The following is a 134,397-nucleotide window of genomic DNA, read 5'->3' as shown; positions in this document are numbered from 1 at the left end:
TCAAGGGGTCTGAGTACTTTCCGAATGGACTGTTTATAATATATTTATAATTATCATATAACTCTAATGGACTGTCAGCCCCTTTCATCTCTGTGTATGTGTTTGAGTGGTTACATTTCTCAGTTGCTGTTGTTGAAACAAATCTATGTCACACTTATAAAACAAACCTATTTTTGTATTAGTTTAGAGCAGTGCATCGTAAGCCTACCACACACACACACACACTATACGATACATTTATTAAACATAAGAATGACTGAGTGTTTGTCACATCCCAGCTCGTGGGAAGTGACGAAGAGCTCTTATTGACCAGGGCACAAATAATAACATTTATAATAATCAATCATTTTGCTCTTTATTTTAACCATCTTACATATAAAACCTTATTTGTTCATCGAAAATTGTGAATAACTCAGCATGGGTTAATGAGAAGACTGTGCTTGCCAGGATGCACATAACTCTGCAATGTTGGGTTGTATTCTTTTTTTAATTGAACCTTTTTATCTAGGCAAGTCAGTTAAGAACAAATTCTTATTTACAATGACGGCCTAGGAAATGAACTGCCTTTTTCAGGGGGAGAACAACAGATTTTAACCTTGTGTCACACCCTGATCTGTTTCACCTGTCCTTCTGATTGTCTCCACCCTCTCCAGGTGTCGCTTATTTTCCCAAGTGCATTTATCCCTGTTTCCTGTCTCTCTGTGCCAGTTTGTCTTGTCTGTTTCAAGTCAACCAGAGTGTTTTTTTCCTGTGCTCCTGCTTTTGCTATTCTCTTTTTTGCTAGTCCTCCCGGTTTTGACCCTTGCCTGTTTTCTGGACTCTGTACCTGCCTGTCTGCCTGCCATTCTGTACCTCCTGGACACTGATCTGATTTTGAACTTTTGCCTATCAACGACTATTCTCTTGCCTAGCCCTTTTGGAACTAATCAATAGCAAACACTCAAACCATCTGCATCTGGCCCTGAGCCCTTATAATTTGTCAGCTCGGGATTCAATCAGCAACTTTTCGGTTACTGGCCCAACACTCTAACCACTAGGCTACACTAGGCCAGACTCTACACTTGACACATTTATGAAATTACTTATCCCAGTTACTAATAAGTATTCACCCATTAGGAAATTGACTGTAAAAACTGTTATATCCCTGTGGATTGATGAGGCAAAAGGAAAGGCAAATAAGTTTGGCCGCACAACCGATTGGTAAACAATTTTTCAATTTGCAGTACGTTACCATACTGAATAAAAACAAGAATAAACTACACTAGGAAACAAAGATTTAAAAAAAAATGATAGTAGGAAGCTTAAATTAAATTTTGTGTAAAAAGGCTAACTCAGCTCCATTATTATTATTGAATCAGTTGGCTCATTCTTCACAAAACCCACTGATATTGCCAACTACTTAAATTATTTTGTTAATTGGCAAGATTAGCAAATTTAGGCATAACATGCCAGCAACAAACGCTGACACTATACATCCACGTATCGAAGTGTAACATTGCATTGTAATTTTGAATTCTGTAAATTGAGTGTGGAAGAAGTGAAAAAAGGATTGTTGTCTATCAACAATGACAAGCCACCAGGGTTTGACAACTTGGATGGAAAATTACTGAGGATAATAGCGGAAGATATTGCCACATCTTCAATCTAAGCCTACTAGAAAGTGTGAGCTCCCAGGCCTGGAAGGGAGCAAAAGTAATTTTGGTACCCAAGAATAGTAAAGCCCCCTTTACTGGATCAAATAGCCAACCAATCAGCCTGTAAACCAAACCTGAGTAAAGTTTTGGAAAAAAATGTGTTTGACCAGATACAATGCTATTTTACTATAAACAAATTGACTTTCAGCACGCTTGTAGGGAAAGACATTCAAAAACCACAGCATTTACACACATGACTGATGATTGGCTGTGAGAAATTGATGATAAAAAGATTGTGGGACCTGTTTTGTTAGATTTTAGTCAGGCTTTCGACATTATTGATCATAGTCTGCTGATGGAAAAACGTATGTGTTATGGCTTTACACCCCCTGCTATACTGTGGATAAAGAGTTACCTGTATAACAGAACACAGAGGGTGTTCTTTAATGGCAGCCTCTCCAACTTAATCCAGTTAGAATCAGGAATTCCCCAGGGCAGCTGTCTAGACCCCTTACTTTTTTCAATCTTTACTAATGACATGTCACTGGCCTTGAGTAAAGCCAGTGTGACTATGTATGCAGATGACTCAACACTAAACATGTCAGCTACTACAGTGAGTGAAGTCACTGCAACACTTAACAAACCTGCAGTTAGTTTCAGAATGGGTGGCAAGGAATAAGTTAGTCCTAAATATTCCAAAACTAAAAGCATTGTATTTGGGACAAATCATTCACTAAAGTATGAACCATAGCTAAATCTTGTCATAAAACATGTGGAAATTGAGCAAGATGAGTAGACTTAACTGCCTGGAGTAACCCTGGATTGTACACTGTTATGGTCAAAACATGTTGATACAACAGTGACTAAGATGGGGGGGGGAGTCTGTCCATAATAAAGCACTTCTGCCTTTTTAACAACACTATCAACAAGGCAGGTCCTAGTCATGTCATCAGGTGCCACAAAGAGGAGGAGGCTCAGAACAGGGCAGCACGGCTGGCCCTTAAATGTACACATATAGCTAACATTGATAATATGCATGCAAATCACTCATGGCTCAAAGTGGAAGAGAGATTGACATCATCATTACTTGTTTTTGTAAGAAGTGTTGACATGCTGAATGCTCCGAGATGTCTGTTTTAAACTACTAGCACCCAGATTGGACAGCCATGCATACCCCACAAGACATGCCACCAAAGGTCTCTTCACAATCCCCAAGTCAAGAACAGACATGGGAGGTGCACAGTACAACATAGAGCCATGGCTACATGGAACTATATTCTACATCAGGTAACTGATGCAAGCAGTAGAATTACATATTTTCTTTAAAGACACAAAAACACTATGGAACAACGGCGACTGTGAAGAGACACACACACACACAGGCACAGACACATACTGTAAACATGACAACACATGCACTCTACACACAAGTGCACATGGATGTTGTATGGTAAATATGTGGTGGCCGGAGGGAACACACTGACTGTGTTGGGTAAGGTGTTATGAAATGTAATGTCATGTGGTATTTTAAACTGTATGTAACTGTCTTATGTTGCTGGACTCCAGGAAGAGTAGCTGCTGCCTTGGAAGGAACTAATGGGGATCCATAATAGATAGAAATACACATGGGATGTTGAATGGTTTGAAAGATGTAGGCTGCATATACTGTAGCTTCCCTTTTCCATGTGGTCTACGCTTCACGGTTGATCATGTTAATGGCCTGCAAATTCTGATGCATGGACATGACTTATGGATATCAAATTAAACCCTTTCAACCAAATCATTGCTGCTTGAGGCTGATAAGACCAGTTCTTTTTTATTTTTTTATTTTTTACAATTGCTAGGACCCATTTCTCAGTACTTATGTAACTTTTTCAAAACTCTTCACACAGTGAGCACAACAGCAGTCTATGTGGGTTAAACTGTGGATCATTTGTCATTGCTTTGGCACAAAATGCATTCAATGACTACATCTTTCAAATTTCATGAATTCTTTTCTCACTCAGACACAACCACCACCAAAACTCTGTGTTTTGGCCAATTTACACATGTTTACCTACTCTTTTCAAAACGGGTAAACTTAAGTTCAAAACCTAACATAACACAACATTGAATAAGACAGCAATTTGCTACATTTCTACAGGCATATCGTATCGAAATATATTCCAAATCTAAAAAAGGAAATACTATCAAAACAATTAGACCAACCACAGCTGATTCCCATTGTAGCTGAACACCTACCCAAGTGTTGGTCTTTCAATTTCATTACCGTCTATACAAAAGGGGACATCTTAGGAATAATGCTGTACTGTAATGTAAACATGGACCCAGTCAGAGATAGAGAAGTGGCTGACAGAGGAAGAAGATTGCCAGGGATGAACCAGGCATGCCAAAAGGATTATTTCCTAGGTCTATTGCCCAAGATGTCATTAGATGTGATAAGAACCTGGAGAAGAACCTGTGGCCAAATGCAGAAGACAGGGTTGACTAGCAATGCTATCTATATCGGTAGATGGTGTAAATACAAATTATTTTATTTTGGAATCACTCAATGCCAAAAAATGCCACAAAACATATTGAAGCATATTCATTCCTTATTCATTCCTGTAACATATGCTGCAGTGAATTCTAAACAGTAGAGGGGTGTCATTTTTGTTTTTGTAAAGAAAACATTGTGTAATGCTACCTGTTGTTAGGGTTTTTTAGGTCATTGTTTTATGAGTGACAAAGTGTGCTTGTTGGGTGACAACCTTTGCTAATGTTATGGAAGAATGAGTTGATTTGAGACATATATGAAGTGTTTTGATAGTTTTAGTGCATTTTGGTTATGAAATGAACTGCTGTGCCAAGCTGAAAGTGGGTTAGGAGAACTGTGTTTTGAAAAAGTGGCTTAAGTATTGAGAAATGGGTCCTAGCGATTGTAAAAAAATATATATATAAAAAAAAAAAAATTAAACTAAACGGTCCACATGGATTTACAACAGCAAGTGAACATTTACTGTGTTAGTTGGTTTTTATTGCATTCACTTTTTTGAGAACTGAAAGGATGTCTCGTCTGATGGTGCTGGTGTTTGTGTTGCGCCCTGGAAACAGAACTGAGACTATGTGGTGTGTCACTATGTGGTGTGTCACTATGTGGTGTGTCACTATGTGGTTGTGTGTGTGTGTGGTGTGTGTGTGTGTGTGTGTGTGTCAGTCTGGGTGAGTGAGCGAGAGAGAGAAATGTCTTGGGTCTTGGTAACCCAACTGTAAACACACATAAATAATGTTTTCTCTCTCCAAGGAGAGAAATGTTGTGTAGCCTAACCGTTAATACATTTTCTCAAACCGTTCTGACACCACCACCACCTCTGTAGGCCTACTATCAGGCTGCGAATTATGGGGGATCCAAGGGGGGCTCCGCTCCCCTGAATGAGACATTAGCTCCCCTAAATGCAACACAAATCAAACTTTGGGGGTGGTCTCTAAATAATGCTAATTTAACCATTCTCCTATTTGTTTAAATGCAGTGGTAAATATGTTTTACAGTGGTAAATATGAAAATAAAAGCTTCCAAATTAAACAAACACCCCCCCACCTCTCTGTCATGTTATAAAGATTTATTTTTAAATGGCTGCACAAACGTCTTCCCTGTCCACCATCCTATTCATTCAGTAGTGCTGAATTTCGGCCTCAGCGGAGCTCCTTTAAACACACAGATTTCCCTTCGTACTTGCTTATTTTTGACACTTGTTTGCCACGCGCCCTTGATTAAAAATAGCCTTTTCCCAATGGATTAGATTTATCCGTTGATTTATCATTGTTTGCTCGTCCGTCAACTGTTTAGCACGCTCATTGCTTTGTTTTTCACGTGCGCACGGGTATTGGTGTTCTCTGTTCTGTGGCCAGCACTACTAGACCATTTATTTATCTTTATTATTTTCTATCAACATTTGTTTTCTTTCCTGGATCAGCTGATGATGGTTGACAACATTGATAGACAACTAGCCTACAGCCAGACACCAATACTCATCTAATCCATCCAACATTAATGACAGTAGGCCTATAGTTGACTCTCTCGGTTAGAAGGATTCGATTTTGCAATGGCATAGGCCGACATTAATTGGGATTTGTTTGCCCATGAGAACTGTTTTCACGGCAGAACATAATTACATTTTATGTAGGCATAGTTACACTTACAGTGCATTTTCATAGTCTTTCAAGATCCAGGAATCAGGGTTTAAGTTCAGTGTTCTGATTAAATTGTTAAATGTTTAATAATTACAAATAACTCTGTCATAAATGTAATTTATGTAAGGAAAGAAAGGTAGTGTTTTATGTCACATGATCTGTGAAGACTCCAAGCATTGAACTCATGAATTATGGACAACTCATGAATTAGGGTGTAAACATGTTTTGATTCAACTCGTGCCTTGATTGTATTACTGTTGATGATATCTGGAAATGTGCATGTACACCCTGGCCCATCTACAGTTGGTAGCCCCAATTCTGACTTCTGGTCTGATATCTGCTTCACTGATTTCTGCTCTCGTAAAAGCCTGGGTTCTCTGAACGTTAAAACTAGAAGCGTATTACCTAAAATGGATCAATTGAAAGTGTGGGTTCAAGCTGATCCTAACTGTTATTTGCCTATTTCTATTTTACCCTGTTTTATCGAAAGTTTTGGAAAAACTTGTCAATAATCAACTGACTGGCTTTCTTGATGTCTGTAGTATTCTCTCGGGTATACAATCAATTTTCTGCTCAGGTTATGAATGTGTCACTGCAACCTTAAAGGTCCTCAATGATGTCACCATTGCCCTTGCTTCTAAGCAATATTGTGCTGCTATTTTTATTGACTTGGCCAAATCTTTTGACATGGTAGACCATTCCATTCTTGTGGGCCGGCTAAGGACTATTGGTGCCTCTGAGGGGTCTTTGGCCTGGTTTGCGAACTACCTCTCTCAAAGAGTGCAGTGTATAAAGTCAGAAAATCTGCAGTCTCACCCATTGCCTGTCACCAAGGGAGTAACCCAAGGCTCAATCCTAGGCCCCACACGCTTATCAATTTACATCAACAACATAGCTCAGGCAGTAGGAAGCTCTCTCTTCCATGTATATGCAGATGATACAGTTGTATACTCAGCTGGTCCCTCCCTGAATTTTATGCTAAATGCTCTACAACAAAGCTTTCTTAGTGTCCAACAAGCTTTCTCTACCTTTAACCTTGTTCAGAACACCTCCAAAACAAAGGTAATGTGGTTTGGTAAGAAGCATGCCCCTCTTCCCACAGGTGTTTTACTACCTCTGAGGGTTTAGAGCTTGAGGTTGTCACCTCATACAAGTACTTGGGAGTATGGCTAGACGGTGCACTGTCCACCTCTCAGCACATATCAAAGATACAGGCTAAAGTTAAATCTAGACTTGGTTTCCTCTATCGTAATCACTCCCCTTTCACCCAAGCTGCCAATCTAACCCTGATTCAGATGACCATCCTACCCATGCTAGATTACGGAGACATAATTTATTGATCGGCAGGTAAGGGTGCTCTAGAGCGGCTAGACGTTGTTTACCATTCGGCCATCAGATTTGCCACCAATGCTCCTTATAGGACACATCATTGCACTCTATACTCCTCTGTAAACTGTTCATCTCTGTATACCCGTCGCAAGACCCACTGGTTGATGCTTATTTATAAAACTCTCTTAGGCCTCACTCCACCTATCTGAGATAGGAGCCCTCATCCTCCACATACAACACCTGTTCTGCCAGTCACATTCTGTTCAAGATCCCCAAAGCACACACATCCCTGGGTCGCTCCTCTTTTCAGTTCGCTGCAGCTAGCGACTGGAACGAGCTGCAACAAACACTCAAACTGGACAGTTTTATCTCAATCTCTTCATTCAAAGACTCAATCATGGACACTCTTACTGACGGTTGGGGCTGCTTCGTGAGATGTATTGTTGTCTCTACCTTTGTTGACCTTTGTGCTGTTGTCTGTGCCCAGTAATATTTGTACCATGTTTTGTGCTGCTACCATGTTGTGCTACTACCAATTTGTTGTTATGTTGTGTTCCTACCATGCTGTGTTGTTATGTTGTTGTCTTAAGTATCTCTGTATTTAATGTTGTGTTGTCTCGTTGTGGTGTGTGTTTTGTCTTATATTTATATTGTATTTATTAAAAAAAAAAAAATCCCAGGCCCCCATCCCTGCAGGAGGCCTTTTGGTAGGCAGTCATTGTGAATAAGACTTTGTTCTTAACTGACTTTCCTAGTTAAATAAAGGTTCAATAAAATACAAATAAAATAAAAATTATATTGAATATAGGCTACCTGTTATGCGTGTGTTCATTTGTGTCAAATTGCTTCATCTGAGAGGGTAGGCTACTGGCAGTGGTGTAGGCCTATTTATTAGAGTGTAAAGCAACTAAACACATTTTTACCGTTAAATAATGTATTTATTATTAGGCCCCTAAACCTTTTTCGTGCAATGTACACTATAGAGACCCCCCAAATGCCACTATAATTAGCACTCTTGACTACTATAAGCTTTCTTTCAAACCCCATTCCTTGTCTTTGTCACACCTTTCCCCGTCACGCGCATCAGCACTCATTGGACTCACGTGGATTCAATTACTTGTGTAATTTCCTTCCCTATATCCTTCCCTATATCTGTCTGTTTCCTAGCTCTGTTCCCTGCTTCGGAATTGTTTGTCATATGTCCTTGTTTTCCCGTGTGCTGACGCTGTTCCTGTCGTGTTCTATGTCCGTTCCTGAATAAATGTTTGACTCCCCGAAAGAATCGGGGAGTACTGGCATTCTGGTTGGTGGTGAAGTCTGTTCTGGGTCGCCGCCGATGGAACCGGGGGTGCCTAGCCAGCTTGGCGGGCTTCCACACCCTAGCTGGCTTGAGAGGTGTCCTTGCCCCGGTTGGCTCGGGAAGGCGCACATCCCACGTCGGGCCTCAGCCGGAACGTCAGGTCCTGTTCGCCCACCTGGCTCGTCAGACTTTCACGTCTCCGTTGGCTCATCGGGCTTCCACGTCGCAGCGTGATCGTCAGGCTCCCATGCCTCAACCAGCTCGCCAGGCTCCCACGCCCCTCCCGATTCGTCGGGAGTTTACCCCCAGCCGGCTTGCCTAGAGGGGGGTACTGTCACGCCTGCCCCCGCTCTTTCTTCCTCTGGCACTCGAGGGCGCCAGACTCCCCAACATTACGCACTCAAGCCACCTTCAGTACGCACACGTGCCTTTCCCCATCTCTTGCATCAGTGCTCATTTGACTCACAGTGACTCAATTACTTGCGTAATTTCCTTCCCTATATCTGTCTGTTTCCTAGCTCTGTTCCCTGCTTCGGGATTGTTTGTCATATGTTCTTGTTTCCCCGTGTGCTGATGCTGTTCCTGTCGTGTTCTATGTCCGTTCCTGAATAAATGTTTGACTCTGACCTGCTTCTCCTGTCTGGCGTCGGTCTTTACAGTCTCGCTTTCCAACTGGGTATCCCTTATCCCTTTGAACATCTTGGCCATGTTCTGTTATAATCTCTACCCGGCACAGCCAGAAGAGGACTGGCCACCCCACATAGCCTGGTTCCTCTCTAGGTTTCTTCCTAGGTTTTGGCCTTTCTAGGGAGTTTTTCCTAACCACCATGCTTCTACACCTGCATTGCTTGCTGTTTGGGGTTTTAGGCTGGGTTTCTGTACAGCACTTTGAGATATCAGCTGATGTACGAAGAGCTATATAAATAAATTTGATTTGATTTGACATCCTTCCTGAAATCCTTTGCCTTTCTTTCTCTGTTTTTATTTAAGTTGTGTATCCTTTGGCAATCCCCAAATAGCACGATGCTTTACCCCTCAACGTATCTGCATCTGTAGTGGTGATGGGTCATTCGCGAACGAGTCGGCTCTAAGACCCTGCTCTTGTAGGTGAACATTGGGAGCCAGCTCGCATATCAGAAGAGCCAAATCTATTTATAAAACTATTAAAAAATTACGATATGAATATTCAAAATATTTAAATGAAAAGAATTAACTAATTCAAAGAATTTAGGCATAAATGCTCAAGCACACACACATTCGTTCTGACTGTCTGCTCAGACTAACAGCCTCACCTGTTGTTCCTGTCCATCAGACACACGGTGTCAACCAATGAAGCAAAGATGCATGAGGGAGGGCCGAGCCAACTCACTCAGTCAAAAACTTAGCAGTCGAGGAGAGAGAGGAAGGACCGCTGTGGAAACAACAACTGGAAAATGAGTCGGAAGCACAGAAGTGTTTGGATGCATTTTAATAATGTAGACAATGTTAAAGCACAGTGTAGAATTTTCCAAAACAAAATCTCATATGAAACCAGTTCTACGCACAACCTACACCGGCATATGGGAACTGTGCACCCAACTGTGAAGCTACGTAGCTGTAGCGGAGCTTCGAGAAACTAGCGGGCCTGCTAGTGATAGTGGTGGAGCCTGCACCTCCACACGAGGAGATGTATCCACTCAGTCAAGTAGGCCTACTCCACGACCCACAGCAACGCAGTCTTCTGTGGACCAGTTTATGCCAAAGTCTATGTCTGTAGCAAAACAAGGCCAAATTGATATTGCATTGGCTAAATGATTGCCGCCGATTTCCAGCCATTTTTAATCGTGGAGGACAGAGGTTTTAGAAATTACAGCAATAGTCTAAATCCAACGTACACAATTCGAAGCAGGAAAACCCTTTCAAAAACACTTATTCCATAACTGTACGAGAGCACACAGGTTTCAGTGAGGGAAAGAGTCCAAAAAGCTATTGCAGTTTGCCTTACCACTGACTGCTGGACATCAAGGGTAACCACTTCTTACATGTCGGTTACATGTCACTTCATTGAAGATTTTTCGATGTCTCGCTGTCTGTCTTCTGGACTGCTTTGAGTTCAGCGACAGACACACCTCAGAGAACTTGCCAGAGGAACTGTTGAGGGTGGCCAGAGTAGATGGAAGTAGATGGAAAAGTGGTCTGTTGTGTTAGCGACAATGCAGCTAACATAACCAAAACCATGAACATTTTAAAATGGACCCATCATCCATGTCTTGCCCACACAATCAACCTGATTGTAAGAGATGCTCTGAAGGTGATGAAGCCCACTGTGGACAAAGTGAAAGCAGCTGTGGAATACTTCCACAGGAGCACAGTAGGTGCTGAAAAACGTAAGTCTACACAACGCCAGATTGGGATGCCATAGCTGAGGCCTAAACAAGACTGCACTGTGGAATTCAACATTTTATATGTTGAAGCGGTTTCTTGAGTCAAAGGATGCCATCATCTCTAACCTGGCCATTGTCAATGCACCTGTTGATGCTCTGACCCAAGAGGAATGGGAGGTGGTGGAGGAAGTGCGCAGAGTCCTGGAACCATTTGAGCAGGTCACTGTGGAGATCAGAGGAGAGAGGTACAGTAAGCAGTTATTACTACATCATTATTTAATCCAGTATTATATATGTATATGAGCAGTAGATGAGAATGTAGTATCAGTAGACAAAACATGAACCTTTTTATTTTATTTTATTTCACCTTTATTTAACCAGGTAGGCTAGTTGAGAACAAGTTCTCATTTACAACTGCGACCTGGCCAAGATAAAGCATAGCAGTGTGAACAGACAACACAGTTACACATGGAGTAAACAATTAACAAGTCAATAACAGAGTAGGAAAAAAAAAGGGGAGTCTATATACAATGTGTGCAAAAGGCATGAGGAGGTAGGCGAATAATTACAATATTGCAGATTAACACTGGATTGATAAATGATCATGTACAGGTAGAGATATTGGTGTGCAAAAGAGCAGAAAAGAAAATAAATAAAAACTGTGGGGATGAGGTAGGTGAAAATGGGTTGGCTATTTACCAATAGATTATGTACAGCTGCAGCGATCGGTTAGCTGCTCAGATAGCTGATGTTTGAAGTTGGTGAGGAGATAAAGGTCTCCAACTTCAGCGATTTTTGCATTTTTGCAATTCGTTCCAGTCACAGGCAGCAGAGTACTGGAACGAAAGGCGGCCGAATGAGGTGTTGGCTTTAGGGATGATCAGTGAGATACACCTGCTGGAGCGCGTGCTACGGATGGGTGTTGCCATCGTGACCAGTGAACTGAGATAAGGCGGAGCTTTACCTAGCATGGCCTTGTAGACGACCTGGAGCCAGTGGGTCTTGCGACGAATATGTAGCGAGGGCCAGCAGACTAGAGCATACAAGTCGCAGTGGTGGGTAGTATAAGGTGCTTTAGTGACAAAACGGATGGCACTGTGATAAACTGCATCCAGTTTGCTGAGAAGAGTGTTGGAAGCAATTTTGTAGATGACATCGCCGAAGTCGAGGATTGGTAGGATAGTCAGTTTTACTAGGGTAAGCTTGGCAGCGTGAGTGAAGGAGGCTTTGTTACGGAATAGAAAGCCGACTCTTGATTTGATTTTCGATTGGAGATGTTTGATATGGGTCTGGAAGGAGAGTTTGCAGTCTAGCCAGACACCTAGGTACTTATAGGTGTCCACATATTCAACCTGAACTAAGAAGTTACTGTTCTCTCTTTTCAGCTATGTGACAGCCTCAAAAATGATACCCCAGTGTAAGGGTCGGCTGCGAATCACAGCCAGCCGCCAGAGAGAAGCAAATGTAACCACAGGACATGTGACAGAGTTGATGGACACCCTATGTTCATCAATGGACAGAAAGTTCCACAGAATGGAATATAATCATGTGCTATCAGAAACCGCTGCACTTGACCCCTAGGTTTAAGAAGTTAGCCTTCAGTGATGCCAGAGCGATTTATGAGCCTCTTCAAAGAATAACCTCAGCAGCAGGGAGGGACAGCCCCAGCAGTCAGCTGGCTCAGGCACCAGGGTAACAGGAAGAAGAGGGATCAGATGGAGCAGAGGCACCAGCAGTAGCGCCACAAACGTCTGCTGTTTGGATGCTGTTTGACGAGAGAGCAACTGGGGATGCAACACAAAGGAATCCCTCAGCAGATGCCATAATGGAGGTCCGATCCTATTTGGAGGAACCCTTCAAAGCCCAAAGATCTGCAGATCCTCTAAGCTGGTGGAAGAACAAGGCCTCTTTCTACCCACGGCTTACTAAAGTCATAACAGGGAGATTCTGCATTGTGGCCCCATCCTTGAAAACGGGACAAATAATTACTGAGAGAAGAAAGCGCATCAGCCCCTCGAAAGTGAGGCAGCCTGCATTTCTGAAATGCAAATCTCTTATAAAAGCAAAATATGGTCAACATTGCTGTGTGCTGCTGGTTATAACATGGCAATAAAGAAGAGAGAGAAAAGAGGGACCAGTTTAATGTTTGAAGTGGGATGCTGCAGTTTTACACATTGTTATTTATTTTTCTTTGATATGGTGCAATATTCTATTATTATGTTGTTCAGATTGTATTTGTTTTGAATTGTTACATTTATATGCACTTTGTTTATATACATGAAAAAAATTATACTTTAAATACACATGTGTAACAGCATCCATTTTTACATTTAGTTCAATTTGTGGGATGCTGCAGTTTTGCAAATTGTTATTTATTTTTCTTTGACATGGTGCAATATTATATTATGCTGTTCAGGTTGTATTAAAGAGCCGTTTGGGAGCCAAAAGAGCCGGTTCTTTTTGGTGAGCTTAGACGAACGAGCCGGCTCACTGAAAAGAGCCGGAATGCCCATCACTAACCAGAACCTTGGAATGTGTTCGCGTTTCGTTCCACAAGTAATTTCAACAACGGGCGCCTACCATAACCGAGAGAGGGGGAGCCGAGGGTGAGACGAAAAGTTTTCGCCAATATCACATCGCCATTTAGTCGTTAGATAACCGTTGTAGTTATCCGTTTAGGATACAGTCCTGCAGTTTGAAGCTTTTATTAAAATATATTCTAAATATTGGCAGGCTAACGGGATATGCCTGATAACAACATAGTTGTCCTCCCCTAATATCATAGTAAAGTAACTTGTCGCTTGATTGACGGGTCCATATTATTGTAGGATTTGTCTTCCTACTGGAGAAAGGACCGTAAAAAAAAAAACACGATCAGCGAAAAATAAACGTGGACGAAAGTGAAATATCAAGAAAGACTGTTGGGAGCTTCCGACGAGGTACAAGTGTGAAAAACAAGAAATAACTAAAGAAGAGACAGGAGTTGTGTCGTTTGCATATATTTTAATAAATAAGTCCGTATTTTGGCTGAACATTTTTGTTAATTTAGGGTAAGTAGCCTATTTTTATTACATGTAATGTATGTTAATAACATTGTCTGTTGGTGTATTTTTTTCTCATGTTATTTTAGGCAAGTATTTTGTCTTAATTTTCAAATAACATATCAGCAATCGTGCATCAATGCAAGTAAACAGCAACCCGTTTAGGACAGGATTGAACAAAACTAGAACGTCTTGCAATTTATTCACCAAATTCAGATGTAGATGCATTTGTTCAATTCTGTAAAAGTGTACATGGTGAGAATGTTACAGTTTGTTATGATCATTTGAGTTGTGACCCCAATCTTTACCCAGCTGAGTCAAACCATGCAATTGTCTAGTCTACTAAACATTGCAGTGTCTGGTCAAATCAAATCAAAGTTAATTTGTCGTTTACACAGATTAGCAGATGTTAAAGTAGGTGCAGCGAAATGCTTACGTTTCTAGCTCCATCTGTGCAGTAAGTGTATTAACAGTGCAATACTAATACACAAACAAATACCCCCCCCCCCCCCCAAAAGAAAATAAGTAGTTTAAAAATCAAGAATGACATGGTTTAGCAGACACTCTGTATCATCACAAACAATGGGATAGGCATTTAAAAAAAATCATATTTTCACGACGGTTAATAGGTAAAGCCATTTTGTGGTGTGGGTGAGAGTGTGTTCCTGTGGTGCTGCAATTGATGGTCTTTGTTCATAGTTTTCACTCCCCAGACAGAACAAAAAACCCGATAAAACCAGACTGAAACCACTGGAAGCTTGTTTCCGAATACTGACATTGATTGAATTACACGAAATAAGCATGAACTTGAACTCTGAAGGGACATTAGCCTACTATATGCCCCCGCCCCCCTCTACCCCTTCCTCATATTCCAAACAGACGGTCTTGTTTTTTAAATTTCAAAATGTTGGCCAAAATGCAAATCTATAGGCTTGTAACGGTGTTCAAGTCATATTGATATACCTTATGCGTTTGTATTTGTGTGTGTCTCGGGCTGGGAGATGGGGATCGACCCCAGGCTGCGAGGCTGTTGGTGCGCGCGAGCGGCACGGGGGAAATGTGTGTCAATGTCAAACGGAGGTGTGTCGCACAGCTCGCGCTGCATGTGGACTCATCGACGTTGATGTTGTTTTCCGTACATTTCAAACATCTCAGATATGTAGGCTACAGCAAATAGCTTACAGTGCACACACAAACACACACCTGGTTGTACACATATTTATCGTGTAAATATTGAGTGATTGTCATTCCAAGCAGTTTGTGGGTGGGGTGCTGAAGGTCCTTTTGGAGTGGCATATTTTAAGTAGGTCGTGTAGGTCTACCCTGCTATTATTGGACATTAAGGCATTGGGAATCTCTACCAAGCCCACTACTGATGTCTCCAGTTTCCACTAATGGGGAATGTGTCTATTCTTATGCTGACCATGGTATTTGGAATGGTGTTGTGTTGACTGTGCTATTGTATGTGTCTCCTTGAGTATCTTCACTATGTTAGGGTGCAGTGTGTCTCCTTTTGCTTTGACTGTGGTTGTCACTGAACAGTACAGTATTCCGCAATGGTACCCTATTCGCTACATGGTCGAGAATAATGCACGGTCTCTTCTTTAGCTCTATTGTTGACTGTGTCAGTGAGTTGACTGTGTGTCAGTATACAGCCTGTCCCTCATTTAGTTGTGTTGGCTGTGCTATTGAGTTGATTGTGTTCTTTTAGCAGTGTGGACTGTGTCATCGAGTTGACTGTGTTGTCATTGTACAATATGCCCCTCCTTTAGCTGTTTCTTTTATCTGTGTTCACTGTGATAGTGAGTTGATTGCGTTCTTATAGCTGTGTTGACTGTGTCAGTGAGTTGACTATAGCTGTGTTGACTATGTTTGTGTGGTTGCTGTCAGTGAGCTGTCAGTATCCATGTACGATATGTCCCTCCTTTAGCTGTGTTGACTGTACCATTGCAGTTCTACAGTATGTCTCTCCAGCTGTGTTGTTGACTGTATGAATGCAGTTTTACAGTGTCTCTCGAGCTGTGTTGTTGAGGATACAAATGCAGTTCTACAATATGTCTCTCTAGCCGTGTTGTTGACTGTATCAGTGAGTTGTCAGTCTCTATCCATGTACAGTACAGCATGTCTCTTTTAGCTGTGGCTCAGGGCCAGACACAGATAGGCCAGGCAGGACAATACTCTGTCTGTTCCCACACCGCCCTCACACACACACACACACACACACACACACACACACACACACACACACACACACACACACACACACACACACACACACACACACACAGCGCTCACAGCCGCTCAGCACAACCATATTTATAAACATCAAAACCCTCTGTGCTTTCCTCCCTCATTCATGTTTCTATCGCTGGGTCCATTTAGCTATGGGTGGTAGGGTGGTACCTTATGGTGTTTCGGTGGGAAGCCCTCAGCTATGTGTGTGTGTGTGTGTGTGTGTGTGGGTGGGGGTGTGTGGAAGTGATGTGTGTGTGTGACGGAGGCTGGTTTAGTGCTGTAAGATATGTATTGTTTTTTGGTGTGTGGGTGGATCCATTTTCGATCCCCAAATGTATAAAATGGTCTCTTTCACAACTCGTACTGACTCATGTTTTGCAACCCAGTCTCAACGAGCGATGTAATTCCATTTTCAAATCAAAGGTTATTTGTCACGTGTACAGGATCCAGCAGGTGTAAAAAGTACAGTGAAATGCTTACTTGCAAGCTCTTTCCCAACAATGCAATACTCAATATCAAAGTTAAGAAAGTAAGATAAATACAATCACACAACAAATAAAAACACACGAGAATGTATGTTATATAGACGGTCACTACCAGTACCATATCAATTTGCAGGGACACTTAGAAAACACCATCAAAATTTAACTGAGGAGATTTAATTTTTTTATTTGATTTAATTATTATTTTAAAAAATGTATCCAGTCTTGTCCCATCGCTGCAATATTCAGACTCGGGACAGGCGAAGAGCTATGCATTCTCTGAAACACAATCAGCCAAGCCGCACTGATTTTTGACACAACGCCCACTTAACCCAGAAGCCAGCCACACCAATGTGCCAGGAAACACCGTACACCTGGCAACCGTGTCAGCATGCATTGTGCCTAGCCCACCACACTAGTGCACAATGGGACAAGAGCATCCCTGCTGGCCAACCCCTCCCCTAATCCGGACAACGATGCTGAGCCAATTTGTGCGCCGCCCCATGGGTCTCCTGGTCGCGGCCGGCTGCGCCTGGACTCGAACCAGGATCTCTAGTGGCACAGCTAGCCACACCACTGCGATGCAGTGCCTTAGACAACTGCACCACTCAGGAGGCCCAAATTTGGTGATTTACAATACAATGTAGGCTACTGTAATAATATCCATTAGTTACTGTATCTGTTATGGCTCTTCAGTCATGCCACACAATCTGTTGTTGTGTACATGCACATCTCCTTTTCATTTACATGTGAATCTCTTCATTAGTTGTTCATTTAGAGGCTTTACTGGCTATTGGTGTCCATGACTACACACATACACGCGCTGACACGTCTGCTTGAATTAACAACATGAATGTAGATTTTTGCCATCCAGAACAACAACAACAACCACTCACTACCCCAACGCTTTGAACTAAAGCATTTTCAAATATATCTGGAAGTAAAATGGGTTTTGTTGGTGCATCTGCTAGTCATCAGACAGTAATGCAAAGTGACTTTGGGAAAGGGAGACTCCATCTTAATTAGAAAACAGTAAAATGTTCCACATTTGGTCTTAGAAACAAGGTTAATGTCTTACTACTCACTATTTGCTACTTTTTATGCTGGTTTAGATGTCCAGATTTACTCTCATTGTATTGTCTCTAAATGTCACCTGCCCTATACTCCTGTAACAAACAGGGAATTGAACCCAGGTCTTCTGCCCAGCACAAGACTGTGTTAGCCCACTAAGCTAAATCCCCATCCTCTGAAAGGGGATCAAAAGGATAAAGTCAAGTCTAATGTCTTTCCCATCATCCCTGTCATAGGCTACTGTACCAGCAGTCCATAATCACAGCTCTCTGTAATTGTATGCTTTTCCTGTACAGTCAACAGTAGTGGTGCAACTTCAACATTTCAACATCATCAAATCCCCTACGCTTAGTCTAATACAGTGACGACTGAAAGATGCCAAAAGCGTTTTAATCCAATCAACGTAAGCTAAATATGATTTGACCATGGTTCTGATTTCTCTATCGCTGTGTGTGTGTGTGTGTGTGTGTGTGTGTGTGTGTGTGTGTGTGTGTGTGTGTGTGTGTGTGTGTGTGTGTGTGTGTGTGTATGTGCACTACCGGTCACATGTTTTTCTACTTGCACGCACACACACACACACTACCGGTAAAACATTTTCTACATTGTAAAATAATAGTGAAGACATCCAAACTATGAAATAACACATATGGAATCATGTAGTAACCAAATCAAAGTGTATTTTATATTTGAGATTCTTCAAAAAGCATTCCTTTGCCTTGATGACAGTTTTGCACACTTGGCATTCTCTCAACCAGCTTCACCTGGAATGCTTTTCCAACAGTCTTGAAGAAGTTCTAACATATGCTGAGCAGTTGTTGGATGCTTTTCCTTCACTCTGCGGTCCGACTCATCCCAAACCATCTCAATTTGGTTGAGGTCAGGGGATTGTGGAGGCCAGGTCATCTGATTCAGCACTCCATCACTCTCCTTCTTGGTTAAATAGCTCTTACACAGCATTGAGGTGTGTTGGGTCATTGTCCTGCTGAAAAACAAATGATAGTCCCACTAAACCCAAACCAGAAGGGATGGCGTATCTCTGCAGAATGCTGTGGTTAAGTGTGCCTTGAATTCTAAATCATTCACAGACAGTGTCAACAGCAAAGAACCTCCACATCATAACACCTCCGCCTCCATGCTTTACGGTGGGAACTACACATGCAGAGATCATCCGTTCACCCACACCGCATCTCACAAAGACACAGCGGTTGGAACCAGACCAAAGGACAGATTTCCACCGGTCTAATGTCCATTGCTCGTGTTTCTTGGCCCAAGCAAGTCTCTTCTTATTATTGGTGTCCTTTAGTAGTTTCTTTGCAGCAATTCAACCATGAAGGCCTGATTCACACAACCACCTCTGAACAGTTTATGTTGAGATGTGTTTCTTACTTGAACTCTGTGATGCATTTATTTGGGCTGCAATTTCTGAGGCTGGTAACTCTAATGAACTTATCCTCTGCAGCAGAGGTAACTCTGGGTCTGCCATTCCTTTGTCGGTACTTATGAGAGACAGTTTCATCATAGCGCCTGATGGTTTTTGCGACTGCACTTGAAGAAACTTTTAAAGTTCTTGAAATGTTCCTGATTGACTGACCTTCATGTCTTAAAGTAATGATTGACTGTTGTTTCTCTTTGTTCATTTGAGCTGTTCTTGCCATAATATGGACCTAGCCTTATTTCTTAAAAGTCCATCTTTTTTATACACCCCTACCTTGTCACAACACAACTGATTAGCTCAAACACATTAAGAAGGAAAGATATTCCACAAATTAACTTGGAGGCACACCTGTTAAAACTGAAATGCATTCCAGGTGACTACCCCATGAAGCTGGTTGAGAGAATGCTAAGAGTGTGTGTGTGTTTGTGTGTGTGTGCGTGCGTGCAAGTAGAACAACATGTTGACTCATCCTATTTGATGAGAAACGGCAATGTCATCCTCCTCTCTTTCACGTTGACAAAACAGTCTGACTTTTTTTAAATTTAACCTTTTTTTAACTAGGCAAGTCAGTTAAGAACAAATTATTATTTACATTGACGACCTAAACCAGCCAATTGTCTGCCGCTCTATGGGACTCCCAATCGTGGCCGGATGTGATTCAGCCTGGATACAGTCATACAGTACACACTTTTATTTTCTATTGTCCTAGGCTACCTTGCTAAAAAAAATTCTCGCTAGCCTAACTTCCTTTCATTTGCAATGTTAGCTAGTTAACATAAGCCTTCATAAGCCTAGCTACGTATTGAACTTCCATCCTGTCAGGCCAGCGACACAATGTATGAATTTATGGTTGGATTAGAATCGCTGTTCTAATCATTGGCCAGTAAGGAGAATTAAGTAAAACCAGAAGTCCAAATCCCTATCTCCATCCGTGGCTAATTTAGGGATGGGCCAATTTTAGCTAGCTAGCTAGCTAGCTAAAATTAGATATCTAGCTAAAATTGGCCCATCCCTAAACTAGCTAGCTTGCCAGCCACTAGAGGACAACAAGAGAACGAGATGCAACAATTCAAGTTGTTTCTGTCAATGATGTATTGCTCTCGATGTGATGTGATTGGAGTGAAGCCAAATTCAAACTGGCTTCCCTTGACACTTTGTTTTGGTGTGCCAGGACCATTCACCATTGAGCTCACTCAGTTTAGCTCAACACTGACCGGCTATTATTTTATACATTTGTTTTTCAAGGTAGGCCAAATGCTTGCTGGCTTCCCTTGCATTCAGTGCTACGGCCAGCAGCAATGTCAAACTCTTTTTGACCAGGCAGCATCAAATAGGAGGCCTACACATACAGAGACAGACGGGTGCTGTTTCGCTCGCTTGGATGCTTTCTCCGGTGAGATGCATTCAGCCTCTTGCGCATTGAAGAAACATTATGAAACACAGAGAGACGAAAGATACATTATTTAATATTTGTTTTCTTTATTTCTTGGTACATTTCTTGGGGGAAGCCTGGCTTCCCTTAGCATCCATGATACACACCACTGCCAGTCAATAACTAACAAGACCTGGCAGTAGATAACCGATAACCCATTGCAGTTGAGCATTTCTGAAATGTTGTTTTGATGCCACTGTCTGATGTAAGCTACAGTTGATTGGTAGATAACTGATTGAAGTTGTGGTTTGCACTACAGGTACATGGTCTTGGTGTCTTTGACTTCGTCACTGATAACCGAATAACATTATACAACTCTGATGTGCATTTGATTTGTAGAGATGTTTAAGGTATGATTCCTCTTGTTTTATTGTTTTAGATTCAAGTTTGCTATTCACACAGCAGGTAGGCATTGGATTCATGTTGGCTTTGCTGACCTCCTCGTGGAAAACTGAATGCAGCCAAGACATCTTGCTGCTCCACGGTGGCCTCCTACAGTTACTGGTCATATCTTGATCAGCTCTTGCCTAGCGATATCCTCTAGCTTGAAGGTCAAATTTGTGTGTGTGCGTTGGGCGTGTGTGTGAGTGTGTGCAAGTGTTCGAGTGTTTAGTATTGTAGCACAGTGGTTAGCCCTGATTTTAATCACTGTGAACTACTGAGTCATATTCATGAACAGGTGCACCATTATGGTCTCAGAGAAAAACAGGGGAAAAAACAGTGTAAAGAGTTGAGAGAAAAAGTTGGGAGAGAGAGGGGAGTGGAAAGAAAAACAGCTAGGAGAGCTTTGGCACCTCTTGTTATCTCCATGGTGGCTAGAGTGGCTCATTATTTTCCTTTAGAAATTTTATCCTTCTTTCTTTCTCTCGGTCTCTCTGCTTTTTCGCTCTCTGTTAGCCTCTTCTCAAAGTTATACTAGGGCCCTATAAATGTTGAGGAACACGTGGACGGACGCACGGAATCCATACATTAAAACAGAGTTTAACAATATTCAAAAATGTGTTGAACTTATTAGTAGGGAATCAACTAAATGTATTGAAAATGAATGATCTGTTCATGTCTTATGATAAACCTGGGCAAATGTATTAGTATGCATCAGTGATTTGTATTTCCTGCAACTTTCTGAAGAGCCAACAAGAATTCCCACTCTGTGTATGTGCGGTGCGCTAAGGGCTACCACTTTGTGCAGCTATTAGCGAAGATGCTAATGAAAAGTATTCTGTTCGATGGAAAGGCTTTTTTTTTACCATCACATGTTTGCAAAAATCTATCTACAATAGATTATAGATTGCAAGGTAGTTTTTTGCATGTTCAACTAGCTGGCTAACGTCTGGACATCAGAACAGCGGTTACTTACCTAGAACTGGAAGAAGCTTTTTCCTTTAACGAGTCTGAGTATGACGCAAAGGATATACTGCTTTACCAGGAACAGGCCCAAATCCCTGTCATTTGCATGAAGAAAAGATGGAGAAAAAGGGGGCGGAGGGCGGGCTGCCTTCTGAGAATTCGTAGGCGAGTTAGTAAACGCCGACTGCCATCTATTCTATTGGCCAACGTGCAATCATTGGAAAATAAAAGATTATTGAAAATCAAGATTATCCTACCAACGGGACATTAAAAACTGTAATATCTTATGTTTCACCGAGTCGTGGCTGAACGACGACATGAATAATATAGAGCTGGTGGGATTTTCCATGCACCGCCAGAACAGAGAAGCTACGTCTGGTAAGACGAGTGGTGGGGGTGTGTGTCTATTTGTCAATAACAGCTGGTGTGCGATGTCTAATATTAAAGAAGTCTCAAGGTATTGCTTGCCTGAGGTAGAGTACCTTATGATAAGCTGTAGACCACACTATCTACAGTTGTAGTCGGAAGTTTACATATACTGAGGTTGGAGTCATTAAAACTTGTTTTTCAACTTCTCCACAAATTTCTTGTTAACAAACTATAGTTTTGGCAAGTCGGTTAGGACATCTACTTTGTGAATGACACAAGTCATTTTTCAAACAATTGTTTAGAGACAGATTATTTCACCTATAATTTACTGTATCACAATTCCAGTGGGTCAGAAGTTTACATACACTAAGTTGACTGTGCCTTTAAACAACTTGGTGAATTCCAGAAAATTATGTCATGACTTTAGGAGCTTCTGATAGGCTAATTGACATCATTTGAATCAATTGGAGGTCTACCTGTGGATGTATTTCAAGGCCTACCATCAAACTCAGTGCCTCTTTGCTTGACATCATGGGAAAATCCAAAGAAATCCAAAGACCTCAGAACATAATTGTAGACCTCCACAAGTCTGGTTCATCCTTGGAGGCAATTTCCAAACACCTGAAGGTACCATGTTCATCTGTACAAACAATAGTATGCAAGTATAAACACCATGGGACCACGCAGCCGTCATACCGCTCAGGAAGGAGACGCGTTCTGTCTCCTCGAGATGAACGTACTTTGGTGTGAAAAGTGCAAATCAATCCCAGAACAACAGCAAAGGACCTTGTGAAGATGCTGGAGGAAACCGGTGCAAAAGTATCTATAGCCACTGTAAAATTAGTCCTATATCGACAACCTGAAAGGCTGCTCTGCAAGGAAGAAGCCATTGCTCAAAAACCGCCATAAAAAACAGACTACAGTTTGCAAATGCACATGGGGACAAAGATCATACTTTTTGGAGAAATTTCCTCTGGTCTGGTAAAACAAAAATAGAACTATTTGGCCATAATGACCATTGTTATGTTTGGAAGAAAAAGGGTGAGGTTTGCAAGCCGAAGAACACCATCCCAACCATGAAGCACGGGTGTGGCAGAATCATGTTGTGGTGGTGCTTTGCTGGAGGAGGGACTGGTGCACTTCACAAAATAGATGGCTTCATGAGGAACGAAAATTATGTGGATATATTGAAGCAACATCTCAAGACATCAGTCAGGAAGTTAAAGCTTTGTCGCAAATGGGTCTTCCAAGTGGACAATGACCCCAAGCATACGTCCAAAGTTGTGTCAGAATGGCTTAAGGACAACGAGGTCAAGGTATTGGAGTGGCCATCACAAAGCCCTGACCTCAATCCTATAGAAAATGTGGGCAGAACTGAAAAAGCGTGTGCGAGCATTTCTGTCGGCCAAAGCCATCAGCTATCTTGCTAACTTGCACCTTGAAACTCACACTAGCGCTGCTGCAAAACTCACGTAGCATTCTTGCTCGACACAAACTCGTGCTACAAACTTTCTCAGCAAATGCACAACCACACTGCCAAACCACACCAGTTCACAGCCATCTACAACCACAAATGCTAACATCTGTTAACATTTATGACGGACAAGCTCCTATACAGTATGTTATGAACCCAATAACTAGCCTACGTATATTGTTGCCCTCGCATTGTCTAGGGGTCCTAGACCTCGTTACAGAGTCTGTAACCTGAATGAATGTGTGCATTTATTTGAGAAATCAGAGTATGCGCCAAAGGTGTTGAATGTACTGTGCCCAGAGAGACAGCAAACTTACCTTGATCCATGGCCAGCTTTGTCTCTCTTGACCTCTTGGTTGGCCAGTCTAAGTAAGTTACTATTTGTTCAGATGGTGACGAAACATAAATATGTACAAAAAAGGACACTACAAACAGGCAAGCCCAAACTAAAGATTCGAAACAAAATCAACCCATGAGGGCCACCCAACCAACTAAGCACCTGATGTGCTTTTCAACCAGGCTCAGCACTTGGACCAAGTTGCTGCTGCCCCCTGGGGGAATGAAGTGTGGAACTAGTAGTGAGCTGTAGTGTGCTGCCTAAACTACCTAACCTATTCCATAAGACTATGTATGTATGAATATGGTGCAGATCAGGTGTGGTACCACAAGAGTATTAGAGAATGATGCTGCTAGGCTCCAGGGTACTCTTGCAATTTAACCCATCAGCACCTCATGTTATGACTTACAATGTCTCTACATAAAGCTTTCATAACGCATCTATAAGCATCTATAAGCATCTGAACAGCTACTTAAGCTACTTAACCCCTGAATTATTTTTTTTTAAATTTTACCTTTTATTTAACCAGGCAAGTCAGTTAAGAACAAATTCTTCTTTTCAATGACGGCCTGGGAACAGTGGGTTAACTGCCTGTTCAGGGGCAGAACGACAGATGTGTACCTTGTCAGCTCGGGGGTTTGAGCTCTCAACCTTCCGGTTACTAGTCCAACGCTCTAACCACTAGGTTACCCTGCCGCCCCATACTTAGCCATTCGCCACGTCTCATGATGCATACCCGTGAACACACACACACAAACACGCACGCACGCACACACACCCACCACAACACATCGTTTAATATTTATCATCTCAACCTTTCAGCCTACATTCCAGATTTAGACTCCACTTTGTGTGTGTGTGTGTGTGTGTGTGTGTTTTTGTCTGGCGCTTGGGCAATAGAGAGAGAGGGGCCAAATGAGAGAGGGGAGCTCCTGCCAACTTGGTTGTTTACCCTGTTTCCCTTTTCACTGGAAGCTTGTTGTTGGATGGAGAGAGATAGTCTGAGAGAGATGAAAAGGAAAAGAGAGGGAGTGAATGAGAGAAAAACGGAATAAAGATTGAGCGAGATGTGAATAGTAGGGGCAGTGTAATAGAAAGAGATTGACAAGAGACAGAGAAAGATGAAGAGAGAGGGTGAGAGAGACAGGATGGAAAACAACAAAGAAAAATAGACAAAGCTAGTAAAGAGAGGAGAGAGAAAGATAGAAGTAGAGGGAAAAAGAGAGAGAAAGAGCTATACAGACAGACAGAAGTAGAGAGACGAAACCGAGAGAACTAGAAAAGAAAGAGATATATTATTGAGAAAAAGAGGGAGAAATATATCAATGTGAACTGATAGTTATTCAGCGCATGTCTGACTGCAGGTGTGTTAGAGACGGATTGGCCTCTCAGAGGGGCACCGCAGGGTGAGTAGGCCACACACACACACACACACACACACACACACACACACACACACACACACACACACACACACACACACACACACACACACAGTAGTGTTAGCACTTAGCACAGGAACACAGTAACACTGGACACACCTCAGTGAGCAGCAGGATGTGAGCTATAGATCCTGAATATCCTGAAGCCACCCAGGAATAAGACATGGAGAAAGTAGTGTCCGACTCCACAACTGATATTCTACCACAGGGATTCACTTACTGTAACAGTGCTTTTTCATAGAAATAAGATGTATCTTCTATTTTATCGCTTTAGGCAGACAACCCTGTAAGGATAGTGCAAGCTTTTAGAGCAGGTGTCCCTAATTCAGGTCCTTGAGGGGTCTGTAGAGTCCAGAGGTTTTCATGATGCTCTGTTGACTATGGCCTATAGTTGGCAGTGTGTATGTTGCTGACTATAGACGAGGTGTCTAGAGTGGAGTGGAGTAGACTCTCTGGTCAGTCAGTCAATGATTGATCAATGAAGGGTGGAGAGAGAACCAACAGAGACCAGAGAGGCACAAAGCAGATATAAAAGGCACTGACCTGTATTAGCCATGCATCAGAGAAGGATTTTTTTCATCTGTGTACTATGAAAGATGCGTCTCTGTGTAAAGGATAGCGGCCAGAAGGATGTTTCCTCAGATAACTTGCTAATCCTTTAGCTATGCTTCTGTGTTTGTTATCAAATCCACTCATGATCATATTCTATTCATCTTCTAGAGAGCACGGCTTGTGTTAAAAAAAGCACAAAAAAATATATATATATATGTATATATATTTATAGGTATATGTTTTGCTTTTTTTAACACAAGCCCTGCTCTCTAGAAGATGAATAGAATATGATCATGAGTGGATTTGACAACAAACACAGAAGCATAGCTAAAGGATTGGAGTGTATATATATATATATATATATATATATATGAGTGTCTTAGAGAAATAGTAACTGATCCTAGATCAGCGCTCCTACTCATGACGCACTTGATGAATACAGGCCCATATCTGTGTCAATACTGTAACACTTGGTTGTCTCTGTAGTGCAATAAGTCTATTCATCAGTCACAGCAGGGAGGAAGAAACATTGTTGACATTTTGTAAAGTGTTCCAAGACAGATTGATAGCAGTTCAAAGCTATTAATCAAAGCTCACTTGAAGTAGAGCGCTGAACTATGTTAATATCGAGTAATATCAGTGTATTAGATGGTGAATCCATGAGTTACTCTGATACTGTACCTCATACCTGATTCTGCCTTCCGGGTGGCACAGTGGTTAAGGGCGCTTTACTGCAGCGCCAGCTGTGCCACCAGAGACTCTGGATTCGCACCCAGCCTCTGTCGTTACCGGCCGCTTCCGGGAGGTCCGTGGGGCGACGCACAATTGGCCTGGCTTTGTCCAGGTTAGGGAGGGTTTGGCCGGTAGGGAAATCCTTGTCTCATCGTGCACCAGCGACTCCTTTGGCGGGCCGGGCACAGTGCGCGCTAACCAAGGTTGCCAGGTGCACGGTGTTTCTTCCGACACATTGGTGCGGCTGGCTTCCGGGTTGGAATGGTGCTGTGTTAAGAAACAGTGCGGCTAGGTTGGGTTGTGTATCGGAGGACGCATGACTTTCAACCTTCATCTCTCCCGAGCCCGTACGGGAGTTGTAGCGATGAGACAAGATAGTAGCTACTAAACAATTGGACACCACGAAATTCGGGAGAAAAAGGGGTAAAAAAAAAGAACAGTAATGATTCTGCGTCAAGGGTAGAGCTGTGGCGGTATCGAAATTTCATCAGGCGGTGATTGACAAGCAAATAACTGTCGATCTCATGGTAATTGACCGGTAATTAACATGAACACATTTCGCATCTCCTGTCTTCCACACATAGCCTTTAAGCCACTGATACAGACCTTTGGAACATCTACACAGTAGTCTAATAAATCCATGTAATATAGCCTACACCTTCACAATAAATCCATTTATTTATTTTAGACAGGTCTAAAGAAACAAGATATGAAGAAAATGTAGTCTCTGAGTTGTCTTTATGTTTTGATCTGACTATGCTATATGGATGTGGCTACACTAGTTAATTTAGCAGACACGATTTGGTTAGAAATATTTTATATTATTTTATAGTATGAAAAATAGAATTTAACAAAGCTGAATAAAATAGAAAGTATATTTTCTCCAAACGAGGGAGTGTGCACATGTATCTATTCTGTGTTGAGTGGTTAACAAAGAAATAGGTACTCCTATATGCTTAATTTAGAGTTATTAATGTAACTTTAGTTGTGATACCAACGTAGGGCTATATGATTTAATTTTTAATACATTGTAAGGCTGCATGATGCATCTCTAATGATGATTTGTAAAAGGTTGCTTGAAAGGCATAAGCTCTGTTTGTTTTTGTCTGCAGGCTGTACACACTTCATCAGTCTCTCATTCACAATTTGACAAGCACTTAATGCCTTGAATTTCCCAGGGCCATCCCCTTTGTGTGCCGTAATGCACCCTAAAAAAATCCATGCCTTTTGCGTCCAGTGGCCGTTGTTCACTTCTCCCCGAGTACTGTGTGCTCCGAAGCACCTCTCACGCACATGGCTCTCCATCACGTGACCGGGTCATTCTCACAGGCTACAAGTGAAGACAGACACTTTGGGGATGCACTGCATGCGTCTTTATCCAATTCCGAGGTGCATATTGAAGATATTGTAAGAACTGTCCACATTTACTTTTCATCAGCCAACAAGATGAGTAGGCCTAACGAACAGCAAAAGCACTAATCTATGTCAATCTACTATCCCCCATAGTACAAACAGTTACCTATTCAGTGCGAGAAGTAAATATTCCAAACATAGTCTGGCACAGTTGTGGGATGCAATAGATCCCAAATTAATGCAACCATTTTTTTAAGCAATGAGGCTCACGCAACAGATCAGAATTTAGCTTAAAATGTGATAAACTATTTGGCTATTTTTCCACATTATAAGCGCAGCAATGCACACGTGGCAGTAGGCTTAGGAGGAAAACACACCATTTTTAAAATTGACTGCGATTATGCATGTAAAGCTTTTATTATAAAGGTGAATTTTTATGGTGAAATTGATCTTCCTCAAAATTGTAACTCACGCGATGCTTATGCCAGTTAGGCTACTATGATTCGAAAAAGTCACAAAAAAATATTTTTTTTCTTGCCTTACGCTGAGCATCATTCACAAGTGATAATATATAATTAACAAGTGATAGGCTAATATTGTTACCCATCAGACTATTGTTGATTTAATCTTGTCTTTACATATACTAAATAGTATATGTGTGAAATTTGTTTTGATTTAGAATGGACCATTTTAATGCACCTGTCTCGAAACGGGCAGGGGAAAAAATATATGTTATCTATGCACTTAAATAGTGAATGGAGGACACTTTTCCCGTAGTTCATTTTCATGAAAGCCAGGTAGGCTATACTCCTGTTGTAAAGATAAGCAATGGGCTTATTAGTCGGAAAGTTGAGAAATAAATATAGTAGGCCTAGCCTATAGAAAGCTGATAGGACCTTCCTCTTTTTAGTAGAGGCCATCACTGTTTTCTCACGCAGTTGCATAGCCTATAGAAATATTGCGCATCATGAGCTCATGGGCTCTCATGAAGTGTTTGATTCGATTTTCAATTACATTTGCATTGACGTCAGAGTGATTAGAGGGACAATAGAGTGCTGAGTTCCAGACAGATAGCAAGTTTACTAATGACCAGCAGCAGCATCAAAGCTTGGAGAAGCCTAATTACCGTGACTAAACGGTCACGTGGAATTTAGCTGCCTTCATGACTGGCGGTAATACGGTCACCGTAACAGCCATAGTCAAGGGTGATATGGAAACTTGACAGCGTACACCAAAATTGTATCTACAGTGTTCAGAATGTTGCACCCTCCTAAACACAACCATGTCTCCTACCTAAGCCTTATGATTTTCAACCGAACATATTGAATGACACATGGCAGCTATTGTGACGGCTCCACCAAACAGTGTATGAAAAGCTTGACAATTATCCAGTGAGAGTTAATTTCTGGTGCTTAAAAGCTGATTAGCGTGTCAGCCTGCCCATCGCTTCAGGAAATGATAACAAGCTAAGCAGCGGTTGAAAAACATCCATAATACCAAGAGGGTATTATGAGAAGAAGAGGGAGAAGGAAAGGGAGATAGAGGAGGGAGAGAAGCTGTGTGTGTGTTGTTTTTCAGATGTCAACAGTCTCTCAGCCCTCCCCTCTCTCTCCCTCTCTCTCTCAATCTCCCCTCTCTGTAGTGACATATTCCCTGAGCAGTTTAACAGTTATTACATGCTCTAAAACGCAGACTCACTGAAAGAGAGAGATAGACGGAAAAAGGGGGAGAGAGGTAGAGAGAGTGTGTGTGTGTGTTTGAGAGAAAGCAAGAGAGTTTGTTTGAGAGAGAAGGATAGGGCAAAGGAGAGAGAGGGAAAGGGAGATGGATGTATAGAGGGAGGGAGGTAGGGAGGGACTTAGGGAGGATTCAAGTTATATAGCAGGGACTGAGTCGACATGGAGATGATGTGTAATGGAGGGAAGTACAGTATGTGTGAAATATTGGTGTTAAGTGAATTATTTTCTCTGTCCAGTCGATACCTAACTAACAATCCCTAGCAGTAGATAACACATTGTTGCTGATCATTTGCAGAGAGCTGATATATAGTGCCTTCGGAAGGAATTAATACCCCTTGACTTTTTCCAAAATGTGTTACGTTACAGCCTTACTCTAAAATTAATTTTAAAAAAAGCCTCAGCAATCTACACACAATACCCCATAATGACAAAGTGCAAAAAGTTTTTTTACATTTTTGCAAATTTTTTCAATAAAATACTGAAATACCTTATTTACATAAATATTCAGACATTTTGCTATGAGACAAGAAATTGAGCGATAGGTGCATCCTGTTTCCATGGATCATCCTTGAGATGTTTCTACAACTTGATTGGAGGCCACCTGTGGTAAATTCAATTGATTTGACATGATTTAGAAAGGCACACATCTGTTTATATAAGGTCCCACAGTTGACAGTGCATGTCAGAGCAAAACACATGTTTTTCAGGAGCAGGGACTAAGAGACTAGTCAGAATCAAGGCAAAGATGAACAGAGCAGAGAGATCCTTGACAAAAATAAAATCCTGCTCCAGAGCGCTCAGGACCTCAGGCTGGGGGTGAAGGTTCACCTTCCAACAGGACAACAACCCAAAGCACACAACCAAGACAACACAGGAGTGGCTTCAGGACAAGTCTTTGAATGTCCTTGAATGCCCAGCCAGAGTCCGGACTTGAACCCGATTGAACATCTCTGGAGAGACCTGAAAATAGCTGTGCAGCAACGCTCCCCATCCAACCTGACAGAGCTTGAGAGGATCTGCAGAGATGAATGGGAGAAACTTCCCAAATACAAGTGTGCCAAACTTGTAGCGTCATACCCAAGAAGACCTGATGCTCTAATCGCTGCCAAATGTGCTTAAACATAGTACTGAGCAAAGGGTCTGAACATTTATGTAAATGTGTCATTTTTTAAATATTTGCAAATATTTCTAAACCAGTTTTTTTGCTTTGTCATTATGGGGTATTGAGTGTAGATTCTATTTTAGAATAAGGCTGTAACGTATCAAAATGTGGAAAAAGTCAAGGGGTCCAAATACTTTCCGAATGCACTGTACACATAGGCTATATATGAGAAGTGTTTTCGGTAAACATATCCAAGAATAATCTATGCTGTAATCGCTGCCAAAGGTGCTACAACAAAGTTCTGAGTAAAGGTATACTTATGTAAATATGATTATTTATTTTTTTAACCTGTTTTTACTTTGTCGTCATGGGGTATTGTGTGTAGATTGATGAGGGGAAAAGGATGTAACAAAACAAAATGTGGAAAAAGTCAAGGGGTCTGAAAACTTTCCAACTTTCACATTGTTATTTATCATTATGTTTGTATTGTGTATACCCCATTGGATTTGATGATTTCATGAAGTCCTTCCATGTAATGAGTTTTCTGTAATGTGGCCTTTGACATCCAGTCGCTTGCTAACATGCTAATTAACGTGCTCATTTCAGGTTTTCTTAATAATGTGCATCTACATTACATTAGCTATGCTAATACTATTACGAAGGGAAAACAGTTTATAGTTTAGTTTTCACCACTATCTCACAATAGGAGTACAACACTGACAGTATGTTACAGTTAATATTGCAAGACGAAATGTAATTAAAAAAAATATATAACTGGCTGGTTCATTCTGATATGTTGGATGAGTTTCTTATTCATCTTTTTCTTTGCTTCTGAGGGATATACTGTTTCTAAATGTCCACAGCCTGACCGAATAGGCTAGATAATTCTAGGGGAGGGATTCTCCACAATTTCGGACATGGCCGATTTGACACGACCCGTTGAAAATAAAAAGTATATGGCACAAGTTTATTATGTGGTATTGTCAACCTGAAATATTGATTCTTATATCTAGGATGCTTATATCTGAGATTTAGGAGTATTCAATTATTGTGGAAGGTGTATTTCTAGTGTGTGTGTGTGTGTACGTGTGACTGTGTGTCATTGTCTGTGTGTTACTGATAAGTAATGAAGTCATTTTTTCCAAATTGTGGCACCAAACTCCTTGCCAAGACCACAGCACTCCAACGAGCCTGATAAGACCAAGTCGCTGTGAAGAGAGAAATATACAGGGGGGAGAGAGAAGGAGAGAAATAGAGAGGGGGGAGAGAGAAGGAGAGAAATAGTGAGGGGGAGAGTGAAGGAGAGAAATAGAGAGGGGGGAGAGAGAAGGAGAGAAATAGTGAGGGGGAGAGAGAAAGAGAAAAATATACAGGGGGAGAGAGAAGGAGAGAAATAGAGAGGGGGAGAGAGAAAGAGAGAAATATACAGGGGGGAGAGAGAAGGAGAGAAATAGAGAGGGGGGAGAGAGAAAGAGAGAAATATACAGGGGGGAGAGAGAAGGAGAGAAATAGAGAGGGGGAGAGAAATAGAGAGGGGGGAGAGAGAAGGAGAGAAATAGAGAGGGGGAGAGAGAAGGAGAGAAATAGAGAGGGGGAGAGAGAAGGAGAGAAATAGAGAGGGGGAGAGAGAAGGAGAGAAATAGAGAGGGGGGAGCGAAAGAGAGAAATAGAGAGGGGGAGAGAGAAGGAGAGAAATAGAGAGGGGGGGGAGAGAGAAGGAGAGAAATAGAGAGGGGGAGAGTGAAAGAGAGAAATAGAGAGGGGGAGAGAGAAGGAGAGAAATAGAGAGGGGGGAGAGAGAAGGAGAGAAATAGAGAGGGGGGAGAGAGAAAGAGAGAAATAGAGAGGGGGGGAGAGAGAAGGAGAGAAATAGAGAGGGGGAGAGAGAAGGAGAGAAATAGAGAGGGGGGAGAGAGAAAAAGAGAAATAGAGAGGGGGAGAGAGAAGGAGAGAAATAGAGAGGGGGAGAGAGAAAGAGAGAAATAGAGAGGGGGAGAGAGAAATAGAGAGGGGGGAGAGAGAAGGAGAGAAATAGAGAGGGGGGAGAGAGAAGGAGAGAAATAGAGAGGGGGAGAGAGAAAGAGAGAAATAGAGAGGGGGAGAGAGAAGGAGAGAAATAGAGAGGGGGAGAGAAGGAGAGAAATAGAGAGGGGGAGAGAGAAAGAGAAATAGAGAGGGGGAGAGAGAAGGAGAGAAATAGAGAGGGGGAGAGAGAAGGAGAGAAATAGAGAGGGGGAGAGAGAAGGAGAGAAATAGAGAGGGGGAGAGAGAAGGAGAGAAATAGAGAGGGGGGAGAGAGAAGGAGAGAAATAGAGAGGGGGAGAGAGAAGGAGAGAAATAGAGAGGGGGGAGAGAGAAAGAGAGAAATAGAGAGGGGGAGAGAGAAAGAGAGAAATAGAGAGGGGGGACAGAGACAAACAGAGAGAAGGGGGGGAGTGAAGGAAAAGGAGGAAAGGACAGAGGGGACGAGAGAACGACAGATGTGTGCAGACTGTGTGTCGGGGTGACGCTCTCTGATGACTAATCACAGGCACCCTAGGGGCCACACACACACAAACACATACACACACAGCTCTAGCTATGAACAGTCAAAGCCGAACACAGGGAGGAGTCAGGCTATTGGTTTCTAAACGAGGTCCCCCAGCCAATGTTCAGGTCAAATGTAAACGTCTGTAGGTGAAGCGAAAGTAGGTAAGGGTATGGTTACAACTTGGTTATGGTAAGGGTTACGTTTTGGGATAAGGTTAAGACTTTAAAATGTATGAAACGTGCTGTTTAGGCCCATCCTCTGTCTTCATCAACAACTCCCTAGCAAGCCACGAGTCTACTAGATGGTAATAGGTGCTCACGTTGCCCCTAGTCTGCCTGTCTGCCTGCCTGACTGTCTGTCTCTACCACTTTATCTCTCTATCCCTTCATTATTTTTCTTCCTCTTGTCTTCCCAGTTAATTATTTTAATTTTAACTAATTATTAATTCACTTCTAGAGTCTCATAGAACTGTGAAGGTCCCAGATATATATTTAGGCTGTGTGTGTGTGTGTGTGGGGGGGGGGTCTTCTATGCTTGTGTTGACCTACAGTCCCCACAAGGATAAAGCAAGAAAAATTCTCCCTCCTGGGGACATTTTCCACATTCCCATGACGACAAAGGCTATTTTAAGTTTAGGGATGGGATTAGGGTTAGGGTTGCAATTAGGGTTAGAATTAGGGTAAGGGGTTAGGGTTAGGAGTCAGGTTTAAGGTTTGGTTTAGGGTTACGGGTTAGGGTTAGGGATGAGGGAGAATAGGAATGGAAATCCATTTTAGGTCCCCATGAGGATCATGTGTGTCTATGTTCGTGTGTGTGTGTGTGAGTCAAACAGAGAGAGAGAGAGAGATGCTATAATATTATATTATATTTTCATGTATACATTCATTTATCTTTCTAGGACGTGAACAAGTGACGCCATGACGACTGAGATGCAGGAGATCGCCATTACGGAGGAGAAGCCTTTACTACCGGGTCAGCCCGATCCTGCAAAGGTCAGTGAGTGTACTTACATACATAACCCCTCATCCTGCCTCATCATACATGCATGCTGTCACACCCTATCTCCACATGCCACATACATGCATATACTGTATTTTGTGTGTGTACATGTATGTGTGTAGTTGCTAGGCTGGCTCAGATATGAGCGCTCGGTTGATGTCACCCTGAGGGTGTGAGAGATGAGGCTCCTCTCTCCCTGATGTTGTTATATACTGCAGAGCTGGAGAGTATGGTTGAGATATGTACTCTCACTGCTGCCAACTGCAGGTGGTGGACAGTTAGGTGAACTGCAGACTCAACGGAAAATGGCTCATGGTAGGAGTGCTGATCTACGATCAGGCCCCACCTGTCCATATAATCACAATGAATATAGTACCTGATCCTAAATCAGCACTCCCACTGAGTCTTTGTGAATACGGGCTCAGGACTCATGTTAGTGGGTTGATTGTGGGTTGATTCTGTGAAATGTCTTTGCCAATGAACAGCCACACAATTAGTTTCCCAGAGAGGTTCCAGATGTATTTCACTATGGTCTTGTGTGGCCGGAAATGTGTCCTGTTTTGGCTGCTTCATGGTTTCTATCCATCTTGCTAGGATGCTGAGGCTGCAGCTCGAATACTGTTGGACCAGGGCCAGGTAAGGTTGTTTAGTTTCCTGTTACTGTATGTGTGTGCATGTGTCTCGTGTCACGTGAAAGTATGTTTTCTCAACATATATTTGTGTGCGTACGTGTTACATACGTGTATGCGTGTATTAGTGCCTGAATGTTCATATGTGCACGTGTATGTAACTCTCTCTCTCTCTCTCTGTCATCCTCCAGGAACACAGTATTGAGACACCTCATGGTCTCCTCCACGTGACTCTCCATGGAACCTCTAACACACGTCGTCCCGCCATCCTCACCTTCCACGATGTGGGCCTGGACAGTGAGTCTCTCTCTCTCTCTCTCTTTACGTCTTAATATTTATCTCTCTCTGTCTTTCTCTTTCATCTCCCTTTTTTTTGTATACCTTTCCCCGCTCATCCCCTCCAGCAACTTCCCCCCTTTCATTTTGAGTTTCCCCTTCAGCTCATTGCCTGCCCTTTCTTCATTTATGCTTGTAATTCTCTCACTTTCTCTTTCTCACTCTTGCTTACTCTCTCTCTCTCTCTCTCTCTCTCTCGATTTCTCTTTCTCTCTCTCCCATTTTCTCTCCCTTTCTCTCCTATCTCTGTCTCTCTGTCGCTCTTTCTCTCTCTCTCCCTCTCTCACAGGTAAAAGCTGCTTCTCTCCTCTGTTTAAATTTGAGGAGATGCAGGAGATAGTGAAAAACTTCACTCTAGTCCACATTGATGCTCCTGGCCAAGAGGAGGGGGCCGCCACCTATCCTATGGGGTATGCATATCATGTGTATGCGTGCGTGCGTTTGTGTGTGTTAGGGTTGGACTGTATACAGATTTTCATAACTTAATACCCTTCCTGTACCATACTGCTAACAAATGCTAAGAAAGTACAAGGGGATTCCCATAGCGGACACTAGCTTAATGCTAACCAGCACAAGCAAATATCAACTAAATGCAAGGACAGAACCCAGCTCATAATGTTATACAGCTGTCTCAAAAGGCTAATCACATTTGATCCAGGAGGGGATTGATTGTCTCTGCTGTTACCATTAAGTTTGATCTTGCAAGCTAGCCACCTATAGCTAGCAAGTTAGCAAACCAAATGCATAGCTGGAGCCCTGAGCTGGAGAAAATGTATTTGGCACATCTTAGATAGCTAGTTAACTTATAAGACGTTTAGCTGGCAAACATTCGTATTGAATTTCAAGTTTAACATGAAACTTCCGTTTGCTCCATGTGAGCAAACATCCCATGTGACTGGCTCAATTTATTTTGTATATTTTTGTTGACGGTATTGAAAATCATACCGTCACTATTTCAAAGTACCCCGGTATGTACAGTATACCACCCAAGCCTAGTGTGTGTGTGCGTGTTTGTATTTAAGTGTTCCTAATAAACATATGTTCCCGCTCATGTTTTTTAGATACCAGTATCCGTCCATGGAGCAAATTGCAGAGATGATCCCTGCAGTCCTGACATATTTCAAGTGAGTCAGACTTATTTCACCGTCATTACATAATACTCACTTGTTTTACCAGCATGTCCACTATAAAGCAAAATAGTGTTTTACAACGTAGTTTCAAAAACTGGAGTCCACAACACTGAAACACAGACATATTGGCACTAATAGAACATCTGTCACTAAGTTTGTTCTCTCGCTCACTGTTCTAGTTTCCGTTCTGTCATCGGAGTTGGAGTGGGAGCTGGGGCGTACATTCTCTCCAGGTTCACAGTGAGTGTCTGATTTCTCCTTGTTATGTTACTGCCCCCTGTATCGGTTTATATAGCTGTCCTGGGAAAGATCACAGTATACCATTCTGTTAGCTTCTGTTAGGCAGCCTCTTGGCAGTCTGTGCATTGGACTAGCGTGGTTTAGCATATATTTGCTATATGGTGCTCTTCACAGTGTATACCAATGCTTGCTTCTTTTTTCAATTTCTACAATTCAACAGTCTCAACATACAATTGACCCCAAAAAATGTTCTCTCTCTCTCTTTCCTTCTCTCTCCTACGTCCTCTCAGATGGCCCACCCAGACTCGGTTGAAGGTCTCGTTCTCGTCAACATTGACCCTCAGGCTAGAGGGTGGATGGACTGGGCTGCCCAGAAGGTTACTGTCTCTTCAATATGCTCACAGATGTAGGATCTTAATTTGAGCCACTTTGCTATAGCAGGAAAATAATCATGCCGCAACAGGAAATGTCAAACTGGAAATGACAAACTTTAGCCTTTTGAAAACACAAATTTACTACAAGTTTGCATTTCCTGCCGTGCAGGAAAATTCTCAGCAAAAAAAAAGAGTGATTAAATTAAGATCCTACATCTGTATAATACTGGCAACATTAGTATGAAATATTATTATTATTATCATCACTCAGAAGCCCAGAGGAGTTTGGACTATATTCATGAGTACTAGCAGCATTTCCATCAATTTGACAATATCAATCCCATATCCTATTCAATATCACCATTACTCTTCTGTGTTGTCGTGTTGACATCTACATTACAATTCAAGTAGATACTCAATTACCAGTATGTATATCCATTACTCTTGATCTAGCAGTTAATAAACAGTCATTACTGTCTCAGACAATGGGATATTTTGACTATGTTGGCAATTTCATAAAGTAACTTTCTTTCTTTCTGTTTCCAGATCACTACCCTGACATCCTCTCTCACAGAGCAGATCTTGAGTCATCTCTTCAGTCAGGTGTGTGTGTGTGTGTGTGTGTGTGTGTGTGTGTGTGTGTGTGTGTGTGTGTGTGTGTGTGTGTGTGTGTGTGTGTGTGTGTGTGTGTGTGTGTGTGTGTGTGTGTGTGTGTGTGTGTGTGTGGTATCAAATCATGTGTGTGTTATCGTAGACTGGAACCCGATGTGGGTTTATTTAACTATTTTTCTTTATCTTATAAAACTCACATTGTTATTGTATCATTTCTGTCTTGGTTTGTAGGAGGAGATGTCAGCTAACGCAGACCTGGTGAAGTCACACAGAGATCGCATCTCTAAAGCCCCCAACCTCATCAACATCGAGCTTTTCTGGAGGGGCTACAACAGGTACACACAGGCACACACACATGCACGCGTGCACACATACACACTAACAAACCTACAATAGTGTAACCTTTCCTTTCCTCTTTTCCAGCCGTAGGGATCTGATCCTTGACCGTACCAGCAACTTCAAGTAAGCATTTCACCATCAGACCACTTACATCAGCTGTGACAATAGTATACAATAGGTCCCACTCTTTCCATTGAATATACCTAAGAGTCTCGCTGTCTCTCTCAATCTATCTCTCTCTCTTTTCTTTCTCAGGTGTCCTGTGATGCTGGTGGTCGGGGATCAGGCACCGTATGAGGAGGCTGCTGTACGTTTTCGGCTTTATATCTTAATGTAGGCCTACCACGTAGGCACCGAACACACCCAGGTGAGGTGAATGTGGTGATGTGGATTAATTCCAAGTTTTTCCCTCCATGTCCACCAGGTGGAGTGCAACAGCAAACTGGACCCAACAACAACCTCATTCCTCAAGGTACTCAAGCTTTCTTCATCACCCCCTCAGTCATCAAAACAAACCACACACACAAGCCATTTCCCTCAGACATTCAGTTGCTACTAAACACAAAATTGTCATCTTCTTCTTCAGATGGCAGATGCTGGCGGTCTTCCCCAGCTTACCCAGGTAAGACACATTAAACTTGCCAAGTTGTTAAATACATATATTTTTAGTTCATACAAGCTGTGAATTTAACATGTGTTTTGGTGCTAATACAGAAATACAGCACTTATCATGATGAATACAACTAACCATCCAGTAACTATTGTAAATCCTGCATGTCCATGTCATAGTACAAATATAGATTTAATATGACGTATTTTATGGATAAAATCGAATGTACCTTCTGTGTTTACTTAAAGCCCAGCAAATTGACCGAGGCTTTCAAGTACTTCATTCAGGGGATGGGCTACAGTAAGTTTGCCTTAGTTTGTAATATGTGGCTATGACGACCTACTGTGACCTTTGTGCTACTGTCTCTCTGTATCAATCTAATTATCCTCCTTCTCTCGCTCTTTTCCACCCTCCCTCTTGCTCTCTCTCCCACAGTGGCATCATCCGTCATGACCCGTCTGTCTCGTTCGCGCACCACCTCGCTGTCTTCCTCTTACTCCATGGAGGGGGAGCGTGAGCGTTCTCGTACCCTGTCTCAGAGCTCTCAGGGTGGGCAGATGCCCCCCAGCCCCTCCCATACCATGGAGGTGTCCTGCTGAAGAGAGAGAGAGAGAGAGAGAGAGAGAGAGAGAGAGAGAGAGAGAGAGATGGGCAGAGGACCAGCTGAGAGAGAAGGTTTTATGGGAACGTGGATGTAAAGGAGAGGTAGAGGGAGAATGAAAGACAGTTACTTAAACACTGTCATCTATTAATCTCTTCACCCAGACAGCGAAGGGTAAAGGGAATGGATAAACGAAAAATGGGAATGGAGGAAAGGAAGTTTTTAGGAACAAGGGAGGGAATATAAGAAAAAGGGTTGCAAGGAACGTGTGTTTTAGGGGCGTCGGCAGTCCTCTCTCCTCCTCTATCAGAACATCTGTTAGCCAATAGAGCCTATTAACCTATATAGTGGAAGTGGCCTGTAGTGATCTCACCTTAGTGTTCACCAGTAGAAATAATTATGATAATGAGAAAGATTATGATGATATTAACACTATTAATAATGACAATGACAATAATGTCATAGTAATATTATTTAAAAAAGTATCTTTATTTTTAAAGTATGAAATACAAGGGAAAAAAGACTATAGCATGAATACTTCAAATGAAAATGTGTGTCTGTCAACTCTTTTAATAAAACATGTTTGGTCTTTTTCATTTTTTCTTTTTGTAACCTGCCTCAGTGAAGGGTTGAAGTTTCTCATTGGTCACTTGATCCTTAACCATAGCAACGGCCAGTGAGAATCTACTTCCTCCTCGCTGTTGCCAGGTAGATACTTTCTTCCATTGGCCCTGTTTAAAAGTGTATCTGATTTCAGCTCATGTGAAAATAGATGTTTCCTTTTTCTTTTATATGTGAAGATGAGTTTGTTGGTACATGTGTGTTTGTGATGTAGCTGATGAGGAATAGCAGAGGATGAAAATGAAGATGGGGATGGCTGATGAAGAGTGACATTGTATGAGTGACTGAACCATGCCATTAAATCAGTGCATCCAATGCTGATGGCAGTTCCAGACTTGACCATCAACAAGGTGAAACATCTGTTGATGTGCCCTTGAGGAAGGCACTTAACCCCTAATTTGCTTCAGGGACGCTGTACTACTATGGCTGCGCCTGTAAAAAAAAAAACATCTTCGGGGGTCACTGTGCTATGGGGTTTATGATGACATACATTTACCTGCATACATACACTACTAACATACTTGAGTCTTTATCAAAGGGATAAGCTAACTAATACCTTCTTGGACAAGCATATTATACATGTTTTGTGATCGCTAGATGTAGGCATTGCATAGCCCTAGAGTGATGCACTGATCATGACTGACAGCTGAAAGCACCAATCGCATGTCTGTGTGTCAGATTGACAGCCGAGAACCAATAGCATGTCTGAATTTGGAGCTATGAGGGTGCTTTTTGTTCCAAAAGATGTGAGCGGGAATTAATGCAGTGGAAGGTACTGGATAGTGTACGTGAACAAGGCAATTTTTAGGTTGTGTGTGTTTCTGACTGTGTTTATGTGCAAGTGTGTGTGTGTATTTGAAAGCTCTCATACCTTCTAAGCACAATTTAAGAGGAGAGGTGAGGAAAGGAGAGTCCACTACAGGGTTCGAACCAGCAACCTTTCGGTTTCTGGCCCAACGCTCGTAACCACTAGGTTACCTGCCATCCAGCAGTTATACTATAGGAACTGTTCCCTGTGTGTATGAATTTGGGGTGTCAGGTAGCCTAGTGGTTAGAGCGTTGGGCCTGTAAACGAAAGGTTGCTAGATTGAATCCCTGAGCTGACAAGTTAGAAATCTGTCTTTCTAACCCTGAGCAAGGCAGTTAACGCACTGTTCCTAGGCCAACATTGTAAATAGGAATTTGTTCTTAACAGCACATCCATGTGGAGCTCAACACTGTCCTGATCTGGATCAATGAACACACTGTTAAAGGCCCCGATTAAAACAGAACACACTTGGAGAGCTGTATGTGTGTGTGTGAGAGAGAGTGTGTCTTTCTGGTTTCTGTAGTTGAGTGCAATCATTCATAATGGCGTATGTTGCATTTTGATCACTTTGAACTTTACATACCTGTTTGGGGTTTGCTTGTTTCTTTCCCATTCTCTTCAGAGCTCCTCCCCATACATCACTTTGTTGTAGTAGAGCAGGTTGGATGGTTGATGATATTGAAGAATCCGAGGTTAAGTCGGTTTGATTAGGTGTATTTTGATGATGGTGGTGGTGGTGATATTTCTAGATAATAACAGGAATGTTATATTGATAATGAGGAGAAGGTTGATGAAGACTGAAGAACAGAAGGAATGATAAGGCTCCTCCCTGTCTTGCAAGGGAGCCTCTACCAAAAAAAATGAAAACGGATGAAGCTTAATAATTTACCAGGAAAAGGGGCGGAACTTATTGTTTGAGTTGAGAGTGGGCTAGGGTTGTGTGAATGTACACTTGTCCATTTCTTTTGTGTTTATTCTTGATTTACCTTCAATTATATTCTTTTATCCACCTTTACTTTGGACAATTTTGTTTTACTACGTGAAGTGTTAGTTTTACCGTCCCAGTTAGCTCAAAGGTTAGACAATAGTGTGTTAGTTTGTGTGTAACTTTTTTAGCATTAGCCCCAAAAAATGGAAGAATAATACCAATAATTAACCTAAAAAAAGTTAAAGAATATCAACATACAATCAAACGTACTTGTGTGGCTAATTGGTCTGTATAATACAATGAACAACCTAAAAAATTCAATAATATTAAAAGAAGAAAAAAATAATAAATCTTGACTATGTTTTTTTTCTTCATTATTAGTCAAATGGGTAGTATTCAAAATGGCATTGGAGTGAGTTTAAGTAAGAGAGAAGATTGGGAATTGCTTGTAAATATATAGATATAGATATGCACTGAACCAAAATATAAAAGCAACATGCAACAATTTCAAAGACTTTACTCATATAAGAAAATCAGTCAATAGAAATAAATTCATTAGGCCCTAATCTATGGATTTCACATGACTGGGCAGGGGTGCTGCCAAGGGTGGGCCTGGCAGGGTATAGGCCTTCCCCCTGTGGAGTCAGGCCTAGCCAATCAGAATGAGTTTTCCCCACAAAAGGGCTTTATTACAGACAGATATTTGAGAGAAATATACATTTTGTGTGTATGTCAAATTCCTGGGATCTTTTATTTCAGCTCATGAAACATGGGACCAACACTTTACATGTTGCATTTATATTTTTGCTCAGTATATATGAGTGAATGTCTATTGTATGTATGTTTATGTTTGAGAACAGCTATGACCAAGTCACAGTTTAGCCCTCTTCCGCTGTACTTATCCATATATAGTAACTTTCTGTTGCTGTTGCTCACTTCATTTGGGCTCCCGAGTGGCGCAGCGATCACTACAGACTCTGGTTCGATCCTGGGCTGTAATCACAACCGGCCGTGATCGGGAGTCCCATAGTGTGGCGCACAATTGGTCCAGCCTCGTCCAGGTTAGGGGAGGGTTTGGCCGGGGTAGGCCATCATTGTAAATAAGAATTTGTTCTTAAATGACTTGCCTAGTTAAACAAAGGTTAAAAAAAGTCTAATCATTTGCTAACACACTACAAATATTGAAATGTGGCCAAGAGTGTGCAAAGCTGTCATCAAGGCAAAGGGTGGCTACTTTGAAGAATCTCAAATATAAAATATGTTTTGATTTGTTTCACACTTTTTTGGTTACCACATGATTCCATATGTGTTATTTCATAGTTGAGATGTCTTCACTATTATTCTACAATATATAAAATAGAAAAATAAAGGAAAACCCTTGAATGAGTAGGTGTGTTGAAATGTTTGACTGGTACTGTATGTATTCAAAATGCATCAAAATCAAATTGTATATGTCATAAGCCCTTAACCAACAATTACCAAGAAAAATAAGTCTTAAGAATAAATTGAAGTAAAAAATAAATAAAAAATATGCATAGATAATAAACAGAGAGTAGCAGCAGTTTTTTTTTGGGGGGGGGGGTCAATGCAAATAGTCTGGGTAGCCATTTGATTTAATTAGCTGTTCAGGAGTCTTATGGCTTGGGGGTAGAAAGCTGTTAAGAAGCCTTTTGGACCTAGACTTGGCGCTCCGGTACTGCGCGGTAGCAGAGAGAACAGTCTATGACTCGGGTGGCTGGAGTCTTTGGCAATTTTTAAGGCCTTCCTCTGACACCGCCTGGTATAGATGTCCTGGATGGCAGGAAACTTGTCCCCAGTGATGTACTAGGCCATATCCACTACCCTCTGTAGTGCCTTGCGGTCGGAGGCTGAGCAGTTGCCATACCAGGCAGTGATGCAACCAGTCAAGATGTTCCCGATGGGGCAGCTGTGGAACTTTTTGAGGATCTGAGGACACTTCCCAAATCTTTTCAGTCTCCTCATGCCCTCTTCATGACTGTCTTGGTGTGTTTGGACCATGATAGTTCGTTGTTGATGTGGACACCAAGGAACTTGAAGCTCTCAATCTGCTCCCCTACAGCCTGGTTGATGAGAATGGGGGTGTCCTCGGCCCTCTTTTTTTCCTGTCGTCCACGATAATCTCCTTTGTCTTGATCACGTTGAGGGAGAGGCTGTTATCCTGGCACCACACTGCCAGGTCTCTGACCTCCTCCCTATACAGCTAGGTCCATAATTATTGGCACCCTTGATAAAGATTAGCAAAAAAGACTGTATAAAATAAATAATACAAATGCTGTGCTTCAGTATATTGTATGCAACAAAAAAAAGGTACATTATATTATTTTATACTAATAAAATTACTCAGAAATATATTTTGTTTAACAAGTTAAAAGAAACATAAAAAAAAAGATATGGGGCAAAATCATTGGCAGCCCTGTTTTCCATACTCCAGCACCCTCCCCTTGCGAGGATAACGACAGCTTTTTTCTCAAATGTTTTATGAGATTTCAGAACACGTTGGTAGGAATCTTAGACCATTCTGCCATACAGAATCTTTCCAGATCCTTGATTTGGCTAAAATGTCCTGGTACTTGGTAAAATCCATAATATCGTTGACCTTAACAAGGGCCCCAGGACCAGTGGAAGCAAAATAGCCCCATAAAACATCAAGGTCCATCACCATTTTTTTTTTTTACTGTAGGTATGAGGTACTTTTCTGCGTACAGTGTGCTTCTTTTTTTCAATACCACACCCACTACTGGTGTGCGTGGCCAAAGAGCTCTATGTTCATGTCATCTGACCATGGCACCTGGTTCCAACCCAAGTGCCGTTGTCATTTATCAAAGACCAGGCAGTGCTATGGTATTGAATCGTAATGTGTATGACAGACACCTACAATTTACAAGTACATTTAATTTAACACATTAAATACATTTAATCAATGTTCTTAATTCTCATATGAATTTAATATAATGATCTTAGATTGGTCTTTACCTTCAAAGAAGCCCAAAATGAGGAGACCTTGGGAAAACAATCTTGATTAATTCCATGGAAATACTTGTTACATTAACAAATTGGGCTGTTAATTCAAGCCTTTCATTTTGGTTTCATTATATATTTTATACACTGAGTATACAAACATTAAGAACACCTGCTCTTTCCACGACATAAACTGACCAGGTGAATCCAGTTGATAGCCATGATCCCTTATTGATGTCGCTTGTTAAATCCAAGTCAATCCATGTAGATGAACGGGAGGAGACAGGTTAAAGAAGGATTTTTAAGCCTTAAGACAATTGAGACTATAAAAATAACAAAAACAGTTTAGCTTGGGCATACTGCATACCACAAACCATGCACAATCTAAAATCGCACAGATTTATATAAACAAGACATTTCAAATGTCCACTTTTGCTTATGAAAAACACTAATATTGTTCTCTTCTCCAAGTTTTGTGACACTGACATGAATTAACAACATGAATGTTGTTTAATAAATGTTTTGAGACAATTTAAACTAAATATGTCTCGATTAAATGTCCAATGCAGCCATGATTATTATCTCATTACTGGGTAACAATTAATTAAGTACCTTATTGGGATTTTCAAATAAAAAATTCTAAAACAAATTTTTTTTTAGCGAAGAACAATTTCTCAAGCAACAACTTTGCTTGGACTGTTTGGCAGTGGTCTGGGTGGGGAGGGGAAAACTGAAAACTAGCTGTTATTGACAGAGAGGTTTGGAACTCACTTTCTCGTTGGTTTATTAACTACTGTACTGCTCCATCCCACCAAAACAGGCAGACATTTCAGACAATATTTTCAAAGAGCTCTTACACTAAAAGGGCATTATCATAATTTTCAATCTGTCAAAGTATTATTCTAACCTCATAGTGTGGTAATATATATATATATAAAAAGAAACAGGAAAACACGTTTTTGACTGTACAGTATTATGACGCTTCTCCAATAGAAATCTCCCATCACACTTGTAGGCGATGTCATGGTGACGTTGGCTAGCTAAACTGCGTAGAAAATGTCATCGGGGCTAATATACTGTAATATAAAAGTGGGACTTTATATAGAGAACCAAATTATGTAACTTCATATTGCAATGCAAATTACATTTTACTTCACCCAATTTATTTGCAATACATAAAAAATAATTGCATATTTTCAGAGATAGAGCTAGAATTCAATGATGTAATGACACTATGAAAACTGCCCTAAACAGGTTTCATTGAGAAATTATACAGGCATGCACGCACACACACACACTCTCTCTCTCTCTCTGAGAAATTATACAGGCATGCACGCACACACACACACACACACTCTCTCTCTCTCTGAGAAATAATACAGGCGCACGCGCGCGCACACACACACACAGAACAACATGTATCTACACATCCATCCAACATCAACTTAAAGCACTGACTCCATTTCAAATGAACACACGTTTGACCCCGCCCCCCCTCCTAGACATAGGGACCATTAAAGACAGATGGAGAGACGGACAGACAGATGCGCACACACACGTACAAGCCCCCTGTAGTTTTAGGCGTACTAGCTAATAGGTATATAAATTGGCACCAATGTTTCTTTCACCAATGTATAGGAACACAACACACCTGTGCGCGTCATTGGCCGTACCTTCTCCTTGTGGCGAGGACAACTGGTCCGGTCGCATTTTATCGCTTGGATGAATAAGGGAAGGGGAGGGAAATCAAACACGCCTACGTATTCTGTCCATCAATCATCCAATCACCAGTACACGCAGCGTGGACCGCTTGCCAAGTCGCGCAGTTGGAAATACTAGTTCGGCAACTAACGAGTTCATTTCAGTGCAAACTTTTGTTTTGTGCAGACAATAGCTTACTGGATCGGATATCAACACAACAACCATGGTGAGATCAAACTAATTGAAATGTTTTCGTGATAAGTGATAGGCCTACCATGGAATTATTACGGACACGTGCGTTTGCGTCAAATCACAACTCTTCGAACTCTTGAATAATTCTAAAATATGATTTCAGTTCAATAAGAGTAGAACGTCCAACACTTTACTTTTCTTACAAGATCAAACTGCATTGTGTTTTGATGTGTTCTTCTTTCTCTGTCAGGATAAGGAGGAGGAGAGGGAAGGGGCACAGAGTGAGCCGGTGGAGGGTTTTTTGGGGGAGAGAAGACCGGTGAGTAAGAATCTGGGACAGGTTTCCCAAAAGCATAATGAAGCGAAGTTTATCGGTTCTAAAGATGAACTTAGCCTTGAGATGCGTTTGTTCAATACCACAGTTGAACTCCTCTCACCTCTTGTGCCCTAAAATAAAGCTTATTGACTATGCATATTTTAAACCTTGATCTTACTGTGCAAAGTATGTCGTCAGGTTTTTAGCCACAAAGTACAGTAGTAGGCCCTACAGTATGTGAATACTTATTATATAGAGAGCTCTTTTTAATCTCATTAGCTGTAGCTCGGGAACTGTGTTGGCATGGCATTGTGTCTGACATTCTTTCAGGGCAGTTAATTGAGAAATGACGTTGCTTGTGATGTCAGGTATTTTTGATACCTATGTACTCTATCACCCTTTAAGAATATTGCGAAACAGCCTGAGAAATCAACCCACCTCCCGATACTATCAGGGTGTGTAATTTGTACAGCTCCTTGTTAGGTTGTCTGGTGTAGTTTTCCTGGCCATTTTTGTACACAACACAATATTAATTATCCACTATAGACACAGTAGACAAGCAAGCACTGTATACACTTAGAGTATAGACAAGCAAGAAAGCTTTACCTATAGGAATTCATTCATGGAGTCAAATTTAATATTTGTTTTTAAATTATTTCAGAGCATCATGAGACTACAGGGGATGCTGAGGAGAGTTTCCCAGAGTCCCTTCCGCAAACAATACAGGGTAAACAACACTGGCACACAATCTCAAATCAAAATCAAATGTATTTGTAAAGCTGTTTACATCAGCAGATGTCACAAAGTGCTAATACAGAAATCCAGCAAACAGCAAGCAATGGAGAGGCATGGTGGCTAAGAAAAACTCCCTGGAAAGGCAGAAAACTAGGAATAAACCTAGAGAGGAACCAGGCTCTGAGGGCGGGCCAGTTCTTCTGGCTGTATCGGGGGGAGAGGAAAAAAGACCGGTCAGGGTTCCATAGCCGCAGGCAGAACAGTTTAAAACTGGAACAGCAGCATGACCAGGTGGACTGGGGACAGCCAGGAGTCATCAGGCCAGGTAGTCCTGAGGCATGTTCCTAGGGCTCAGGTCCTCCAGGAGGGAGGGAGAAAGAGAATTAGGAGGGAGCATACTTAAATTCACACAGGACACTAGATAAGACAGGAGAATTACACCAGATTTAACAGACTGACCCAAGCCCCCCAGCACATGGTCTATTGCAGCATAGATACTGGAGGCTGAGATGTGGGGGGGACACAAGCTCATAGAAGGGATATCATAACACTCTTTTTGAAATCTTCCACATTCTCTTTCAGACTCCTATCCCCTCCACTTCAGAATCCAGAGATTCCTCTGACACTCGCCTGAAGCAGGTTTGACTGAATTATTATAGGGCAACTGGCAATGGTAAATGTTTAAACAATGTCCATTTATTTGTTACCCAATTGTATGCTTTAATCTCGTTCTCTCTCAGAATGGAATCAATCGTAGCTTGTCAAAAGAGAACCCATTCTACTCTTATATGAAAGTGAGTCTTTATCAGCGACATTGCATTTCCACCAGATCTCTAGCCTTCCATTTGTATGGTGGTATGACACATATGTGCAATACTATTGACAATGACTGTTTTGTTTGACTGATGTGTTAAATTGCTTACACGATGAGTTCATTTTTAACCCACAGGAATCCAGCAGTGTGACTATTGACGGGGACACGAAGAATCAGGATTCAGAGGTTCTACGTGGGCAGAGTTTAGTCACCGTCTTTGCTCCTCCGCCTGAGGTCCGGAGCACACCAGAGGGCCTCCAACCTGACAAACAGACAGGCGACAACCTTCAGACCACACCATCTGACCAGCCCACGTATATTTTCAAAACCATGTCTGAAAGACGGTCACCGGATCTCTTCGAAACAACGGCCCTAACTCAAAACACACCAAATGTGAGCCACAGTCCTTTATTTGTCACACCTGCTGAAAGACTGGAGCTTTGGGCAACTCCTTCGAACCAACAGGACCTATTCAAAACTCAGCCTTCAAAAACACCAAACCCATTCCAAGCTCCTCCAACCAAGAGAGATTACCAATTCAAAGCACCACCCACCAAGGGAGAGTCCCTATTCAATGCTCCTCCCACCAAGGGAGATGACCTTTTCCAAGCCCCTTTGTCCATTCCAAAGGACCCCTTCCAATCCACTCCTTCTGACACTCCCAATCTCATTCAAGCCACGCCTATTAGGTCAAATGACCCTTTGCAAATTCCCTCTTCCAATGTGACACCAGACATCTTTCAGCCCCTGCCTTCCAGGACATGGGACATATTCCATTCCTCACCCAGTGACGTCTTTCAGAGTGCTTCTTTCAGTACTGACTCTACAGTCAAGCAGTCCACACCTTTATTCCAGACTTCGCCAGGGCAGAAAACAGACATCTTCTCAGGGTCAGATTTTGAGAAGACTGCTGAGCTCTTCAATGCATCACTCTCCAACACGCAGGATTTCAACCTTGCAACACCCTCTGAACAGTATGATATCTTACTGATGACCCCTCATGGAACCAGACATGTTCTCCAACCCACCCCTACTGCCATGGAACATGGTACCCTCCATGCCAGATCCCTGTCCCCCACGCAGGCTTTCAATGGTAACCCCCAGGTAGTTACCTTACAAGTCTTTTTTTCCTCATGTCTTCCTACAGTCTTTGATATCTGTGACTTCTCTTTCCAACACTGCAAAGAGTGACATGTTGTGACCTCTCAGGTGAAGACCTCCAACAGCCCTCCCAAACCACCTCCTCAAAAAAGACAGCCCAAGTTACAGAGTCGTGTAAGGACACCTCCACCATTTTTATTTGTCCCTTTTTCTCCATGTTTGTAAGCATACCAATTATTGTAATGTCTGTCTGTGATTCACTTGTATCTCATTGGGTTTCTGCTATGTCTTTAGACCGAAGCTGAGCGACCAGATCCTAAACCAGGCCCTCAAACGAAGAACACAGCTCAGGTAAGTTTCTGTGCCAAGTAAGTCTATACATACTAAGTCTATTCCTACCACAATCAGTTGAACAGCCTTTAAATGACAGAACTTTTCTACGACTTTCAGTAGACAAGACGGTGTCGTGTAGGAACATGTCGTCTCTCTCTCTGTTGATCTGGGCATAACATTCTGATTTTACAGGACAACAAATTAGAGGAAGTGGAGGTATTTGAGAACATTCTTTTGACTGGCCAGGTATGTACTAGAGGGGCGCCACTTGGACAGAATGAACGTGTAACTTTTTTTCTTTGACTATCTTATTGCTGTGTGTACTGAACTGGGTTTACTTTGTTAAACCCAAAACAGGAGAGATGTGTGGAGGATTGGCCTGAAAACAGTCCTGAGCTCAATCCTCACTGGAAACCTGTAAGAACTAATTTAATGGCTTTTTCTACATGTTCATTGTTTCGCATGAAATGATCAATTCCTTGCCACACTCCTACCTAATATTACTGTATTTTATTTAACATGAATCTATTGTACATTGACTAGCCTAAAGGTTAATCAACTGTTTGATTATCTTTTTCCCTCGTCAGTCTGGCAAACTGAGGCTTAGGAGGGAGTCGATGAAGGTAATCACCACATCAGTTTTTCTCAAATGTGTGCTTAGTGGTGGTCAATTGGTACTGAAGGTGTGACTGTGTGTGCTGTTTCTGTTCCTCGCTCATCTGCTCTCGCTCTCTCCGATCTCAGGTGGCATCAGACTCTGATGGGGGGAGTGTAGAAGAACTGGAAGAGAATGACGCCGGAAAACGTGCGAAAACTGTACGTCTCACACTCTTATTTGTATTCGTTCTGTATTTTAAGTGTCCGTTTCTACATTTTATATCCTTTTGTTTTCAACGTTTTCCTTTTTTTATTTCAGAAAAGGGGGAGGACGTTCAAGGTATCCTTTCTTTCCAGAAGAGGGTCAAAGGTAAATCAACCTTCTTTTTTTTAATGAATAATGTATATATGTTCTGCTGCTGTAGTCATTAAACATGTTTTTATTCTACAGGATAAATATTCTGAAGACCTGAAGGATAGTGACAGCGGCACACTACGTCGAGGATCAAAGGTGAAGACTGTGTTATCTTTGATTAATTGTATGTGTGATTGTGTAGGTAGCTATATGGAAATGCTTATTGTCAGTGTTTTAATGTCATTTTTTTGGTTTAGGAGAGATTTTCTGAATCCAAGGATGGAGAGAGCAATAGTCTCCGTTGGGGGTCAAAGGTGAGTGTGTTCCTGTGTAAAGATCGTAATGAATTAAGACGTTTAATACAGTATTAATTACTTTAACGTGTTGTCCAGGGGGGCTTTTTGGAGGAAGACTTCCCAAAGAAAGGGGTAGATGTCTTCTCTGCAGATTACGAAGATAAGGAGAATTACATGGAGCACGGCAAGCCGGTATTTCTTTTTAACCAGTTAGTTTTGAAAGATTTTGTGTGAATTTCATTCATTTAGTATTGTAATTGTTTGAACTTCCTTCCCCTAAACAGAAGAAATCATTCAAATTCAAAATGCCCCTTGTGCATCGCAGAGGATCTAAGGTATAATTGAACATATCATTTCAAGGGGTGTTTAAAATAATTTAACATTTGTTGGAATAACTTTTTTTAAATTTTATTTTTAGGATCGGTTTTCAGCTGACCATCTTGAAAAAGCTTCAGGCCTACATTTGCCTCAACATAGAGCGAATGTATATATATATTTTTATATCTGTGTGTTTGTAAACAAAAATAGCAATATATTGGTGTACAAAATCTGTGTTGACATATTCCTGTGGTGTGTTTTCCAGGAGGGCTTGCTAGACGATGACTTTCCTCAGAAGGAAGTAGGATTCATATCTGCAGGGGAGAATGAAGATGAAGAACATAATGGGATCGACGACTCCAAACAGGTACCCATCTTCTTTATGTCTATATTTCTAGGTTTTTTGTTTGTTATGAAAGACTACTCATCAAAACCACTGCCGCTTTTATTGTATAAATGTTGTGCTGACAAAAGTTGCAGTCTTAACACTGATCCCTGTGGAACACCACATATGGGTTTGTCGTTTAACAGGCCCTGGGTTTGGATGAGAACTCTGAAGAGGAGCCAGAGGAACGTGATGGGACGGGTGGACTTGTATGCTTTGTCTCATGCTTAACACGTTTAGGTAGTTGACAACTGTTGTATGAAAAATGTATCAAACTTCTATCATTGAGACTGTTTCCATCTGTTTTTCTGCACAGAAAAAAAGCAAAGGTGTCAAAATTAAGTTTGTGCCTCACAGAGGGTTCGCAATCTGCCTCGAAAAGGTAAGGAGGGAAACGTGTACAGTAGGCTAAATGCACATGCTTTTGTATTCATGCAAAAACTGATATAATGCCAATAATGTTTTGTTAAATTCCCAGGATGAACCAACAGGCGCTCATGAATACACACCTCGCAGAGGTTCAAAGATGATTCATGTATGTATATACTGTGTGTAGAAATACTTGTGACAAAACACAATATTCGTTTCTATACACGTTTTCACTTGTCCATATGCAGTAATTATGTGTTTCTTAGGAGAAACCTCTTGATGAACTTAAAGGTGCCCATGGTTATACACCACGCAAGGAGTCCAAGGTACTGTGAGTTTCTATGCGTGTACTCTATGAACACTGTACTACTGTATGTACAGTCAACATTTGTTTGTTCTTTTGTAGGTTAATATTTTTGAGGAAACAGAAGAAGTGAAAGGCTACACCCCGCAGTCACACCCCAAGGTTGGATGTGTGTCTTTGTCGTAATTGTCTGTGTAGTTGTGTTGGTATTTGTGTCAACTCAAATTTAGTCTATGCTGTTCAATGTACAGAGAAAATGTAACATGACAGTATAAATGTTTGATTTATTTAATGTTTTTCTTTCAACAGAGCTTTTTGGATGATTACTTGCCTGAGAAGGGGGCACGTTTCTCCTCAGCAGGAGCGGTAGAAGAATACCAACAGAATGTGATGGAAGACTGCAAACCGGTACGTCCCTCTTTCTTTCACATCCCTCACTTCCTCTGTCTGCTCTTTATTTAACCTAATGACATGATAAACGTTGTCTCCTACAGAAGAAACCGTTCAAATTAAAACTCCTACATATGAATCGTCGGAAATCGGGGGTAAGGTTTTTTGTTGGTTTCTGTGTGGTTGTGCTTTATATTTTTTGGAAAATACCGTTTTTCTTTATCAAACAAGATGATCAAGTTGTGAATGTTGGTGCATTATTTTTCATTCTTACAGAGCGCTGAGGAGAATTCTCAGACTAGTAGCACACAACAGCACTCCCCACAAAGGAGATCAGAGGTTTGCCAATTTTTCTGTTTTCCCATGTGAGCAAATTTGGAAGCGCTGTCTATTTACAAGTTAGATACGTGTTGAGTCCCAACTTCTAAAGTGTCTCTTGTTTTTGTCCAGGAGGGCTTTCTGGACAGTGATGTGCCTCAGAAGGGAGCAGATCTCTTCTATGCTGGACAGATAGAAGAGGAACAGAACGAGATGGAAGACTGGAAACCGGTACGTCTCTTTTCCTTTACACAGTAGAACTTTCTCCTCTTGAGCTTTGGATGGATCCCACTCGTGCTCTAAATGTCATCTCTCTTTAACAGAAGAAACCATCAAAATTTAAGAACCACCTTGCAAGTCGGCGCAAGTCAAGCCAAATCCAGGTAATTATTATGTTTGTGTAGGCCCTCTAAGTGTGTTGTCTGTTTATTAGAGAATGTGTCGATTTTTATATTTCTTTTAACAGATTTACATTTGCCATTATTGGCCTATAAAGAACATCTGTATTAGTTTTAAAACAGGTCTGTGTATTTTCATCTCCTTTATTCTAGGAAATGTTTCCATATGAAAAGTCACAGATTGGTTCCGAGCGCTACACACCTCGACGAGCATCCCATGTGAGAGCATTTCTATTGGTCCAAGGATATGGCTTCTGTGCGCACTTCACATTTTGTCAGCGGACGAACGTTGACATTCCTGTGGTATGTTTTCCAGGAGGGCTTTCTGGACGATGACACTTCTCAGAGGTCAGATCTCTTCTCAGCAGGAGGGCATGGAGATTATTATGGACAGGATGATATAGAAGACTGCAAACCGGTACTGCTACTACTTTATAAACATCCTTTCTTCATTTACTGTGTGATTTTATTTTTATTTTTTTTAACCCGCTGTTAATCTATATCCAATCTTTCCTCTACAGAAGAAATCATTCAAATTTAAAGCCCCTCATAAGCATCGCAAAGAAACTAAGGTAAGTGTGTGTGTGTGTGTGTTACTGCCATATGTTTACTGATGTTAGTGTTGGTTTCTCTCTCTCAGACTAAAGCGAGAGATGAAAGGATGACCGAGTACCCACCAGGAGCCACATCTAGTGACTACTACTTTTCAGAGGCTGCAGAGGTACACCCATACAAGAACACATCCAACATGTACATTTGTGCTGAATCATTGTCTTCTATTGGAGACAGGCCTGAAACGACTGAAAACCATGGGTAGTAGTTGTCTTGATCGGTGTTGTATGACTAACATAATAGGTTTTTTTTTTAAAAAGCCACACACACCCACGTTGTTGTCGACAACTATGGTCTGGGTCTGGCTGGCTTCTGTCTCTGTCTTGTGTGGCACATTCCTGTCGGTCATGCAACTGAACCGGATCTGCTGCATACTGTAAGGGATTTTTAAGCCTCAGGGGGAGGGAAAGCTGGCAAAGGCCATGGTTCTCATAAAAGGCAGTGCAGACTATCCCTTTATAAGGATAATAAGGTATGCACAGCAAATAGATTCAAACTCAACCAGCAATCTCTCCTACTCCCTCTCACTTCTTTCTTACATTGTCCCCTCTTCTCTCTCTCTCTCACAGGCGGAGTGGCGTTCTGCTCAGATTGACGAACAGCTTGCAGACGGTCTGGAGGATGAGGAGGAGGAGGAGGAAGAGGGGGTCAGTATTTGACGAGTCAAATGTCGCTCACAAATCACCATCTGCCCTATTTCAATGGTAACAGTTTGAAAATGTGACTGTGTGAAAGCAATGTCCAAATATATCAGCGTTTCTCCGTCTCACAGGACACTGACAGCTTGATGGAGTGGTGGAACACTGTGGAACGTGAGTCATACACACGTGCGTACACATACACATGTGCATGCACTCACAAGCACGTATGCATGCACACGCATGTGTTCACACACAGCCAGTTTGTAATCTGGGAATTGTCTTGTGCCTCAGAATGGGATGAGCTGCCTTCAGATGATGAAGACAAGACCGTGAAGGACGATGAGACTAGGTATGTCCTCTTTGACTACTGATTACGTTGTTATCACCACAATCTCGTGAAACATTGCTGATGTTTGAATACTTGCTCTCTCTGCCTCCCTTTCGCTCCTCTCCCTCTTGCCATGTCCTTCTGTCTCTCTCTCTCCCCCCTCCCCCTTAAGGTCATTCACCCTACTGGCGGAGAAGGTGCACCGCGGCCTGAGTGTCTTCAACAAGGTGTTCACGGAGCGTGCCGAGGTCCTCTGGCAGTACGTCATCAAGCTCTACGCCCTTGCCGACGACATCACCTCCTTCCATAAGAAGGCCAAGATTGGCAACATCACCGGCGGCACCACCGCCGCCGTCGGGGGCGGCGCAGCCATCGTCGGCCTGGCCCTCGCCCCCTTCACCTTCGGCGCCTCGCTCATCATCACGGCTGTGGGCGTCGGGGTGGCGGCGGCCGGAGGGATCACGTCGGCCTCGGCGACCATCTCGGACAACGTGAACAACATGCAGGACAGGAAGAAAGTGGAGGTGGTTCTGGAGGATTATGAGGCAAGGATGGAGGAGTTGGTGAAGATCTTGAGGTTTGTGTGCGAGGGGCTGTATAGACTCAGGGGGCATCCTCTCCTCCGGAGAGGAACCCAGCACTACTCTGGAGACTGGGAGGTCCGCAGGGCCGTTCAAATGGTCAGCCTAGTGGATAGACCTGTGTTGAGGGCCACAGAGGTAACAGAAGGAGCTGCCGTGGCCCTCAGGGGCCTCTTCAAAGGAATGGATAAATACTTCACCAAGGACTCTCGTGAGCTAAAGAAAGGGTTTAAGAAAGAGGTGGTGTTTAAGATTAGGCAAGTAGCTCAGGTGCTACACGAGAGCCTGATGGAGCTGAATGCTATCAGGGAGGAGCTGCAGGATGCTAATGGCAATATATGAAACAGTTCAACTCCCACAATGCAACGTGTCTTATGCAACTCATGGCCCCCTCTACTGTCCAAGCTGAGGATTTGTTTTCAAGATCTTGATTTTCTTTTTTACCTAAACCTAACAAGGACTTTCCCAACTTTCCTGTTCCTCTTTAAACGAAAAGGAGAAACTGAACATTTGCCTTGTAATAAATGAAGTTACAAACTCTGATTGCATTCTGCAATTTGGACAACTATGCAGCATAATAAGCTTTTACTTACAAAGAACTTGTATGTATGACTTTACTGGATTGTGAAGTAGTAGGCCTAAGATCTTGGATACGTGTTCATAACTAGCTTAGGCTACACTCATGTGATATACCATGTAGCCATGGATCTAATCTAGCTATTATTTTAAAATAGAGTATATATTTCAACGTTTAATAAATAGGTTATTTATACTGTAACCAAATGAAATGTGCAATGTTGATGATGACTAATAGCGCAATGAGGCAGCTATTGGAATTGTGTTTAATAAAGATAATTATGCATTTGAATTGCTTGTAAACTTTTCACTTTGAACATTTCAACCTTGATTGTTCCTGATGTAAATGTCAGTATTTTATCCACGTCTTTTTCATCAAATTGGAAATGCCCAACTCGGAGTGTAAGTAATGAGGGTTCGATTAATCTCGCCCAGGCGTCCCGTGAAGGCGTGTTTTGCACCGGCTGAAAGTTGCTACATTTAGTTTGGAACCGGGCTGACTCATGGGAGTGAACCAGGTACACTGAGTTATAATAAGAACTAGACGAAATATGTGTATAACTAACCGACAGATGTTTTCAATGGGAACATAAATCATAGTGGGCAGAACAAGGGGGGTGGCAGAGCCAAGCACGAGCTAGCGAGGTCCTACTGGAATGTATTTGCGTATTTCCGTTTGGGAATGCATACTGTGTGAAGTGTGTGTGTGTGCAATATATCAATTTGCCCTTGCATTCCAAAACAAAGCTGTAAAAAAAATATATTTGACAATTAGTCAAGGAACTGTATTGAGATCAAATGTTTAATCGATGAGGACGTCGCCCAAAATCCATCTCGCTCCATCTTCTCTCACTGCCGCCCACTGGGCTTCCTCTCATTACCATATTTGGTAATGAGTGGAAACGCCAACCCGAATGCTTTACAAATATCTGTCTCATTTTAATAGCCAAACTTTGTTTCAATTTAACCTACTCGCGTTAGCATACGCCATTTAGTGATGGCTGCCATTTTTCTGACTGGGATTATTCCACCTGCATATGCTCCCAGAACTCTGTCTGAGCATGTGGACAGCTGAACAAGCCAACCAGCACTTCCCCTGGCTTCCTGGGGTCATGACCTCAGAGCAGGAATATAAAATGTTAATATCTTCAGTTGTGAGTGATGGAAAACAAATCTGCCTCGGTGACAATTTGAATAATTTAATAGATGTTTTGTGCACAAAGTTGATGATTAAAGTGTCTTATTAGGAATTTTCAGATTTGAATTCTCTTTTGGCGCTGTCGATGGGAATTGTCTTTCTCGGCTGTGATTCAGTTAACCTGCAGTACCGAACAATACTGTAGGTGCAGTCAAAAAAGTGCTTCCAGACCGGAAACCTGGACCTTGGTCAGGTCATAGCCCCAGGGTTTCAGTTGGGAAGCAGGCCATCTCATGTACACAGAGGAGACTGACAGTACTTCAGTTTAACTAACGCTGAGCCCAGAAAGACAATTCCCATAGATGTCCCCATAGTAAGTCCATTTTCAAAAAGACACTTTCGTTATCACATTTGTGCCAAAAATATCAATTACATTTTTCCATGAATTGTCTGAGGCAGATTTTTTTTTTCCTTCACTCACAGCTGAAGTTAACATTTTATATTCATGCTATTACATGGACGAGCTTGTGTGACATGCACACGAAGGAAAAACAATGAAAATCATTCATGCACTCTCGTCCAGGGTCCTCATGAATAGAAGAGATCCAGCTTTTGTCAAATTAACAGATTTGACTTTACCTAGCAGGTTGGGATAACTTTTTGTTTCTTTCTATTTCATCTTTATTTAACCGGGTAGGCTAGTTGAGAACATGTTGTCATTTGCAACTGCGACCTGGCCAAGATAAAGCATAGCAATTCGACACATACAACAACACAGAGTTACACATGGAATAAACAAAACATAGTCAATAATACAGTAGAAAAAAAAAATCTATATTACAGTGAGTGCAAATGAGGTAAGATGGGTCCTGTGTGGCTCAGTCGGTAGAGCATGGCGCTTGCAACGCCAAGCGTCGTGGGTTCGATTCCCGCTAGGGCCACCCATATGTAAAAAAGTAGTGGCCCCAGCCGACTTGTAAGTCGCTTTGGACAAAAGCGTCTGCTAAATGGGATATATATAAGATAATGGAGTTAACAATAAATAGGTCATGGTGGCAAAGTAATTACAATATAGCAATTAAACACTGAAATGGTAGATGTGCAGAAGATGAATGTGCAAGTAGAGATACTGGTGTGCACAGGAGCAAGATAAATGAATACAGTATGGGGATGAGGTAGATAGATGGGCTGTTTACAGATGGGCTATATACAGGTGCAGTGATCTGTGAGCTACTCTGACAGCTGGTGCTTAATGCTAGTGAGGGAGATAGGAGTCTCCAGCTTCAGTGATTTTTGCAGTTCGTTCCAGTCATTGGCAGCAGAGAACTGGAAGGAAAGGTGACCAAAGGAGGAATTGGCTTTGGGGGTGACCAGTGAGATATACATGCTGGAGCGTGCGCTACGAGTGGGTGCTGCTATGGTGACCAGTGAGCTGAGATAAGGCGGGGCTTTACCTAGCAGAGACTTGTAGATAACCTGTGGCCAGTGGGTTTGGTGACGAGTATGAAGCAAGGGCCAACCAACGAGAGCGTACAGGTCGCAATGGTTGGTAGTGTATGGGGCTTTGGTGACAAAACGGATGGCACTGTGATAGACTGCTTCCAGTTTTGTTGAGTACAGTGTTGGAGGCTATTTTATAGATGACATTGCCGAAGTCGAGGATCAGTAGGATGGTCAGTTTTACGTGGATATGTTTGGCAGCATGAGTGAAGGATGCTTTGCTGCGATATACAGTGCCTTGCGAAAGTATTCGGCCCCCTTGAACTTTGCGACCTTTTGCCACATTTCAGGCTTCAAACATAAAGATATAAAACTGTATTTTTTTGTGAAGAATCAACAACAAGTGGGACACAATCATGAAGTGGAATGACATTTATTGGAATTTTTCAGTTTTTGATTTATTAAAAAAGTTTGAAATATCCAATAAATGTCGTTCCACTTCATGATTTTGTCCCACTTGTTGTTGATTCTTCACAAAAAAATACAGTTTTATATCTTTATGTTTGAAGCCTGAAATGTGGCAAAAGGTCGCAAAGTTCAAGGGGGCCGAATACTTTCGCAAGGCACTGTAGGTCTGTAGCAGTTTGGGTCTAGAGTGTCACCCCCTTTGAAGAGGGGGATGACTGCGGCAGCTTTCCAATCTTTGGGAATCTCAGACGATACGAAAGATAGGTTGAACAGGCTCGTAATAGGGGTTGCAACAATTTTGGCAGATAATTTTAGAAAGAGAGGGTCCAGATTGTCTAGCCCGGCTGATTTGTAGGGGTCCAGATTTTGCAGCTCTTTCAGAACATCAGCTATCTGGATTTGGGTGAAGGAGAAATGGTCGGGGCTTGGGCGGATTGCTGTGGAGGGTGAAAAAGCTAGCCTTAGCTTTCCTAACTGCCTGTGTATATTTGTTCCTAACTTCTCTGAAAAGTTGCATATCACGGGGGCTATTTGATGCTAATGCAGAAAGCTACGGGATGTTTTTGTGCTTGCCAAGGGCAGACAGGTCTGGAGAGAACCAAGGACTATATCTATTCCTAGTTCTACATTTTGTCATTGGATCATGCTTATTTAAGATGGCACTTTTAAAGAATAACCAGGCATCCTCTACTGATGGGATGAGGTCAATGTCATTCCAGGATACCCCGGCCAGGTCGATTAGAAAGGCCTGCTCGCAGAAATGTTTTAGGGAGCGTTTGACAGTGATGAGGGGTGGTCGTTTGATCGCAGACCCATTACGGGTGCAGACAATGAGGCGGTGATTGCTGAGATCTTGATTGAAAACAGCAGAGGTGTATTTGGAGGGCGAGTTAGTTAGGATGATATCTATGAGGGTGCCCGTGTTTACAGATTTGGGGTTGTACCTGGTAGGTTCATTGATCATTTGTGTGAGATTGAGGGCATCAAGTTTGGAGGGCATCAAGTCGCTGTGCGCATAAATTAACTTAAATGAGAATAAATTAGCTAGCTAACAGTTTCCACTCGAATACACTGCATAAAGTTAGCAGTGGGGTTGAGATTAGGTTTAAAATCTGTTTTTAAGAAGAGAAATTGTGATGTTTACCATAGCTAACTAGCTTAACGCTACTGTAACGGTAGACTTGCTACTTGCTATCCAGACAATGCTAGTAAGGGTTTGTGTGTTATCAGTACAGTCACGTTAAAGTAGCGTTAGCTGGTGTAACCGATGTGAAATGGCTAGCTAGCTAGCTAGTTAGCGGTGGTGCACGCTAATAACCTTTCAACCGGTGACGTCACTCGCCCTGAGACCTGAAGTAGTTGTTCCCCTTGGTCTGCAAGGGCCGCGGCTTTTGTGGCGCGATGCTTCGTGGGTGGCTGTTGTTGATTTATCAAGATGGTCCTTGGTTCAAGCCCAGGTAGGGGCGAGGGAACGGATGAAAGTTATACTGTTACACTAGCTAGTTAATAAGGACTGTGAGTCTCTTGTGTGTCTCTGTGAAAAAGATAGCTAGCTAACCATTTATACGCAGCCAATTTTCTTGTAGGCTACTAGCTAGTCATGTGATGGTGTGTTTGTTTAATAGCGACTTGAATTGTGTGTGCTCTGAGTAGGGACTGTGGGGGTGCAGCACTGCAGTGTGTGTTTGAAGACTTTCTGTGTCTGAGAGGAGTGGGGAGCTGGGAGAATTCAAGGTGACTGGAGAGGGACAGTTGCAGGGAGCATAATGCTGTACGCACACAGCCATGGAGATATCAACAGCACTCCCTGTGGTATAGCCATCACTAATAAGACCGGGAGGAGGAAGTCGAGATACAGGTGATGGAGGAAGTTTGAGATGAGGGAGTGTCTGAGAATTGGACTTTCTATGTCTGTTTTCTGTTTCTCTGTCTAAGTAGCCTACATGTCTATGTAATCTGGAGACACTGGGAATGTTTGGTGTGGAGAGGACAGCGGACTCGCTGGAGAACATTGCAGCCACTTGGCAGTGAGGGGATTCGATTAATCTCGCCCGGGCGCCAGTGTAGGCGTGTTTTACACCGGCTACAAATGTATTGCATTCTATTTGGAACCGGGCTGCCTCCCGGGTGTGGTGCCTCCAGGGTGTAAGCCAGGCGCAACACTCTGGCTGACTGCGAAGTCGGCTCATAACAAAAGTGACGTAGGTTAAGCACACGGAGTAATGACTAAGATTCTTTGTTTTCACATGCAAAAGTGATTGCTTTTGATAAAAAACACTTTCTGCTTTCCCAATGAAAACTAGTTAGAAAATTCGAACATACAGTATCAGTCAAAAGTTTGGACACACCTACTCATTCAAGTGTTTTTCTCTAATTTTACTATTTTACTATCGAAATTGTAGAATAATAGTGAAGACATCAAAACTATGAAATAACAAATATGGAATCATGTAGTAACCAAAAAAAGTGTAAAACATATCAAAATATATTTGAGATTCTTCAAAGGAGCCACCCTTTGAGTTGACAGCTTTGCACACTCTTGGCATTATCTCAACCAGCTTCATGGGGTAGTGACCTGGAATGCATTTCAATTAACAGGTGTGCCTTAAAAGTACATTTGTGGAATTTTTTTCCTTAATACATTTGAGCCAATCAGTTGTTGTGACAAGTTAGGGGTGGTATACAGAAGGTAGCCCTATTATGGCAAGAATCTCAAATATATATTTTGGGGTTACTACATGACTCCATATGTATTATTTCATAGTTTTGATGTCTTCACTATTATTCTGCAATAAAGAAAAACCCTTGAATAAGTAGGTGTCCAAACTTTTGACTAGTACTATATGCTTTTATTGAAAATATATGTATCTTTCTGAATGATGCACCATGCTATCTTATTGACAACATGACCGAGCAGCGCAGATTACTGTTCGATTTGAAAAGCTCCTCCCTCACCGCTTTTGCTCGTTAACATCAAGGACCATAGCCGGGTGCACCACGGCTCAGGTTAATCGACCTCCCTCGGTGTTTGCATTACTGCTACATTACACTGTTAGGAGTGTTCCAATAATTACATGTTTGGGTGTATGTGTGTCAAAGGTGAGGGAAGATAAGCCGGGGTTTGTGAAGATGCGTCTGGTGTGTTGAGGATATGCAGATGCACTCCAATTTCCTGGCCAGAAAGTTGACATGTTAAGTCTATCCCTACACCTTACCCCTTACCCTCTACTCTAACCCTGGCCTAGCCCCTTACTCTCAAACCACTAACCCCTAAGTTTCCAACATGACCTGGCTTGTGTGTTTGTGTGTTACACATGGTGTTGAAGGCGGAGTATGCCTCATACCTGCAGCAGCACCCGGATCTCCGCGCCATGATGGCTGACTTCTTGCAGTTCCTGTTACTATAAAAACCGAGTGACATTATTATGTTCACCTGCACGGACCGCCGACCCCCGTGGGGCCCATTCATCACCTTTTCACCTTGAGGACACACACTATGGCTGGTTCTCAATAGTCTAATAGCTTCCTCTCACAGGCACTTTAGTGAGGACAATACTATTCTGGTTGGCAGTCACTAGTATGTACAGTGGTGGCCCTCGATCTAGAGTACTGATCAAGTATGAATGCTTTTATGGATGTTTAGTTTGTTATTTTGTGATACAGTTTTTACTGTCTACTGATTTTGTTTTGATTCTGTATTGAATCAAATTCCAATCAAATCTGTTGATATGGCAATTGCAAGTTACACTTATGTCAGTTGGTGTGAATAAATAAAATGTATTATTAATTTCTTGTATGTCTCCCATGCTTAATATCTGATAATCACTTTATCCTTTGGTGAGAATTACAGTAACTGCTACTTTACTTTGGCTCTGATGTGATCAACCCATACATTTCTAAGAATAAAGTTATACATGAAATGATGCTCGTCTGACTCAACAAGTAATGCTATTGTTTGTAAAATTTTGCTGCCCAGCTTTACTAGGAATGGGACAGCCTTTGAATAACACAACTATGTGTGTGTATTAATACTCCAGACCATCTTGTACGATAGATTGAGACAGCATTGTCTTTCCATTCCAAACTGTCTCTACTAGGTAGAGGAAATATCTCAAACCATTTGAGTGCAAATGAAAAGCAACATTTCATCCATGTATCTACTGATGCACTGGCACTTCAATGCACTTAAGAGGCAGGGTCAACTCAGTTAGTGGGGACAGTTCAGGGCGGTGATCACACACCAGATACAGCATCGTTACACTCTTACTCTATACATTTTCTAAACGCTTTAAGGAAATGTATTGTGACCTAAAAACATAATGTAGTTTCTACTCAAGTCTGATGAACTGTTGTCTTTTTTTATTTGATGTGATCAGTCTTCAACAACCAAAAAATTGAACAAAATCAAAAACACCTGTTTCGCTGTAATAAGAGGACTACAGCTCCCAGAGTACACCTGACGTTACCAAGCTATATCTGTACCAAGCCGTGGTTGCTGTTGTGATTGTGTTGCGTTTAATAGCAAATGTCATCCAACTGTCTTCTGAGGTGCAGATATAGAGCAAGCTAGAGCACAGTCTTTGTCCTGAATAATTTTCTTGTAGACAACATTTATTTAATGTTTCCAGTGGTTGTGCTTTTGTGCCTGCATATTTCCCCTCCCCTCTAATCAAGATCCACAATCCGGTGCTGGAATGCAGGTCCCCACTCCATCATGCTCGGTGCTCAAGCCTCATGTCCACCAGATGCATCAAACTCTTTGCATCCTGGGGAAGTAGTTAATTGTCAATGGAGCAGTCCGAAACGTTACGGTGCGTTCTGTGAACCGCATGCATTCAATAGTTTCAATGCGTGCGTTGTTTTACCATGCGGTGGTACAAACCGAAGTACACACACAGACTCCACCTAGCTATCTTTAACTAGTTGAAAAGCAGGCTAGACAACATGCATTTGGTGGACGTCAGGCTGGGCTCCAGCACTAGTGCGTATTCACTAATGGACTCCTGAAACCGGAACTCGCAAGATGTCAGCCCCCACGAAAGATTGTATGCGACAGAGAGTAGAATATAGTTCTTATTATAGCTCAGTGTGACAGGTGCGCCACTCTGTCAGATGGCAAAGTCGGCTCGATTTAAAACAAAAGTTACGTAATTAAGCACATGTATTAATGAATAGGATTCTATGTTTTCACAAGCAAAAGGGTTTGTTTTTGTGTGTTTTTTTAAAAACAAATTCTTTATCTGCCTTCCCAATAAAAACTAGTTTGAAAATTCAAACGTTTATTTTATGGAATAAATATTCCTGGATGGTTCAACCTTGTTGACAACATGACCGACATGACCGGTGCAAATTACTGTTTGATTTGAGATGGGCGCTCCGCCCTCCCAGGCTTCGCCCGATGAAGTGACGGGACATATGCCGGTAAACCCCGGGCCAGATTAATCGAACCCCCTCAATAACTCTGACTGCAAAAAATCATCAGTACTAGTGGGCGGGTCTTCTCAGCTCTTACATTCAAACTTTTCACAAAGCGCAGAAACAGGGCATTTGGCTTTCACAGTTGGGTTCCGACTCGAGTATCTGGTGTACTGCTCCCCTTTGCGATAAAATGAGCTTATCATATACCGGAACAGAAAGAAAACGTTGAATGCAGTATTGTTTGTGTTGAGCTCCCGAGTGGCGCAGCGGTCTAAGGCACTGCATCTCAGTGGAAGAGGTATCACTACAGTCCCTGGTTCAAATCCAGGCTGAATCACATCTGGCCATGATTGAGAGTCCAAGAGGGTGGTTATTGTAAATAAGACTTTTTTCGTAATTGACTTGCCTAAAAATATATATATATATTTCTCGTCAGTAGGCTATTTCCCATCGCTGCAAAACCAGTATGTATGACAAGTCACAAGGGCAGTGACGGAATTTCAGATAAAATGAGTTTAACAAACCGGAGCAGGAAGAACAAAGTTGAATGCCGTCAAGTTTGTGTTGACCATATTCCGCGTCAGTAGGCTAGTTCCCATCGCTGCAAAACCAGTTTGACAAGTCATAAGGGAAGTGACGGAATATCAGAAGTCTTTTCCTTCGCGTTTTCTACAGCCCTACTGTAACACCTGAAGTATAACTTATATGTGCCACATTAAGGTAGGCTTTAATGCTTCATATTATCGTATTGCATAATGTTGTGAGTGGTGATAACAACCAACGCTATTGTAGCAGGCTAAATATATCCCAGTTGTGTTTTGTATTGACATTGATTAACCAAGTCAAAGTCAACTCAAGGTAGTTATATATCTGACCGGTATCAGTGGTTATAGGGACACAATAACACAAGGGTTCTATACTACCTGATTGTGTGTGTGTTCTATTCGAGTCATGTGTTTCTCATGTGTCACTTTTGTGTATGTAACACAGTATGAATAGTCCGCGAAGGGACAACAAGTCTTCTCCAGTGGTTCCTCCCAGACCCAGCAGTGAGGTAGGACACTGATTGAATACACACACTAGAGCTGGAACGATAAACCGAAAAGTATCGAACAGACCGATCACTTATCGCAGGCATTTTGCTGATCTCGATCATTACGGTAAGTAGCCTATACTCGAGAAATGTGAAGTTTGAAAATGAGATGTTTGTTAATTGGGACAATGATTTCTACAACCATCAACATTAGTAGTAGTAGTAGTTTAAGTACTAGTTTGTAAAAACTAAAGCACAGTAATGTTATAAACGTATCATTGTTTTTACCCCCCACCCCACCCCCAGTGTCCCATTGAATCCAGTGAGCTCATGTTATGTGTGTATGTGGTTGTGTGAATCCTGATTCAAAAAAAGGTGCCCTAATGAAAGGACAAATAGTGTTTCTTTCATCGTTCTTTTTGGCATTCATTCATTTATTCATTAATTTGGTCCATGATATTGATGTCTTCTGTCTTCACACAGGAGATGAGCAACCAAACCGCACACCGCTTGAACAAAGAGAATGATACGAGCAGTAACTCACAGGTATCAAATCAAATCAAATTGTATTTGTCACATGCGCCGAATACAACCTTACACCTGCTTACTTACAAGCCCTTTAACCAACGATGCAGTTTTAAGAAAATACCCCCACAATTAAGCGATAAGAACAACAAATTATTAAAGAGCAGCAGTAAATAACAATAGCGGGACTATATACAGGGGGTACCGGTACCGAGTCAAAGTGCGGGGGCACCGGAGTTGAGGTAATTGAGGTATGTACATGTAGGTAGAGTTATTAAATTGACTATGCATAGATAATAACAGAGAGTAGCAGCAGAGTAGGGGGGGGGGGGGCAATGCTATAACTGACACACACAGACAGCTCTGTCTTACTATACTTGTGAGGACTTTTTGGGGAGCAACAATTGATTCCCATTCAAAATCCTATTTTCCCTAAACCTAACCACTGACCCTTAACCCTAACACTAATTCTAACACTAATTCTAACCCTAAACCTGCTTTTAGCAACGCGGGTGTATTTCCATTCACTAGCAATGCCTTCAATTGTATTGGCTTGCAAAAAACAGTCCACAGGAAGACAGAAGTTAAATACAAATCCATTTCAACTTACTGTGCCGGTGGGTTGGATATTTGGTCATTATGACAGAGGTGATTTGAGACAAAATATCGTAAGGATCGTATTATTAAACAGAATTTCCAAAGGTGGGTGTGTCGTAGACCCACTTCCTCTCGGCTTTACCTCATGTCAAAATAGATGTCCTGCACATGCGCGATAAGTGGGCAAAAAAGGAATAACTTGTGTTGGACTTATATTTTGACATGAGGTAAGCCGAGAGGAAGTGGGTCTACGACACACCCACGTTTGGAAAGTCTGTTTAATAATACAATCCTTTCGATATTTTGTCTCAAATTCCTGTCCACTGGCACAGTAAGTTGAAATGGAATTGTATTTCACTTCTGGATTCCCGCAGACTGTTTTTGTGCAACCCAATACAACTGAAAGCAACGCCAGTGTATGTAAATATGCCCACTTTGCTAAGAGCAGCTAATACATCCCCATTGTATCGTCGGTGAACAAAACACCAACGAAAGCTTTGTTGTTTTTACAGATGATACAACGATGCAGTTGATGCAATTGACTGTTAACCATGATCAAACAATTGGTTTCAGTAGAATAACACTGAGAGTGAGCTGCTCCCCAAAACAAAGGTTATAAAAGGCTACAACTGAGCATGCTCTCTCTGCCCGTTGTAAGTAAATTATGTGATGAGTTGTGTTTTTGTTTGTTTCTTTCCAACAGAGGACTGGGATGATGGGAGTCATGCAGAAAGTCAACCCGTTCAAAACCACGACACAGGTTACTACATCAGTAATGTTAAATAGATTACTATTTTCATAGCCTAGTCCCAGATCAGTTAGTTCTGCTCAAATCAAATCACATTTTATTGGTCACATACACATGTTTAGCAGATGTTATTCCGGGTGTAGCGAAATGCTTGTGTTTCTAGCTGCAACAGTACAGTAATATCTAACAATTCACAACAATACACACAATACACACATCTAAAAGTAAAATAATGTAATGAAGAAATATATAAATAGTAGGACGAGCAATGTCGGCGTGGCATAGACAAAAATACAGTAGGGTAGAATACAGTATATACATATGAGATGAGTAAAGCAAAAATATGTAAACATTATTAAAGTGACTAGTATTCCATTATTAAAATGGCCAGTGAGTCTATGTACAGCACCAGTCAAAAGTTTGGACACACCTACTCCTTCAAGGGTTTTTCTTAGTTCTTACTATTTTCTAAATTTTAGAATAACATCAAAACTATCAAATAACAAATATGGAATCATGTAGTAATCAAAAAAGTGTTAAACATATCAAAATATATTTTATATTTGAGATTCTTCAAAGTAGACAGCCTTTGCCTTGACAGCTTTGCACACTCTTGGCATTCTCTCAACCAGCTTCATGCGGTAGTCACATGGAATGCATTTCAATTAAAAGGTGTGCCTTGTTAAAAATGTATTTCTGGAATTTCTTCTTTCCTTCTTAATATGTTTGAGCCAATCAGTTCTGTTGTGACAAGGTATGGTTGGTATACAGAATATAGCCCTATTTGCTAAAATACCAAGTCTATATTATGGCAAGAACAGCTCAAATATGCAAAGAGAAACAACGGTCTGTCATTACTGTAAGACATGAATGTCAGTCAATCCAGAAGATGTGTACGTTTCTTCAAGTGCAGTCGCAAAAATGATCAAGCGCTATGATGAAACTGGCTCTCATGAGGACCGCCACAGAAAGGAAGACCCAGAGTTACCTCTGCTTCAGAGTTAACTGCACTTCAGTTTGCAGCCCAAATAAAGGCTTCACAGAGTTCAAGTAACAGACACATCTCAACATCAACTGTTCAGAGGAGACTGCGTGAATCAGTCCTTCATGGTCGAAATGCTGCAAAGAAACCACTACTGAAGAACACCAATAATAAGAAGACTTACTTGGGGCAAGAAACACGAGCAATGGACATTAGACTAGTGGAAATCTGTCCTTTGGTCTGATAAATCCACATTTTGATATTTTTGGATCCAACCGCCGTGTCTTTGTGAGATGCAGAGTAGGTGAACAGATGATCTCTGCATGTGTGGTTCCTACTGTGAAGCATGGAGGAAGAAGTGTGATGTGTGGTGGTGCTTTGCTGGTGACTGTCTGTGATTTATTTAGAATTCAAGGCACATTTAACCAGCATGGCTACCACAGCATTCTGCAGCGATACGTCATCCCATCTGGTTTGCGCTTAGTGGGATTATCATTTGTTTTTCAACAGGACAATGACCCAAAATACACCTCCAGGTGTGTAAGGGCTATTTGACCAAGGAAAGTGATGGAGTGCTGCATCAGATGACCTGTCATCCACAATCACTTGACCTCAACCCAATTGAGATGGTTTGGGATGTGTTCAAACGCAGAGTGAAGGAAAAGCAGCCAACAAGTGCTCAGCATATGTGGGAACTCCTTCACGACTGTTGGAAAAGCATCCCTCATGAAGCTGGTTGAGAGAATGACAAGAGTGTGCAAAGCTGTCATCAAGGCAAAGGGTGGCTACTTTGAAGAATCTAAAATATAAAGTATATTTTGATTTGTTTAACACTTTTTTTTGGTTACTGCATAATTCCATAGGTGTTATGTTATGGTTTTGATGTCTTCACTAATATTCTACAGTGTAGAAAATAGTACAAATAAAGAAAAACCCTTGAATGAGTAGGTGTGTTCACACTATTGACTGTATCACCTTTCAGGTGAGACCCAAATGCAGGCTATGTTGAAAAAACAATGTTTACTACAGCAACAGGGGCAGGCAAACGACAGGTCAAGGCAGGCAGGGGTCGATAATCCAGAGTAGTGGCACAGGACGGCAGGCAGGCATTGTGTCAGGTCAGGTCAGGCAGAGGTCGGTAATCCAGAGTAGGGGCAAAGGCACAGGACGGCTGGCAGGCTCAGGGTCAGGGGTAGGCAGAGTGGTCAGGCAGGCGGGCTCAGAGTCAGGACAGGTAAAGGTCATAACCAGGAGAGCGAGAAAAAGAGAGATTGGGGAAAAGCAGGAGCTGTGAAAGACCGCTTGTTGACTTGATAAACAAGACGAACTGGCAACAGACAAACCGAGAACACAGGTATAAGTACCCAGGGGATAATTGGGAAGGTGGGCAACACCTGGAGGGGGGTGGAGACGAGCACAAAGACAGGAGAAACAGATAAGATCTTTTCCATTTGAACATCTTGGTCATGTTCTGTTATAATTGCCACCCCTCATAGCCTGGTTCCTCTCTACGTTTCTTCCTAGGTTCAGGCCTATCTAGGGAGTTATTCCTAGCCACCGTGCTTCTACACCTGCATTGCTTGCTGTTTGGGGGTTTAGGCTGGGTTTCTGTACAGCACTTTGTGACATCGGCTGATGTAAGAAGGGCTTTATAAATACATTTGATTGATTGATTGATCAGGGCGTGACAGACTGGTACTGTATCTAGGGCAGCAGCCTCAAAGGTTCAGGATTTCATATATGGGTGGAAGCCGCCTAGTGATGGTTATTTAACAGTCTGAGGGCCTTGAAAAAGAAGATGTTATTCAGTCTCTCAGTCCCAGCTTTGATGCACCTGTACTGATCTCGCCTTCTGGATGATAGTTGGGTGAACAAGCAATGGCTCGGGTGGTTGTTGTTCTTGATCTTTTTGGCCTTCCTGTGATATCGGGTGCTGTAGGGCAGGTAGTTTGCCCACTGTGATGTGTTGGGCAGACCGCACCACCCTCTGGAGAGCCCTGCGGTTGTGGGTGTTGCAGTTGCCGTACCAGGCGTTGATACAGCCCGACAGGATGCTCTCAATTGTGCATCTGTAAAAGTTTGTGAGGGTTTTTAGGAGCAAGACAAATTTCTTCAGCCTCCTGAGGTTGAAGAGGCGCTGTTGTGCCACCTTCACCACACTGTGGGTGGACCATTTCAGATTGTCAGGGATGTGTACACCGAGGAACTTGAATCTTTCCACCTTCTCAACTGCAGTCCCGTCAAAGTGGATAGGGGCTTGCTCCCTCTGCTGTTTCCTGAAGTCCATGATCATCTCCTTTATTCTGTTTACGTTGAGTGAGAGGTTATTTTCCTGGTACCACACTCCCAGGGCCCTCACCTTCTCCCTGTTGGCTGTCTCGTCATTGTTGGTAATCAGGCCTTCTATTGTTGTGTCAAGGGAGTACAGGAGGGGGCTGTGCACGCGCTCTTGTTGGACCCCTGTGTTGAGGATCAGTGAAGTGGAGGTGTTGTTTCCTACCTTCACCACCTGGGGGTGGCCCATCAGGAAGTCCAGGACCCAGTTGCACCGGGCGCAGTTCAGACCCAGGGCCCTGAGCTTAATGATGAGCTTGGAGGGTACTATGGTGTTGAATGCTGAGCTATAGTCAATTAACCGCATTCTTACATTGGTATTCCTCTTGTTCAGATGGGGTAGGGCAGTGTTCAGTGCGATGGCGATTGCATCATCTGTGGATCTATTGGGGCGGTAAGCAAACTGAAGTGGGTCTAGGGTGTCAGGTAAGATAGAGGTGATATGATCATTAATAAGCAAATTAAGCACATTTGTGCAGTCTGATACAACATTTTGAACAGAAATGCAATGGTTTATTGAATCAGTCTTAAACTCTGCACATACACTGCTGCCATCTAGTGGCCAAAATCTACATTTCACCTGGGCTGGAATAATACATTTTGGCCTTTCTCTTGCATTTCAAAGATGATGGTACAAAAAAAATACAAAAGAACGGTTGTTGTTTTCTTTGTATTATCTTTTACCAGATATATTGTGTTATATTTTCCGACATTCTTTTCACATTTCCACAACCTTCAAAGTGTTTCCTTTCAAATGGTACCAAGAATATGCATATCCTTGCTTCAGGGTCTGAGCTATAGGCAGTTAGATTTGGGTATGTCATTTTAGGCAAAAATTGAAAGAAATGGGAGGATTCTTAAGAGGTTTTAACTAACCTCTCAAAGCACTTCATGATGACAGAAGTGAGTGCTGTGGGCGATAGTCATTTAGTTCAGTTACCTTTGCTTTGCAAACTCCTAAGGTCATTGTCACACCAACTCCCGTAGGAGTTGGCAAGGCATAGAAATATCCTATTTTTCTATTTGGCAAGGCAGGATAAACTGATCTGGGACCAGGGACTGTATTAAAAAAGTGCCTCACAGTAGGAGTTCTGATCTAGGATCAGTTTAGCCTTTCAGATCATAATGAATAAGATAGGGAGAACGTCATCCGAGATCAGCACTCATTCTCTGAGACGCTTTATAAATACAGGCACAGGCTACTATTTTTAGAGGAAACGAACACCAAAGATCCTCATTGATCCTTCTCTTCCACCCAGGCCTCCTCTACAGCCAGTACAGCTACAGATCCAGTGTCAGAGAAGACAGTGGATGGAAATGTCCCTGAAGCGAAACAGGTAGACTTCTGCTCTGCATACTCTGTATCTAAACTGATCCGACTTGTCAGACTTCTGGTCCTTTTCATGAATAATTAACAACAAAAAGATCAGTGTGATGTAATTGAGGGAATCATAATGCTTGTATGTGTTGCAGAACCTGGGTATGTTTAAAGGAGTGACACAGAAAGTCAACCCATTCAGGTCCTCTACACAGGTATTAGCCATAATCCAGTTGATCATACTATGTTGTTCAACACTATGTTTTTTTACATTCAGTACCAATTTGTGTGTGTGTGTGTTTTAGGTGAGAAAAGAGGACCCTCCAAAAGACACTGTGGATCAGGAAAAGCTTCCAGAAGGCAAACAGGTAAACCTGTCTGTTCATCCTTGAATCTGAAGCATCATTATCCTGATTATAGGACTATATTAGCGAGTAGAGTAAAATGGTATTGTTGCTGCTGTACTGAAAGGACTTTTTGTGTCACTTGTGCACCTTTCAGGTCTTCCAGAACCCTGGAATGTTCACGGGAATGATGCAAAAAGTCAACCCTTTCAAATCTACAGCACAGACACAGGTCGTGAAGATGAGTTCACTTGGTCACATTACAGTAGTCTCCTGAAGTACATTTGTTCACCCTGTATCATATTGCAAAACAATAGTAATATTTAGGACTGATTTATTAGAATAACGTTACTCATGCAAAGCAGTAAATATTCAAATTCCCTCTTTTCTCTCTCTCCCTTTCCCTTCCTCTCCTCATGTTTTGAGGACACTCAGTCGATACACAGTGATCTGTCCTCCAGTGCTGGCAGTCTGGCCGAGAACACCACAACAGAAAGACAAGTACAGCCCATGTCAAAATAATGTCCTACCTGTAGTCTACCAAGTTACACACAAGGCCTATTGAAGACTATTCTGTACATTTGCTATCTATTTGCGTGTGTTTCAGGTGAGGAAGGAGGACCCTTCGACAGACACTGTAGATCACCAAGTGACAGCGAAGCTACCTGAAGCCAAGCAGGTAAAGATGTTTATCCATGTTCAGTATAATAATGAGTTGAGGAACTTTAAGAGCGGATCATCCGGAAAGGGATTTGTATGTCATGTGGTTTGCTTTTGCAGAACCCTGGAATGTTCACGGGAATGATGCAGAAAGTCAACCCATTCAAGTCTACAGCACAGAATCAGGTACTTATGTTGATGATGGTGATGATGCTGTATCATATTGCGATGAAACATTTTAGGACGGATGCTTTTGGTTATGTAAAATGCCAAGCTGTGCCAAATACTGTGCCAAATACTCTAACTCACCGTTTTCCTAATTTCTCCATTTCTCTCCTCGTTTTCAGGATACTCAGGCTGTACACAGCAATCTGTCTTCCAGTGCTGACAGTCTGGCTTCTACAGGAAGACAGGTACAATACAGCATATATACAGAATAAAATACATATATATGTGTATGTCACGTGCTTCATAAACAACAGGTGTTGACTTAACAGTGAAATGCTAACTTAGGGGCCCTTCCCAACAATGCAGAGAGAAAGAAAATAGAGACATAATAGAACAGTAAAACACCGAATAATAGATACACAATGAGTAATGATTTACATGGGGTATCCAGTACCGAGTCAATGTACAGGGGAGTGAGATAATTGAGGTAGATATGTACATATAACTAGGAACAAAGTGACAGATAGCAAATAATAGCACCGGCATATGTGATGAGTCAAAAAAGTTAGTATATACAGTTGAAGTCGGAAGTTTACATACACTTTAGCCAAACACATTTAAACTCATTTTTTCACAATTCCTGACATTTAATCCTTGCCTTAGGTCAGTTAGGATCACCACTTTATTTTAAGAATGTGAAATGTCAGAATAATAGTAGAGATTTATTTATTTAATCTTTTATTTCTTTCATCACATTGCCAGTGGGTCAGACGCTTACATACACTCAATTAGTATTTGGTAGCATTGCCTTTAAATTGTTTAACTTGGGTCAAACGTTTCGGGTAGCCTTTCACAAGCTTCCCACAATAAGTTGGGTGAATTTTGGCCCATTCCTCCTGACAAAGCTGGTGTAACTGAGTCAGGTTTGTAGGCCTCCTTGCTCGCACACGCTTTTTCAGTTCTGCCCACAAATGTTCTATAGGATTGAGGTCAGGGTGTTGTGATGGCCACTTCAATATCTTGACTTTGTTGTCCATCCACAACTTTGGAAGTATGCTTGGGGTCATTGTCCATTTGGAAGAACCATTTGCGACCAAGCTATAACTTCCTGACTGATGTCTTGAGATGTTGCTTCAGTATATCCACATAATTTTCCTGCCTCATGATGCCATCTATTTTGTGAAGTGTACCAGTCCCTCCTGCAGCAAAGCACCCCCACAACATGATGCTGCCACCCCCGTGCTTCACAGTTGGGATGGTGTTCTTCGTCTTGCAAGCATCCCCTTTTTTTCCCCAAACATAACGATGGTCATTATGGCAAACAGTTCTATTTTTGTTTCATCAGACCAGATGACATTTCTCCAAAAAGTACGATCTTTGTCCCCATGTGCAGTTGCAAACCATAATCTGGCTTTTTATGGCGGTTTTGGAGCGGGGGCTTCTTCCTTGCTGAGCGGCCTTTCAGGTTATGTCGATATAGGACTCATTTTACTGTGGATATAAATAATTTTGTACCTGTTTCCTCCAGCATCTTCACAAGGTCCTTTGCTGTTGTTCTGGGATTGATTTTCACTTTTCGCACCAAAGTATGTTCATCTCTAGGAGACAGAATTCGTCTCCTTCTTGAACGGTATGATGGCTACATGGTCCCATGGTGTTTATACTTGCAAACTATTGTTTGTACAGATGAACATGGTAGCTTCAGGCATTTGGAAATTGCTCCCAAGGATAAACCGGACATGTGGAGATCTACAAATTTTGGGCTGATTGGCTGATTCCTTTTGATTTTCCCATGATGTCAAGCAAAGAGGCACTGAGTTTGAAGGTTGGCCTTGAAATACACCTCCAATGGACTTAAATGTTGTCGATTCGCCTATCAGAAGCTTCTAAAGCCATGACATCATTTTCTGGAATTTTCCAAGCTGTTAAAAGGCACAGTCAACTTAGTGTATGTAGTAAACTTCTGACCCACTGGACTTGTGATACAGTGAATTATTAGTGAAATAATTTGTCTGTCAACAGTTGTTGGAAAAATGACTTGTCCTAACCGACTTGCCAAAACAATAGTTTGTTAACAAAGACATTTGTGGAGTGGTTGAAAAACAAGTTTTAATGACTCCAACCTTACTGTATGTAAACTTCCGACTTGAACTGTACCATTTAGACCTATCCATGAACTGTCCCCTAGTGTAAACTGCACATGTACAGGTTTATCAGAATACAAGTCCTTTCCTATACAAGACTATGTTTTACATTTGGTATCCATTTGTGTGTATTTTAGGTGATAAAGGATGACCCTCTAACCGACTGTGTGGATCACCATGCCACAGAAAAGCTACCAGAAAGCAAACCGGTAAACCTGTTCATGAGGCATAAATAAGATATACTCATAAAGACGTTTGTTTTTCTTCTGCTGTCATACAGAAGATTTGTGTGCCATGTGTTCAACCTTGTGTATTGCAGCAGCAGAATCCTGGAATGTTTATGGGAATGATGCAAAAAGTCAACCCTTTCAAATCTACAACACCGATTCAGGTAGCCGTGGTGATTATGATCAACCTGTATCATGTTGCAAAGTTATGCTAAATATTCAAATGGACTATTTTTCTCTCTGCCTTCTATTCAGGACACCCAGTCCATACACAGTGATCTTTCCTCCAGTTCTGGCAGTCTGGCTGAGAGTAACAGTTCTGCAGGCAAACAGGTAAACCTGTTTATCCCAGGTGCTGAGACATACACCTTCCTAGTATAGAAATACAACCGTGCTAGTAAGAGGAACATTTTATTATCACTACTAAGTGATTTCTGTGTTCACCTGTTTTTTTTTCAGAACCCTGGGATGTTCAAGGGAATGATGCAGAAAGTCAACCCATTCAAATCTACAGCACTGACCCAGGTAGCCTACACGCCCTTGTCGTGATGCAAAGGACGTTCCGATAGTTTAGACCAGAGTTTCCCAAATCGGTTCTGGAGTAACCCCAGCCAGTCCAGTTATTTCATGTATTCCAGAACTAGCACTGCTGATTCAACAAATGAAGGGCTTGATGATTAGGAGATCATTTGAATCAGCTGTGCTGGAGTTCATCGAAGGCGTGGACTGGCTGCGGGGTACTCGGAGGAGAGGTTTGTGAAACCTGGTAGAATGTCACTGTGCAAAATGGCAAATGATTTAAATACTCCCCCTCTCTTCCTCACACTCCCTTCCTCTCCATTTCAGGAGACTCAGCCGTCATACAGCGATTCATCCTCCAGTTCTGACAGTCTGAGTGACACCAGCGTCTTCAGTCCGGCGGAGAATCAGGTACGACAGCGCGTCTGTGATGTCCCGACCTGCGAAATAAAATGCAATTGCATATGTCCCGCACAGGGTTAGCTAAAATAACAACTTGCTCCATCCCTTGTCACAGACCGTGTGGTACACAGACAACGAAGCAACTTCTTCAGTGAAAAGTGGGCCTCCACCACCACAAGAAAATAAGAAAAGGACTGGGGCATGTCGCTTTTTAATTTAATCATACTATTATATTATACCATCAAATGTATTTTAAAATTAAGCAATAAGGCCGGAGGGATTGTGGTATATGGCCAATATACCATGGCTAAGGGCCGTTCTTATGCTCGACGCAAAATGGAGTGCCTGGATACAGGCTTTAGCCGTGGTATATTGGTCATATACCACAAACCCCAGAGGTGCCTTATTGCTATTATCAACAGGTTACCAATGTAATTAGAGCACTAAAAAATACATGTTTTGTCATACCCGTTGGTATGCGGTCTGATATACCATGGCTGTCAGCCAATCAACATTCAGGGCTCAAACCACCCAGTTAATAAAGCCATTTTTACATCAGCACCTGTCACAAAGTACTACACTATAACACTATCATCATTATTTAAGTACATCATCTACATAGGGCCTCTTCATAGGGCGTGTGTTCTTATGTTTCTGTCTGTTTGTTTCTCTGGTAGACATTCCAAATCCGAAGGATTCTCCCTGGTGCCCTGTTTGGCTATGAAGCTAAAGTAACCACATTTTCACTCTCTCTTCCTTTTGGTCTTAGTTATGCCTGTCTTTTTTTTTACTCTAGGTGTTTTTTTCTTCATTTTCACATGAATAATATTACAATTTAATAATATCATATATTCATCTTTCTTTTCCTACAGAATACTGATGCTCAGCCCACAGCCCAGGCGGGCCTAGTGGATGTCCAGACACTGGAGATGGCTGCAGTGCCAGTACCTGGTGAAGGAAACCCACCGGACAGTGAGGATGTATGTATCACATGTACTATGTTGCATTATGATACTTCCGAACTCACTATGACATTCCTTATATTGCATTGTAACGCTATGACACTGGAGATGGCTGCATTGAGGATGTACAGTATATCACAAAAGTGAGTACACCCCTCACATTTTTGTATTTGAGTATATCTTTTCATATGACAACACTGAAGAAATGACACTTTGCTACAATGTAAAGTAGTGAGTGTACAGCTTGTATAACAGTGCAAATTTGCTGTCCCCTCAAAATAACTCAACACTCAGCCATTAATGTCTAAACCGCTGGCAACAAAAGTGAGTACACCCCTAAGTGAAAATGTCCAAATCAATATTTTGTGTGGCCACCATAATTTTCCAGCACTGACTTAACACTCTTGGGCATGTAGTTCACCAGAGCTTCACAGGTTGCCACTGGAGTCCTCTTCCACTCCTCCATGACGACGTCACGGAGCTGGTGGATGATAGAGACCTTACACTCCTCCACCTTCAGTTTGAGGATGCCCCACAGATGCTCAATAGGGTTTAGGTCTGGAGACATGCTTGGCCAGTCCATCACCTTTACCCTCAGCTTCTTTAGCAAGGCAGTGGTCGTCTTGGAGGTGTGTTTGGGGTCGTTATCATGTTGGAATAATGCCCTGCGGCCCAGTCTCTGAAGGGAGGGGATCATGCTCTGCTTCAGTATGTCACAGTACATGTTGGCATTCATGGCTCCCTCAATGAACTTTAGCTCCCCAGTGCCCGGCAGCACTCATGCAGCCCCAGACCATGACACTCCCACCACCATGCTTGACTGTAGGCAAGACACACTTGTCTTTGTACTCCTCACCTGGTTGCCGCCACACACGCTTGACACCATCTGAACCAAATAAGTTTATCTTGGTCTCATCAGACTACAGGACATGGTTCCAGTAATCCATGTCCTTAGTCTGCTTGTCTTCAGCAAACTGTTTGCGGGCTTTCTTGTGCATCATCTTTAGAAGAGACTTCCTTCTGGGACGACAGCCATGCAGACCAATTTGATGCAGTGTACTGCGTATGGTCTGAGCACTGACAGGCTGACCCCCCACCCCTTCAAACTCTGCAGCAATGCTGGCAGCACTCATACGTCTATTTCCCAAAGACAACCTCTGGATATGACGCTGAGCACGTGCACTCAACTTCTTTGCTCGACCATGGTCGAGGTCTGTTCTGAGTGGAACCTGTCCAGTTAAACCGCTGTATGGTATTGGCCACCGTGCTGCAGCTCAGTTTCAGGGTCTTGGCAATCTTCTTATAGCCCAGGCCATCTTTATGTAGAGCAACAATTCTTTTTTTCAGATCTGCAGAGAGTTCTTTGCCATGAGGTGCCATGTTGAACTTCCAGTGACCAGTCAGTATGAGGGAGTGTGAGAGCGATGACACCAAATTTTACACACCTGCTCCCCATTCACACCTGAGACCTTGTAACACTAACGAGTCACATGACACCGGGGAGGGAAAATGGCTAATTGGGCCCAATTTGGACATTTTGGGGTGTACTCACTTTTATTGCCAGCGGTTTAGACATTAATGGCTGTGTGTTGAGTTATTTTGAGGGGACAGCAAATGTACACTGTTATACAAGCTGTACACTCACTACTTTACATTGTAGCAAAGTGTAATTTCTTCAGTGTTGTCACATGAAAAGATATACTCAAATATTTACAAAAATGTGAGGGGTGTACTCACTTTCGTGATATACTGTGATATATTACATGCCCTGTGTTGCATTATAACACTTCATAATTTACTATGACACTGGATGGTGGTTATTGTACATATATGCTTTACATCGCAATATAACCTTAAAACATATGACTCACTGTGACACTGGTGGGCATACAAAATATACCTCTGTGTATTCATACTGCATTATGTGTATGTGACTAATAGTATTTTATTCTTAGAAGGAAGAAGGTCTTATGGATTGGTGGCAAACAGTAGAGGGTATGTTTGGCACAGAGCACTATTTTTCACCAATGTACAAGTGCGTTCTCCCGTCGTTGTTTACAGTAACTACAGCTTATATCTCTGCTCCCCCTAGGTTGGGAAACGTGGAAGGAGTCCAACACCTTTGACGCGGATGAAGGCGAGATGTAAGCATTGTCATGTATTTACCCATTGGGTGTGTCGTTTTAAGAGAAATTGTCAATGTGGGATTTCATACAACGTGTATTAAACGTCTTTAGGGGAACCCAACTGAACTGCATAACGCAGAAACATAATATTTATAGTGTAAGATCAGGCTTATTCCTCCAGGATTCCCAAGGTCCGTGGTTTGAAAAAGGATACAAGTTCTTACAAACCCCTCCCTCTCTTTTCTTTCTCAATTATTCGCCACCTTTTCTTATTTGTCCTTCCCCTTTTCTGTCACCCTCTTTCTCCTCCTTCCCCTCTCTCTCTCTTTCTCCTCCTCTCTCTCTCTCTCTCTCTCTCTCTCTCTCTCTCTCTCTCTCTCTCTCTCTCTCTCTCTCAGGGCAGTGGAGGCGGTGGCTGACCGTGTCTTCATGGCGGCCCGTCTCTTCGTGCGTCTCTTCAACCAGCGCGGGGCCTCCTTACAGCAACGCATCCTGGAGCTCCTATCATTGGCCGACGCCGCCGACAGCTTCCACAAGAAGACTGTGAAGGCCAGCGTGGGGGGCGGAGTCGCCAGCGTTGCTGGGAGCATCACCACTATCACCGGCCTCATCTTGGCGCCGTTCACCATGGGAACGTCGCTCATCGTCACGGCGGTGGGCATCGGCGTTGCGACGGCGGGCGGGGTAGCGTCAGCCTCTGCAAATATTACCGATACGGTGCACTCCAAGACAGACAGGAAGAAGGTGGAGAAGATGATTCAGGATTACCAGGAGGAGATGAAGGATATCAAGGAGTGTCTGGACTTTTTGCAGGTGGGTGAAGGGTGGAGTTGTCCCTAGATCATGCGGCGCACGTGTCAGGACTGGCCCGCGAGTGATTTTGTAGTTATCTATCTTTTGGAATTTTAGTTTTAAGTTAAATTTAAAAAAATTTAAACGGTAAAATCACCAGGAATTCAGCAAAAAAAGCGAGTTTGGTTTAGGAAATCTGTTCCCATGTTTTCCCATGAATAAAAAAAGAAACGTGATCGTGTCTCAATGTAATCTAGGTGTGAAATTCTTGTTATTTTCAAATGCAATCCCTTTTTGGGCTTAGCTGTGGTCAATTTGCGGGGTATAAATGATCAGAATTATGTTCCGGCCCCCCCGACCATCCACTCTGACAAATCGACCCGCGGCTGAACCTAGTTGCCTATCCCTGCCCTAGATGCTGATCTTTGTTAGTTTAGTATTTTCACCCCTAATGGTGAGGTTTCGAATTGGAGGAGGGGAAGCTGATCCTAGATCTGCGCCTAGGGGAAACTTCACCCAGCAGTGTGCAGCTGAGGTGAGGCGGGGGGGATTTGGGTGTCTTGACCTCTGACTTTATATCACGTTATTGCTTCTTTTCTTACTCTCCCTTTTGATTTCTCCCTTGCGCTTCCTCTTTCTCCATCTCTCTCCATCCACCTCAGGTCGGTATGGAGACCCTGGAGGAGTGGGACTTTGATCAGTACGTGGACAGCATCTCTAAGAAATATCTCAACCAGAATGTCAAACACGTGATGAAGGAGGGTGGCCGGGCCGGCAAGGCATTACTAATCAACACAGAAAGTCTGATCAACACCGTGCAGGTTCTCAACGTGGCAGGTGGAGCGGCCAAGGCAGCCCAGGTACACGATGATGATAATACATTATTTGTTTGGTACAGATTAGGGGTGTGAACATTTAAATATTTCAACTAAATTGGGATACTTGCTTTTCCCGCCGCACAAAATTATAATCGCAGTGCAGTTATAACAAAACCTTATTTTCTGTGTTATAAAGGCCTGGGGAAAGTTGGCTATAAAGGCCCGGCTATAAAGGCCCGGGGAAAGTTGGCTATAAAGGCCAGGCTATAAAGGCCCGGGGAAAGTTGGCTATAAAGGCCCGGGGAAAGGTGTTTAAATTGAAATAAAACCAGAGGAAGAGGCAAACTGTAGGTTACTTTGGTGAATTTGCGAGGCATGCAAGACAAGCCAAGACATTGCTAGATACAGATTACCTTGCCATAAGATACTGACTCTACCGTTACGCTTGTTCACACTGAGCTGCCCCATCAAGTTGGCGCTAATTTGCAGCATCCGTCCCTAGATTGGGTTTCAAATAGGTAAAAGGAAAAGACAAGAAAACAAATCACTGATCAAAATAAACAATATAGAATAGATCACAAATGGTTCAGTTCTTGATGTTTTCCATGTGCTGATTAGCTTGTCCTAATTATTTTATTTTTTTTAGGTGATGAGTGTCACCACAGGAGTAATGTCGGGTCTCTTCCTGGCCCTGGATGTGTTCTTCCTGGCAAAAGACTCCATCGAGCTCAACAAAGGAGCCAAGACGGAGTTCGCTGGGAAGATCAGGGAAGTGTGTAAGGATCTTCAGAATGGACTTTTGGAGCTCAACCGCATCAAAGAGCAACTGCAGAAAACTATGGATGGGATCGAGGTGGTGGAGGAAGAGGAGGAGGAGGAGGGGGAGGAGGAGGTGTACGAGTCTGATCCAGAGAAACTGGCCCAGTTGGAAGAATGAGTGAAGGAAGAGAGGGAGGGAAGAAAGTTTTCGGTAGTGAAACCGAAGGCGTTTGACCAAAATGTTGACCAATTTGTTTTGTTACTTATTCCTTTACATGCAGTAGACCTATAATCTGTGCTATGTTTAAGCCAAAAAGGTGCCTAGAATGTTTTGACATGGCCAAACTGCCAAATTGCCACTTTATTCTTCAGTTGAGAATGTAGTGCCTTATTTAATATAACACCGATGGTGTCACTAGTCTTCTTATTTCTATATTTTGCTCATTTTTATGACTGGTTAGTAGGGGAGAGTTTGGAATGATGACCCATTTTTTACATTCAGCATCACTAGGTCAAGCTAAATATAGTATTCTTTCTAACAAAGATATTGAAATATATTTCAGGATGTCATGTATCTCTGGAAATAATCCGAATTCATGTAAACAAAACACTTTTGAAAACACAGCTTGTCCAACAAAAGTAGTCACTTGGTTTTGGGGTAAATTGAGCATAGGGACACATTTCTAACACTTTTTATAAAAATAAAAATAAACACTTTTAACGTAGGCTCAGGCCCTGGTTTAACCTCATATCCCAGTGATAATTCCTTGCAAGATAATGCCTAGGAAGAAAACACTTCATTTGAGGGCCTAAAGGGGGGATGAACCTAACCAAGGAAGGCATTTTTCATCATTTGAGTAATTATGACTAATCATACGGATTTGAGGTGTCTTCAAAAAACTATGCTTGTTATGTATAAAACTGACAATGTAAGAATCATTTTTATGGGGTATATTGATAGCCAATGGCTCAATTTGACCCTGGCAACAATTTTGACTATATTAGCCCACACAAGGATGCACTTTCATGCTTCTGTTGGTATAAGACTTCAATTTTAGCTTATAAAGACCCCAAATGATGTATAGAACAATCTACTTTAGTTTAGATACAAGCAGTGGTGTCAAGTACTTAAGTAAAAAATACTTTAAAGTCCTACTTAAGTAGTTTTTTGGGGTATCTGTACTTTACTATTCATATTTTTTGACAACTTTTACTTCACTACTACACTCCTAAAGAAACCTATGTACTTTTTACTCCATACATTTTACCTGACACCCAAAGTGACATTTTGAATGCTTAGCAGGACAGGAAAATGGTCTAATTCACACTTTTACCAACAGAACATCCCTGGTCATCCCTACTGCCTCTGATCTGGGGGACTCACTAAACACATGCTTCGTTTGTAAATGATGTCTGAGTTGGAGCATGCCCCCGGCTATCAGTAAATGATGTCTGAGTTGGAGCATGCCCCCGGCTATCAGTAAATGATGTCTGAGTTGGAGCATGCCCCCGGCTATCAGTAAATGATGTCTGAGTTGGAGCATGCCCCCGGCTATCAGTAAATGATGTCTGAGTTCTATCAGTAAATGATGTCTGAGTTGGAGCATGCCCCCGGCTATCAGTAAATGATGTCTGAGTTGGAGCATGCCCCCGGCTATCAGTAAATGATGTCTGAGTTGGAGCATGCCCCCGGCTATCAGTAAATGATGTCTGAGTTGGAGCATGCCCCCGGCTATCAGTAAATGATGTCTGAGTTGGAGCATGCCCCCGGCTATCAGTAAATACAATAAAAACTGGAACATGGGGCCATCTGCTTTGCTTAATATAAGGAATTTGAAATGATTTATACTTTTACTTTTGATACTTAAGTACATTTGAGCAATTACATTGACTTTTGATTACTTAAGGATATTTAAAACCAAATACTTTTAGACTTTTACTCAAGTAGTATTTTACTGGGTGACTTGCTTTTACTTGAGTAATTTTTCTATTATACTCAAGTCTGATAATTGGGTAATCTTTCCACAACTGGATACAAGCATAACACAAATTATTTTGACTTTGTGAAAATATGTTTTTTGGACCTAACTTGTTTAACACTTTTTCCATGGTTACCTCTTCCCAACTCTTCCAGTCAAGAGTTTGGACACACCTACTCATTCAAGGGTTTTTCTTTAGTTTGACTATTTTCTACATTGCAGAATAATAGTGAATACATAAACTATGAAATAACACATATGGAATCATGTAGTAACCAAAAAAGTGTTAAACAAATGAAAATATATTTGAGATTCTTCAAAGTAGCCACCCTTTGCCTTGATGACAACTTTGCACACGCTTGGCATTCTCTCAACCAGCTTCATGAGGTAGTCACCTGGAATGCATTTCAGTTAACAGGTGTGCCTTGTTAAAAGTTAATTTGAGGAATTTCATTCCTTAATGCTCAGCCAATCAGTTGTGTTGTGTCAAGTTAGGGGTGGTATACAGAAGACAGCCCATATTATGGCAAGAACAGCTCAAATAAGCAAAGACAAATGACAGTTCATCATTACTTTAAGACATGAAGGTCAGACAATTCTGAAAATGTCAAGAACTTTGAAAGCGTCTTGAAGTGCAGTTGAAAAAAACATCAAGTGCTATGATGAAACTGGCTCTCCTGAGGACCGCCACAGGAAGGAAGACCCAGAGTTACCTCTGCTGCAGAGGATAAGTTCATTAGAGTTACCAGCCTCAGAAATTGCAATCCAAATAAATGTTTCACAGAGTTCAAGTAACTGACACATCTCAACATCAACTGTTCAGAGGAGACTACGTGAATCAGGCCTTTCTGGTCGAAACCACTGCTAAAGGACACCAATAATAAGAAGTGACTTGCTTGGGCCAAAAAAACATGAGCAATGGACATTAGACTAGTGGAAATCTATCCTTTGGTTTGATGAGTCCAAATGTGAGATTTTTGGTACCAACCGCCGTCTCTTTGTGAGACACAGAGTAGGTGAACAGATGATCACTGCATCTGTGGTTCCCACCTTGAAGCATGGAGGAGGAGGTGTGATGTGTGTGGGTGCTTGCTGGTGACACTGTCAGTGAATTATTTTGAATTCAAGGCACACTTAACCGGCACGGCACAGCATTCTGCAGCGATACGTCATCCCATCTGGTTTGTGCTTAGTGGGACTATCATTTGTTTTTCAACAGGACAATGACCCAAAACACCTCCAGGCTGTGTAAGGGCTATTTGTCCAAGAAGGAGAGTGATGGAGTGCTGCATCAGCGTCCACAATCACCCAACCTCAACCCAATTGAGATGGTTTGGGATGAGTTGGACTGCTGAGTGAAGGAAAAGCAGCCAACAAGTGCTCAGCATATGTGGGAACACCTTCAAGACTGTTGGAAAAGCTCTCCAGGTGAAGCTGGTTGAGAGAACGCCAAGAGTGTTCAAAGCTGTCATCAAGGCAAAGGGTGGCTACTTTGAAGAATCTAAAATCTAAAATAGATTTTGATTTGTTTAACACTTTCGATTACTACTTTTTTGATTACTGTTACTGATTCCATGTGTTATTTTATGGTTTTGATGTCTTCACTATTATAATACAATATAAAATGAAGAAAAATCCTTGAATGAGTAGGTGTGTCCAAACTTTTGACTGGTACTGTATTTGCCACATGGCAGAGCTACCCCTTTGGAACAAGTTACCCCACTTTCCCCTACTGTGAAATATAGTTTTTTTTGTTTTAGTTGAATAGTAATTTAGTTGAATAGTAATATATTTGTATTATTTATTTGTATTGTAATATTGTAGATTAAATGTGATATGTTTTATTTATACATGTCGTAGGACCAATAGATATGTTTGGGACTATGATAAATCAAGTCTTTTTCCGAACTTGGTAATAAAGGAATATTGGGGTATTATTTTAAATTGTGATCCTTCCCAAGGAATATTAACGCTGCAATGTGTTCAGTTGAATTTGCGGAGGATAAAAGGGTGTGTTATCATTTAAAACCACTAGAGGGTCACTTGTAGTTTTGAGTCAAAGGAATCTGAGCAGCAAAGGAAAGTACCGACTAACCTACAGTATTATGACGATGTTTTTCTCTCTGTCACAGGAAGAGGGCGCTGCCTCTACAGGTATGGGGTTTGATTGAGCTTGATTGATGAAAATGTCAGACTTAGATGTTGCAGATTCAAGATGATATCTACATCAATTTAAAATGAATATACACACAGAGTGTACAATACATTAAACACTTGTGCTTTCCAAGACTGTGTGAGTGGTCCCAGGAATCAAACCCACTACCCTGGCGTTACAACTGAGCTACCAAGGACCACTATTATCTTTGTTAACCCTGGAGCAATAATGCTTACTTACGGCCCCTTACCCACAATGCAGAGAGAAAGAAAATAGAGAAAAATATAATATAACAAGTAATAATAAAAGTAATAATAGATACACAATGAGTAACGATAACTTGGCTATATGTACAAGGGGTACCAGTACCGAGTCAATGTGCAGGGGTACGAGGTAATTGAGGTAGCTATGTACTACGAATAAAGTGAGAGATTAGTAAACAGTAGCAGCAGCATATGTGATGAGTCAAAAATGTTGCGCAAAAAGTTTCCATGTGGGGCCTCCCAAGTGGCGCAGCGGTCTAAGGCACTGCATCTCAGTGCTAGCTGTATCACAGCCAACTCATTGAGTGCTGTCTTAGTGCCAGTATCAGTTTGAGGTGGTAAATAGACAGCTACGAAAAATATAAATGTAAACTCTTGGTAAATACTATGGTCTACAGCTTGTCATGAGGTATTCTAACTCGGGCAAGCAGAACCTTGAGACTTCCTTAAAGGAAACCTCTACCCAAAAACTATATTTTGGTATTATGTTTCATTAGTCCATTGTTGACATAGTCCCCAAAATGTTTGCTTAGCAGCAATCAAGTTTTCAAGATATGTAACTTTCAAAATACAAAGTTATTTCTGTAATTTGAAAGGCACATGTCTTTGACTTGATTGCTGAAAAGCAAAAAAAGTTTGGGACTATGTCAACAATGGACAAATGAAACACATACCAAAAGGTAGTTTTGGGGTGGAATTTTCTTTTAATATTAGAGATTGTGTGCCAGCTGTTGTTAACAAAGAGACCACCTCCCCCTTGAGTTTACCTGACAATGCCGTTCTGTCCTGCCTATGCATTGAAAAACCAGCTGGATGTTTATTATCCTTGTCCTTGTTAAACTACGTTTACGAGAAATATAGGATATTTCCGGTCATAGATACCGATGGAGGAAACATTATGTACAAAGAAAGATAAAGACAGACTGCCTTTGAAAAGCAACAAATCCCTTTGAAAACGGACACTGTGGCATTGATAACAGTCATAAACAATTGTTATAGTTTCAAAATTGACTACAAAGTGTAAATAGGATCATTTTGGTCATAAAGTCAGTCTCGTCTAAAATGGAGTTTGGAACATCCATGCGTCACACCGGGTAGTTGAAGGTTGCGTTTTATTTGATGATGTCCATTTGTCCACAAAGATGGGGTGAACAGCTGTGGTGTTTGCTCTCTATTCAATAGCATAGAAAGTGATTCAGACCTGCCCAGCAGCTCCGTCGGTTTTCATAGGACAGCACTTCACAATTGAAAAAAAAACAGAACTGCTAATTGCCGTGTTCAGTGGCTCTTTAATATCAGCTTCAGTGTCTCATTGGATAAAAACATCATTAACCAAACGTGGAATTGGTCAGTAAATGCACCTCCAAGACTGAAATCTAATTTTTCTAATGAGCAACAGAAAAACACACCTGCCAATTGGCATGTTCAGTGGCTCTTTAAGATCAGTGAAAAATAATGATAAACATTTGCAGAATTTCCACAAATTTGAAAGTGGTTACATTTCTCCAGTCTCATCCCTCAGCTTTTCCGGGCAGGTAGATCACTTTGTTATTGTTTCTACCGCTGATAGCCGCTTTAGGGTTGCCCTATTGCCTGGGGCAAGTGAACTGAGCAATAGTGCAAGTTGAGCCCGCTCTGCGGTTGCCCCATCAGGGCGGTGATTTTTTTAATGAAAACAACCCATCTGCAAAGAATTTAAGTAATCTAACACTGATCTTTCTGGTTCCTACCATTGTTTAAGTGAAAGTTTCAAGTTTGTGGAAAGGGTTCTACAAAGGGTTCTCCTATGGGGATGGCCGAAGAACTCTTTTACGTTTTAGATACCAGCTTTTTTTCTAAGAGTGTATTTGTAGGTGAAAGGCAGGCAATATGTGGCACTTCTGCGTATAAATAGCTAATTTCCATTTTTGGGCAAGTGATCACAATCTTCAGGCAACCAAACAATACTCCTTACTTCAAGTGCCTTTCAGACTTTAATGTCAACATAAAAACGTAATCAGCAAACTTACTTTGGGAACTTCCTGAGCTGGGGTGTGGACATGAAGCTATGCTTAGGGTTTAGAGTTAGGGTTGAGGCTATAGGGTTAGGGTTGAACTGGCATGTGGACATGAAGCTAGGGTAAGGGCAATGGCTAGGGTTAGGGTTGAGTCGGCTTGTGGATAATAAGCAAAGTAAGTGTTAGGTTTAGGGACTTAGTAATAGACGGGTTAGCTGAGGGTTAGATGAGCTCGATTCAATGGAGCAGAGGTCCCATGTGCGTTATTGTGATTCTGAATGGTCAAACAGCTAGCATCTATGGCAAAAAGCTGCCTGGGGAATCGTAGGTGGACCATTTCAGCTCGTTTTTGATCTTGTTCTTGATACCATGTCTTGTGTTGAGGTGTTATGACTGATGTCAACTCTGTCTGTTTTGTCCCATAGTTGTGCACGTGTCTACAACCAACCCATCTATAAACCTCAGAATACATTTTATATAGAATCAGAACACATAGAATGGCAGTATATTTAAAAAAGAAAGAAAGCTTGGTGCACAGGCATACCCACGCATAGCTCTCCGGGATATAGGCTAATACGTATGCTATATGGAAGTCAGACAGACAGACATACATAGTAATTACATGGTTGTAGGACTACATGGAATGATCAGAAAGACACAAACAAACACAAACGGTCCCCTAGTCAACAAAGCGTACAGTCAACAGAATCTCAGACTGATTACCATTGTCAATGACACGTTGGAGGCAAAACGTTTTGCTTTTACGAGAAACCATGGCCTTGGGAGAGGTCCAATGGCAGCAGGGAAGGCACCTGTCTGATGAGAGACAAAACTGACAGTTGGAGGAAGAGACAGGTGGATAGAATGACAGATATGCTTTTGTAACAGTTATCATATTACAGTAAAATAAAGTATTCTGGGGCGAAAGATGAGTGCAACCTGAGGATGGTGAGATGAAATAGTGTTTTGGTGAGTCGGGGACAGGTCTTGGTGAATAGAGTGCACGACTGACTGAAACAACAGTAAAAAAAAATAAAAAAATAAAAGTGATTTTACTCCCCATAGCCAGAAAGCTACACATTAATTTGGCACTCTTTAAATGATCTTCATTCAATTCTTCAGATATAAGCCCCCATATGTTCTAAAGTATGAGGTCTAAAGTACCCCTGTTTTTTTCTGTCCCTCAAAACACCCACAAAATCTCAAACATACATTTGTCAAGGTTACCTACTCTATAAGCCACGATGACAGGGCCTACTGGACCCACTCCAAACAGCTAGACGGGATTGATCTACATCAGGCTGCCGTTCTGTTTGAACGAAACAACGAAGAGAAGACACACTCCTCTTCTGTGACACTAACCATGTTTCTATCCACGGTTTTCATGCGAGTAAAGTCAGTACAGCTGTAATGGAAACAGGCGGTTACGGTACAATTTGATAAATGCTGACAGATAATTTGCTCGTTAGACATGATGCGGTCGTTTTGTATCCGTCAAATTAATGAGGCGAGAAATGGTGGTTGAAACGCCTTTATGCGCAAATATTGATAAAATAACCATCATATCGAAGTAAAGTTGGAGTCACGCGATGATATGGTGTGTGGACCTGAAATCATGACTCGGGAAACAATGCAGTTTACTAGGCTGCAGATTAAATAGAGTTGAAGTCGGAAATTTACGTACACTTTAGCCAAACTGTTTCACAATTCTTGACATTTAATCCAAGTAAAAATTCCCTGTTTTAGGTCAGTGAGGATCACCACTGTATTTTAAGAATGTGAAATGTCAGAATAATAGTAGAGAGTGATTTATTTCAGTTTTAATTTATTCCTTTCATCACATTCCCTGTGGGTCAGAAGTTTACATACACTCAGCTAGTATTTGGTAGCATTGCCTTTAAATAGTTTAACTTGGGTCAAACGTTTCAGGTAACCTTCCACAAGCTTCCCACATAAATTGGGTGAATTTTGGCCCATTCCTCCTGACAGAGCTGGTGTAACTGAGTGAGGTTTGTAGGCCTCCTTGGGAGTGGGCTTTGTTATTGTTTCTACTGCTGATTGCGCTTTAAATTCTTCAGAATGCCTTGGGCAACATGTTTTTAACAGTGCTCTTAAGTCTCCTGTTTTTCTGTCCATCAGAATTTTCACTAGTTTAACCACCTATTGGCTGAAATTACTCACAATCTCAAACACCAATTTAGGACTGTCTAGGAAAGCTCCTCTGTATTACTTATTTTGGATAAGTGTGACACTGTCCCCACTCAAAGCAGATAGACAGGTTTGAACGACCTCATGCTGTCATTCTGTTTGCTGACATCTGAAAGGAAAACACACTCCTCCTTAGTCACACAGATGTGGGGAAATGGTCTGTTTCCTCAAAAGAGATGGACAATAAATATTATTTGACTTGACATACTGTGCACAAGCTAAAGTTGTGTGTTGTCAGAGTGTGTGTGTGTTAGTGCGTGCGGAGTTGGTTTTACCCTTGCAATTAAGGTCACTAGACTTGTGTGTGTGTGTGTGTGTGTGTGTGTGTGTGTGTGTGTGTGTGTGTGTGTGTGTGTGTGTGTGTGTGTGTGTGTGTGTGTGTGTGTGTGTGTGAAATCTGTCATGCCCTGCATCTTAAATATGTATGCCACTTTTACTGCTACTGTATAAATGTTCCACTTTGTTCAAGTTCATTGTGGCCCTAAATTAATTCTTCATTCCCAACTTCCATCGCTGGTAAATAATTGTAGTACGTGAGAGCACGGCTCCCACCATATTGATTGTACAAACCCAACCCTTTCAGTTCGGTATTTTAACTCGGCTTGGGGTTCCTATTGTATGGACTGCTTTTGTGCAGTGGTTCCCTCCCTATTTGACCTTACCTTCCCTTGTAGATCTTGTCATACTATCACACACAGTCATACCATCACGTCTAATATACAGGTGAAGTCGGAAGTTTACGTACACCTTAGCCAAACACATCTAAACTCAGTTTTTCACAATTCCTGACATTTAATCCTGGTAAAAAATTTGCAATCTTAGGTTAGTTAGGATCACCACTTAATTTTAAGAATGTGAAATGTCAGAATGATTGTATAATTATTTCAGCTTTTATTTCTTTCATCACATTCCCTGTGGGTCAGAAGTTTACATACTGTCACGCCTTGGTCATTGTATTTTGTGTTTTCGTTATATATTTGGTTAGACCAGGGTGTGACATGGGTTTATTGTATTGTAGTTTCATATTGGGGTTTTGTAGTAGTTGGGATTGTAGATGATTAGGGGTGTGTGTGTTTAATAGGTTTGGCTGCCTGAGGCGGTTCTCAATCAGAGTCAGGTGATTCTCGTTGTCTCTGATTGGGAACTGTATTTAGGTAGCCTGGTTTTCGCTTTACATTTTGTGGGTGATTGTTCCTGTCTCTGTGTAGTGTGCACCAGTCAGGCTGTAATAGGTTTCACGTTCCGTTTGTTGTTTTTGTATTTATTAAGTTATTTTCATGTATAGTTCGTTTGTTTGTCTTCACTATTAAACATGAGTAACTTACACGCTGCATTTCGGTCCGACTCTCTTTCAACAAAAGAAGAACGCCGTTACACATACACTCAATTAGCATTTGGTAGCATTGCCTTTAAATTGTTTAACTTGGGTCAAAAGTTTTGGCTAGCCATCCACAAGCTTCCCACAATAAATTGTGTGAATTTAGGCCCATTCCTCCCGACAGAGCTGGTGTAACTGAGTCAGGTTTGTAGGCCTCCTTGCGAGCACACACTTTCAGTTCTGCCCACGAATTTTCTATAGGATTGAGGTTAGGTTTGTGATGGCCACTCCAATACCTTGACTTTGTTATCTTTAAGCCATTTTGCCACAACTTTGGAAGTATGCTTGTGGTCATTGTCCATTTGGAAGACCTATTTGCAACCAAGCTGACTGATGTCTTGAGATGTTGCTTCAATATATCCACATAATTTTCCTGCCTCATGATGCCATCTATTTTCTGAAGTGCACCAGTCCTTCTGCAGCAAAGCACCCTCACAACATGATGCTGCCACCCCCGTGCTTCACGGTTGGGATGGTGTTATTTGGCTTGCAAGCCTCACCCTTTTTCCTCCAAACATAATCTGATTAACACCAGACCTTTGATTTGATTAGATAATGAAGGTCATTATGGCTAAACAGTTTTATTTTTGTTTCATCTGACCAGGGGACATTTCTCCAAAAAGTACAATCTTTGTCTCCATGTGCAGTTGCAAACCGTAGTCTGGATTTTTTTATGGCGGTTTCGGAGCAGTGGCTTCTTCCTTGCTGAGCGGACTTTCAGGTTATGTTGATATAGGACTCTGTGGATATAGATACTTATGTACCTGTTTCCTCCAGCATCTTCAGAAGGTCCTTTGCTGTTGTTCTGGGATTGATTTGCACTTTTCGCACCAAAGTACGATCATCTCTAGGAGACAGAACGCGTCTCCTTCGTGAGCGACGGCTGCGTGGTCCCATGGTGTTTACACATGCGTACTATTGTTTGTACAGATGAACGTGGTACCTTCAGGCGTTTGGAAATTGCTCCCAAGGATGAACCAGACTTGTGGAGGTCTACTATTTATTTTCTGAGGTCTTCGCTGATTTCTTTGGATTTTCCCATGATGTTAAGCGAAGAGGCACTGTGTTTGAAGGTAGGCCTTGAAATACATCCACAGGTACACCTCCAATTGACTGAAATGATGTCAATTAGCCTATCAGAAGCTTCTAAAGCCATGACATCATTTTCTGGAATTTCCCAAGCTGTTAAAAGGCACAGTCAACTTAATGTATGTAAACTTCTGACCCACTGGACTTGTGATACAGTGAATTATAAGTGAAATAATTAGTCTGTAAACAATTGTTGGAAAATTGGCTTGTGTCATTCACAAAGTAGATGTCCTAACCGACTTGCGAAAACTACAGTTTGTTAATTAACAAGACATTTGTGGAGTGGTTGAAAAACTAGTTTTAATGACTCCAACCTAACTGCATGTAAACTTCCGACGTCAACTGTACTTGGTCAGAGCATGCCATGGTATGGAAGTGGAAGTGGGCATGCAAAGGTGTTTGTGTTTGCTTGCATATACACTGAGTGTACAACACATTAGGATCGCCTTCTTACTATTGAGTTGCACCCCCTTTTGCCCTCAGACTCTACAAGGTGTCAAAAGTATTCCACATGTTGACTCCAATGCTTCCCACAGTTGTGTCAAGTTGGCAGGATGTCCTTTAGATGGCGGACCATTCTTGATACACACTGGAAACTGTTGAGAGTGAATAACCCAGCCTTGCAGTTCTTGACACACTCAAACCGGTGTGCCTGGCACCTGCTACCATACCCCGCTTAAAGGCACTTAAATCTATAGTCTTGCCCATTCACCCTCTGAATAGCACACATAAACAATCAATGTCTAAATTGTCTCAAGGCTTAAAAATCCTTCTTTAACCTGTCTCCTCTCCTTCATCTACACTGATTGAAGTGGATTTAACAAGCGACACCAATAAGGAATCATAGCTTTGACCTGGATTGACCTGGTCAGTCTATGTCATGGAAAGAGCAGGTGTTCCTAATGTTTCGTACACTCAGTATATGTGCGTGGTCTCTGTTAAGTGTGTGTACACTATGATAATGTGTACGTGCGTATCAGTGAGTTTGTGTGCCTGTACACACAACACAATTTATGGTGCAATAGAAGATTAAAAGTCAACATTTTTATGTGCACATTAGTTTGTTTGTAAGCGTGTATATACTTTATCACATGTGAGTGTACGCGACTGCTGTTCACCACAGTACCATATTGCCATGCCAACTGTAATAGAAGTGGAATAGTACAGTATGGGCGTGGAAAGGTTTCTTAACGCTACTTACAGTGAATTACTGATACTTGCTGTGATTGCCTCTGTTGTCTGTAACAGTGTCCTTTTGTTCTTAATAGCGTTGAAATAACTTCACTTTCTTTATATTACAACTACTCGCATCAGATTGTCAAGGGAGTGAATCACCTGCTTATAGGAAGTGACAAATGAGAGACACAATGCATATCTTAGGCAAGTATGTATGTTACTGATGTGTGACATTCCAGTTCACTTCAGATAAGATGTTGATATGATCGTATGATACGTTTTGGAGAATGAAGTGATATTGAGCAATGAGTCATGTTTGATGATGTAATAATATAAGAAACCATATCATTAAAAAAAAGTTGAATTCAAGTTCTTTAAAGTTATAGTATGCCCTCTCTGTCTGTCTGGTCTGTGGAATCTAATGTCTCTGTCTATTGGTAGCAACAAGGACACCTTGAACCACTCAATTTACCATGTCTATTCTTCTCTTCTAATGACAGTTAAATACAGTGACTATAGCTTAGATAGGGGGTTGTTAGGAGGATCTTCCAAATAACACAACAGTGAAGTTCAGACAATGCAGCTAGGAGATCGGCTGGGCATTTTTCAGTGGATGCACCAGTTAGTGTGTGTGTTAGTGTGTGTGTGTGTATGCGTGCGTGTGTCTCATATGACATTTGTCTTGTCAAACACAAAGTGACGCCAGAATGGTTGGGCAATATGACCCACGACAGAGTCAACAACTAATACGAAATGCAGCGCATTTGGAAATTATTCAGACCGTTGACTTTTTCCCATATTTTCTTATATTACGGTCTTGTTCTGAAATGGGATGAAGTTGTTTTCCCCCCCTCATCAATCTACACCTAATACCCCATGATGACAATGCAAAAACAGGCTTTTAGACATTTTTGAAAATGTCTAAAAAAATATCGCTAAAAAAATATATCACATTTACATAAGTATTCAGACCCTTTACTCAGTACTTTTTTGAAGCACGTTTGGCAGCGATTACAGCATCAGGTCTTCTTGGGTATGATGCCACAAGCTTGGCACACATGTATGTGAGGAGTTTCTCCCTTTCTTCTTTGCAGATCCTCTCAAGCTCTGTCAGGTTGAATGGGGAGCGTTGCTGCACAGCTATTTTCATGTTTCACTAGAGATGTTCAATCCGGGCTCTGGCTGGGCAACTCAAGGATATTCACTTGTCCTGAAGCCACTCCTGCGTTATCTTGGCAGTTTGCTTCAAATCAAATCAAAGTTTATTTGTCACGTGTGCCGAATACAACAGGTATAGACCTTAGAGTGAAATGCTTACTTACAGGCTCTAACCAATAGTGCAAAACAGGTATTTGGTGAACAATAGGTAAGTAAAGGAATTAACAACAGTAAAAAGACAGGCTATATACAGTAGCTAGGCTATAAAAGTAGTGAGGCTACATACAGACACCGGTTAGTCATTTGATTGAGCTAGTATGTACATGTAGATATGGTTAAAGTGACTATGCGTATATGATGAACAGAGAGTAGCAGTAGCGTAAAAGAGGGGTTGGCGGGTGGTGGGTGGCAGGACAAAATGCAGATAGCCCAGTTAGCCAATGTGCAGGAGCACTGGTTGGTTGGCCCAATTGAGGTAGTATGTACATCAATGTATAGTTAAAGTGACTATGCATATATGATAAACAGAGAGTAGCAGCAGCATAAAAATAGGGTCGGGGGGTTGGGGGGGGGCACACAATGCAAATAGTCCGGGTAGCCATTTGATTACCTGTTCAGGAGTTTTATGGCTTGGGGGTAAAAACTGTTGAGAAGCCTTTTTGTCCTAGACTTGGCACTCCGGTACCGCTTGCTATAAGGTAGTAGAGAGAACAGTCTATGACTGGGGTGGCTGGGGTCTTTGACAATTTTTAGGGTCTTCCTCTGACACCACCTGGTGTAGAGGTCCTGGATGGCAGGCAGCTTAGCCCCAGTGATGTCCTGGGCCGTACGCACTACCCTATGTAGTGCCTTGCGGTCAGAGACCGAGCAATTGCCATACCAGACAGTGATGCAACCAGTCAGGATGCTCTCGATGTTGCAGCTGTAGAACCTTTTGAGGATCTCAGGACCAATGCCAAATCTTTTTAGTTTCCTGAGGGGAAATAGGCTTTGTCGTCATTGTCCTCTTTGAAGGTGAACCTTCGCCCCCGTCTGAGGTCCTGAGTGCTCTGGAGCAGGTTTTTGTCAAGGATCTCCCTGTACTTTTCTCTGTTCATCTCTGTCTCGATCCTGACTAGTCTCCCAGTCCCTGCCGCTGAAAAACATCCCCACAGTATGATGCTGCCACCACCATGCTTCACTGTAGGGATGGTGCCAGGTTTCTCTTTGGCATTCAGGCCAAAGAGTTCAATCTTGGTTTCATCAGACCAGAGAATCGTATGACTTTTACTGTGGAGTGGATTCAGTCTGGCCACTCTACCAGAAAGGCCTGCTTGGTGGAGTGCTGGAGAGATGGTTGTCCTTCTGGAACTTTCTCCGATCTCTACAGAGAAACTCTAGAGCTCTGTCAGAGTGACCATCGGGTTTATCAGGTGTTACGTTCTCGAGTTTCTGTGTGTTGGGTTTGTTTGTCTATATGTATGTGTGTATTTCAGGAAATGGCTTCCTGGATTCGAAGCAGCTGATTGCTCAGCCCCATCGACGATTGGACGTCTGATCCCGCCCTCTCCTTAGGAGATACAGCTGTCGGCAATTACAAACTCCTTTTGCAGCTGGATCAAAGCCAGTGTTCCTTTGTTAGAGAGAGAGAGCTTCTTGTCCTGTGTTGGTTGTTGCGCAGAGACAGAGTTGTTGAAAGTATTTTATAGCCGCTACTTCTATCCAAATCTACTAATTATATGCATATTCTAGCTTCTAGGACTGAGTAGTAGGCAGTTTACTCTTGACACATTTTTATCCAAGCTACTCAATACTGCCCCCCTGTCTCAAAGAAGTTAACCCTCAATTTGGCCAAGTGTGAGTTTGGGAAGGCTACTGTGACTTACTTAGGGAACAGGGTGGGACGAGGTCAAGTGCGCCCAGTAACTGGCAAAGTGGAAGCAATTGTTGCTTTTCCTGCTCCCATGACTCGCCGCCCAGCAGATTCCTGGGGATGGTAGGGTACTATCGTACGTTCTGTAATAATTTTTCAATGGTAGTAGCTCCCCTTACATCTCTTCTTAGTCCTAAAGTACCATTTAAGTGGTACCAGGACTGTAACTATGCTTTTGAATCCGCCAAAGCGATACTTTGTAGTGCCCCAGTGCTTGCCGCCCCCAACTTTGACAAATGTTTTAAGTTGGAGGTAGACGCTAGTATAGTGGGGGTGGGGGTGGTTCTCTTGCAGGAAGATGAAGAGGGAGTGGATCGGCCCATCCGTTTCTTCTCCTGTAAGTTCAACTTGTGTCAGTCAAGTTACTCCACCATTGAACAAGAGACTCTGGCTTTATTGCTAGCCTTACAGTTTTTTGAGGTATATGTGGGCTACAGTGCCTTGCCTGTACTGGTCTTCATGGACCATAATCCTTTGGTGTTTTTGAAGCAAATGTACAATCAGAACCAGCGCCCTACCCTGTGGTCGAACCCTAAAGGGGCATCTCACCGTATATTCTGGCTGGTCATCGATGACCTGGGGGGAGGGATGGGCCTAGAAAAACAAGACAAAGGACTGTGAGACACAGGTTTAATCCTAGACACATGGAAGGTAGGGTGAATACGGAGGGTAATGGGTAACACAAGACGGACATCAGTGGAACTAAGGACTCTAGAGATGGGAAAAGGACCAATGAATCAGGGGATCAGTTTGCGGCACTCCAGGGTCATGTCCCGAGTGGAAAGCCATGCCCAATGCGATAGAGGGGAGTTAAGGTCCAACAACGTTCAACTTGTCGACGATACCTGGAGTTGGTCTTGAGAATTGCCCCCCGAGCTCTTCTCCAGGTACATCGACAGTCGGTGGACAAACATCTGAGCCGAGGGTACGCTGGCCTCCTGCTCTTGTTCCGGGAAGAGTGGACGTTGATACCGCAAAGAGCACTCAAAAGGAGAGAGTCCCGTGGCCGAACAGGGAAGGGTGTTCTGGGCAAACGCCACCCAGACCAGTTGTCGGCTCCAGGTAGTGGGGTTGGTTGAGACCAGGCATCTCAGGGTGGTTTCTAGGTCCTGGTTGGCTCGCTCCGACTGGTCGTTGGATTGGAGATGAAATCCAGGGGACAGGCTGGTCGACGATCCAATAAGGGTGCAGGACACCTTCCAGAACTGTGACGAGAACTGAGGACCCTGGTCGGAGACCATGTCCACCGGGAGTCCATGGATCTGGAAGACGTGCTGCAACATAAGCTGGGCCGTCTCCTTGGCAGAGGGTAGTTTGGGGAGACGGATGAAATGGGCGGCCTTGGAGAATCGAGAGAACAAGGTGTGCACTCAGTGGCGAAGGCAGAGATGTCAGGAACCATTGTGGGCCACCAGAAACGTTGTCTGATGAAGACTAGGGTACGACGGGAACCTGGATGACAGGTCAGCCTTGAGGAATGAGCCCATTCCAGGAACCGGGATCGGACTGAGTTAGGAACAAATAATAGGTTAGCCTGGCCCTCTTCAGGTTCAGGCTGGGAATATTGGGACTTGCGACCAAAAGTTTCAATACCCCAATGCACTGAAGCAGCAAGGCATGAGGTAGGGAGAATGGTTTCGGAGACCGAGGGTGTGGTAGAGGAACTGTATATGCGGAAGAGGGCCTCCGGCTTCACATTTTTTAACCCTGTGCTGTAGTAAATGGTGAAGTTGAATCTGGTGAACAAAAAAACCCACCGGGCCTGCCTGGAGTTAAGGCGCTTGGCTGTACGATGATATTCCAAATTTGTAAGGTCGGTCCAGACCACAAAGCGCTGTTCTTCTCCTTCCAGCCAATTCATCCACTCCTCCAGCCTCAAATTGACAGCCAGGAGTTCTCTTTTGCCAACGTCATAGTTACTCTCTGCCGGACTGAGACGATGAGACAGGAAGGCACAAAGATGGAGCTTCTGGTCCTGTGCAGATCGCTGAGACAGGATGGCACCCACTCCAATAACAGAAGCATCAACCTCTACCACAAATTGACGGGATGGATACGGATGACGAGGATGGGTGCTGTGGTGAACCGATGTTTCAGGGCCACGAAGGCTTTGTCAACCGCTGGAGACCATGTGGACAGAACTTTTGGAGAGGTGAGTGCCGAGAGGGGGGCCGCCAGAGTGCTGTAGCCCCAAATGAAACGGCGGTAGAAATTAGGGACCCCCAGGAAACGTAGCAACAGCAACCTGGACGTAGGCTGAGGCCACTCCACCACCTCTTTCATTATTTCCTGATTCATTTGGACATTTCCATCAGCGATGACATATCCCAGAAAGGAGATTGTTGAGGGGTGAAACTCACATTTCTTGGCGTTCACAAACAATTGGAGGACTTGTCTGACATGAAGAACGTGTTCTTGGGCAGACCGGAATAAAAACAGGATGTCGTCCAGGTAAACAAACACAAAATGGTTTAGCATGTCCCGAAGCACATCGTTTACCAGAGCTTGAAAAATAGCTGGGGTGTTTGTGAGTCCAAACGGCATGACCTGGTACTCATAATGTCCACTGGCTGTATTAAAGGCTGGCTTCCACTCATCTCCTTCGCGTATCTGAACCAGGTGGTAGGCATTCCGAAGTTCCAGTTTGCAAAAAATGGTGGCTCCCTGGAGAGGTTCGAAGGCCGAGGAGAGGAGTGGTAGGGAATAACGATTCTTGATTGTTATATCATTAAGACCCCGGTAGTCAATGCACAGACTCAGGGTCTTGTCCTTCTTCTCCACAAAGAAAAACCCTGCGCCGGCAGGAGATGCAGATGGACGGATGCCTTCAGTAGCCAGAGATTCCTCAATATACTCTTCCATCGCCTTGGTCTCCGGGCCAGATAGAGAATATAGAGGACCACGAGGTGGTGTGGTGCCTGGGAAGAAATCAATGGCACAATCATAAGGATCGTGCAGAGGAAGAGAAGTAGCCTGTCATGGTCATGGTACTGGTACTCAGTGGGGACGGCAGAGACACCCGTGGCTTTGCTCACGTCCTGAGTGGAACGTCCCAAGGATGGCTGTGCCGTTTAAGGCAATGAGAATGACAAAACGGACTCCAACCCTGGATGGAGCCTGTGGTCCAGTCAATAACCGTATTGTGTTCTGGAGCCAGGAAAATCACAGGAACAAGGGGTGAATTGATGAGGAGAAGCTGTATAGTCTCACTATGGTTTCCTGATACCCACATATGAACAGGCACAGTGCTGTGGGTGACTCTTCCAATAGAACGGCCATCCAGTGCCCTTGCATCCATAGGGACAGAGAGAGGTTGAGTGGGAATACCCAATTCAGCAACCATGGTAGCATCCATAAAACTTTCATCAGCCCCAGAGTCAATGAGCACTCAGAGAGATTGTTCTCCCCACAGCAAAAGCACAAACAAAGGTGTGTGGGTGATGGGAATGAAGGAATTCTCAGTCTGGCTAACCAGAGTACTTGTACCGACCAGAGACAGGGGTTTCCTAATAGGGCAGTTAGCTATATAATGTCCTGCCTAACCACAGTACAGACAACAGTTAGAACTCAACCTTCGTGAGCGTTTCCTAACCGATGACCGAGCTCTTCCCAGTTGCATTGGCTGATGAGTATCCAACTCACCGGTCGTAGATGATTCACGAGGGGGCTTGGGTGGCTTCGGTTCCTCTCTGAAAAACTGCCTTCGGAAACTTCCGGATTCCTTCGAAGGTGAGCAAGCCCTCGCAAATGAACTAGTGTGCCCGAGGCCAGAACTTTTCTCACTCCAGTGTTCCCTTAGACATCCATCAACTCTAATGGTGAGAGCGATGAGGGAGTCGAGGTCCACCGGTAATTCCCGAGCAGCTCGCTCATCTTTAACCACCTCAGATAGTCCGTGAAGAAAGGTATCGAAAAGAGACTCTGGGTTCTAGGCACTCTCGGCGGCCAAGAAAATCAACCACATAGTCTGCCACACTACGGGAGTTTTGACATAATTCAAGAAGCTTACTGGCCGCATCTCTTCCGGATACCGGTGAATCAAATACCTTCCTCACCTCTGCCATGAATTCCTCCAGATGACAACAAAGGGTGGATTGTTGCTCCCAAACAACCGTGGCCCAGGAGAGCGCCCTTCCTGACATTAGCGTAATAATATACACTATCGTCAATCGGTCCGAAGGGAATGAAGATGGCTGTAGCTCAAAAATGAGAGAGCACTGAGAAAAAAAACTCCAAAAGATACCAGGATCCCCAGAATATCTCTCCGGAGGAGGTAAGCATGGTTCTCGGGGAACCGGGGTAGGCTGTACCAACTCAAAAATAAAAGGAAAAAATGTACCGGGAGATTGGGGTTTCTCAGGGATGGCAGACAGCTTATGAGTTAACTCCTTAATTAGCTCCATGCTAGCCTTAAACCCTTGGTCGTGGTGTTCCATCAGGGAACAAAGCCCTTCCAACAGGTCCTGTAGTAGCTCCTCATGCCTCCCAATAGCGGCTCCCTGCAGGGAGACAGCGTAGCAGAGCTAATCCAAGTCTGCTGGGTCTGTCATGGCCAGTTCGTTCTATCAGGGCACAAGGCGAGACCCAGATGCAGACACAGGAGGCAGATGGTTGGAGTCTTAGATGTTTTTTTATCCAAAAAGGGGTAGGCAAGAGAATGGCCGTGGACAGGCAAAAGGTCAAAACCAGTTCAGAGTCCAGGAGGTACAGAGTGGCAGGCAGGCTTGAGGTCAAGGCAGGCAGAATGGTCAGGCAGGTGGGTACAGAATCCAGAAACAGGCAAGGGTCAAAACCCGGGAGGACTAGCAAAAAGAGAATAGAGAAGGCAGGAGCATGGGGAAAATACGGCTGGTTGACTTGGACATACAAGATGAACTGGCACAGAGAGACAGGAAACTCAGGCATAAATGATCTGGGGAAAACAAGCGACACCTGGAGGGGGTGGAGACAATCACAAGGACAGGGGAAACAGATCAGTGTGTGACAGGGTTCTTGGTCACCTCCCTGACCAAGGCCCTTCTCCCCCGATTGCTCAGTTTGGCTTGCCGGCTAGCTCTAGGAAGAGTCTTTGGGGTTCTAAACTTCTTCCATTTAAGAATGATTGAGGGCACTGTGTTCTTGGGGACCTTCAATGCTGCAGAAATGTTTTGGTATCCTTCCCCAGATCTAGTTCTAATACATTTACAAAAATTCAAAAATTCTGTTTCCACTTTGACATTAAGGGGTATTGTGTGTAGATTGCTTAGAAAAAAACATCTTATTTAATCAATTTTAGAATAAGACTGTAACGTAACAAAATGTGGAAAAAGTCAAGGGGTCTGAATACTTTCCGAAGGCACTGTATATTTGAAACACGTAGGATATTTTATAGTTCACAATATTGCACTTTTTCTGGCTCGTTAATATACGTAATTTAGAAGACCCTTTTATCCTAAGCGTGCATACATTTTATGAATGGGTGGTCACATACATAAACTTCTGTCATCTTCCGACAAATTAAATGTATTCATTTGGGCCATTGAAACTAAAGTCAGTGCATATTTCTTTCCTTCACAAAAACTGGTGTTTTACCCTTTGGCCACTTGATACAATCAAGACTGTACTCCACTGTGTGAGGTTGAACGCTCAATCGAACTGAGACAGATCTGAATGACACAGTTATTGATCATAGAATCAGTAAAAATACAATTTTCAAAAGGCACTCGCACATCTGATCTCTTTGCAGGTGCATGGCAACAGTTGAACAAGATGAAGGAAAAAGGAAACATTTTAATACATTTAAAATGTTATTGGGAGTTAGCAGTAGATTATATTTAGGCCAAGATTGTATCTATTGTATCTAACTTCATGATATTATAATTTTTTCTTTCTTTGAAATATAGTTTCCAAGCATATTTCATACGCAAGGGAATAGAAGATATCGGATCCATGAAAAGGGTGCAGTGACTCGACACAATCTATTGTCTGAGTATCAGGCATATGACCAGCAATTGTTTCCACTCAGTACACCCTCCCAGAAAGGCAGCACCTGAGGAGGGAAGCAGGTTTCTCCATCCTTTGTCCCTCCTCCCCTCGCAAATGCTGTGTAAATAGCGGGTGATTGAGAGAATCTTCCCCTCGACCACACCTCTGTTTTAACAGTATAGCTGTATTTACAGTAGCCGTGAGCACAACTTGTTCAAGGTGTGGTGCGACGCTTTTTACCTCACGGAATCGCGCAGGTCTCCAAGTCACAGGTAAAGTTTTCATCACTTTTATCTAATCATGTGAATGTTTTAAAACAACAACTCATTCTTTGTTTTAAAATCAAATTCTATTACGTTTCTTGATTTATTTGGCCCTGGTTAGTTTTATAAATACTATCAGATTATAACTTATGAACCGTTTCTCCCTGGAATAGCTTATGGACGTTTTTCATTGTTTTTGTCACATTATTTAAGTTAATTAATGGATCTAGGCTACCAATTAATCATGTAAAAACAATAACAGTCGAGTCTTAATTCAACAAGCTTACCCATTCACTATGCAGTGTTTTGTTGTTGTCGAATTCACCACCCATGATATTAACAATTAATTACCAATTACCACAATAATGGCAGGCCTATGTTTATTCACTGGCATTTTCTTTTCTTTTCATTGAACCATTATTTTAACAGTTAAGTTGACTGAGAACACATTCTCATTTACGGGCGAGATAGGACAATTTGCCACTGGGGTTAACACCCCTACTCTTACGATAAGTGCCATGGGATCTTTATTGACCAATGTATGTTAATGTATTTATTCAAACTGGTATGATAATTTTATATTCCCATGAATACATCTGAAAGCCTTTGAAATAGGTTTAGTATCATAATCAACATGATGGTGCAATGCATCTGACTGGTGATTATTACACTTGTAAATGTTTAATTGTAGCTGTCCTTTTTATTCATTATTGTTATTGTTAATATTATCATTATTATTACATATCCTAATTGCCTGGATCTCTGTTACTGTATCAGGAATGGATAATAGCAGCAGACTAATGATCGCAGCCATCATGGCAATGGCGTGCATGGCGATGGGAGCCGAGGTACAGAACCCTTCAATGACTCTGAACGCTACAATGGCACCCAATGCCACAATGGCACCCACTACTACAATGGCACCCAACGCTACAATGGCACCCAATGCCACAATGGCACCCACTACAACAATGGCACCCAACGCTACAATGGCACCCAACGCCACAATGGCACCCAATGCCACAATGGCACCCACCACCACAATGGCACCCACCACTACAATGGCACCCACCACTACAATGGCACCCAACGCCACAATGGCACCCACCCCCACAATGGCACCCACCACTACAATGGCACCCACCACTACAATGGCACCCAACGCCACAATGGCACCCACCACTACAAGGGCACCCAACGCCACAATGGCACCCAAAACTACAAGTGCACCCAACGCTACAATGGCACCCAATGCCACAATGGCACCCACTACAACAATGGCACCCAACGCTACAATGGCACCCAACGCCACAATGGCACCCAATGCCACAATGGCACCCAATGCCACAATGGCACCCACCACTACAATGGCACCCAACGCCACAATGGCACCCACCACTACAAGGGCACCCAACGCCTCAATGGCACCCAACGCCACAATGGCACCCAGCCCCACAATGGCACCCACCACTACAATGGCACCCAAACCGACAATTACACCCAACACGGCAATAGCCCCCACTGTTGTCAACACCACCGTCCCAGCTCTCACGGTGAGTTACCTAGGCTACATGTCTCACAGTTTCAGACTACAAAAGAAAAACATTTTCTCTCACTCTTTCTGTTTTTCCTCTCTCAACTATCACTATTTCCCTCTCTAATCTTATCTCTTTCTTTCCTCAACAATAAACCTCACAGACTGACATGGAAACAGGAAGTAGATCAAGCAATAGAGGGCCTGATTGGGAGTTTCAACTGCACTATCTCACATAGCAAACAATGAGGCAAACAATGGAGTAAAACAAGCTTTATTCTTGATATTCAATATCATTGATTTAAAAGTAAAAAAATGTGTCTACCAATTGCATATTGACCCTTTAAGCTAAAATGAATGACAAACACAACAGCAACTAATGAGGGACTCTTCATACACAGCAAAACATCTCAAGGGCGGATTGTGGAAAGACTCAGTTCTGTGCTGCTGAGCCATCAGACTGTGACCCGGCAATGGCTGGTTCATGTTTCTTCGTCTCCACGCGGCAGTCCTCAGGACAGACCTTCTCTCTCCAGCTACGAGGAGAGTCCAGAGGCTACATCGCTGTAGGCTTGTCCAAAAACACCACCCTGGTATGGAAAACTGCCTTCAAATTAGTATACATTTTACAATACCCAGGAAAAGTGAGTTGGGATTTGTGATTGGAGGAAAGTCATTTTAACCTCTAAAAGTCTACTAAGCTAACATATGACATTGTTTTAAGATGGTCATACTATGTCTCATTTAGTTATTTCATTTCTAAACGTTATGACCCCTGTAGGCAAATTTTTAAAAGGCAAAAAAGTCCAAATATAAATCATATGGTTTCTATCTTGTTTTTTGGACACGCTTAACCACTTTTTTTTTGTTGGCACAAAACTACCTCCATGCTTCCATTCGTTTTTTTTTTTACAGGTACCAGTTACCTTCAGATGAGACCCATGACACTTGTAGAACAAAACGGAGAATACCATTGTGTTCGTGAGAATCTTCCCTTTCAAATAGTGGGGTTATATTAGTTTGTAGCCCAAACGGTTCGGACGCTATAGACATAAATTGGCACACCGGCGGTACCAACTTCAGACGAGTGACGTGGGGGTGGTAGAGCGAAACTGAGAATACCATTGTGTTCGTGAGAATCTTCCCTTTCCATAGTGGGGTTATATTAGTTTGTAGCCCAAACGGTTCGGACGCTATAGACATAAATTGGCACACCGGCGGTACCAACTTCAGACGAGTGACGTGGGGGTGGTAGAGCGAAACTGAGAACACCATTGTGTTCGTGAGAGTCTCATCTTTCCATAGAGTGGCCATATTAGTTTGCACGCTACAGATGTTTTGGTGAATAGACCGATTTTTGGGGTGTCTCATGGTCTGACAACGTTGTACTGTAGCTCGACCACCTTCCACCGCATATGTGGAAGGCCCGACATAGGCGGATGCGATGGATAGAGAAGCAGCCCATGCAAAACGGACAGATTTTGATGCAGAATTTTGAATTATGTTACTTAGATTGACACATAGGTCAATAGACTCTTAATTAACTTCAGGAAATTCTGGATTTTATACATTTGGGGTCTTGAGATTGATATTTAATTAACGACTTCAAAAAATATCTGATTCATTTTTAGTTATTTGAATTCATCCTCTCGCTCTCCTCTGTAGGGCGTTAATGACACTACCTACGTGTGTGCCAACAACAACGGCACAATGAAGTTCTTCACCGCTCTCCTCCTAAATAAAGTTCTGACTGTCACTGGCACGGTGAGTTGAACCAATCAGAAACAATTGTTTCACTTCTGCCTTCCTGGAACGCCTTTCAGGAGCGAGGTTTGATTTCAGGCAAATTCCAGCAGTTAACTGATATTCACCCAATGAAGTTGTGAGTTGAACAAGATCTAGAGCCAAGAGTAGGAGTAATTCATGAACTTGAATTAAAACATTTTCTGAGTGGTCATTTAAGTTCAATTTGATCCCAATGCTGCATATACACTTGGGTGCCATTTGGGACAAGGCCATGGAGAATAACAATGTACCTGACTAATTCTAGGCCTACTGACATTTGGCTTATGTCCATTTTGACTAATAACGTTGGGACTCTTGTGTTGTGTAGCTGCCTGTGGACTCTGTGAAGGGCTCAGTCAACGGTCAGATCATCCAGTGCACCTTCTCTGCTACTCTCCCAGAAGCTACCAGGAGCACTGACACCAGCTTCGTCCTCTCCGTTTCCAACGGGACCGTAATGAACGGTGAGGCACTCATCCAAACACGCTCCAGGGTGAAGCTTCCTACAGACCTAGGATCAGCTTCCTCTTCCCCAATCCCAACCTTAACGATTAGTGGGGGAAATGCTCAACTGACTCAAGATCAGCGTATACAGGCAACTTCACCCTATACCTCCAAACACCCTGTGGACATTGTATCCCCTCTTTCTGGGCCATCTCTAACTCTCCCTGTCTCTCTCTCTTGCTCATCTTTTTCTCCTCCCCCAGGAACCCTGGGTACTCCAAAGGTTGTCCTGGTCAGCAATGCAGCCGTGAACCTGGCCAACCCCAACAGTACTGTGATCAACTCTTTGAACGCCGCCCCCACTAATTCTACTTCCTCCACTACTAATACTTCCCCCACTACTGCTACTTCCACCACTACTGCTACTTCCAACATTGCTGCTACTCCCACCACTGCCTCCAGCCATGCCTTGGGCCTGCAGCACACCCTGTCTCAAGGTACCAACCCCATTGGAAATAGCTACTGCTAACACTTTATAATAATAACTGATAACATGATTGATTAAATGTTAGTATTGTAACGGTTTTCATGCGGTGAAAGAGAGTCGGACCAAAATGCAGCGTGTAGATTGCGATCCATGTTTAATGAACAAAAACGTAACACAAATCTAAATACAAACACTACAAAACAAAGAACGTAACGAAAACCGAAACAGCCTATACTAGTGAAAACTAACACAGATACAGGAACAAGGACACTAAGGACAATCACCCACGAAACACACAAAGAATATGGCTGCCTAAATATGGTTCCCAATCAGAGACAACGATAAACACCTGCCTCTGATTGAGAACCACTTCAGACAGCCATAGACTTAACTAGAACACCCCACTAAGCTACAAACCCAATACCAACACACCACATACAAAAACCCCATTCCACACCCTGGCCTGACCAAATAAATGAAGATAAACACAAAATACCTCGACCAGGGCGTGACAAGTATTTCAATATTTGTAAAAATGTCTAGCCATTTCTAAGGATTGAAAACAAGTCATGAGCACTTGCGTCATTTATAAACAATTAATATTGTTTATCAATAAATTATTTATATTAATTGATAAAGCATTTATAAACATGTATGACTTTTTATAACTGTATATTCATGGAAGTTATTATAAAGTGTTACCGTAGTACCTTATCTCATAAAATCCCATATGATCTTCAGTAGACAACCAATCTTCCTCTCTCTCTCTCAATCTCCTTCACAGCTCTGCTGATCCTGCTTGGTGTGCTAGGTATGATGATGCTGTAATGAGGATCTGAAGGTGACACACCATGAACTCAGAAATCCTGCATCTTTACTGCCACTGACACTGGCAAGGTTGCATCCCCAAATGACACCCTATTCCCTACATAGTGCACTACTTTCACTGGGTTGGGAATACCGTAGGGTGCCTTTTCAGACGCTCTGGTTCTGGGTTAAAAGACCATCAGATCTGAAGTTATATGCTTATAAATGCATGTCATTCAACATACATAGTGAAACACTTTCTAGTTGGGGGGTAGTCAGACGATAGCGTACAGAATGGATCCGGTGATACAAGGCCCAATGCTAACATTTTCACAATTTCAACCTCATATTCATCATCTCCAGCACCACCATCAACACCAAACATCAACACCTGTCTTCTTCTATTCTGTTGACCACAAAATGTAGCATATATTGATGTCTCAGGAGGTTGGTGGCACCTTAATTGGGGAAGACAGGCTCATGGTAACGGCTGGTGGTGTCAAATACATGGCTTCCAGGTGTTTGATGTTGGTTCAGGTGGTGTTTCAGATGATGAATATGTGGTTGGAATTTCCCTATGTACACCCCCCCCCCAATCTCATCCCCTTTAGAATCTTTGTTTTATTTTGTCTTTGCTGATATGGTTTTATGTTGGTGTAAGTGTGAGTGTGTGTTTAAATGTTTGTCTTGAGTGTTGGCACACATTCTCATAGATGACGCCACAAATTGGCAGAAATGTGTGTGTGTGTCTGTGTGTGTGTGTGTGTGTGTCCAATAATGAAGCCACTGGATGGTGAACTGTTCTTCCTGATTACCCTTTTAAATGAAACATGTTTTAAATGTGCAATTATGGAAATATTTGTATAATTTTTTTTTTCCAAACAACGTTTTTTCCAATGCATGTTTGACCTTTCGTGGGTATATTTGCTTAATCAGTTGACACTCAAACTGACAACTTTTAATGCGCTGTACACTCAAAAGCTGACACAGATTCACTCAGGGTTAGTTCAGATTGCATACTGTTGTGTGAGTCATGTCTTTGTAGGGTGTTTAATCAGACAGTTGGTAAAGGTGGCCATGTTTGGAACCAAAAGCGTAACATTTAGAAAGCATAAACGACGAGCTTACAACAAAATATATAAATACACATAGACTGTAGCACTTTCAACACAAGATATGAAAAGTGCTTTACAAATAATGTTGTTATAGTATCATGAATGAATGAATGAATGAATAAAGAGCTGCTAACAAGTAAGTGCCAAAATAAAGGAAACACCAACATAAAGTGTCTCAATAGGTCGTTAGGTCACCACAAGCCAGAACAGCTTCAATTAAACTTTGCATAGACTCAACACATTTCTGGGGCTCTTATTGGAGGGATGCGACACCATTCTTCCATGAGTAATTCCATCATTTGGTGTTTTGTTGATGTTAGTGGAAATCGCCGCTCCAGATGATCCTAGAAGTGTTCAATTGAGCTCTCGTGACTGAAATGGCCATGGCAATGGTTTACGTCGTTTTCATGCTCATCAAACCATTCAGTGACCACTCGTGCCCTGTTGATGGGACATTGTCACCCCATGGGGGCATAGCCATGTTTGCCAAAATAATGGCCTGCCCACCATTTTTATACACAACCCTAAGCATGATGGGACGTTAACTGCTTAATTAACTCAGGAACGACACCTGTGTGGAAGCACCGGCTTTCCTTGCACTTTGTATTCCTCATTTACTCAAGCATTTCCATTATTTCGGACGTTAAATATACATCACTATTCATGAAAAAAATACCACAAAAAAGTAATTTTTACACCTCTTCACTTCCTTGGCTCAACATTGGAGGCAACCAAAACTCAAAAATGTTTCATGTCAGGTACTTGACTTAACGTATTCCTTTCAGCTCCTAGTAGAGCCAGGGCTTCAAACATTAGATAAAGAGCATGTGTAAAACATCCTGAGAAATCATATTTTCAGAACACAAAAACATGTATTACAGTTTTAACATTAGCATTGAGAAGTATACTCTGGTATTGGAATGGTATATTATTGGTATAGTTTATGATGTTGGTTTTGTGTTATGTGTACATTTCAACAAATAAAAGCAATTCTTCAAAAAATACTATTTGACAGGAGAAAATATACACATACATTTGAATTAACAGCCCCAGACTACTGTAATAGAAAACGCCCCACTAATTGCTCACTATACAGAGAATATGACGCTGGTTCAATGTTTAACTTGGCTGTAGAGCGCTCCTTTGGTAGCACACCAGGTTTCAGGTTGGTAGAAGAGTTATGAGTAGATCAACAGTATCAACAGGCTTGGAAAAACTAACACACAATAAAAAATATTAAAAAATAGAGTGATTTTTCAACATGACTGTTCTACACTGCCACCTACTGGTTGACTCAATTAATAATCAACGGGCTCAACGGCATTAGAGCAGTGGTTCCCAAATTTCATATAGTCCAAACATTCAACCTCCAGCTGCATACCTCCTCTAGCACCAGGGTCAGCGGACTCTCAAATGTTTTTTTCCATCCTTGTAAGCCTGCCACACACACACACACACACTATACGATACATTTATTAAACATACGAATGAGTGTGAGTTTTTGTCACAACCCGGCTCGTGGGAAGTGTTATAATAATCAATAGTTTTGCTATTTATTTAACCATCTTACATATAAAACCTTATTTGTTCATCGAAAATGGTGAATAACTCACCACAGGTTAATGAGAAGGTTGTGCTTGAAATGATGCACATAACTCTGCAATGTTGGCTTGTATTGGAGAGTCCCAGTCTTAAATCATTTTCCACACACAGTCTGTGCCTGTATTTAGTTGTTTTCATGCTAGTGAGGGCCGAGAGTCCACTCTCAAATAGGTAAGTGGTTGCAGAGGGCATCAGTGTCTTAACAGCACAATTTGCCAAGGACGAGTACCCTGAGCGCAGCCCAATCCAGAAATCTGTCAGTGGCTTCAGATTAAATTAAATTTTCACAGAACTGCTTGTTGCAATTTCGATGAGGCTCTCTTGTTCAGATATTGGTAAGTGGACTGGAGGCAGGGCATGAAAGGGATGATGAATCCAGTTGTGTGTGTCATCCGTTTCGGGAAAGTACCTGCGTAATTGCGCACCCAACTCACTCAGGTGCTTCGCTATATCACATTTGACATTGTCCGTAAGCTTGAGTTCATTTGGACACAAAAACTCATACAATGATGCAAAGACCCATGTTGTTGTCCTTGTTAACGCAGACAGAGAAGAGCTCCAACTTCTTAATCATAGGCTCAATTTATCCCCGCACATTGAATATAGCTGAGGAGAGTCCCTGTAATCCTAAATTCAGATCATTTAGGCGAGAAAAAACATCACCCAGATAGGCCAGTCATGTGAGAAATTCATCATCATGCAAGCGGTCAGACAAGTGAAAATTATGGTCAGTAAAGAAAACTTTAAGCTCGTCACTCAATTAAAAAAAACGTGTCAATACTTTGCCCCTTGATAACCAGCACGTATGTTGTAAAAGCGTTACATGGTCGCTGAGCCATATCATTGCATAGTGCAGAAAATACACAAGAGTTCAGGGGCCTTGATTTAACAAAGTTAACTGTTTTCACTGTAGTGTCCAAAATGTCTTTCAAGCTGTCAGGCATTCCCTTGGCAGCAAGAGCCTCTCGTGGATGCTGCAGTGTACACAAGTGGGGTCGGGAGCAACTGCTTGCACGCATGTTGCCACTCCACTATGTCTCCCTGTCCCTTGTATTTTTGGCAGTAAAACGAGGCTACTCAGGCGAGAAAAAACCTCACCCCATTGGAAAATATAAATGGATTGTTTGAAAATGTGAAGGAAAAAAAAGAGTAAAAAAAAATAAAAAGTGAATTTTTAAAATGTGACAGCATTGCGCGTGTACCCCAGTTTGGGAATACCTGCTGTAGAAGACCACAGTCAACAACGACCACAGTGCATGATAAATTACAAAAATGTTGACTTTACTCACCGCGAATCAATGGCTTCACAGGGCTTGAGGGAAGTTGAATTGAGAAATCTGTCTAAAGTGTGGTGGAGGCAAATTCACCAGCAGGAGAAGAACAAGGCAAAATGTTAATAATACATTTCAAAAACAATCCTTCAAAACACATCCTCATTCCTGTTTGTGTGTTTGTGTGTGTGCATGTGTGTGTATGTGTGTGCTCGTGTGTGTGTGTGTGTGTGCAAGCATGCTAGTATACGTGCAACAATTGTTGTCAGCATTGTCAAAACATTTACATTTCAAATAGGGTTTTCTGAATCTTACCATCATCCTCAACGGACCCCAGGAAATAGAACACTTTTTGAAAGCCAATGACTGGACCTCAGGGTCAAGTTTTTAAGAGCAGGTAGAGATTATTTTTATATGAGGATCATAGGCAATTTAATTTATCACCTCCATAATCTAAGTATTAAATAATGGAAGTTTACACAGGACGGTTTACACCTGAGGAGGATGAATCCACTGTACCAATTTTGGTACTACCACTTACTGGTGTTTTGTTGATCAGGTCCATTGTTGTTCCATTGTACAAGGCGATTTAAAAAAAAACTATGTCTCATTTTCATACAACACAATCATTGACTCATTGGCAAGAAAAAGGTTTAATACAAAGGTGAGATTCATTATATATTAGGATTATCTTTTCTTAATCAATTTTAACATCAGCATTTTAATCTGTTTGTTATCAATTAATTAAGTATGTGTTAATACTTGATGATGAATTGAGATGTTCTGGTAATGTCTAAGCATCTGATTCGTAAAAATGTCCAAGTGGGTTGCCATACACAAGGTCACTGGTTTGAATCCCACCCTAACCAATTGGAATTACTTGCCCAAAACGTAAACAATATCTAAACTTACTTGCCTAAACTTTACCACTTCATTGCATCAGTTTCTGCCCTAGAGGCAAAGCCGCCCTTAGAACAAGATGGGAAAAAAATGATCTGTTGGACACTTTGCATTACCATGCTTTGATTAGTTTTGTATTTCCCTGATGATCCCCAGGTATTCCCCAATTCTCTCTGGGGTTGTGACAGAGATGTAAGTGCAGTTCCTAGGGTCGTTCCTATGATTGCAGTCCTCAGGTGCTTTCTTTGTCTCAAACTCTGGGGTAAAAGAAAACGACAACAAAAAGTCCCTTTTTAAATTTTTTCTTCCATACTTTTGGACCTTGACTCCTAGCTGTGCGGCTTGACCAGGAGCATATTAGAACTCTTATTGGCCAACAGGAATGTTTCACCGGGTCATGTAACATTTTATTTGAAGGTACAAATATTAGCCACTAATTTGTAGTTTAGAAGTGTGCATATGTATCTTATAATGCCTTTATTACGTCTCGTTAGCCAAATATTAGGCCAATCCTTAATAACCCTTTTAGCATATTCATATTTAATAAAGAGCAAGTTACACAAGAAACAAACTCTCAGCAAGCTGTCTCAAGGACGGGACTAATAAGGGCGTAGTACCTCAATATGTGTTTCCTAGGTTACATTTCAGAATAGGGAAACACGTATTGAGGTACTGTTATTATACAGCTACTAAGAGTCTGTTTGTTGTGTAACTTGCTCTTTTTTAAAGGTCCAACGCAGCTGTTTTTATCTCAATATTGAATCATTTCTGGGTAACTGTGATTGTTTTCAATTAAAATGGTCAAAAATAAACAATAATTGCTTCTTCGCAAAGGGTAACAGCTCAAGCAAGACATTTGCTAGGACTGTCTGTGAGTGGTCTGAGTGGGAGGGGGATTTTTGTTGTTACCGTTATTGACAGAGAGGTTTCGAACTCTCTTTGTTATTGTCACGCCCGGACCTTAGAAATACCTTTTTACGTCTCTATTTGGTTTGGTCAGGATGTGACATGGGTTCGGCATACTATGTTCTTTATTTCTAGGTTTTGTGTTTCTATGTTTTGGCCGGGTATGGTTCTCAATCAGGGACAGCTGTCTATCGCTGTCTCTGATTGGGAATCATACTTAGGCAGCCTTTTTCCCACCTGTGTTTTGTGGGTTGTTGTTTTCTGTTTTGTGTCTGCACCAGACAGAACTGTTTCGTTTTGTTCCACTTTGTTATTTTGTTTCAGTGTTCAGTTCTGAATAAATCATCATGAACACGTACCACACTGCGCTTTGGTCCTCTTCAGACGAGCGTTACAGTTATTGGTCTATTTTAACAAATGTATCACATGGTGATGTCACCATGGAAGGCCTAAACTCCATTCCAACGGAACAGGCTGACAGAAAAGTAGTTGAGTGTCATCCACATCGACAACAAAATGTATTTGTTGTCAATGTGTTAATTCATTGCAGTGGCTTCGGTTGCATGTTACTTCAAGAATAAACTGGTAGTAACTGCTTTAACACACTGCTCTCTGCACTTAACCTGGTTGAATAGAGCTTTAACCAATAAACAACCAATAAAGACCCTGAGAGTGTTTGTCGGAGACTGTAGAGTAGACAACTGTACCTCCACATGGCAGTGTAGTGTGTGATACAACTGTGATATGACTTTATTTGCCGCCTTTTACAGACTGTCCTAAGATTGGTGAGAGCCATCATGTTTGTCGTATTTTTTTTAGGAAGAAAAGGGTCATGTGAGACCAGCTGGACCTAAAGGCGAGATAGGGGAGACTGGAGGGAAGCAGCAGTCCATCTGAGAAACATTATTGGAATAAAAATGATCATGTTATTGTTATAGTATGTGAAATTGAAACAAGACTATGATATTTTTCCTCACAAAATCACTCAGAGGTAGAGTTGGATAGCCTACCTTTGAATTCCTATTAATCTTTAACCAAAGACAATTCCCAAAGCAATACTACTCTACCACATCTGCCAGCTGGTTTGCAGAGCTAAGCAGCTCGCAAACTGTTTTAATGAAACACAAGATGAAAAAAAATAATAGCAAACTGACGCATGTACAGTATGTTAAACCGTTTTCTCATATCTGTTGACTTTTTTATATGAATTTGTAATTTATTATTAGCAGTGTGCCAAAAAGGAAAACACATAATTATTTCACCCTGTTCAACTGATAATACGCATGTGTTTCAGGACAATAAAAAGCATGACAAAATAAACAAGTTGACGACAGTATACAGCTCGTTTCAACACTTGAACTTGTGAATGCTTTCACTTCAGCCTAAAGGCATTTATGAGTTCTTGTAAATCACATGATCTGAATGCTTTAGTTTAGTCCAAACTTCGCTGTAGTCCCTCCCAGCTGACACAATGGTTGATAGTTGATCCAGGATTGCTGAACATGCAATGCGGATATGGGTGTGGGTGGGTTAGTTAAATCATGCCACAGAAGCAGAGGAGCCCTGCACATAAGATTGGAACTCCTATTCAAATCATAGTTTAGGTAAACCAACAGCACAACCAGCAGACAGACAAGCAAAGGTAAGCCTGTGTAAATAACATATACACCTTACTGGTATGTTTGTATTACCGCAAACGCAAATGTGTTATACACTGAGTGTACAAAATATTAGGAACACCTGAACATTCCATGACAGACTGGTGAATCCAGGTGAAAGATATGATTCCTTACTGAAGTCACTTCTTAAAACCACTTCAGTCAGCGTAGATGAAGGAGAGGAGACAGGTTAAAGAAGGATTTTTAAGCCTTTAGATAATTGAGACATGGATTGTGTATGTGTGCCTTTCAGGGGGTGAATGGGAAAGACCAAAGATTTACAGTAAGTGCCTTTGAACGGGGTATGGTAGTAGGTGCCAGGTGCATCGGTTTGAGTGTGTCAAGAACTGCAACGCTGCCGGGGGTTTTTTCACGCTCAACAGCTTCCCCTGTGTGTCAAGAATGGTCCACCACCCAAAAGACATCCAGACATCTTGGCACAACTGTGGGAACTGTTGGAGACAACATAGACCAGTATCCCTATGAATCACTTTCAACACTTTGAGGAGTCCATGCCCAGACGAACTCAGGCTGTTCTGAGGGCAAAAGGGGTGCAACTCAATATTAAGAAGGTGTTCCTAAAGTTTTGTACACTTAGTGTATATTGCAATTTATTTTATTGATTTTCAAATAATATTGCATTGCTAATTGACATGAGTGAGACACAGATTCCAGTGAAATCTAAAGATGGGGAAAACACAGAGTGTCCTTGAGAAGAAAGGATACACTACCCAGAAGGTGTTAGAGAATGGTGTCATAGCTACTGACAAACATGGTGACCAGTTCGTCATTAAAGAGATCAAACTGAATGAGGTATGTGAAAACTATTTGTTATTTCTGAATTGATTATGTCTTAGAGTTTTTTGGAATGATCACAGAGGGATAGGATACATAATTGGTTTTCAATTATAGGCAACTCTGCAGGTGCAACAATAATGATTGTGTTCATAAAGATAAAATACATAATTAACATGCATATATCTTTCAATAAGTCACATATCATTTGTTTTGACAGACATCTGTCCTGAACTCCAGTGCTGGAGAAATTGTCTCAGAGGTTGAAAGCCTCAGACAGATTAGTCACCCCCACATTGTAAGCTACAAAAACTCATTTCTAGGTAACTCCATCATTATCGTTGTCTTTACATTTGTATTTAAATGTATTTTATTTGTTTCAGAGACAATGTATTGGAATTACAATGTAATACAGTATCATCAACATCAACAAGTGAACTACTACAGTATTAATATGTTTCACGATTAGAATTCTCAGGTAGAATTCACACACAAACTACTAATACATTTTCACAGAGGATAACTGCTACTATATAGTGACAGACCATTGTGCGAAGGGAAATCTGTCACAGAAGATACAAGAGCAGATGACAAACCCTACAGAAGAGTACTCTGAGAAGGTAGCTGAAGTAATAACTAGAACATTCCACACCACAACTGTTTTAATTTTAGGCTAAATATACATTACTTTGATACCTTCACAGATTATGGACTGGTTTGTCAAGATATGCATGGCCCTGAAGCATGTACATGACCAGGGCCTTCTTCACAGAGAACTGAGACCCCAGGTAATGCTAATAGAACATCATGCAAAGACCATTAGTTTAAAGAGAACCTGGAATTTTTTTTTAAAGAAAAAGGAGGGTTGAAAAAATGTCAGGTTTTATGTAAAGCCTTGTTATTCTTTCTTTTTTTAAATTAAAATGTAACCTTTATTTAACTAGGCAAGTCAGTTACGAAAAGTGTCGTATTTACAATGACTACACATGCAAAGCCTTCTTAAACAATCAACCGCACGTTATGATTTGGGTGGGATTGTTGACATGGAATTCACAGCAATACAAATAGAGATGATTGCAAAAACGTATGATATGATTCATGTCAGTGCCTAAATGAAATAATGGAATGTCATAAACTGTTGCTTAACGCCTCAACTGTACAATGATATTTTATGATCCATACTAGAGCGTACTCCTCACAGAATTTGAAACACTTCGTTTGGGAGCGTTTGGAAGTGTCAATGAAAAGTATGTTACTTGGCTCATGATGAATTTACACAACACATATTAATAGTTAAATATATGAATTGTCGAGCATTTTTGATTACATCAATGAGTATTTTAGTATTTTTTTGTGTTCATGTTCCAATTTCTTTTATCAGGACGACCAACGAGGATGGAATGGTGGGTTATTTAGGCCCAGAGATTCTAGCTGGTGGAATGTATGACACCAAAAGGTAGAAAATATTTAACATGCATATTTAAATATATATTCCTGATTTTTTTTTTAAGATATTGATTAAATAGTTAGTAATTACCCAAAATGTTGAAGGTATAGTGAGGTGAGAATGAAATCACTAAAGCTAACAAAACATTTGAGGGTGGATAATCAGTAATTTACTGTAACTTGAACTTTCTGTCACAAGGCCTATGATATGGTATCATAAAATATGTCAAAGTGATGTCACAAGCCATACTGTATGTTAGGTAAGCCAAGCCAATAAGATGACCAAGACAATAATGAAAATGTAAAATACGTTGACATTTTCAGAGATCAGCTGTCATGACACACACACACACACACACACAGAGGATATGTTTATGACATATCTATGAAGGCTTTATTATGGGGTTACAAATGTGAAACTATACGTGTGAGGGTTATGCACTGTAAAATAATGAGAATAACATGAGTATTTATTTATTTATTTTCCATCTTTGCAGTGATATTTGGTCCTTGGGATGCGTGCTGTATGAGTTGTGTATGCTTCAGTGTGCAGTAAGTAATCCTGCATTCAAATGCCCATTGCTATTTCGCATTTTCCAGTTGAGGTTGAATGTAGTCAAATGGTTTTCAAGTAGGAATAATTCTTCAACTAATGAGATAATAGCTATCTTTAGCTAGCTGGGTAGATACTAACATTGACAAAGTCAAACTAACTACCTGTATTTTATAAAAATTACTAAGATTGTAAGATTATACAGAGCAATCACTTTTCAGCTGAAAAGTTAAAAGATCATATACCAAAACTTGTAAACTCAGGATACAAAATTCTGACTTGAAGGGTCAATCAACATCCAATTATTCTGACACATATTGAATGCATTCTATTTTGCCTGTTCACCACGTCGCTAAAGGATATTGGGTGATCATAGACAGTTCTTTCTTCACAGTTCACTGCAGAGACCACAATCAAGCTCATCCGCCAAATATTGGGAGGTTCTTACCCATCTCTCCCAGAGAGCTTCTCATCTGAGCTCCGCGACCTCCTGTGTGACATCTTCCAACAAGACCCGACCATTAGGCCTTCAGTTGGTGACATCATGGCGAAACCCTTCATTATCAGTTTCATCACAAAAAAGGTTTGCTATACAATTTCAATCAATCAATTGTTCAATATGTATGTTTATCCATCCAACCATCTACATTTCCATTCATTCATCTAAATGTATTCATGCATTTCTATAGAGTGAGAAAACTGTGGAGGAACTCCAGACCACCTTGGACAAGCTGAGAACTCTGGCAGATGGCTTGGAGAGTATGCACAAAGGCACCACCATAGGCAGTCTGACAGGAGGTGTTATTGGATTAGCTGGAGGAATCACCTCTATCGTAGGGCTTATCCTGGCTCCCTTCACTCTGGGCGCCTCCCTCATCGTCACTGGGGTTGGTATTGGGGTGGCTGTCGCTGGTGGAGCCACAGCCGGAGTATCCAACATCACCAACATGGTCAATCAGTCCACCGACCGCCTAGCCATCAAGAACATCATCAAGGAGTTCCAGGAGAAGATGAACTCTGTGGTGACATCTCTGCAAGACATCGCTGAGGGTTTGGAGACACTCATGCAAAGTAGCTCTTCTAAGATAAAAAGTGCCGGTTTCAATGTAGAGGCCGCTGCTAGTGCTGGGGTGAGGGCTGGGAAAGGCCTTGCGGGCACAATAGAGCTCTTCAGACTACTCCAGGTGGCCAATATTGGCAAGGTGGCAGCCCAAACTGCCAGGGCAGTGCGTGTGGCAGAGGTGGCGACAGGAATATTTTCAGCTTTTTTTGTAGCTGTTGATATCTTCTTCATCGCCATGGACGCCAGAGAGATCCACAACATCCGACAGGCGAAGGCGAATGAGCAGCTGGGTGATACCAGTATGTTAGAAGTGATGGACACAGACTCCATCACTGAGCTGGAGCCTGGATGTGAAGAACCAAAGGCTGAGGTCAAGTCAGAGACCATGAAGTTCATCCAGATGATCAGACAGACAGCTGAAGGGCTACAGGAGAGCCTGGACGACCTGAGTGATGTCATCTCATTCATTCCTAAGATAGAGGACTGTTACTTAGACGACTGATCTACTCAGTGATTGTATGGGATGCATAAACAACAGATCCAATCATACTTTAATATTGAACTTCTCTGTAATAGACCGGTATGGGCAGATGTCCGTTTTGATCGCCAGAAACTCACTTTCATCCTGAAAACATGGCTTGTACATCTCAGTTATGACAACTAAGTGGTACAGAATCAAAATCTATATCATAGACGCCTCTACCTCTGAAAAGATTCATTCTATATCACAACTGTCAGGATTGATTTGACCTGTGTATTATATTCATGAAACAAATTGTATCAAAGTAGTAAGCAACTGCAAAAGGATCCGTTTCAATCTATTAATGGATGAAAGTGCATGATGATTGTATGGAATTGTGTTAATAAAACATTGACTGAAATGTTTCTGAAATATTGTGCATGAACGTTTCTTCATGGTAAAATAATAAAGATCAGTAAAAAAAAAATCAAAATGTACAATGCACCAAATCTGTCTTTTGGCCTGATGGTAGCATTTCCCAGGCCCAAATACACACTGGTAAACCCTGTTGAAGTACCAACAACAGATATATTTCAAAAACGTTCATATTTAGCAGCCTGTTAGTATCCGGTATTTGTTTGTGTTGCATCTGTATCCTGGGAAATGGACCTGTCTGCAAATGGCCATCTGTTAACACACACAAGGACAGACTTAACCTCAGGTGAACCCAAAGAATCACATTAACCGTGTACACATTATCCATGTGGTCCTGTGTGGCTCAGTCAGTAAGACTTCAGAGTCGTGAGTTCAATTCCCACTGGAGTCACAAATTGTTCTGTAAGACACTGCGTAAAAGCATCAAGCTGAATGACAATATCCATGCTGCCTCAGAATGCTCTGTTTGAATAGTTCCGTTTTATACATTTTTCATAGAGTTCTTGAACATGTCTGTTTTTTCCCCCCGCGTCCTAATGACACTGTAACATTGCGCAATGTTTCACATAGAAATGTATATAAAGGAAAGAGACAGCAGTACGAGCTAACCCAGGTAGCCGAGGGGTTATGTGTGAATTTTGATACTACTTTACGTACAAGTTGTAGAATGAAGGACTGACTCAGACCCTGGTGCTGCCGTGTCTGTCTGGGACTCAAACTCTCAGTGAAGAATCTGGAGAAGTCATCCTGAATGATATCATGGTACAGATTCAGCCTGAACAAGCACAGGGCGTAGACAGAAGTTCTTCTCAGATCCAAGCACCAGCCCTCGCCAAGACAATCAGCAACTGACAGCCAGACATATGTAACCTTCTGATGGAACTAAGAGCCATGAAGACTGACAGCTACAGAGAACAGCTGGAGGAACTGAAAAACATGGAGACTACTGTTGACTCCTAAATGCAAATTAAAGTAATCCAAATCCAATGTTTAAACAAATGAATGTATATATAATTTTATTCAAGGGTTCAGAATGAGAATGTGTTTTGTTTTTGAGCCACATGCCTGTAAGTCGAAGACGAATGTCCATTCCTAACAAGAATGGACAATAAAGTTTTTAACTTAATGGGGAAGTTCGGCCATTTTTATATGTGGCCTTATTTGAACTCTTTCTGTGCTTGTAGTTGTGCCCCCAAACTGTTTTTAAAATTATTTGTATATTTTGTTTAGTTACAGAGTCATGACTTGCCATAGACTACAATACATTATTAAAATGTTATAAAACACTCCAAACCACTAATATTACATCAGAATATCTGTCTGGATAATGTCTTAGCACTCAATTTAAAAAACAAATGTTCCACTGTCCCATAATACCATATTTGCAAATGTTTTCTTGTAGTTTTAATTGGCATCATTCACCGTGATTTCTTTTGTGCAGAGACATTAATCCCGACAGAGATTCTGATGTAATTTGAGTTGGTTTGGAGTGTTTTATAACATATTATAGACACATTTTAATAATGTATTGGAGTTAAGGGCAAGTGAAGAATCAGCAAAATGTGACAAACAATTCTCTCTGTAACAAAATATGAACAAAAACTTTTGGGGGGGGATTAACTAGAAGCACAGAAAGAGTGAATAAAGGCCACATGTAAAAATGGGTGAACTTCCCCTTGAAACTTGGGAATCAGCTGCTAACAAAGAAAATGTCACATGATACTGTTGTTTGATCAAGCAGCACAGCTCACAACCATTAATGAAAGGCAGTGTGCCTCTGTATTAACGGCATATTGTTGCTAAATGTAGTAATGAATACATTGACATACATTTCTTTCAACTGACAATTCTGTGAACTGTCTTGAGCAAGTTTTACATTGACACAATACCTGTTAGCTAAGGTGTCAGCTAGAGATGACGTACTGGAGCTGGCAGGGATTTGTAGCGTTGCATGTCTACTTTGATGCTATTTAACATTTTCGAATCTGAGACTAAATAAAGCCAAATATATTGATAAAAGTCACCTTGTCCGAAAGAGATTGACATGGTTATCAAAATGTCACTCCAGGATAAGCCTACACGAAACACAGCCCTTCTAAAATCCCCCATGTGAAAAAAATGACTGGTGGAAAAACGATTGGAATTATTTCCCTGTTCGACCTCTAGGTTTTATGGGTATTATGACACCGCCACTGTGGGGTTCTATAACATACAGGTAAAACAAATAAAAAATGATGTTTTGTCACATACACCAGATAGGTGCAGTGAAATGTGTTGTTTTACAGGGTCAGACATAGTAGTGTGGCACCCCTGGAGAAAATTAGCCTTTAAAAACAGGGACCCAGTTTTCTTTGCATTAAAATTAAGCAGTGATTAATACTGCCCAAGGAGAACCAGAATAATGTATGAAATACAGCCAGCCAGAGTAAACACACAGTGCTTATATTAGTACACAAACATTATTCAGCCAGTCTGAAAATGCATTGCATATCATGCAAATGCTAGTTTCAGTATTCAAAACTCCCAACTGCATTGCTGTCTATTAGATACAGTGGAGGCTGCTGAGAAAACGGCTCAGAACACTGACCAGAACGGAGCAAACGGAATGGCATCAAACACCTGGAAATCACCTGTTTGAGGTATTTGACACCATTCCACTATCTCTGATCCAATCATTACCATTAGCCCGTTATCCCCAATTAAGGTGCCACCAACCTCTTGTGAATAGATACAGTTAAGATGGGCAGTTTGTTATTTTGCATAAGCATATTGGGACCCATAGGCAGTTAACACCGAGATATGTTTAATAAAGAGCTCCAGACTCTGAATGTAAGTGCATACATTTACATGATATAAAAACAATGTCATTGTATATAAAGCATCATAAATGTGTGGTTTGCGTCACTTAATGATGTTACATATACACAACGTGAATTTTTAGAGTGGCTATACTTAGCCATAAATGATTATTTTATTTTTTTTGTAGAAAATGTACTCGGGCATCTCTGGACATTTGCATGCATTGAATTTCAGAAAAGCAGAACTGCCGTGTTGACAATGTCACGATCGTCGTAAGGAACGGACCAAAATGCAGCGTGGTATGTGTTCATGATGAAGTTTTTAATTAAAGAAAGCACTGAACACTGAATACAAACAACAAACGAATAACGACCGTGATGCTATAATGAGAACTGTGCTGACACAAGCAACTAACATAGACAAATCACCCACCAACAAACAGTGAAACCCAGGCTACCTAAGTATGATTCTCAATCAGAGACAACTAATGACATCTGCCTCTGAGAACCATACTAGGCCGAAACATAGAAATCCCAAAATCATAGGTCAAGGACTGCTGCTTACCTCCTGATTCCTCTATCTCCCCTTTAGGTCTGGGTTGTCCCACATTACCAGGGGGGTCCCTGTGCCCCTATCCCTCCTTAAAAAACACAAACAACATACATTTAATTTTGTACAGATCATTCCCAAAACTAGGTGTATTTTTGTTTCAACTGGAAGTTGTGCAATGTCTTGATGTAAGTCAATACATTCTTCAATGTATTTACTAACATTCTTCAATGTATTTACTAGCATTCTTCAATGTATTTACCTGGCTTTCCCCGGCAGGTAGAGAGTCAACTGTGAGGTCAGCAGACAACAGCAGACAACAGACAACCTGGGCAGATGGCACTGCCCAGCAGGCAAACTGGGCAGTGCCATCTAGTGGACTCTGTGAGGAGAACAAGCTCAGACTCATTGGGCTTGCATGGCAGGGGAGCTGACGTCAACCCAACCTCTTGTCCTGGGCTCGTTTTCATCTGTTGCTTATAATCAGAACACAGAGTTTCCATCCAGAAACAACCTCTAGCCCCTAGGATATGTGTAGATCTGAAAGGATGGGATAGGTATGGCCAAAGTTCCACATAGCCTACACTGTAATGGAAAACGGTAATTCATAGAGTAATTCTGGGTATTATCAACAGTAAAATACTCTGTAATGTTTTAATGCATCATACTGTAAATGAAGGTGCATAGTGGGAACATGTTTTGGACAGGGAAAGAATTGCCGTGTTTCGAATGGTACTGTTATTCCACCCCACAGAATACAGTAACATACTGTATCTTTGGAGCTCCAAAAAACCTTTTGACCACTAGTGGGTACATGTTATTGTTGTTTCTGGCTCATTAACATTTTTTGAGGCGTGGCTTGTAAGAGGTTATATTTGTTGCACCAGTGAGTGAGAATGCTGTAACAATTTAGATCCCACATGGTTATTGTGCCCCATTGCAGTAATTATTAACCACTGTAAGTCTAAGCTGTTGGAAGGGGGGGGAGTTGATGGGTATTTTATTTATTATGTTACCTATGTTGATGTTTGACTCTAGGTGATTAAACGGTTGAGCATTTTACTATGTCTTTTAGGTCCGTTTTGCCTCGCTGCCAGTTTGGAATCCTTTGTTAAGGCCTCTAGAAGTGCAAGTGATATAAAACGCCAAATGTGAATTAATATGTTGTAATGCGTAATCACTTTACCCAGCGGCCAACCTGCTTGCACCAATCTATTGTCCTACCGTCAATGAATTTCATTCATCCATTCGTTCATAAATTAATTCCGAAGTACTTGCTTTGATACCGTATTGATATTACAGTAAGTGTACAGTAAGTGTACAGTAACATGAAATACTGAATTTTACTTGCCACTGAGCTGCCTGTAAGTCAAAATCATGGCAACCCCTTTTACAGTGTTTTAGAGAGCGTTTTGCCTTCACTCATTTATGTCATATCTATGAAGTGTTTAGAGTGTAGGGGCTAGAGGTTGTTTCTCAATGGGGCCAGAGTTACGGGTAAACCACTCTGCAAGCGTTGCATCTGCACTTTTTAAATATCTGTCAGTCACAGCTAAAACATCCCTCTGTAATCAATAAGGCATGCTGCACCTGCGGCAGAAGCATTTTAAAATTGATAAATAAAAACATGTACTTACCTATGTGGGAGTTCTCAATACGAAGCAGGATGAGTACCCAGAACAATAGTTGCTGATACAGCAAAGATACTGAGCTCTGTGCATGATGATTTATAGTGTATACCGATTTATAGCCTCTCCTACTTTATGGTCAGGACTTGATATACCTAGCTCTTTAAAGTCTGGGGCTAGTCCAAGATGTACTCTTAAGGAGCCTACCATTACTCCTTAAGGGCCAAGGATCTCATATGTTATTTTCAGAGGTAGACTGGCTCTGGCAGCCAAAACAGCCAAATACTCCATCTAAAAGTGAATAGATTCTCAATCTCAATACGATTCTAGAAAAATAAAGCCTGTTACTTTTAAGTCACATCAAAATAATTCCACAAAAAAAAATATACTTACTGTATACTGTTTTAAATTCATCTGCTTTATCACAGTTGCAGGTGACAGAATGTTTCAGTGACAACAGGTTTCTGGTGGTCTTCTTCTGTTACACACAGGTGTTCAGAACATGCTAGATAGAGCATGCTAATTAGCACAGGTGGTCCCTCTGTCTTCCGTCTGTCTTCTGTAAACAAACGCTGTAACATGGAGATATGGCAACGTGGGAAACATAACCATAACCCTATGAAGGTGTATATCAATTTAACATTTTGTTTTTTGAAAATGATTTCTCGCTGATATAAAAGATAAGGTCCTCATGCTCCCAAAATCATTCCACAAGTGATGCATGTTCATTATGTTCAGACCAAGCGTCGGGGATCTTAATAACAAAACCAAAATGATCAACCAAGACAAAGACCAATCTATAGATCTATAATGCCTATGTCAATTTGTAAGATTAGTAAAAAGACCTGCATCGTGGGTAGTGTAAGGTATTATACACACACAGCTTTAGGACTCTGATTTATTCTATCATGTTTTGAGTTAAATTCCATATTTTATGTCATACAATTTTTATAATCTTAATATCTAAAACATTAAACAGCATTCCTCAGACGAGGTTTGGACAGAGTTAAAACCTCTTGATGCTATGGGGGCGCTATTTCATTTTTCGATAAAAAGACGTGCCCGTTTTAAGCGCAATATTTTGTCACAAAAAGATGCTCGACTATGCATATAATTGATAGCTTTGGAAAGAAAACACTCTGACGTTTCCAGAACTGCAAAGATATTCTCTGTGGGTGCCCTAGAACGGGAGCTACAGGCAAAACCAAGATGAAACGGCATCCAGGAAACCAGCAGGATTTTTGAGGCTCCGTTTTCCATTGTCTCCTTATATGGCTGTGAATGCGAGAGGAATGAGCCTGCCCTTTCTGTCGTTTCCCCAAGGTGTCTGCAGCATTGTGACGTATTTGTAGGCATATCATTGGAAGATTGACCATAAGAGACTACATTTTCCAGGTGTCCGCCCGGTGTCCTCCGTCGAAATTGGTGCGTCTTTTTCCAGCTGCTGGTATTTTTCCATGCGATTCTAAGGGGAAAGCAGGCTTCCACGAACTGCATATCAATGAGGAGGTATGTGAAAAAACACCTTGAGGATTGATTCCAAACAACGTTTGCCATGTTTCGGTCGATATTATGGAGTTAATTCGGAAAAAGTTTGACGTTTTGGTGACTGAATTTTCGGTTCGGTAGCCAAATGTGATGTACAAAACGGAGCGATTTCTCCTACACAAAGATTCTTTCAGGAAAACCTGAACATTTGCTATGCAACTGAGAGTCTCCTCATTGAAAACATCCGAAGCTCTTCAAAGGTAAATGATTTTATTTATTTGGTTATCTGGTTTTTGTGAAAATGTTAGCTTAGCATACTCTTACACAAATTAGTGATTTGCTATGGTTCAAAAGCATATTTTGAAAATCTGAGATGACAGTGTTGTTAAGAAAAGGCTAAGCTTGAGAGCAGGTGCATTATTTTCATTTTATTTGCGATTTTCAGAAATCGTTAACGTTGCGTTATGCTAATGAGCCTGAGGCTTTATTCACGATCCCGGATCCGGGGTGGGGAGTATCAAGAGGTTAAAATCCTTTTTTCACCCCACACAACTTTCACAACCAAACTCTTAAAGAAACTCTATTAAACAAATAGTTCATTAGCATCAAAGATATTTACAAAAAAAATTGCTTGTCAGTTTTCTGAGCAAATAAAGTTATCATTTATTATTAGTTCTACTGATTTGATCATTATAGTAGAAAAGTGCTGACACAGCATGTCTGCATCCCGAATGGCACCCTGCTATTCCCTATATAGTGCATTATTTTTGCCCAGAGCCCTATGGGAGGTGGTGAAAACATCATGCACTATATAGGGAAAATTGTGCCATTTAAGACACAGCCTATGCGTTTTTTAATGGGGTTTATCCTTATGCTCTATAAAGCAAGAAGCCACTGAATGTGCTGTGGTTTTCCCTGTCTGTTCTAGATGTAGAGTACCTCCATTACCCTACTGTAGCTGTTGGATCTGTCATTCTCTGTTTGATGATCACACGCAGACAACATGCAGACAACATGCGCCTATACAGACTAACTTTGGGCAAATGATGAGTAGATGAAGTAGCACACTCGTCTCACTGGCGCATCGAAGACACCTGTATCAGAGGACTGGCATAGAGAGATGAGGTCAGAAGACACCTGTATCAGAGGGGAAACAGGGAGAGATGAGATCAGAGGACACCTGTATCAGAGGAGTAGCAGGGAGAGATTAGGTCAGAAGACACCTGTATCAGAGGAGTAGCAGGGAGAGATGAGGTCAGAAGACACCTGTATCAGAGGAGTTGCAGGGAGAGATGAGGTCAGAAGACACCTGATTCAGAGGAGTAGCAGGGAGAGATGAGGTCAGAAGCAACTATAACAAGAAACATACCTTATACTGTGCATGGGTGTAATTAAAACTTTGTACCTTTGTACCTTTTGTTACTGTGGCCATTCAGTGCCTCAGTGTCAACATGTGGTTGTTAACTTAAGCACACATAATGTCGATAGTGCTAATGAGGGTTGCATTGGGTTAGTATGAGACACTGGTTGCATCCCAATAATCTCTTCTTTCTCCCAAAGTGTACACTTTTCACTTCCTTTCATGGATTTTAACAGATATGACTAATATATGGAAACTCCCTCTAGCCTCGAGACTCTAGGGGCAGTATTTCATTTTTGGATGAAAAACATTCCCGTTTTAAACAAGATATTTTGTCACGAAAAGATGCTCTACTATGCATATAATTGACAGCTTTGGAAAGAAAACACTCTGACGTTTCCAAAACTGCAAAGATATTATCTGTGAGTGCCACAGAACTTATGCTACAGGCGAAACCAAGATGAAACTTCGAACAGGAAGTGAGCAATATTTTTGAGGCGCTGTGTTCCAATGTCTCCTTATATGGCTGTGAATGGGCCAGGAATGAGCCTACACTTTCTACCGTTTCCCCAAGGTGTCTGCAGCATTGTGACGTATTTGTAGGCATATCATTGGAAGATTGACCATAAGAGACTACAGTTACCAAGTGTCCGCCTGGTGTCCTGCGTCAAAATTGGTGCGTAATCTCCAGCTGCAAGTATTCTTGCATGTGATTCAGAGGAGAAACCAAACTTCCACGAACGATATATCATCGAAGAGATATGTGAAAAACACCTTGAGGATTGATTCTAAACAACGTTTGCCATGTTTCAGTCGATATTATGGAGTTAATTTGGAAAAAAGTTTGGCGTTTTGATGACAGAATTTGTTTTTTTTGGTAGCCAAACGTGATGAACAATACTGAGCGATTTCTGATAACAAAGAATCTTTTTTGAAAAACTGAACATTTGCTATCTAACAGAGTCTCCTCATTGAAAACATCCGAAGTTCTTCAAAGGTAAATGATTTTATTTGAATGCTTTTCTTGTTTATGTGAAAATGTTGCCTGCTGAATGCTAGGCTAAATGTTATGCTAGCTATCAATACTCTTACACAAATGCTTGTTTTTCTATGGTTGAAAAGCATATTTTGAAAATCTGAGATGACAGTGTTGTTAACAAACGGCTAAGCTTGAGAGCGAGCATATTTATTTAGTTTCATTTGCGATTTTCATGAATAGTTAACGTTGCGTTATGGTAATGAGCTTGAGGCTGTATTTACGATCCCGGATCCGGGATGGCTAGTATCAAGAAGCTAGCCAATGCCTACACCAATCCAATGGTTTTAAATTTGTGGGGAGTAGTGAACGAGTGCACATTTCAGGATATAGGAGAGATCTTTGGGATGCAACCCCTCTTTTCGCAACCACTTTGGTAGTTCTTCGATAGTGTCTTCCAACTCTTTAACTGATGCAGGATTGAAGGCGTCGCCAACGATTGTGAAGACATTGCTAAATGCCAGGTTAGTTTCTCTCACCGAGGGCGGTACTGTATTTAGCCATCTCCTCCTAGTTCTGCTGTAAGCACATTCTTTGATATGTTTACGAGAAATAGTAAGGGTTAGAGAAGCAATCAGGGTCAATGCCAACTGAACATTTGGGCCAGTTTTCCAGACACAGATAAAGTGTGGTGGAGTTTCTCAATTGACTGACAGCACGTTCAATCCAGGACTTGGTTTAATCTGTGTCTGGTAATTTTATTTGGTTATTCAAAATAAACATTTTCACAATGAAGAATAGGGCATGCATATGTTTTCACACACTATTTTCCAGTAGTTTGCGCTAATTCAATGTGTTGCCCACATTGTAATTGTTGGCTATTTGATGTTATCTACCTTCATTCTCATTCTTCGCCCTACCCAACATGCCTCGGCCAAGGAGAAAGCCGATCTCATGATTAGCATGTCTTTCGACTACAAGGACTCCCCTAGGACGCTGTCTTGGACGATGGCAGTCTCTCTTCTGGGTTCCACCCACAGTCTACCAGGAGCTGAAGAAGTTACTCTGCTGTTTTGTCTCCACTCAGGCCACCAACTGGAGCAGGTTCCTCATCTGGGCCGAATATGCACACAACACACTGCCGAATTCGGCTACAAGTGTAACGGCGTTCTTCGTTTGTCGCAAGAAAGTCGGACCGAAATGCAGCGTGTTGGTTACTCATGTTTTTTAATGAAACAAAATGACAATACATAAAAATACTGAGACAAATACAAAAACAAAACGTGAAACCTAAATACAGCCTATCTGGTGAAACTACACAGAGACAGGAGCAATCACCCACAAAATACACAGTGAAACCCAGGCTACCTAAATACGGTTCCCAATCAGAGACAACGAGAATCACCTGACTCTGATTGAGAACCGCCTCAGGCAGCCAAACCTATACTAAACACACCCCTAATCAACCACAATCCCAATGCCTACAAAAACCCCAATACAACAACACAATAACATAAACCCATGTCACACCCTGGCCTGACCAACTAATTATCTAAAACACAAAATACTAAGACCAAGGCGTGACAACAAGACTCTCTATTTGAGTATCAGTTCGGGTTCGCCCCCCCCTTGTTTCCTGAACAATAGGCCGAAGTGGGGTGCCCTCAGCAGAGGTGTTCAGTCGATGATGTCGCCACACCTGGACCAGAGCGCAATCCTCCTTGCTTCGCTCCTCTGTCCAACAACAACACCAGGCTAACTGGCACCAAAGGCCCCTTCGGTTCCTTTAACCAGCTCAACGGGTGTAGCTGTCCACCAGTGATCTCCCCTAAAAAGTGGACTCTCGGAAGCTCGCCCCGCTCTACGTAGTACTATTTAAGATCCTGAGTCGCATTAACCCGGTAACCTATCGTCTCCAGCTCCCCAGGTCAATGAGTCTGTCCATCGTTCCATGTCTGTCTCAAGCTGATAAGGACCAGTACTTTCTCCCCCCCACACCTGCCCCTTCACCCCCTCAACTTGCTGTAGTCTTGTCAGGTCCTGGGAAACCTACAGTACCTGATGGACTGGGTGGGGCGACAGCCCTTTAGGAGCGAGCGTGGGTGCCTGCCCGGGACATCCTGGACCCGGGACTTGTTCGGGACACTTCAACCAACTACGTGGTGGTTGCCCTGGCCCCGAGGCTAGAGCCGCTTCTAGAAGGGGGTGGGTTACTGTCATGGTTCCACCTGTCACCAGAGGGCGGCAGAGACCTTCCTAGAAACTATAATGACGCTGAAGCGTTTTCAGTTACTAATTATGATTTCCTTTTAGAGAGACGTGTTTTCTGTCACCCTTTGCAGAAGTTTGATTTCATTGACATGTGCATTTGTCTCCTGAGTGAGTAATCAAGTGTTTGTTGTTTTCCCAAGTCTACTTTGCACCTACTGTTGACCTTTTTCCCAGTAAAGTGTTTACGTTTATTCTAACCACTGGTTCCTCCTCTCATTCGCTTCTCTGCTCCTGGGTCCTACCTCACCATGTCACACCCATGTCATCCCCTACATATGTATTTGTGCCCAAGGATCTTTGTTTTATTTTCTCTTCGCTGATGTGGCATTATGAAGGAAGACTTATCTTTGCCTGTGTTTGTTGGTGTAAGTGTGAGAGAGTGTGAGTGTGTTTAAATATTTGTCTTGAGTGTTGGCACACATTCTCGTGTGTGCGTGTGTGTGTGTGTGTGTGTGTGTGTGAAAAACCAAAAGATGGAGGTCAAATCAGAGACCATTAAGTTTTTCCAGTCAATCAAACAGACAGCTGTTCAGCTGCAGGAGAGCCTGGATGAACTGAGTAGTGTCATCTCATTCATTTCTAAGATAGAGGACACTTACTTAGACAACTGAGACTACTCAGTGATTGTACGATATGTGGAACTTCTCTGCAAAAGATGGGCTATGTTATCAGAGTCGGTACAGCCACCCGGTTTCTTCATGCATCGCACAGACAGAAACAAAAATCTCTTTGGTAAGAAGAAGGGCGGGGGTGTATGCCTTATGAATAACGACTCATGGTGTAATCACAACAACATACAGGAACTCAAGTCCTTTTGTTCACATGACCTAGAATTCCTTACAATTAAGAGAATTCTCTTTGATTATAGTCACAGCCGTGTATCTCCCCCCAAGCACATTGAAAGAACACTTGAAATAACTTCACTCGACTCTATGTAAACTGGAAACCATACATCCCGAGGCTGCATTTATTGTAGCTGGGGATTTTAACAAAGCTAACCTGAGAACAAGACTTCATAAATTCTATCAGCATATCGAATGCGCGACATGAGCTGATAGCATTCTGGATCATTGCTACTTGAACTTCCGCGATGCATACAAAACACTCCCCCACCCTACCTTCAGCAAATCAGACCATGAATCTGTTTTGTTTCTCCCAGCCTATAGACAGAAACTTAAACAGGAAACGCCTGTGCTCAGATCTGTCCAACAGATGGTCTAGTCTGACCAATTGGATTCCACGCTTCAAGATTGCTTCGATCACATGGGCTGGGATATGTTCCGGATAGCCTCAGACAATAACATGGATGTTTACGCTTACTCGGTGAGCGAGTTTATTAGCAAGTGCATCGGAGATGTTGTACCCACTCGGACTATTAAAACCTTTCCTAACCAGACACTAAGGATTGATGGCAGCATTCGCGCAAAACTGAAAGTGCGAACAACCACTTTTAATCATGGCAAGGTGACTGGAAACATGACCGAATACAAACAGTGCAGCTATTCCTTCCGCAAGGTTATCAAACAAGCAAAGCGTCAGAGTCGCAATTCAATGGCTCAAACACAAGACATAAGTGGCAGGGTCTACAATCAATCACAGATTACAAAAAGAAAACCAGCCCCTTCGTGGAAATCGACTTCTTGCTCCCAGACAAATTGAACAACTTATTTGCTCCCTTTGAGGACAATACAGTGCCACTGACATGGCCCGCTACCAAAGCCTGTGGGATCTCCTTCTCCGTGGCCAACGTGAGGAAAACTTTTAAATGTGTTCACCCTCGCAAGGCTGGCGGCCCAGACGGCATCCCTAGCCACGCCCTCAGAGCATGCGCAGACCAGCTGGCTGATGTGTTGACGGACATATTCAATCAATCCCTATACCCAGTCTGCTGTCCCCACATGCTTCAAGATGGCCACTTGTTCCTGTTCCCAAGAAAGATAAAGTAACAGAACTAAATGTCTATCGCCCCGTTGCACTCACCTTTGTCATCACGAAGTGCTTTGAGAGACTAGTCAAGGATCATATCACATCCACCCTACCTGATACCCTAGACCCACTCCAATTTGATTATCGCCCCAGTAGGTCCACTGACGATGCAATTGCCATTACACTGCACACTGCCCTATCCCATCTGTACAAGGGGAATACCTATGTAAGAATGCTGTTCATTGACTACAGCTCAGCATTTAACACCATAGTACCCTCCAAACTCATCATTCAGCTCCAGACCCTGGGTCTTGAGCCCGCCCTGTGCAACTGGGTCCTG

The 134,397-nt window shown here is 41.9% G+C and overlaps 5 protein-coding genes across 16 annotated transcripts; all 5 read left to right on the top strand.

Moving 5' to 3' along the window:
* The first annotated feature begins 13,324 nt into the window (after positions 1-13,324).
* On the top strand, positions 13,325-39,933 carry LOC135516172 (protein NDRG2). 2 transcript variants are annotated; one of them, XM_064940265.1, is made up of 16 exons: positions 13,325-13,846; positions 34,368-34,461; positions 35,063-35,104; positions 35,289-35,394; positions 35,723-35,843; positions 36,495-36,557; positions 36,743-36,803; positions 37,094-37,180; positions 37,724-37,780; positions 38,021-38,124; positions 38,213-38,251; positions 38,384-38,435; positions 38,553-38,600; positions 38,715-38,750; positions 38,987-39,038; positions 39,174-39,933. In XM_064940265.1, the coding sequence occupies exons 2-16, from the start codon at positions 34,387-34,389 to the stop codon at positions 39,335-39,337; spliced, it is 1,107 nt and encodes a 368-aa protein (XP_064796337.1). In that variant the 5' UTR covers positions 13,325-13,846; positions 34,368-34,386; the 3' UTR covers positions 39,338-39,933. The 2 variants fall into 2 exon arrangements, with proteins under 2 accessions (XP_064796337.1, XP_064796338.1); XM_064940266.1 differs by lacking the exon at positions 13,325-13,846 and adding an exon at positions 25,046-25,425.
* A 6,510-nt stretch (positions 39,934-46,443) lies between these two features.
* si:cabz01007807.1 (uncharacterized) lies at positions 46,444-56,627 on the top strand. Its single transcript, XM_064940264.1, has 37 exons — positions 46,444-46,602; positions 46,819-46,887; positions 47,546-47,611; positions 48,202-48,258; positions 48,360-48,413; positions 48,569-49,537; positions 49,643-49,708; positions 49,829-49,885; positions 50,060-50,113; positions 50,225-50,284; positions 50,455-50,490; positions 50,612-50,683; positions 50,784-50,834; positions 50,916-50,975; positions 51,077-51,133; positions 51,212-51,307; positions 51,400-51,450; positions 51,534-51,599; positions 51,699-51,800; positions 51,965-52,027; positions 52,135-52,200; positions 52,297-52,353; positions 52,454-52,513; positions 52,594-52,653; positions 52,801-52,899; positions 52,986-53,036; positions 53,158-53,220; positions 53,332-53,430; positions 53,523-53,582; positions 53,751-53,816; positions 53,914-54,015; positions 54,119-54,169; positions 54,238-54,318; positions 54,779-54,856; positions 54,982-55,021; positions 55,142-55,199; positions 55,351-56,627. The coding sequence occupies exons 1-37, from the start codon at positions 46,600-46,602 to the stop codon at positions 56,099-56,101; spliced, it is 3,951 nt and encodes a 1,316-aa protein (XP_064796336.1). The 5' UTR covers positions 46,444-46,599; the 3' UTR covers positions 56,102-56,627.
* Positions 56,628-64,935: 8,308 nt separating this feature from the next.
* LOC135516170 (uncharacterized) lies at positions 64,936-83,008 on the top strand. 6 transcript variants are annotated; one of them, XM_064940260.1, is made up of 25 exons: positions 64,936-65,519; positions 65,790-65,853; positions 66,316-66,378; positions 67,658-67,726; positions 72,278-72,355; positions 72,492-72,551; positions 72,642-72,704; positions 72,838-72,912; positions 73,116-73,181; positions 73,288-73,359; positions 73,461-73,526; positions 73,688-73,753; positions 75,790-75,861; positions 75,972-76,043; positions 76,135-76,212; positions 76,339-76,404; positions 76,726-76,809; positions 76,916-76,999; positions 77,478-77,531; positions 77,673-77,780; positions 79,718-79,757; positions 79,855-79,906; positions 80,287-80,701; positions 81,343-81,540; positions 82,145-83,008. In XM_064940260.1, the coding sequence occupies exons 2-25, from the start codon at positions 65,791-65,793 to the stop codon at positions 82,433-82,435; spliced, it is 2,355 nt and encodes a 784-aa protein (XP_064796332.1). In that variant the 5' UTR covers positions 64,936-65,519; position 65,790; the 3' UTR covers positions 82,436-83,008. The 6 variants fall into 6 exon arrangements, with proteins under 6 accessions (XP_064796332.1, XP_064796331.1, XP_064796330.1 ...); XM_064940259.1 differs by having other exon boundaries at positions 73,107-73,181; positions 75,975-76,043; XM_064940258.1 differs by having other exon boundaries at positions 73,107-73,181.
* Positions 83,009-103,699: 20,691 nt separating this feature from the next.
* On the top strand, positions 103,700-109,757 carry si:cabz01007794.1 (mRNA decay activator protein ZFP36L3). The gene is made up of 7 exons (XM_064940257.1): positions 103,700-103,808; positions 104,577-105,352; positions 105,735-105,926; positions 106,999-107,097; positions 107,447-107,582; positions 107,826-108,059; positions 108,834-109,757. The coding sequence occupies exons 2-7, from the start codon at positions 104,579-104,581 to the stop codon at positions 108,875-108,877; spliced, it is 1,479 nt and encodes a 492-aa protein (XP_064796329.1). The 5' UTR covers positions 103,700-103,808; positions 104,577-104,578; the 3' UTR covers positions 108,878-109,757.
* Positions 109,758-116,144: 6,387 nt separating this feature from the next.
* LOC135516167 (serine/threonine-protein kinase PLK4-like) lies at positions 116,145-121,057 on the top strand. Of its 6 annotated transcripts, none has more exons than XM_064940255.1 (11): positions 116,145-116,292; positions 116,562-116,591; positions 116,977-117,121; positions 117,324-117,426; positions 117,620-117,723; positions 117,808-117,891; positions 118,289-118,350; positions 118,485-118,559; positions 119,047-119,101; positions 119,497-119,685; positions 119,792-121,057. In XM_064940255.1, the coding sequence occupies exons 3-11, from the start codon at positions 116,996-116,998 to the stop codon at positions 120,665-120,667; spliced, it is 1,674 nt and encodes a 557-aa protein (XP_064796327.1). In that variant the 5' UTR covers positions 116,145-116,292; positions 116,562-116,591; positions 116,977-116,995; the 3' UTR covers positions 120,668-121,057. The 6 variants fall into 6 exon arrangements, with proteins under 6 accessions (XP_064796327.1, XP_064796326.1, XP_064796323.1 ...); XM_064940254.1 differs by having other exon boundaries at positions 116,967-117,121; XM_064940251.1 differs by lacking the exon at positions 116,562-116,591.
* Positions 121,058-134,397: the final 13,340 nt, after the last annotated feature.

The sequence above is a fragment of the Oncorhynchus masou genome, chromosome 27, assembly GCF_036934945.1.
Source record: "Oncorhynchus masou masou isolate Uvic2021 chromosome 27, UVic_Omas_1.1, whole genome shotgun sequence".
Classification (NCBI taxonomy): Eukaryota; Metazoa; Chordata; class Actinopteri; order Salmoniformes; family Salmonidae; genus Oncorhynchus; species Oncorhynchus masou.
Note: the sequence above shows the minus strand (reverse complement) of the source record. Positions and strands in the feature narration are given on the sequence as shown.

What these genes read in the sequence shown, in the direction of transcription:
- LOC135516170 (XM_064940258.1), top strand. Translation starts at nt 65,791, where the DNA reads ATGAATAGTCCGCGAAGGGACAACAAGTCTTCTCCAGTGGTTCCTCCC. An exon ending in CGACACAGGTTACTACATCA is followed by an intron (nt 67,727 to 72,277) that starts GTAATGTTAAAT and finishes TCTTCCACCCAG; the next exon opens with GCCTCCTCTACAGCCAGTAC. An exon ending in TGGCTTCTACAGGAAGACAG is followed by an intron (nt 73,754 to 75,789) that starts GTACAATACAGC and finishes TGTGTATTTTAG; the next exon opens with GTGATAAAGGATGACCCTCT.
- LOC135516172 (XM_064940265.1), top strand. Translation starts at nt 34,387, where the DNA reads ATGACGACTGAGATGCAGGAGATCGCCATTACGGAGGAGAAGCCTTTA. An exon ending in TACTGTTGGACCAGGGCCAG is followed by an intron (nt 35,105 to 35,288) that starts GTAAGGTTGTTT and finishes GTCATCCTCCAG; the next exon opens with GAACACAGTATTGAGACACC. An exon ending in TGGACTGGGCTGCCCAGAAG is followed by an intron (nt 37,181 to 37,723) that starts GTTACTGTCTCT and finishes TTCTGTTTCCAG; the next exon opens with ATCACTACCCTGACATCCTC.
- si:cabz01007794.1 (XM_064940257.1), top strand. Translation starts at nt 104,579, where the DNA reads ATGGATAATAGCAGCAGACTAATGATCGCAGCCATCATGGCAATGGCG. An exon ending in CAACGGGACCGTAATGAACG is followed by an intron (nt 107,583 to 107,825) that starts GTGAGGCACTCA and finishes CTCCTCCCCCAG; the next exon opens with GAACCCTGGGTACTCCAAAG. An exon ending in GCAGCACACCCTGTCTCAAG is followed by an intron (nt 108,060 to 108,833) that starts GTACCAACCCCA and finishes TCTCCTTCACAG; the next exon opens with CTCTGCTGATCCTGCTTGGT.
- si:cabz01007807.1 (XM_064940264.1), top strand. An exon ending in CATTCTACTCTTATATGAAA is followed by an intron (nt 48,414 to 48,568) that starts GTGAGTCTTTAT and finishes TTTAACCCACAG; the next exon opens with GAATCCAGCAGTGTGACTAT. An exon ending in TCGCAATCTGCCTCGAAAAG is followed by an intron (nt 52,201 to 52,296) that starts GTAAGGAGGGAA and finishes TTAAATTCCCAG; the next exon opens with GATGAACCAACAGGCGCTCA.
- LOC135516167 (XM_064940251.1), top strand. Translation starts at nt 116,996, where the DNA reads ATGGGGAAAACACAGAGTGTCCTTGAGAAGAAAGGATACACTACCCAG. An exon ending in CAGAAGAGTACTCTGAGAAG is followed by an intron (nt 117,724 to 117,807) that starts GTAGCTGAAGTA and finishes ATACCTTCACAG; the next exon opens with ATTATGGACTGGTTTGTCAA. An exon ending in TCAGTTTCATCACAAAAAAG is followed by an intron (nt 119,686 to 119,791) that starts GTTTGCTATACA and finishes GCATTTCTATAG; the next exon opens with AGTGAGAAAACTGTGGAGGA.